The 144179-nt window shown below is 47.7% G+C and overlaps 1 protein-coding gene across 1 annotated transcript; it reads right to left on the reverse strand.

Moving 5' to 3' along the window:
* Positions 1 to 1343: 1343 nt before the first annotated feature.
* On the reverse strand, positions 1344 to 60890 carry MTMR7 (myotubularin related protein 7). The gene is made up of 13 exons (XM_036765448.1): positions 60771 to 60890; positions 58575 to 58737; positions 44391 to 44548; positions 38830 to 38958; positions 36733 to 36867; positions 30781 to 30913; positions 21226 to 21335; positions 19848 to 19973; positions 19028 to 19077; positions 17365 to 17565; positions 15945 to 16085; positions 12723 to 12849; positions 1344 to 2146 (listed from the first exon to the last, which is right to left on the reverse strand). Exons 1-13 carry the CDS (start codon positions 60873 to 60875, stop codon positions 1781 to 1783), a joined length of 1944 nt encoding a protein of 647 aa, XP_036621343.1. The 5' UTR covers positions 60876 to 60890; the 3' UTR covers positions 1344 to 1780.
* Positions 60891 to 144179: the final 83289 nt, after the last annotated feature.

A 144179-nucleotide genomic window follows, 5' to 3' on the forward strand; every position in this document is an offset into this window, starting at 1 on the left:
AGCCCTGCTCACTTTCAGCTGAGCATCCGATGAAGCAGAGCATTGCCACTGAGGTGTACTCACGTGACTGATGGGGTGAAGTGAGGTTTGTTCTTGGTTCAAAGAAGCTTTCAGAGTTTGTGGTTAAGAATCGTTATAAGTGGAGGAAGTAGGATTACGAGGCTGCCAGTGAGGTTTCTCTCCACCATAAAGGCCATACAAAAAAAGATGAGGGGATTAGGGGAGTGGCTTTAATTTCAATGTGCCTGTTGAGTAAGAAGGGATTGCTTTACACCAAGGGGAACGGCCTTCTCTAGCCACGCTTTAAATGCATTCAAAACAGCACTGACCCCTACTCTCTACCTCTGGGACTGGAAGTGTCACATTTCCCTCATCTGTAACTTGAGGGGACTGGACTCGGTTATCTCTCATGATCCCAGGCTGGGTTTTAGGTAGCCAGGAGGTAAGACCAGGATATCTTCAAAACCAAGGGTCCCTTTCAGGTACCAGCTACATTGGAAGTGTCTTTGTTGAGCTCCCTTAACACATCCTACAACGCCACATGGGATTGTGACTACGAACCTGGACAGATGCCCATCAGCATCCAACTCCACCTCGCCAAGAGAACTCCCCATCTTTCACATGAAGTCCGTAGCCTGGAAGTCACCCTGGACTCCCTTCTCCTCACCCGCTCACATCCGATCAGCTGAAATCACCGCTCCTTACCCTCTCCTCCCAGCACTGCCTCCTGATTTGTTTTCCTGCTTTCTGTCTCTCTCCCTTTCAGTTTTCCACACAGCTGCCAGAAATCTTCCCAAAGCACCAGCATCTCCTGCTTGTAATCCCTACTGCCCCAGGATAAAATGAATACGGATTCTTCCTCCACCTAGAGTTTAAATGTTCTCCCCGAGCTGGTTCTAGCCCGCCTCTCCTGCCTTGTGTCACATCAGCCTAATAAACCTGATATCCCATCTGCCTCTGCAGCTTCCTAAACTCATTTCCTATTCCTGGAATGCATTCGCTCTTCATCTTTGTTCAAGACTCAGTTCTGGTGCCTCCTCTGGGAAGCCTTGCTGGATCCCCCTGCTTGTTGGGGCTCTCTTTCTGCTCCAATAATCTAGTATTTGCTCACTTGCTTATGGACTCCTTCCCCCTAGGAGAGCCTTGAAGGCAGCCCTAGTGCCTTGAAACCAGTAGGCACTTAATGTTTGCTGAATTAACTCATGTTCCCAGGCCTCTCCTTCCTTCTCTCCCTTCACTCCACCCTCCCTCCCCCCAAATCCTTTGTGCCTAAGGACTTGGATTTTTCTCCACCAGGACTTGTCTCTGGGGAATGTTCAAAGGGTTGTTTGTGTGTGTGTGTGTGTGTGTGTGTGTGTGTGTGTGTATTTTAAGTCAATGACTATCCTCATTGTTTCTCAGACTTGTTCTCAAGGATTTTAAAAGAAAGAGGTTTAAGTGTTATGTGACCTAGAATTTAAATATCAAGCTTGAAAAGAAAATTACTGTGGGCATTTTCTCCTTTGAATCCCAGTTCCAGAAGTACTATGCTTTCTGTTTATGAATTCCTTACTCTACTTCGATTTTCCTATGATACCTAGAAGGGGGGAGGAAAGCTTCTGCCATTTGAAAAGGCCAAAGGCGACTCGCGATGCCCAAATCTCCCTAAGGACTGACAGCCCTTGGCCAGGAGACCCCATTTCCCACCCCACTTGGTCATTCCATTTTGGATCGCACGGCTCCCCTCTCGGGGGAGACATCTCCTGGTCCCGGCAGTCCTGAGGTGCGGCGGCGGCGGGGCTCATGCGGTGAGGAACACCGCCTCGTCGGGATCGGGGTCCTTGCCACTGTCCTCGCTGGGCAAGCACTCGCCCCCGCTCGGGGAGCGGCAGCTCAGGTCCTCCACCCCGGACTCCTGGTCGCTGTTGGCCGACAGATCGGGATCGGAGCTCTTTAAATTCTCCTGCGTGAGGATCAGGGCAGAATCCTCGTCTCCTTGGGAAGGGCTCCGGGAGGGCGACGACTTCGGATGCCCGCTGGGATCCGCAGCGGGATTCCCCACGCCGGGGGTCTGGGCAGACAGCCCTGGACGTCTGCCGGGCGGCGCGCTGGGCTCTCTCTTCACCGGCGCGTCGCTGAGCGCAATCTTGCGGATTTTTTCCAGTCTCTACAAAGAAAAATGTTTCCATTGGTTTGGGGTGACGGGCATTTTCTCTGTCTTTTCATTCTATTCAACCATCACGTTGCTAGCTCTGTGAAAGAATATTGCATTTATGGACTAGAACTGCCTGGGTTTCGACTGTCACTCCACAACCGTCCAGCCCCGACCTGAAGACCTCTGAGGTCTCCCAAGTGACAATCGTGAGCGTGCCCATTCCACCTGGCAGCCGCACTCATTGGTTGTCCTCCCTCCAGAAAGAACATGTTGTGGAAAATATTATACTATTTTATATCATTTCTAATTTCTACCAGACCCAGAGCCTGATTTAATGAGTAACTGGATGAAGATCCAGGACCTGGGCTTCTTTGTTCTCTCTAAAAGTTTGCTCAGGCAATACCCTTACCTCTGTCAACAAGGCCGGATCATTAAGGACATTACCCTAACCCCAAGAGAGATTACCTTGCTTAATATTCTACAGGTATATACTATGTTATGGAATGTAATGAGACACAGAGACGCTGGGCTGTAGTCTCAACTGACTTTTGTTGACGTCCTTTACAACTCTATTCCATTAAGGAAAATCCTCTTCTTGTATCATGGTTAAACATACATGGGGGTCATAAAAAATGAGGTCATACAGGCTTGCTAGCTCTGCTAAAATAACGTATATAAGTTTTCTCATTGCTTTGTTCAGGCAGCCAGAGTTTATACTCTGACTCCTTGTACGTACAAGTAAGCTAGCTCCGCTATGCTTTAAGGGAAAATAATAAACAACATGGATTTTTCTATCACCTAGCTCTGTTGTTTCCTTCAACCAAATTTTCAGGTTTAACAGTTATGGTGCCGTGACTGTCGGATGGAAATGATGGAAACGGGACGATGCAGCCCAACCTTGCCAACGCTTTTGGGCGCCATAGGATTAACTTTTCCTGGAATTTTGGCCTTGACAAGGTGGGGGTAAGTTGTCTCTCTTCCCAGCTTCCAAAAAGAACTCCCACAAAATTGGTTGAAGTCCAAAAATTCCCTTTACGCTAGCTCTGGGGGCAGGGATCAAATCAGTGGTAAAACACAGATCTGCAAGCAAACACACATAGATCCCCTGGAAACATTGATTGATCTAGAAAATTAACTATGGATCAGGCAGGAACTAGAATTAGAAGTCCAACCGTTCCTCCACTCCCTCCCTTCCTTCCCTTGGAGGCTCTGGTCCTGGGGAGAAAAACTGCACTTTGCTTTTTCCCTCCCCTTCTGCCTCCCAGGAAGGGCTCTGATCCTGAGGGAGGTAACTGTTCTGCTACCATTGCCTCCTCTCTCTCTTCCCTCCCTGCCCCTTTCCCCCTTCCCTTAAGGGCTCTGTTTTTGCCTTCTGCCCTATTCCTGCTTCCTTCCCTTGAAGGCTCTGATTATGGGGAGGATAAATGCATTTTATCCTTACTCCTCGCCTTCCTTTACCTGTCCTAGTCCTCCTCCATCTCCCCTTTCCCCCTTCCTAAGGGATAGGATATGGAGAGTCAGAAAAATCAGGAATGCCAAGGCTTCCCCAAAGACCATAGGGGTGCTAATAGCTAACTCATGAAAGCTTCTAATTCTCTGTTGTTTGAACTCTGAGCTCAGTCTGTATTTGTTCTGTATTTGTTTTGTTAATTGTCTGTTAACTGTCTGTGTGAGAGCGTGTGCTGTGAAATGTCTATACCGGGTAAAATCTGAAAGGCAGGTAGCCAGAGAATTCTAAGACTGCAGTTAGGGAAACAGAGACTCTATTTCCTTTTCAATGTTTGGCCTGGCCAGCCGAACTTGAAGAAAAAAATAGAGCTGAAACATTTTAGCATATTCTGGGATTGATTATTCATTAAAAGTTTGGAAATTGGTTAGTTGGATTTTGGGACAGAACTCCCAAGACTGTAAAATCCCTCCAGGAGCTCACTGGTGCTAAAACACCCTCCCAATGCTGATCACTTAGGTGAAGTTTACCTGAGTTACAATTATTGAGATCTTTCACCATTGTCCTGTCTCTGACCGAGCCAGAGCTGCAGTAAAAGTTAGAGCAGCTAAAACAAACTCCTCTTCCCAGATCAGATTAGGGGAAGAGAATGCAGGAGAACTGTAGGGAAAACTTAAATCACCCTTCCCCACCTGGTGAAAAGGAGGAGAAGGACAGAAATTCACACACTGACAGTATTCTGACAGTCCTGTGCCCCTGGGTACCTTTGTAGCCCATCCTTTTTGGCAAAGCTTGGAAATATCACCCAGGTCCTATGCATTCTGCCCACTCTGTCCCCAGCAGCTGCAAACTGCCCTAGGCTCAGTAACTTCTGCAGTTGTGGGGGAAGGGCGAGGTAGATGGATTTGGACTTTCTGCCTCCCAGAATTGTCACCACTGGAATACTAGCTTCTGCTCTAGGTAACTTCACACTTCTTGTTCCAATTGCAAAACTGTATTTTAATCTCTGTTTGACTTGTTTCCTGAGTTTTAAAGGGAAAATAATAATGATGGTTGTTATGGGATCAAAATGGTAATGATTGTAAAATGCGTAACATGAAGTCTGGTATATGATAGATACAACATTATTATTATCTCTCTCTGATTTAATGTAATTGTTAACTTTTGAAGTGGTTTTTAAATACCAGAAGTAATAAGCTGAGTAATTTCTATATGTGGAAATCTGGAAATGCAGTAGATGTCATCTGAAAATTATTGTTTCTGTATTTCTAAACTTGCATTGTGTTCCCCAAATTCTCTTAGATTGTGGAATTTGAGAAGACCATTGTGTGGTAAGAAATGATATTAGAGCAATTTTAAGCTGATTTTGATATATGTGAATTGGGTATTCAAAGGGATGTGATAAAATTTGGAACTGTTATATGTGGTTATAACAAGTAAATAATTAATAATACTGATATTTAACCACGAGAACAGACTTTCTGTGTGAAAAAGTTTTCTATTATGAGAATATATCTGGTGATTTAAAGTTATAGTTTCAAATGATGAGATGAAAGATTCTCTGTGCAAGGAGATTTAGAAATGTGTTCACCTAAATTGATAAATGGGTTGTTTCAAGTTTTAAAATGCATAATTATGTTTAGGGCACTGGTACATTTCTAAATTGTGTAATTTGACAAACAGATGTATCAGCAATATTGAAAAATGTGGTAATCTTTTACAATGCAGAGAGTATTGGGCCTTAGAAATTAAAATGTTACCACTAGTGATTAAAATAATTCCTCTTATAATCTGGATGTTGTTAGATTAAGAATTGTAGTTAATTAAGAAATTGAGGTTATTAACTGAAACAAGAACTTTTGAAACCATCTAGTCATGAATTCTTATCAATCTTGTGTGGTTTTCTGTGTAGAGGAATTCTTATGGGAAAAGCTTTTTTAAAGTCCTGGTAAACCTTATTATTGTGATAAGGCTAATTAATTGGGTATGTAATTATAGAAACTAAGTGTCCTCCACATTATAACACTTTTTGACTAAGGAACTTGTAATATCTAGGAATTCTGGGCAATATTTGAGAATGAGGACATTTGGCACCAACTTAGTTAATGAATTTCAGCATTTAAGGGTTAATTTGCTTTAAGAAAAATACTTTTGGAAAATGTTCTGTAAAATCTTTTTGTATAATTTTAGAAGGTCTGCTGAATTTCCACCTGTAAGCCAATTGGTTGCAGTTCAAACCTATTGTGAGTTCTCGGAGTTTCTGGGTGAGAACCTTATTAGAATTAATAGAATCTATAGAAGCCTTGGGAGGGAGGTTGAAGGCCATTCAATGTCTTATTCAAGGTTTCTTTTTGAGTAAGGAGGTTGGAAACGACAGTCTGAATTCCTTACTCCTCCCTGCCCTTAGTTTAGATAAGAAGATTCACCTTAGCCCACCTGTCAGAAGGGAAGGAAAGGGGAGGAGCAACAATTACTGGGATTTGAGTTTTTACTGAAAGAACAGTAGGGGTCAGAAGCCTAAAAAAAACCTGGCTTTTTAAAGTCAGCAAAAGTGATGCATTTTTAGGATAAGATTGGATTTCGAGGAGGATGTGGGTCTTAAGGATACAGTTCTTATTAGTGAAGCTTGCCTTCTGATGGAAAAGAACCCACCCTCAGGGGCAGATGAGATGGCAGATCTCTCTAATAAGTGTTCCTTTTTTTTAGAATGAGTTATCACGAAAAACAAATCCCCCTCTTTTTTTGTGTGTCTTTGTGTGTTTAAGAAGCTGGAATGGGATTCCAGTATACACAGTTACGACAATGAAAGTACTAACTTATGAGTTGTTTTGTCTTATGGCTGAAATGAAGGCTGAGTAATGGGTTTGAAAGATTTGGAAAGGTAAATAAAAGGTTGAGGGAAAATAGGAAAGGCAGATAAGGAAGTTTGGGGACAAATGGAAGTTAGCTAAGCCTCTCCTGTCCGGAGAGAATACTAGTTTCAAATGATTTAAGCTGAGAATGTGAGAAAGTATTTTAGAAGACAGAAAAGTTATGCAGCTTGATTTGATTTGATAATTATTAGCTCAATGAAATTTGGGACAGTCCTATCTAAAGGATATTTATTTGCTATTTAAGATTTTATGGGACTACAATTTAATATTGTTTTAAGCTCTGATTACAGGTATAGGTCACGTGAAGCCAGTACTGGTATGACAGGCATTACAGACTGAGAATTCTTAAAGGTGGATGTCTGTGCTTGGGAGAAAAGTCTTGAAGACGACCTTGGACACAACCCCACCTGGTTACTCCTACGCCCTGCTTTCAGCATCTAATGGCTATATGATTGGCTAACAGATATGACTGGTACCTGGAATCAAACAGAGCTAAGGAAGTTCTTTCCTTCTGTTAAGATATATGAAATTGTCCCTCGTTTCTTTCATAGCAAATTTATATTATCAGGAAGTTTTGTAAGCACAATGCTAAATCTATTAGGTAATAGATGGATATTGGAATATCTCTGAGTTATTATAATAGGATACAGGAATGAATAGCTTACAATTTTAACCTATGTTCATGACCAAATAAAGATTAGAAGGATACAGAGATAACATCCTCCAGAAGGAGGAAATGATTAGACAAAGTAATAAGGCAAAGATGTAATGTGATAGAATGTCTAATTAAATAGGATAGCAAATTTTGAGGAAAAGGCAATAGGATCAAATTGATTCCTCTAAGAATTATATACAGATGTGTATGATTGGCTCCAAAATTTATCAGTCATGGAAATTCAAGCTAATAAGTGTGTTTAGGTAGTAAGATCTTAAATGTGGATTTTTGTACAAGGAAATTGTATAAGATAGTGGTACAGGTGAAATTGTATCTCCTTTATTAAGGTATCTGTCTGATGATTTTAAAAGGAAGATGAATTCAATTTATGGTTGGACCTTTATATTTTAAAGGACTCTTATACCAGGTCCAAAATTTAGGTAAGGTTAGAAACAGTAGATGATGTATGAACTGAAAAACTCTGAAGTAAAAAAAAAGGGAGAACCAAATTTAAGTGATTAAGTTATATTGAGTTAGAATTGTCTGAGGATTTCTAGATCTTAACCAGAGAAGCAGAACTCTCTTTTACTATCTACGAACCAGATAACTACAATCAGGCACCTGAAACTTTATTGTAATTGTTTAAACTCAGCCCTGTGTGGCTGGGATACCGAACCATTTATTGTATTTGTTTGAACTTAGCCCTTCGTGGCTGGGACCTATGGTGTGCTGTTTTTCTCTCAATTATCAAATTACATGTGTTCTGGGAGCTCCTGTCGGATCTGACTACTTCTACAGCTGCCAACTTGTGGATATGGACTCCTTGATCCTTCTGTCACATCTGCCCCTGATCCCGAGTGGACATCTGAGCCCATAGGAGACCTTGCCCTCCGGTTTCAAAGAGCCTGAAGGGGACAGCATCGGACGCAGGCAACCTTCCCAAGAGCCCGGACCAGAACCTGAACGAAGGACTGCTCTTTCCCTTTCTGAGTCCGTTGCGTTCCCAAGACTGTTTACTTGTACCTTTGGTGTCTTTAGCTTATTTTACTCAGGTGCTCTGGTTTCCCCATTATGCTCCCTACTGATCCCCCTTGCAACTTGCTCCCCCTGCTTGTTTACAAGTAGTTTATAATTACTGTGCATCTCTGGGGATGTCCAAACACAGAAAGAGAAAAAAAAAAAACCTGAATCCACCCAGATAAGGATTTTTAGAACCTTCACCCCTGAGGAAGATAGAGGTTTTTCCATACCTTAATTGGTCTTCAGGTGAAGCTTTCAGCTTACCTTTGACCAAAAGGAGGAAATGTGGAAAATATTATACTATTTTATATCATTTCTAATTTCTACCAGACCCAGAGCCTCCTTTAATGAGTAGCTGAATGAAGTTCCAGGACCTGGACTTCTTTGTTCTCTCTAAAAGTTTGCTCAGGAAATACCCTTACCTCTGTCAACAAGCCCAGATTAGACTGACCTAAGGACATTACCCTAACCCTGAGAGAGATTACCTTGCTTAATATTCTACAGGTATACACTATGTTATGGAATGTAATGAGACACAGAGACGCTGGGCTGTAGTTTCAACTGACTTTTGTCAATATCCTTTACAACTCTATTCCATTAAGGAAAATCCTCTTCTTGTATCATGGTTAAACATACATGGGGGTCATAAAATTGAGGTCATACAGGCTTGCTAGCTCTGCTAAAATAACGTATATAAGTTTTCTCATTGCTTTGTTCAGGCAGCCAGAGCTTATACTCTGACTCCTTGTACGTACAAGTAAGCTAGCTTTGCTGTGCTTTAAGGGAAAACAATAAACAACATGGATTTTTCTATCACCTATCTCTGTTGTTTCCTTCAACCAAATTTTCAGGTTTAACAATGTCAAATCCCTCCTGCACACGGTAGCCTTCCAAGCATTTCCACACTGCCTTTTTTGTACATCATAATAGCTAACAGCATTTTTAGAGAACTTTAAGGTTCGCAAAGCACTTTACAAACAGGATCCCCACAGCTACCCTGGGAGATTGATGCTGTTATCACCCCTTGTTTCATAGTGAAACTGAAGCAGACACCTTAAGAAACTTGCCCAGGGGCACTAAGAGCTGGTATTCTGAGGCTTTGTGTGGACATGCCCTGCCTCCCCGACACAGCTTTCCTTCCTTCCTTCCTTCCTTCCTTCCTTCCTTCCTTCCTTCCTTCCTTCCTTCCTTCCTTCCTTCCTTCCTTCCTTCCTTCCTTCCTTCCTCCCTTCTTTCCTTCCTTCCTCCCTTCCATTCTTTGTCTTTCTTTCTGTCTTTCTGTTCTTCTTTTCTTTCCCTTCCTTTCCCTCTGTTCACATAGGGTATCATAACCTTACCTGCAGGTGCTCTGCTCAAAGGAATGCAAATTTTGATTGTAGAGACCTTGAGAGATCTTGGGGTTTGCTGGCTAGATTTTTTTTTCCTTAAAGATCTTAAACCCAAATAACTGGTTCTCATTGATTGGCCAACAATAGGTCCCAGGCCAAGTCCCACTTGGTCATCGTTTGGGCCCTGATTGGCTCAGAGTGAATGTAGATAGCAATTTCTGTTTTGGCCAGAAACCCTGAGGGCCTTCCCCTCCCAGGTTGATTTTTATTTTTTTCGACAATGTAAAAGAGGCCATTCTTTGTCTCATTTCTTTCCTAGCCTTAATCACTGAATAGGCCTTGCCTTGGTCAAACAGACCTGGGAAAGACCTTAGTTTTAAAAGGCCAAGGTCCCCCACTGCATCCCAGGGCCATTTCCAGTTGTCCTGGTTTATACATCTGGCCCCTGCCTCCAAATGGCTTTGGAGGAAAAAGTGAGGCTGGTGACTTTGCACAGCCCTGCCTCACTTAAGCGCAATTCACTTGTATGTCATGACATTACCTCCGTGACATCTTTGGTCCTCTTCGAGAACAAAGGACACACAACAACAACCCCCAATTTATTCTGTACATATCTTCTCGGTGCATAATTGTTTACTTGTCTCCCCCATTAGAATGTGAATTTCCTGAGGCTGGGCCTGTCTTTTGCCTCCCTTTCTATCCCCAGTGCTTGGCACAATGCCTGGCACGTGGTAGGTGCTTAATAAATGCTTACTGACTCAGTCTGTCTCCTCTCACTTTCTTCTGTAGCCTCTGCAATTCACAACTTCTCTCTCCGAACTCATCAAGGATCCCTCCATGGCCCGATCTGACAGCCTCTTCCTCATCTTCATCCTTCTTAACCAGCTGCACCTCTTCACCCTGCCGACCCCCCTCCCCAGCGGTCATTGTCTTTCTCTGGGTTTTCTGGACCCTGTGGTCTGCCCCTTGCTTTTCCTTCTACCTGCCTGACCGACCTCCCTTCCTCTGTCTCCTCTGCTGCATCTTCCTCCAGATCAATCCTTCAACCACAGTTATGGAAGCCCCGGAGGGTCCCTCCAGGCTCTGTCCCGGGCCCTCTTCTCTGTCATCTTCCTGGATGTTGTCACCACCTCCCTCGGGTTCAGTGATCACCCAGATGCCAGTGATTGTCACCATCTGTATTGTCACCATTAACCCAGCGGCAGCCCCACCATCACCAGCTGCCTACCCACATTCTGACCCGGACGTCCTGCAAAGATCTCAGGCTCCATGTGTCCAAGAGAGGCCTCGTTCTCCCTTCTGTAAGAGCTGCTCCAATTCTGAACTTCTCCCGCTCCTAGCTTCCTTCTCCTTGCTGCTCTGAACCACTGGAAAATCAGGGCCTTGAAGGCAGGCTAGCTACTGATTAGTGAAGGGCATTCATTCATTCACTCATTCATTCACTCATTCTTTCGTTTGTTCATTCATTCATTTCTCCAGTAATCCACACGGACACCTTGAAGTGATCCTTGACTCCTCCTTCTCACTCAGCCAGACCCAATCAATGGCCAGATCTCACTGGTTTTAGCTCTACCACGCCTCTTCTGATATCCCTTTTTTCTCCCCACACACATCCACAGCCCAGTCCCTCCCCACCCCCCACCTCAGGCTTCTCCCCCAGCCCCGGCCTCCAAAGTGATCTTCCTAAAGTCCGAGTCTGAACATGGCACCCGTTCCTTACCCACTAAGCTCCGGTGGTTCTCTGTTATTACCTCAGATCAAATAGAAACTTGTTAGCATTTCAATCTCATCAAATCTGGCTCTCCCACCTACTTACCAGTTTGTGTCTTTTTGGGGGGGGGGGGGAAGGCAGAGCGATTGGGGTTAAGTGACTTGTTCAAGGTCACACGGCTAGTACGTCAATTGTCTGAGGTGGGATTTGAACCCAGGTCCTCCTGACTTCAGGGCCAGTGTTCTACTCACTGCACCACTTAGCTGCTCCCCACCCCCATCTCTTACACATTACTCCCCTCCACACTCTCTGCCATCCAGCCATACTGACCTGCTTTCTGTTGGCCACATATGACTGCATCTCCCACTGCCATGCTTTTGCATTAGCCTGGAACTCCATTTCTGGAAGGCTCTCCCTCCCCACCTCTGACTCCTGGAATTCTTTGTTTCTCTCCAGACTTAACTATGACACCACCTTCTGTTTCCTCCTCTACCAGGCCCTAGACTAGCCTTCCCCTGCCTGTCTGACACAAACTCACATTCTGATGGAGGAGAAAGCATGGAGATATAGAGATATAGATAGATAGATAGACGCGTGTGTGCGTATATATACACACACATATGGATATATATATATATATATAAGATATAAACACATGGATATGCACACATACATATACATATATATCCACGAGAACAGATTGTTTCCATTTTGTCTTTGTATCCCCAGTGCTTAGCACAGTGCCTGGCACACAGTAGGTGCTTAATAAGGAATTGTAACTAAAGAAAGTTCGGTGGAGGAGAGGTGGAAGGCTGAATGGCTCACTGTTTACCATCTGCCCCCTTCGCATGGCTTCTGACAGACATCTCTACCTAGACAGGCCAGAGGCATCTCAAACTCATGTTTTCTAAAAGGATCTTATTATCTAGAACTCTGAATACAATCTCAGTTCAGAGAAGAAAAGCCAGTATAATTAAGGAGGGAGGGAGGAAGGGAGGAAGGGAGGAAGGAAGGAAGAAAGAGGGAAGGAAGGAAGGAAAGAAGGAAGGAAGGAAAGAGGGAAGGAGGGAAGGAAGGAAGAAAGGGAGGGAGGGAGGAAGGAAGGAAAGAGGGAAGGAAGGAAAGAGGGAAGGAAGGAAGGAAAGAAGGAAGAAAGGCTCATTGGAATGCTAGGGGAAAGGAACCCATGAGGAATGGTACTTGGGATGTCTGAAGTAGGGCTGGTCAAGTGTTTAATTTGTAATCAGAAGGTGAGCAGGATGGGGACCAGGATAAGGAATGAAGAGTCCTTACTAGCCTAGATAGGGAGGCTGGCCAGGGAGGATGAATGGACAGTTAGACAGAGCTAGGCAGAGAGGTCTGGACTTAATTGAGGCGGAGGATCCTGAAGGAGATCCTCAGGAGAGCAGCATTCTGGGGTGGGTCTGGTGATGGCCGACAGGATGGAAGGAGAAGGAACAGAGAGGGCAGACAAGGCCATGGGGAGGCTTGCTGGCCATCCACACAAGAGAGTGTGATGGGAAAAAAAAGTCACTGGCTTCAGGCCTGGGTTACCTCTTCTAAGACCTGCAGCTCCTCTTCCAGCTGCTGTGTTTCCTCCTTCACTGCCATCAGGTAATCGGTAACTGACTGCCGAGGCTGCATGCCCTTCTCAAAGCGGTTATACATTCCACTCCAAAACCTAGAGAAGGTAAGAGAGGCCCCCTGGTTACTGCCAAGGCATTTCTAGGCTCAAAGTTCCACCAGGGCTACCTAAAGACAGTTTCATGCACCTGTGGGAGAAGAAAGACCACAATGACTAAGAACCACTTTCTGAGGAGCTCCCCGAGGGAGGAAGAGGGATTCTGGGCTCAGAGCGAGGGATGAGAGTGCAGATGGGTGCGAGGCAGAACACGTCTTACAAACAGACAGGCTGATTCACCATGTACCAAGGGAAACTCCAAGCAGTCACTTGGCTCAGGTCACACCATAAACAAGTGAGAGGAACAAGTAATAAATGACCTTTCAAATGTATGGATGGGGGAGAATCCATAGCCAACCAAACAAGGGACTGAAGAACTCAAAAGATAAAATGGACAATTTTAGTCACACGAAATTGAAAAGGTTCACAAAACCCATGCGACTAAAATTAGAAGGGAATGTTAACTGGGAAAAATCTTTGCAGCGTTTGTCTGATTCCAGTTTGGAGGAACAAGACCCACTCCCTAATTGATAAACGGTCAAAGGATACGATCGGACAATTTTCAAAAAGAGAAATTCAAGCTGTCGAAGCCATGTGAAAAGATGCTTCAAACCATTAATGACTACAGAAACAAACTGAAGGGGCCCTGAGGTGGAATCTCACCCTGCACCCCAGATTGGCAAGCTGAAAATAACACAATATCTAGCTTTTATCTGGCACCTTGGGGTTTGCAAAGCACTTGACAGATGCGAGCCAATCTGATCTTCACAACAACCCCATACGGATGAGGAAACTGAGACAGAGGTGAAGTGACTTGCCCAGGGTCACACAACTAGTAAGCATGTGAGGAAGGATTCAAATTCAAGCTGTCCCGATGCCACGGTATAAAAGGTGACAGGTTGGACTCTAAGGAGGCTTTCCGTGACCTCATGAACAAATGAAAATCACGTCCCTCTCTGCTAAAGGACTGGGATTGGAGACCTAGAGCTGGAAGAGGGAAAGTGGGGTGGGGGTGGGGTGGGGAGGCGAATGATAAATCATTATAGAACGTCTTCCGTATTATAGTGTAAGCCCAGCTTTTCTTCCTTCCTGCCATCCCCCAGCTCCTGCAAGATCTTTAGACTTTCCGACTTGGAATAAAGAATCAGACATTCCTCTCCAACAAGGATGAACCTCTCAGACATTCCTCTCTGGCTGATAGGCCCAAACAAAAAGTTGAATACACTTCCACTAGGAGACAGATAGGTCTTGAACAAAGGACAGGAAATTCTGAAACTGCTTCTTGAGGACCTAGCCAGGTCTCAAAAACAAAATGATTGACAAGATCTTCCCCTCCCGAGGGGAGTGGCTACCCTCACTGCCCGGGGAACACCCGGGACAGTTAGCAGTAAGCCTTCCTTGTTCGGGACGCTATAAAAGTTTCCACGTGGAACAAGTGCATTAGATCTCACCCGTGGGGAGGATGCTCTGCCTGGGACCACCTTCCTTTTCAGGGCCTTGATCGAGCTGAGCTGTATAAGCCAGGATCTCCTCAGCTTTGAGAGGATCAAGTGCTGGAGTTCCTCCGGGAGGTGATGAATCTATGTTGTTTGTGTCTTTGTCTTTGTTGTGTTAACTGTGTTTGTTAGAGTATTTCCCATCTTTCAATAAAACTACATTCTGTCGGGAGTGCGCTTTATTGCCAGCTCAAATCCGAATCCAAACCTAACTTAGCTTAGTCAAACAGGAGGGGAGGACACAGATGCTGCCCTGTCCAGCAGAAGAGACAGAGAACGCTGCTGCCGCTGCCACTGCCCGTTGCCACTGCCACACAGCAGCCTTACAAAACCCAGAGAGGGGAGAATGGGCCATCACATCAAATGCCATAGAGAGAAGGCAGAAGGCTGAGGATAGAGAAGAGGCCGCAGGAATGAAGGTCACTGTGCACATGGGCCAACTACACTTCTTTGAGATCCTTGGGAGCAGGGACAACTTTTTACCTTTCATTACATCCCCCCTTGCCCCCCGGTCATTAGCAAACTACTTGGTACACAGAAGGCACTTAATAAATGCTTGCCAAATGCTTCTCCAAGTCACTATTACATTCCCAACAGTGACTCCCTTTAAGCTCAACACAAATGAATGTCCCATCTTTCCGGCAGCTTTGTACCTCTCCAATCAAGGGGGTGACGATCTCACCTGCCACTCTTCGAGCAGCTTCCTTCCCTTCACTCCCTATTCCCCTGACATCTCCACAGCCTGGACAGAGCCCTCATTAGCCTATCCCCAGCCCTAACCCCTCAAGGTCTGGAGACATGATCAAATCCACTCTGCCATGGTTCCTGGATGGGACGCATCAATATGCTTCCACCCTAGTACAAGGAGGTACTCTGTTTATCCTAGTGAGATTCCTAAGCAGGGCGCTCCTCCCAGACCACCTCCAACCCCCTCCATTAGAATAGAAGCTCCTTGAGGGTGGCTACTGTTTGGCTTTCATGGTTGACTCCTAATCCTTTCTTTCCTTCATGCATTCAATCTGTCAGTAAGCACTTATTAGGCACTGAGGAGCCAGGCCCTCCCAAGGCCCTAAGCCCAACCTGCTGGGGATGCAGAGAAAGGCACAAACAGTTCCTGCCCTCAGATGGCTTAGAGTCTAGCTGAGGACATAACAAGAAACGTGCATACAGACCAGCTAAATACGGGATAAAAAGGAAGTAATGACGGACAGAGGGAAGGCACTCGCTTTCATAGGAAATGAGAAAGTCTTCCTACGGAAGGTGGGGCTTTACTGAAGACTTGAAGGAAGCCAGGGGAGCCAGGAGGCAGAATGGAAGAGTGTTCTAGGCATGGAGGACGGCCAATGCAAAGATGCGGAGTCATCCATTCATTCACTAGTTCACTCGCTGATTCCTGTATTTGAATGTTATCATATGTATTTTGAAATATGTTCACATTTGTGCTGGATGTCCCTGTGGGACTGGTTGGTCCATACGGGCCATCACAGGCTCTGAGTTCTACTTCATGTCTCCCTGGTGCTGAGCTCAGGGCCTAGCCACCAGCACATGGTTCATAAATACTGGTTATGCTTAAAACAGATAACAGAAGAGGACCCATACTTGTACATGAAGTTGCACGGACTGGTTGGGGGCCGGAGCGTCCCCTGAGCCTGGCTGTGGTCCGGTCGGAACAGGGGATTCAGGTAGTCAGCCCGATTCTTCCACAGGTGAGCCCACAGAGAGTGCGTTCTTTCTTGAATCCTGAGGGACAGAATGAAGAAAGTTCAGCTGAAATCCTTCCCAAGAATCAAGGCATCTCCAAGACTCAGAGAATTTCTGAGCTGGAGGTGAGACTTTCAAGATCAGTAAGTCCCTCCCCTGATTTTACAGATGGAAGCCCTCGAGGGGAAGTGGCTTTTCTGCCATCACACAGTCCCCTAGTGGCAGAGCCAGCCAGAGAACCTGGGGCTCCGGACTCAGCCTTCAATGCTCTTCCCACGCACACTGTCTCAGGCAGAGAACGTCAGGTACATTCTTCAGGGGATCTTCTCCCTCTGAAGGGACCAGTGAGTGCTCTCAAATGTCCCCAAATCACTAAGTTTACCAAAAGCATTGGAGGGTACGCTCACCAGAGTCCACATGAAAATATTACAAAAAACTGGCTTTTGTCATGTTTTATAACTGGAAATTTTTTCTTGCTGTTCAGCCATATTGAACTCTTTGTCACACCATTTGGGGTTTTCTTGGCAAAGACACCGGAGTGCTTTGCCATTTCTTCTCCAGCTGACAGATGAGGAAACTGAGGCAAACAGGGTTAAGGGACTTGCCCAGGGTCACACAGCTAGTCAATGTCTGAGGACAGATTCACACTCATGAAGTTAAGTCTCCCTGATTCCAGGCCCAGCACCCTTTGTACTGTGGTGCCACCAGGCTGAAAATTTTATAGGTAAATGAATTTAGAGTTAGCAGGGCTCTTGAAGAAAGGGCTGGCTGTGGAATGAGGAAGTCCTGGATTCCAGCACTTGCTGACTGGGTTAACCTGGGCAAGTCACTTAAGCTCTAAGTGCTCAGAGCACTTCCCTTTTAGAAAATTATAGATTTGTGTTGATAGCTTTTGTTTTTACATCAAACTCAGTGTCCCCTTGTGTTTTTCCCCTTTCCCCATCCCTCCTCCCAGACAGCTATCCCATATAATAAAAGAATATTTTTTAAAGAAAAATGAAGAAACGGGGAAAAAAATCATCAAAACTGTAAAAATTTGGTAACTTTCTCAGACCATGCTCTGAGGAGGTGTGGCTGACCTGATCATCGAGGGATTTCCCACACTGGGACTGCTCTACACCCACAAAATCTCAGGTCCAGACTAGTTAACTTGCTCCTGTCATCAATAAATATTGGCTGACCTGGTCTAGTCAACCCTGATCCCCCTTAAAGGCCAGCCTCAATAGCGTGGCTATGGTCCAGCAGAAGCAGTGCTTAGTAGTGGCGGGCTTCCTGGGGTGGGGGTGGGGGGGCTCCCAGAGGAGCCCGGGACACTTGCCTCAGCTCCCGTCTCTCCTTCTGGTTGTTACAGAGGAAGGTTCCAAACTGGCAGGAATGGATGTGATGCTGGATATGCACCAGAAACCTCTCGTTGAACTCAAAGGCACAAGGGAACTGTTCGGTGAGCTGCCAGACGCACTCCAGAAACTGATCGATGACTGGGGAGATCTCCTTGGGGTCTCCATCCAGGTGACCGTACCTGCAACGACACAGCTGGAGACGCTGAGAGGATGGGCACATGTGCCCACCAGGAAGAAGGACAAGAAGGAAGCCAAAGAGACAGAAAGGAGGGCTCCCAAGCAACCCCGGGACCAGCACAGAAAAGCTGGCAAGGGGATACAACGTGAGTGCAGAGACACAGAGAAGATGCCTCAACCTCCCCTTTCGAGAGCAAACGTTCTCCCCATAGTCCTGTGTGGTCAGCAGGTCTTTATCATTGTCCCCATTCTACATATGGGGAAACTGAGGTTCCCAGAGGCTAAGGGACCTGCCCAGGGTCACTGAGCCCATAAAGCACAAGAGGCCCAGAAGCTGGCAAAGTCCAAGAGAGCCCAGGTCTTCTCATACCACGTGCAGCGCCTTGCAAATACAGAATGAAATTAAACAAACGGTTTTGGAAGGTCACACACCTGTGGCTCTACTACTCTGACTGCAAGCCACAGAACCGTTAGGCGTCTCAGTCACCTTAGCTGTGAAGCGGCGTGAAGCGGCGGAGATAAAATCTGTACCACCCACAACAAGCTTGCATCTTTCCACGCCAAGGAGTCTTTGCTAACAAGCAGACTCTTAATTTGGTCATGAAAAAGGACAGGAATTTTTGCAATTAATCCTCCATTTTTGAAGGATTTGTGATGGGAAATACTGAGGAAAGAGAGACTCCGGGCCAGAAGTGATCTGCCCAACGTCAGACAGAATGAGAAAGCATGGCTGAGTTGTGAGAGACACCGATGGGGGCTCTTCCATCAATGAGATCCTGAATCCAAGGAAAGACTACGATACAGCAGGGTGAAGTGACTTGCCCAGGGTCACACAGCTAGTCAAAGTCTGAGGACAGATTTGCACTCATGAAGATAAGTCTATCAGTCAGAAGCTGGACTTTTTTCCCTCTGCAACACCCATGTTAATGATACCATCTGTAGTAAGAAATAGCCCACGTCTTCAGTGGCAGAGAAGAATCGAGCAAGCCAGCCCACTGTCTCTCAGGCAAGTGGCTCCTCTCACACCTTTAAACAGCTTCCAGCTTTAAAATCAGATCCCTGGACTCACGATGGAGAATGCTGTCTTCATCCAGAGAAAGAACTGTGAAGTTTGAATACAGATCGAGGCGCACTACATGCTCGCCTTTTTTGGTTCTCTTTTGTTTTTATTTTTGGGTTGTTTTTTTTTTTTTTGATTCTCTTTCTTCTTTCTCATGATTCATTCCATTGATCATAATTCTTCTCCACAACTTGACTAGTGTATAAATTAATTCAATGCGAAGTTATACGTGATAGTTATATGAGATTCCATACCGTCTTGGGGAGGGAGGGGGGAGGGAGGGGAGAAAATCTGGAACTCAAAATTATGTAGAACCGTGTGTGGTAAACTAAAAATAAATTAATTAATTAATTAAAAAAAATCAGATCCCTGCTGACATGCCCCATGCAAGGGCAAAACCTTACCTATGATGAAACTTGTGCCCGAAGGAAATCCAGTCTTTTTCAATTAATACCTACAATAAGAAAGACACACGTTCAGAAAACATGGTATCATAGCTGAGCTACCGGTGAGGAATGCCGAGCCACTTTCTGAAGAACCCTATGACAATGGGGCAGCCCACGGTGACTCCCATGTTTAACCCAAAGCGAGGCGAAGAACCCGGTGGAAGTGGAAGTGCTATTCCTGTGACTGAAGTGGGGTCAGGATCTGAATTCACATTCCCTAGCCAAGTCTGGTTCTAATCATTTTTACTTACACAAGGAATATAATGATTATGGCTAATCCAGTAACTGTAGGACTAAGGGGTGGATGTTATGGAGACATGGAATTCACTTCAATATGGTGCATTCCCAAGCACTTAGAGTTGGTTTAAAGTGGCATAGCTCCCTTTGATAGATAGTGAGCTCCCCATCAATACTAGAGGTACTCAGGAAGAAACCAGATGACCACTTCTCAGGGATGCTGTAGAGGGAGGGAGGGAGGAAACCAGCATTTGTGAGGCACTTACTATGTGCTAAGAGGGAATTCCTGTTCAGATATCAGTTGAACGCATTGCAGCCTGTCGCTAACAGCCCTGGGATCTTGCAGGGTCAGTGACCTAGCTGAAGAGGTTAAGAGGACTATGCACAATTAGGGGACGAAGAGGAAGCCAGTCGGGAGGCTTAGGGCTAGTGCTGCCTCAGTCTACACGTTCTGGCTGCATGGTCAGTGTGGGAAGGGAGGAGGGGGTCACAGCTGGTTCCCAAGCCTGCCTTCAGCAGCCAGCAATGCAGCCATACTCACCATGAAGCCTTTCAGGGTCCGGTAGTGAGGATCCAGGAGGAGGCTAGCCACTGAGCACACCTGGGCTGTGCGGTCCCAGCCGTCTGAGCAGTGGACGAGAACACTGGTCCCTTCCTCAGCCACAGCCTGAAAATACAGACAGGAGGACAGAGTCAGCCAAAAGGAGGGTCAGGGCTGGGAAGGGCTGGGACCAAGCTCTCCTCCAGCTCGGAGCTGCTGGGATATCTAGAGGCAGAGGGCTACTGCTCCCCTCCAAGAGGGATGGAAGCACCCTCCCTGTTAGAAGAGAGTATGTGGCCATGCTTCCTATGAATTCTGAAGGGTGTGTTCTAGGTTGGAGGAGGACAAGTAGCTTCTTAGAGAGGGCAAGCAGGTTTTTTGGTAGGGGCTTCCACACTGTCCCCAAGGGGCACCCAGCTGACCTTTGAGCTCTCAGGCTGCCATGTTTCTCATAGTGGGCATGGAGAAAGAGTAGAAAGGGACAGACGGGCTTTCCAAAGGGCCACAGGAGGGGTCTATGGCTGAGAGATGCCTGGCTTCATCTTCCCTGTCACGTATGGGGGCACAGCCCAGCCTCAATCTCCCCTATAACCACCTGAATCCTGAACTAAGCCTTGGGAGAACAGAGAAGCCATGGCCAATACTGAGATCCTTTACGAGGATCATTCCAGCCACGGTGATGACACAAGGTGCCCTGAGCCTGAGCCCCCTGGCCCTCCCTGGGTATAGTGGTATTGTGGAGGAGGCACTGAGCTCAGAGACAGGAAGGCCTGGGTTCGAATCACCTTTCTGATACTCATCACCTCTGTGACCCTGGGGAGTCACTAAGCTTTCTCTGCCCCAGTTTCCTCCTTAGTCAGGGGGTTGGATTCGATGGCCTCAGGTCTCTACTCACTCTAGATCAACCAATCTATGTTGACCCTGGGAGGTTACTTGTGTCCTTCAGGGCTTCAGTTCCTCCCCTATAAAACGGGGGGTTGGACTGACAGGCTCCAGGCTAGGGTGACCTTTCTCCCTCCATTTATCCTCAGGTACAATCTTGCTGGGCATGTGCTTGAGGGACAGAGTTGTGGGAAGGGAGGCCCCTCTGAGGACTGCCCCAGGAGGAACCACAGCTCTTCTAGTTTCAGGGATTCCCCATCAGCGCTGATTTCCACCCCTCTGACACCTCAGTACATCCTCCAGGGGAGTGGCAGGAGCCCCAGAGGCATCTCCTTCTACTTTGGGTGGGCCTGGCCATGGACAGTGGATATGTCAGCTCCCCACCAGGCTCTGGCTGAGATGGGCCAGCTCGAGCTTCATGGTGCTAGCCTAGCCTCTATGAACCCAGGGCCACGTGGCCCTGAGCAGGACATCCAGAGCTGACAAGAGCACTCACCTTGGCAATAAAGACCCCTGCATCCAAGATGGCTTTGATATGCTTCAGCCAGCCAGAATTCTCCAGGCCCCAGAGAAAGTCACTCATCGAAGGGGATCTCAGCTCACACACTAGAAAACAAGCTGGGTTGTGACAAATCTTGCCATGGGTGCTCAGGGCTACATCCCCTTTTATGCTGTGATTTATGGAAGGTTAAGATCAGGAAGAACTTCTGGGTGGTAGAGAAATCCCTGGCCTTAGGAGCCAGAGGACCCAGTTACATCCCAATCAGGCTACTGACTATGCAGCCTTGAGCAACTTACTCTTCTCCAAGCCTCAGTTTCTAAATCTGTAAAATGGGAATCCTACCTCCCAGGCTTGCTGCTACTGTAAAGTGCATTATAAAGGCAAGCTTCCCCCTCCCCCCACCCGATTCATTTCAATAGTGGTTCTTATTAACATTTTCAGCTATGGGGAGGATGTAATACCTCTCTGGTGCTATTCTATGCACGTTAGAAGCGGAAAACGCTCTGTAAAAAATAAGGATCCTAATAATTGAATTCACAGGGGGCAATTCCACTGGCTTATTTCATCGTTCACCTAGGTCTGCCGATGGGGACTGAACAACGTCACACTCAACCCACTGATGCTTCGCAATGCCACTGAACCATCCCTAATTACCATGTATCCTAAAAGTATCAAGAAAGAGACCTTGCCCCGTGGAAGGAGACCTTCTGGACAAAACGTCCCTGGCTTATGGACCAAAGGGAGCAAAAGAGAGGGCTTCCAGAATGCTCCAAATACAAGGAAAGCATTTTTCACAGTTCACATAACAAATTCTGGCAAGGTAAATTATAAGCAATATTTATCCAGAGGCAACAGCCTCACAACTATTATGCTTCATCTTCTCATTCAAAATGGGAGTTTAATTATTAATTTTATATTTATACTGTTTATTGTTACATGTCCTTGTCAAGGAGGAACTGTAAGATATAGAGAAACTGAGATTTCATTGGCCAAAATACAGCCAGGCTTTGGTACAGACCAGCAGTACCCTAACTTTTTGGTCTCAGGACCCTTTATCTCTCTGAAAAATTATCGAGAACCCCAAAGAGCTTTGTTCTGGTGGATTAGTATCTATTAATATTAAAAACTAGAAGCATTGGCAACAATACGGCCAGTGGAGGTGATGGAATTCCAGCTGAACTATTTGAAATCCTACAAGATAATGCTATTAAAATGCTTCATTTAATAGGCCAGAAAATTTGGAAAACTCAACAGTAGCCACTGGATTGGAAAAGATCAGTTTCTATCCCAGTCCTAAAGAAGGGCAGTGCCAAGGACGCTCAAATGACTGAACAGCTGCATTCATTTCACACTCCAGCAAGGTGATGCTTAAGATCCTGGAAGCTAGGCTTCAGCAAAATGTGAACCAAGAATTACCAGAAGTGCAGGCTGGTTTTCAAAGAGGCAAAGGAACTAGAGACCAAATTGCCGACATTCACTGGATTATGGAGAAAGTAAGGAAGTTCCCAGAAAAACATCTACTTCTGCTTCATTGACTACATTAAAGCCTTTGACTGTGTGGATCACAACACAACGTGGTGAGTCCTTAAAGAGATGGAAAGACCAGATCATCTTACTTGTCTGCTGAGGAGCCTGTACATGGGCCAAGAAGCAACAGTTAGAACCAAACAGGGAACGACTGATTGGTTTAAAATTGGAAAAGGAGTACAACGAGGTTGTATATTATTTATCTTACACCTTATAACTTTATTTAACTTAGGTGAAATGCCAGGCTGGATGAATCAAAAGCCAGAATTAAGGTTGCTGGGAGAAATGTCAACATTCTCAGATATATAGATGATACCACACTGATGGCAGAAAGTGAAGAATTAAAGAAACCCCTTGATGAGGGTGAAACAGGTGAGTGTAAAAGTTGGCTTAATGCTTTACATAAAAAAATACTAAGATCTTGGCAATGGGTCCCATCACTTCCTGGCAAACAGAGGGAAAGAAATGGAAGCAGCATCAGATTTTATATCTGTGGGCTCACAGATCACTGCAGATGGTGACTGCAGCCATGAAATTAAAAGATGGTTGCTCCTTGGAAGAAAAGCTATGGCAAATCTGGACAGCATACTAACAGGCAGAGACATCACCTTGCCAACAAAGGTCCACATAGTCAAACCTGTATGGACCACAAGGAAAGCTGAGCACCGCAGAATCAGTGCTGTTGGATTGCGGTGCTGGAGAAGACAATTGAGAGTCCCTTGGACAGTAAGGAGATCAAATCAGTCAGTACTTAAAGACATTAATTCAGGCTGTTCACTGGAAGGTCAAATGCCAGAGCTGAAGTTTAAACCTTTTGGCCACATAATAAGAAGACAAGACTCATTGGAAAAAGACCCTGATGTTGGGAAAGGTTGAAGGCAAAAGGAAAAGGGGATGAGAGATGATGAAATGGACAGATGGTGTCATGGAAGAGATTACCATGAACGTGGACAGACTTTGGAGATAGTGGAGGACAGAAGGGCCTGGCATATTATGGTCCATGGGGTCCTGAGGAGTCAGACATGATCAACAATATTATATTATATATTAGAAAGTAAAATTGATAAAATTTTAAAATATATTTCAATTCATTTAAAAAGCCTCATTACATTAGCACAAGCAACATTTTTAAAATGAAAATTAACTATTTTCCAAAACCATAGAATTTAGAGAGCAGAATGGCATCATTTTACATATTTTTTGTAAATCCTGACTGCCCGGATTAAGAGAAGACAGCTGGATTCTTATACCTGCTACTGAATTCAATCTGTTCCGATAATGTTGATTTGGCTACAGTATCCAAAGAAAATCCAGCCACACCCAGATACACTGCTAGAAAAGGGGACTGGATTTAATAGGACAAGAATGTCTTAGTTTTATTATGGAAATAGTTTTGACCTTGAAGATCCCTTGGAAGGGTCTCCAGGCTCCACAGACTACACTAAGAACCCGCAGTGTAGACAGACGTACACAATAAAACAGAAACATTGGCTAGGCAAGAACTGACTTCCTTCTTAGTTTACTTTTTGCTATTGCTCAAATTCATTTCACATGTAAAGCCAGAAGGTATCTCAGGAGTATTTAAATTTAAGTTAGTTATCTGTGATAGAGGGCTTTGATTTTCACCCTATGTAACCAGAATGGCCTTTGTTTTCTTTGAGTGACTCAATTTATCTCAGTGAGCTTTACTAGGTGCTAAGCCCCAGGCCCAAACCCCATTAGGTGTTAACGTAATCCATGTGGATGTGAACCTCCCAGGGTCCTAAGGGGAGGGGCCCACTCAAGAACCAATCACCAGAGCCTGAGCTCTGGTGATTCAGATGAAGTTTGATGTCTGAAGCCCTATAAGAAGGGAGGACAGAGCCATCTGTGCGGGGCTCTGGAGATGGTGTTGATGAGGAGACTCTGGGCAGCTGTAGCTAAGGAGCCCTCCAGCTTGTAAACCCGGATGCTGAAACTTTGTTGAACTCTGGTAACTATGTGTTGGGATTTGAATCAGACAAAGTCTGTTGATGTTTGTAATTTGTTTGCATTTTGTTTTGAAGTTCAGGATGCTGGCTTTTTCCCCTGAACTAACTGAATGACATTTGAATGCTGAATTAAAAGTAAGCTCATCAACCCCTTTACCTTGCTTTCCTTAATTAAGCAGATCAGAAGAACCTATGCTGTTGGCAGCTTTCTGGGTGCTGGCTGTGGGTGAATCATATACCCCCACAGAAGCTGCTAGCCAGATTGTTGAAACACCCTACAAAAGGATCAAAGGCCTATTTTTAGTCTGGGAACGTTCTGCCTGGCTTCTGTTATCTAGGCTTGGTGGCTCTGACTAAAGACAGCCCAAGAAATTCTAGCCACTCTACCCTAGCAGACCAGCTGAGATGGCTTGGGTGGCCCTGAAGAGATGAGTTCAAAAGCCTTCTGCATCATTTAGATCTCTCTGTCTAGGCTCAGACATTGATTTCACTCCAAACATTCCCAGAGGCCTTGGGCCTCATGACCAAAGCCAATTCTTCCCCTTTGGGCTACAGCTCTATCTCAATCATATCCCTTTCGTGTGCAAGTCAAGAAATCACTCTCTTCAAGAAGGACCACCACCAGCAACAATAACAACAAGAACTCCTCCCAGCATCCTCAGAATTGATCCTGGGCAGCCCAGGGAGTTGGGGAGAAAAGACATCATGATCCTTCCCAACCTCTGTGTCCACAGGGCAGAGAGTAGAGTACTAGATTAAAAATAAAGTTGCCAGCTGGGGCTGCTGACTTCTGATGGTTGTGACAAGGCAGTAGAAGGGCCTCAGAAGTAAGGCCCAAGACATGTGGGGAAAGGCTTTCAGATGGGCTGAGAATTTAAATTTAAAGAAGAGATGGACTTCAGGGGTCATCTCAGCCCCTGTCACTGCCCAGAAGAGGAAGCTCAAGGCCAAAGGACAGATGTAATGTATCTAATGCCAGGATTCAAAAGCAGCTCCTCGGCCTCCACCCAGGGCTCCCTCCACTACCCCACATGGCCTGCTTCTTCTCCCCTACAGACCTTCCAATTTTGTGCTCCTTGAGGGCAGCACTGTCTTTCACCTCTTTTTGTATCCCCAGTGCTTGGCACAGCACCTGGCATGTAGCAGGTGCTTAATAAATATTATTGATTGGCCAGCTGATGGTGTGCCAGGTACCAAGAGGCTCTGACTTGGGCTATGGCAGCTTGTATCTCCCCTTAAAGTAACACCCTCTTTCACCTCCTTTTTTTCTTTTCAGAAACGAATATTAACATGTACATGGGAAACCTGCTAGGCCCCCAGGGTTTTCTAAGGAGCTTGTTTTCAAGATAGAAACTGAAACGACTCCATCCTCTGCCCAGGTCAAAAGCTGGTCAAATGATGGAGCCCCACAAACAGATGGGAGCCCTGCTGAGAATGAGATGGTAAAGCACAAAGGTGATGGGTCTGTTTGCACACACTAGCCAAGGAACCGGCCAGAAGGCCCATTTGTTCCCAGCAGGAATTCACAACCAATATTTACACACCTTTTTACTGACCAAAAGTCCATTTCAGCTGTCATCAGGGGCACACATGCCTGCCTGCGAGGGAGCACTCAGGCTGTCAGCTACGGTGGGGACCCAGTTCCATTAATATTTGCTTTAAAAAGCTGAGTTGACACGAGCTGTAAGGCCGGGCACAGCAATGATGTGGTGTGAACGCTTGGGCCACTCCGTGGCAGCCACCCCTCTGTAAACAGACCGGAGCTTGGGACAAAGGTGGGGGGGTCCATATGAGGCTGCCTGGGGCCCAGGGCCCTTCTGAGGTAGGTCAAAGAGTCTGTGGGGTCTACACATCTCTTGACTTGCCCTGGGATCTCCAGTCTGACAGTAGGGTCAAGTCGATCAGCTTTATCCCCACTAGGGAATTAGGAAGGCAAGATGAGAGCAGAGACATCAAAGCTTCTTCAGCTTCCCTAAGCCTTTAAGTGGCAGAGAAAGTGTGGGCCTGCACTGATTGGAAGCTGTCCTCCAGTGAAACCACATGCCTAGTCCCAGCCCAGGCACTCTCCCAACAGGCCATTCTGAAAATGTGCTTTTCTCGAGGTTCCACAAAGGTCATGCTGGCCTTCTTCACTGTTGACTGCCTCCACCACCAGGACTCATGAGGACCTGACTTTGTTGTTCTCTCTCCTACTCAGGATGGCTTCAGTTCCTTGGAAAGGTGTTTGGAGGGGGTGGAGGGAGATGTGAATAAGCTCCAGCACAACCAACCTCTCCCAGAGACCAAAGATGGGTCCTGGACACCAGACCCACCAGATACAGATGAGGATCGTCTTGGACCTAAAAAGCAAATGACCTTAGCCAAGGTCATTCTCCAATGCCCCACCATAGCCGGGGGTGAGCCAGAGTCTTTAAGGCTATGCCCAGAGAGGGGAAGTGCTGGCGGATTCTCCTGGACTGGAGAGCAGGGCCCATATTTGCAGCTGATCTAAAACCATGTGATAATTATTGCTCTCAGTCCTTTGACCTTCCTTCCACTTGGCCTCTAGAAGACAAGCTGCCTGGGGCTGAGAGTAGGCCAGTCAAAGACTATAAGCAAGCAAGATCCTGGCTAGTAAAGTCATTGGCCTTGGCAATCCATGAGACCAAGACTAGTGCCAGATGGTCCTCAGCCCTGGGCAGCTTCTCTTCTGGTGGTCAAGTGGAAGGAAGGGGAGGGGGAGGGGGCTGTGAGCAATAACCATCCCACAACTTTTAGATCGGCTGTAAATATTAACCATTACTTGGTTAAATATAAGATCTTGGTACAATGGCCACCAAGTGACCAAACTGCCAGAGGTGTGGAATATTATCTCTGTTGACATTTTTTTCTACAATAAAACCAGACCAAAGCAAGTGGCAGCTAATTCACAGGTTCTCCTTAAAGAGAAAAGCCCAAGAGGTGGTAGAGGAGGTTTTAATACGAGTCAACCAAAAATATCACTTCCGGGGATACTTGTCATCTCATGAGAAGTAGGAGCCAGAAGGCCGTGATGAGGGTAACTGGAGTGTAGGCCCCAATGTAGCTTACAAAAGATGAGGAGCTCAAGAATTCTACAAAGAATTCAGGAGGTAGGCCCTCCAGATTATATTACATACACTCCCCTCCTTGGGAACTCTGATGCTAAGATGGGATAGCAGAAAATGGTGAAAAAAATGCTTCAGCAAAGAAGTCAAAGGTTTGTAAATAATCTCACCTTTAAATATCATGAACACTTTCTTCAAGAGGAGAGACAGAAGGCCCTAGACAGGGGCAGTACCACAGAAAATGCAGTGGATTAGATGCCAGACAGTAAGAGTTTAGTTAATGGATTGCAGGAACTATTCCTGAATCAGATGGCCTGTGCACAGCTAGGCCCTCGAATGATTAGAGCAAAGTCAAAATGGATGCAAAATTACGATAAAGATGACAAGAATGTAGAAATGAAATTAAAGGTACTCTACCTTGTCTTTTTTTTAATGTTCCCAAAGGATGGAAAGTGGATAAAGGAACAAATGTTAAAACAGACTAGCACTATTTCTTACAATGGTTTAAACAATGTAAAGCAATATTCACAATGGGGGGAAAGAGCCAAGAAACCACGTTAGCCAAGCTGAGAGACACAGCAGCCAAAGGCAGTGCTGGTATATATCATAAACTCTTGGCCAAGACTCGAGGATGATGGTGGAAGGTTAAATAATAGAGCAAGAAGGAATCAAAGGAAAAATGATGGAGCTGGACCAGGGGCCTCTGACATCCCTCCCAACTCTGGATCTGGCATCCTTGGAGCTCTCTCTTGGAGCCAGATAACAGCACTGGAGAGCGCTGGCATGAACAAGATGGTAGAGCCTGAGCGCCAGGAAAGGAGTTGGGAAAACTCCCCAGGGCAGTCCAGCTCTCTCTCTGTCCCACTTAACTATGGGCCCAATCCTGACCTCTTCATGTTGTTCGTCCCAGACAAGCTGTGGGCATGTCAGGCCAGCTGCATTCATCATCTTCACCACCGGTGCAAGGGGCAATCATCACCATCTCACCCCCAAACAGGAGCATTTGGAGGAGTTCGTCATAGACAGTAACAGTGGTAAAAACAGCAACCACCAGTATTTATGTAGCGCATCAAGATCGACAAAGTGCTTCACGTGTTCCCTCACTGAAGCCCAACAGCAACCCTGGGAGGTAGGTCCTCCCACCCAGCCAGTGAGCACATGAGGCGAGATTTGAACCTGGGTCTTTGGGACTCCAGACCCTGAGCTTCATCCACCGTGCCTCCTAGCTGTGTTTCGGAGGGGGCATTTACCATATGCCAGACACTGTGCTAAGTACTGGGGATACAAACACGAGTAAGTAGGACAGTCCCTGCCCTCAAGAGACTTACTTTCTACACAAAAGGTATGGGAAAGAGGGGAAGAGAGGTACATGTGGCCAATGTGGAAGTTTTTTATATGATGTAACAGGAGATTTTGTTTTCTTTGGTTTCTCGGTTGGGGATGGAGGGTGGAGAGGCAGGAGAGAGAGAATACAGATCTGAAAATAGAATAAAATTTAATTTAAAAAATCACACAACTCTTTGGCATCATTGTTGAATCCTATGAATTGAGGGGGTATGTTTGAGGAAAAGGGGAGCTCAATGGGAACACATGCGAGAGCGGTTTCATATTTTTGGTCACTTTGGGGGCAAATTCCAGATGATGTCACTAGGTTTCTGCTGAACCTGAGAACCAGCTCAGGTAGCTGGAGCACCATCTATTGGCCAAACAATACATTATACCTCCCTTAATTAAGTAATTAACCATGTCAGCCTGTTCTTCTCTACCAAAGAAAGCAGAGGAAGATATTGGGATGGCTGACTCTGCTAGGATATACTAGCACTCAGCACCCACACCAGCCTTCCATCACACTGGCATGCAGGGTGGTAGCTGATGAGTTGATGATAATCTGTCTCTCTCTCTCTCTCTCCCCTCTTCCCTCCCTCCCTCCTCCCCCTTTCTCTAATAAAATCCAATTTTTTACCATGCTCTTCCTATTTTTCCCTCCTTCGAATACCTTATGAATTAAACCTTCAATGCCTTCCCAGTTGGGTCCCTTCCAGCACACATTTTGTCTATATATTTTTGGTCTAATCTTGCTACTTTTCTCATCTGTATTCTTTTTATCACCATTTCTGTCTCCTCAAAAAGTACTGTGATGTTCAAGTCCAAGTATCACTAGTGACTCTGCTGACAGTGAGAACTCTTGGCAGATCTTTTCCATTTTTTTTTCCATTTGTTGTCTTTTTTGCATTTTTATCTTTAAATGCCCTTGGAATGACTTACTTAATTGAATGTCTCACCTGGCTCTCTTTAAACTGGTTTTGCCATCTTCTAATTCTTTCCACTTTATGAGATTTTGTTCCTAATGTGCTAAAATCCTTTGTGATATTTTACAAAAGAGTTTACATTGTAAGCCAGTGTTGCCTCTGATGGCTCCCTCTTTCTGACTGACAAGTAAGTTGGGCATTTGCTGACTGAGGCATCTCTGAGGTGCTTTTGGTTTCTTTGTAATGATGCCTGAATCACATTGTTTCAACATCCTATTTAAGGAAGATGTCCTTTCTACCAACCCTTACCTAGTTTTCCTCATCAGTCCGTTGTCTGAATAGATCAAGTTTGAGTTGTTTCAACTGCATTCCGTATCTTTTCCCGCTTATCCTTTTGTCTCTCTTCACACTAATTTTGATCTTTGTTCTGACAAGTCAACGGTCTTAATGCACTCAGATGCTGTTGTGATGATTCATCCTGGGTTCTCAAAGAGAACTAATGGGTAACATCTTGACTTGCATGGGAATTGGATTTAAGTGAGACAGAGCTGCTCAAAATCATCAGCCACACTCCCTGCTCTGGAGTCAGCAAAGGCCAACAGGAAGATAAATGTCAAGATGACTGGGGATGGCCCAAGATGCAGCAGGGCCTGGTGGGTCTTCAGGCTGGAGCAGGCACACCATCAGTCAGCGGTGGGCCCTAGGCTTGGGGAGAACTGGGGAGGGGGACTCACTCACCTTCCAGCATTTTCTGCAGGCTGCTCCTCATGACGTGTATGTTTTCAATGCCGATGAACTGAAATTTGATGTTGGCATAGTTGTCCTCGTTCTCATAACCTTTGCCGGCTGCGCGGTTGGCCATGGCATTGAGCTGCAAGACAGAGCAAGACTGCTCACACTCACTCAGTGGCAGCAGCAGGCCTGGGTGGGGGAGGGCACACACGTGCATGCATTTATGGGCAGCCCAGCCCCCTCCATGCCCCACTCCTTCTGAGATTCCAATCCTTTCCACCACATATGTCCTGTATATACATAGCACTCAGCCATTGTCTTCCCCAACAGAATGTGAGCTTCTTGGAAAGAAAGGGAAGCAGAGAGATAATTTGGAACCCAAAAATTTTTAAAAAAAGGATGAATGTTAAAAAATTTTTACATGTAATTGGGGGAAAAGTAAAACATCATATATACATATATATGTATATATGTACATATATATGTATATATGTACATATATATGTATATATATGTACATATATATGTATATATATGTACATATATATGTATATATATGTACATATATATTTTTTTTTCCTAAAAAATGAGCTTCTTGTGAGCAGAGTCTGATTTTGCTTTTTCTATCACCAATGCATGTATCTTACGGTACCTGGAACTCGGTAGGCACTTCATAAATGCTGTTAACTTGCTAGCATTTGACTATTTGGAGGAACTGGGGTGTTTAAGCAGGAGAAGAGGATACAGGAGGAAATGGGAACTGTCTGGATATCTGAAGGATGACCATGAGAAGAGTCAGAGGAGATTTGCCCTGCTTAGCCCCAAAGGGCAGTGCTGGGGCAGTGGAGAAAGCTATAAAGAGGCACATTTAGGCTTACAATGAGGAAAACCTTCCTATCAATGACAGCTGCCTCCAGAGGCAGTGGGCTCCCCGTCCTTGGTGGTCTCCAAGCTCAGACCGCCAGACCATTTCCAACATCCAGCCCAGATTAACCGGTGAATGGTCACTTGTCTTCTAGGGGCAGAGGGACCTCTTGAGGTGTGGATTGGAGCAGGGAGTGCACTGGTCTGTAAAATCGAAGGGGCTGGACTCAGCGGCCTCCGAGGGCCCTTCTAGCTCCCCGTCCATCACCTCTGGGCTGCCTGTTGGGATTTTAATGGGTGTCTACCTTCCCCAGCTGCAGGGATGGCAGCCAAAGTCCTGGGCCGGAGGGTGGGCTCTGCTACCCCCTAGCGAGTGACCTTGTACAAGTCTTTAGCCCTCTGTAGAACAGGGAGGACAACAATGGGACTATTGCCTCACTGGGCAGCAGGCCTTAGAGGAACCTGCTGTCCAACGCTGCTGCTGTTAACAAGGACCCAGCTGAAAACCGGAGAGAAAAGGTAGGCCAGTACTGAGTGGAGAGGCTAATGCCCAGACCTGCAGCCCCATGGGCTCGACAAGTGCTTAACAAGTGCCTCATTCAATCCTTACAACAACCCAGGGGGATCATTATTCACATGTTACAGGTGAGGAAACTGAGGCAGAAGCTAAATGCCTTGCTCTGAGTCACAGAGCTAGTGAGCATCCCAGGCTCTGTGCACTGTGGTGCCCCCACTGGCCTCTTGGGAGTGGGTGAGCACCATCTTCTCAGTGCAGTGGAAGGAAGCCACATGGCCACACCAGCTGGCCCAGCTTCACCAGGAGTCCTTCACTCTGGGGCCCTCGAGCCCCTTGGATGCTCCTTCCTGAAAGCTGCATCTTATCCTGCCTCTGGCAGTGAAGAGAGAATCTTGGAAACCTCCAATGATTGGAAAACAGTTGTGGAGGTGCCCAATGGCGGTCCAAAGTCCCTGGAAGAATGACTGGTGACCTGGAGCGAGGCAAAGGCCAAGCCTTGGAGGGAGGTCTGGACTGCGGGGCTAGCCCTGGGAAGACCTTGAGTGGAGGGCACCCTGGGACTCTTGCAATCTTTGTTTCAGAATGTCTGGTGGTGCCATGATTGTAGACACTAGAACTTCACGTCATGATTCACTGATTCAGCCCATGGCACTTGACTGGGGTGTCTTTGCTTGCTGGCTATTCTACCCTGCTCCTCAAAGGATCATCTCTTGTGGCCCCAAACTGGAAAAGCTCCATTTCCTGCCTGCTCCACACCGTGTGAAAATGAGGCATAAGGCAGTGGCATTTATCCCTCACCCCCTAACTAAAGAGCATGGCGGCGGGGGGGGGGGGGGGGGGGCGGGCCTGGAAGCTTCAGAGGCAACAACATCAAACCAAATTCATCAACCAATGCCGAGAAGCTCAGACTGAACTGGACAACCACCAGAGAGGCCAGGCCTTTCATCGAGCGCACCAGAAGGTGGCAGCGTTTGACGTCCCATTGGAAGCAGTGAGATGGTAGCGGTGCCCAGGATCCTAGGTCTAACAGAGAGGCCAATGCTGAGGCTCACAAGGCAGGCGATGGGAGCGCATGGGCTGACTCTGGCATCAGAGGGTTGGAATCTCTCCTTTGATGCTTACAGACCCTGGGACTCTGGGCACGTCACTGAGCCTCAGTTTACTCACCTGTAAAAGGAGACCACTGGCCTGGGCAGCCTAGAGGGAGGCCCTCTGGGCTCTAGACCTAGGGAACCTTCAAAGGAGAGATAGTCTGCATAGCCAGAAAAGTCCTGGAGGGACTGAATCCCTGAGTTGGGGTCCTCAGAAGGGGCTGAAAGCTCAGTGCCCTCTCAGGGACCTCCACCCCAGCTCTGCCCTCATCCCCCAGTGGAGGCTGGCAGGAAGAAGCCCCTCCTAAAGAGAGCTCCCTTTGCCCCTCTGAGGAAGAAGTGGGGACCAAAGTCTGGAGGTGGGAATTCTTCTCAGTGAGGACACTGCCGCCTGCTTGTAGGTCTGGGAAGGGACCTCACAGGAGATCTTACGAACGAGGACACGATGGCCTGGGAAGGGTAAGGGACTTGCCCAGGGTCACATGGCCAGTCACCTCCAATCCCAGGGTGGGGCAGCACCACTTTCACTCTGGCCTTCCATTAGCCCTGACCCTGTCATTGAACATTCAACCTGAAATGCCACTCACTTCCTTTCCATGGAAACCCACTGTGTGCGGCTGCTGCTGCCCCCACGTGACAGACTGCTCAGGCTTCCAGTCTCCTAACTTCTGAGAGTAAGCAATGAGAAAGGCGGGGCATGTGGGCCCAGGCTGGGGTCCAGGCAGGCTTGGCCCACTCTCAACCCCATCTGGCTCGAAGTCAGCTCTTAGGCGATCTCCTCCCAGAGATGAATGGGGACATGTATGGGCATGGCCTCCTCTCCCACCAAGCCAGACCCTTAGGGAGGAGAAGCTGCAGGTGAAGTCTTTCTATAGACTAAAGAAAGTCCCAGCAGCCTTTGCAGGGCAGGTGTGTGAGCAGAGATGGGAGAGGAGCAGATAGAGGAAGAAAGGACAAGAAGGGGAGAGAGGGAAGGGAGGAGGAGGGGGAGAGAAGAAGAGAGAGGGAGAGAAAGAGGTGGGAGGAGAGAGGGAGAGGGAAAAAGAGGGGGAAGGAGGGGGCAGAGAGAGAGAAAAAGGACAAGAAGGGGAGAGAGGGAAGGGAAGAAAAGGGGGAGAGAAGAAGAGAGAGGGAGAGAAAGAGGTGGGAGGAGAGAGAGGGAAAGAGAGCAGGAAGGAGGGGGCAGAGAGAGGGGGAGAGAAAGGTGGGGGAGGGGGAACAAAAGGTCAAGGGCACAGGTTTTTGGCTCCTTAATGGCCCAGAGTCAGAACTGTTATCTGTCACTGAGAAGAAATAATCCCCGAGCTAAAAATACTCCCCCGAACTGTGCCTCCTGATCAGCTAAATCTGGGATTGGCCCAGCTCTGGCTGTCACGCATTTCCTTGAAGGCTTCCACAGTGGAGAAGGGCCCTGATTCCGGCCCATTCAACTAACTGCTGACTTGTGTTGTGTGTTCACTGTGAACCAATTCTGAAAAAACACCCAGGACCAGGATCATGCTACCTGGTGCCCGGAGACTGCCAGAATAGTTTCTCTCTGTCTTTGTCTGTCTCTTTGTATCTCTCTCTGTCTCTGTCTCTCGGTCTCTGTCTGTCTCTGTCTCTCTGTCTCTCTCTCTCTCTCTCTGTCTCTGTCTCTCTGTCTCTCTCTGTCTCTCGGTCTCTGTCTCTGTCTCTGTCTCTGTCTCTGTCTCTCTCTCTCTCTCTCTCTCTCTCTCTCTCTCTCTCTCTCTCTCTCGCTCTCTCTCTCTCGCCCTCTCTCTCTCTCTCCCTCTCTCTCTTCCCCCTCTCTGTCTCTCCCTCCCTTCCTCCCTCCCTCTCTCTTTCCTCCCCCTCCACCCCGCCCTCTCTCTCTCTCCATGTTTCTGCTGAGACCAGGCCTCTTTTTCTACCCAGGAAGCCTTTTCACTCTCTCTAACCAGAGTTTTTGGAGAGCAATCAATTATGGGCCTGGAGTTGGGGCAGCTAGGGGGCCCGAGTGGGAAGGGAGAAAGATGACAGCCACACTAGAGAAGTGGCTTCTGGGTTGGCAGGGTGGGCCCTGGCCACAGGGTGAGACGCAGTGAGCAGAGCTTTCTGGCTCCAAGGCTCCTACCCCAAACAGGCCCTTTCTAGACGCACTGTCTCCTGGCTCCTGTTATCCCAGGACAACCTCAAGAACAGCAGCTCCTGGGACAGCACAGAGAGCTTGGGGGTGTGTGGGGAGGCCCGCAGAGACCAAGGGCCCCAACGATGGAATCCCCTACAGGAATCTGGTGCCCGATGGCCAATGAGGAAGGTCACACATCTTCCGCAGACTCTCTCTTCTGAGAAGAGTGGGCCTGGGATGGCCCTTAAGCATCAGCCCCCTTCCCCATTTTAAAGAGGAGGAAATGAGGGTCAGAGAGAGGAGGGGACTTGGTCAAGGCCACATGCTCAACAGAAAGTCCTCTTGCCCCAAAGCCAGCATTCTTTCTACCGAGCCTCAGCAGGAAATGTCCCTCATCTGTCCCAACCTCTACCTTCCCTGGGGGAGGGGCGGGGTGCTGTTTGCATTGATTCTTAGGGAGAGCTCCCCACCCTTGCCCCAGGGCCCAGCCCTAAGACCCCATCAGGGAAGTACCAGGGGGAATGGGTCTTTTCCCCTTCTTTTCCCTTTGTTCCTCCCCCAACCTGGGAGGCCCAGATGCCATCAGGCAGGAAGAACAAAGTGCATCACCAATTAGGAACCATCCAGTGACATGGAGGAGTACCGGACCTCCCCAAAGTCCTCTGGGCCTCACCGTCTGCCCTGCTGCTAAGCTACCCAGGCCCTGGCCCTGGCCACTGAATCTTTTTTCCAGCCCTAAGAACCCTGGGCCTTGCCATCCTCCCCAAGGCTTTGGGTCTTGCCATCAAGTCTGCCACTTTGATGTGTCTTGTTTCCCTCAATTAGTGTGAGCTTCTTGAGGGCACTGTCCATCTCATCCTTTCTATTTGTATCCCCAGCACTTAGGACAGTGCTGGGCACTGGATAAATACTTTTTCACCCATCCCTCCATCCCTCCATGCCTCCATCCATCAGGTTCAGCTTTGGAAGGTCCTAGGGACTGTGGTGGGAAGCTGGAAGGGCCCTCACTCCTGTCCAATACCCTCATCTTACAAAGGAGGAGGCTGGGGCCAGGCAGAGACAGAGACCCACCCATGGTAATAAAGGTAAAGAGCAGGGTTTGGACTCTGGTGCTGAGCCCTGCTGCCTCATGCAGGCTCTGGATCAGAGGGCAGTGTTCCTGCTCCGGCTACAGCAGCTGGTGATAGGCCAGCTCTCTCCAGAGGGGAGGGCTGCCCCCCCCCCCCCCCCCCCCCCCCGTGTGAGCAGCTTTGGCCACATTTAAGAATTCACAGTCCTGCAGAGCTGAAGGGACAGAACTCCCAGAATCCTCCTGGGGCTGGACTGCCCAGGCCCAAGGATCTCCTCCCCCATGTATGGCCACTGTCCTGTTGCCCCTCCGTGGGTGCCTGTCTTACCTTAGGCCGTGTGTCCACAACGTACATGAAGTCACTCCCTGGGTTGGCTCTCCGGATTGCCTGCAACATTTGCTCATCCTCCAGACAGCGGGCACTGAAACCGGACAAAGGCTGGCTGCTCCGGCAGATGGAGGCCTGGGGGAGAAAATAGAAAGTGCTCACAGGGGCTGGCCATGGCCCCAGGGCCCCTGGGCATCATACAAGCATCTGAGCGACCCCCTCACAAGCATCAAGGACCTTCGTGTCAGCAGATGGGCTCTGAGCCGGGACACTCACGGGCTCATGCCCAGTGGCTCAGCTCCATGACGTTAGGTAGGCCACTTCCCTTCTCTGGTGCCGGGAGCAGCACAGCAGATGGGAGACACGTCCTCCCAGGAGTAGAAAGGCCCTCCATGGATCTGGGTGGGATGAGCCTGCTGTTTAAAGGCAAATTCCCATCCAGAGGAGCGAGTGTGCTCCTTCTGAGTGACCGACCTCAGGAGGCTGAGTGTTTATTCTGAGGTCACTGCCATCCTGGAAAACGTCTCTGGATTCCTCGGCTGGAGTGCCACTGGAGTGAGCTTACACACCCTCTCCGACTCCATGTTATTACTTTATGGCTTATGGCTTCATTCAACACTCTCTACCAGGCAGCGACAGCCTGTCCAAGCTGGGAGGAATTCTAGAGAGCATTCGGCCTACTCAAACCCAGTCAGCAAGCTTTGATTCAGCTCTCTGTGCCAGGCACTGTGCCAAGCATATCTGAAAGAAAAGCTGAACCAAAGGACTTATCCAGGCACACATAGCTCTGGAGTGGCAGAGCCAGCCCTCGAACCCAGGTCTCCAGGCTTGGAGCTGGTCGCTGCTCCTTCCACTGAACAGGCCCCTTGGGGCTTAGAAACTTTCTGGGCATTTCCCCCAATTAAACCCATTCCCCACAGACCCCAAACTGGTCACCCTAACACTCTCACAAGAATACACTGCTTCTCTGGGGGCCTGAGGAAGGCTCCAGCAACACTCTGGGGACATGCTCATGGTCTCCTGACCAAGGGTGTGTAGAGAGGCTCATCACTGCGGCTAGGCTCCAAGGTGCCAGGGCACACGGCTCGGCCGGCAGGGCCACCATTCTGTGCCAGAGCAGGGCAGAAGGACAGAGTCCTATTTCTGAGCCCACCCCCCCAACAGAGAAGACGTAAAGCCCCAGGCCCTAGGCCAGCAGGGCCACCGTTCTGTGCCAGAGCAGGGCAGGACAGAGCCCTATTTCTGAGCCCACCCTCCAACAGGGAAGACGTAGAGCCCCAGGCCCTAGGCCGGCAGGGCCACCATTCTGTGCCAGAGCAGGGCAGAAGGACAGAGCCCTATTTCTGAGCCCACCTCCCAACAGGGAAGACATAGAGCCCCAGGCCCTAGGCCAGCAGGGCCACCGTTCTGTGCCAGAGCAGGGCAGAAGGACAGAGTCCTATTTCTGAGCCCACCTCCCAACAGGGAAGACATAGAGCCCAGGCCACCATTCTGTGCCAGAGCAGGGCAGAAGGACAGAGCCCTATTTCTGAGCCCACCTCCCAACAGGGAAGACACAGAGCCCCAGGCCCTAGGCCAGCAAGATCACCGTTCTGTGCCAGAGCAGGGCAGAAGGACAGAGCCCTATTTCTGAGCCCACCTCCCAACAGGGAAGACGTAGAGCCCCAGGCCCTAGGCCAGCAGGGCCACCGTTCTGTGCCAGAGCAGGGCAGAAGGACAGAGTCCTATTTCTGAGCCCACCTCCCAAAAGGGAAGACTTAGAGCCCAGGCCACCGTTCTGTGTCAGAGCAGGGCAGAAGGACAGAGCCCTATTTCTGAGCCCACCCCCCAACAGGGAAGACATAGAGTCCCAGGCCCTAGGCCAGCAGGGCCACCATTCTGTGCCAGAGCAGGGCAGAAGGACAGAGCCCTATTTCTGAGCCCACCCCCCAACAGGGAAGACATAGAGCCCCAGGCCCTAGGCCGGCAGGGCCACCATTCTGTGCCAGAGCAGGGCAGAAGGACAGAGCCCTATTTCTGAGCCCACCCCCAATAGGGAAGACGTAGAGCCCCAGGCCCGAGCAGACCAAGGAGAAGAAAGCTCGGAACTTGACTCACATCGGTGTCTTTACAGTAATAAGACAGGGCAGGGAAGCGGCGGCGGCTTCGGAACTTGGAGCTGCCAACGATGATGTGTGCAGTGGCTGACCTGGGGACATAGACGTCAGTGGGATACGAGTCACACACCTGTCCAACAGAATAAACGGTAGCTTTAGAAAATCCACTGCAATGTCTGCGCCTTAGAGACCCAAGTACCAGGTTTGCTGGACTTCCAAGTTGTGAGTGCAAGGGCAAAGTGGGGCTGGGGCTGGGCGGGGGGGAGGGAGTGAGAGAGAGGAAGGGCTGGGGGGGGGAGTGAGAGAGAGGAGGGGCTGGGGCTGGGAGGGGAGGGAGTGAGAGAGAGGAGGGCCTGGGGGGGGGGAGTGAGAGAGAGGAGGGGCTGGGGCTGGGGGGGGAGGGAGTGAGAGAGAGGAGGGGCTGGGGCTGGGGGGGGGAGGGAGTGAGAGAGAGGAGGGGCTGGGGCTGGGGGTGGAGGGAGTGAGAGAGAGGAGGGGCTGGGGCTGGGGGGGGGCGGGAGGGAGTGAGAGAGAGGAGGGGCTGGGGCTGGGCGGGGCGGGGAGGGAGTGACAGAGAGGAGGGGCTGGGGCTGGGCGGGGCGGGGAGGGAGTGAGAGAGAGGAGGGGCTGGGAAGGAGCGAGCGCAGCCCGGACCAATGGACCTTAGTCGCTGGGCTTCAGAAGAAGACAGTTCAGACGAGTTCAGGAGAGGATCCCACAGGACTTGTTATTCCCAGGCGCCTTCCTCACCTGGGGGTTTCTGGATCCTAGAACTGGACAGGCCCTCAGAGGCCATCTAGCCCAAGTGCTCCATCGGATAGATGAGGAAACTAGACTCAGGGAGGCTACGGGACTTGCTACGGGTCACACAGCATTCCACATAGAGAGAAAACCAGGCCCAGAGAAGGGCTAGCAGCAGAGAAGGACCCTTCTTGGGTACCTCACTGTGGAGTGCAGGGGACCCTGGCTCTCTGTCAAGGGCTAGGCTAGGCCAGGATAGGCAAGGCGAGCTGAGGCAGGTGGTCCAGCCTCGGGGGTGTCTGTGTGTCTGTGGTGTGAGGACCAGCCACACGCCCTTAGATGTCCAGTGTAGGGCTCGCTCTCCAGTCATCACGTGTGTTCATGTGCCCTGCCATTTCACTGTGAGCTTTTGGGGAGCAAGAGCTGGCCTTTATTCTCCCTTTCCATTCCCCCAGGACCAACCACATCACAGCTCCACAGAACTGGAGCCCCCCCTCACTGCTAAGAGCAGGGCGGCTAAGGAGGCTCCATCAGCCTTTGGGAGAATTTACGCCTTCAAAAGGCGGATTGGTATCTTCTCCAATGGGGAAGAGCTTGGAGAGAAATTACTTCTTTATTCTAGAATTTGTTACCAAACAGGAGTGGACAAATGGGCAGTCTGATACGCACCTTCGATTTGGGCTGGGCACATTTCAGATTGAGTGTTTGTCCTTATTTTCGAAGAGGACCATGGCATCGGGGAGATGAGGGCAGATTTCAAAACGTTCAGAGGAAGGAGAGGTAGGACTGTGAAGGGGACCCTGGCCCCCGGGGCTAATGGGAGGAATGGGAATATTCTCAAGAATACACCATGAGAAGCAGGTCCAGCCAAGGGGAAGGATAACTTGTCTAAATCAGCCAGTGTGGCTGTATGGGAAATTCATCAACCAACTTTGATTCTGAAAATTTTATTAATGTTTTTATAGCAACGATGCTTCCCAACATACTCCCCCACCTTCACATTGTACATTTAACAATCAGCTCCTAGGTGCTGGTATGAGCTGACTCTGGCACAGTCCTGCTTGGGAGGAAACTAGAATAGCCAGAAGGCTGTGGGTTATTTTTAAGCTTTAGTAGGGAAAAGAGGGGGGTGAAAGAAAGGGCAGGATCCACCTGATGTGAATGGGATGCCACCAGAAGAAAATATGGAGGAGCCGCTCAATTATTTTTGTCTTTTTGCTTGTTTTCTCTTTGATCTTTGGACTGGAAAAGGCAGAACAGAAGTGGCTGAAACCCAAGGTAAGCAGGGAAAGAGTTCAAGTTATGGAGCCCAGGGGTCCCGCGTCTCAGAGGACTGGAAGGACCGGAGGCCACACAGGGATTTGGAAAGATAATGGAGAAAGAAAGAATGACAGAGGGCTAGGGAAGGGCAGATTTCCAAAAAAGGACGGCGAATAAAGGCTACAAAATATAGTCTGGTGCGCTCGACTTCATTCCTGGCAAAATTTAAGTGCGCGTTATTAAAAGGATGGTCCGTGAACATTTAGAAAAGGAAGCAGTGATCGCAAGGAGCCGGTCAGGCTTCAGCCAGACTAAGATTATTTCATTTTCTGACAGGGTCGCTACGCTGGCGGATGAGGGAAACATGCCACTGTACTATACCTAGATATTAGCAGAGCCTCCGACACAGACTTCGCTCCATCTTTGTGTAAACATGGGTCCAGAGAAATGGGCAGGATGAGCTGACCTGCAACTAGTGAATGCCCCAACTCCCAACGCAGCCACAAATGACCCGATGTGAACTTGGAAGGACGTCTCCTAGGACGGTCCTTTTGTTTATTTATTTAACGTTTTCCTCATTGTCTTAGATACAGATCTGCTTGTTAAATTATATGAGTCGGAGGCAATTTTTGACAAGGTCTGGGCAGATTAGGCCACTGAGCTAATGAGATGAAGCTGAAACGGGAAAAATACAGTCAGACTTCGGTCTGAAAAAACTGACTTCTGAAGTCTAAGAAGAAAGAAGGCTGGCTATACAGCAAGTCTTCTGAAAAAGGTCTGAGGTTTAGTGGCCCACAAGTTCAACATGCAGTACATGTCATCATCATTGATTAATGCATTATAACGCATAATAATAACCAGACCTAGAGGACAGAAGACCTGAGTTTAAATCTGGCCTCAGATACTTGTGACTCTGGGGAAGTCACGTAACCCTGCTTGCCTCAGTTTCCCCATCTGTAAAATAAGCTGGAGAAGAAAAGGTCAAACCACTTCAGTATCTTCGCACGAGCTGGACGTGACTGAAACGACCGAACGTTACCGAGTCCAGCACCTGAAGGGCGGGTCGTTTCATTTGATCTTCTCAACAATCCCGTGAGGTAGGGGCTGTTACTATCCCCATTCTACAGATGGGAAAACTGAGGCTGATGGAAGTTAAAAGACTTGCCCAGGGTCACACGGCGGATAAGGGCCTGAGGCCAGATTTGAACTCCGGTCTTCCTGACGGCAAAGCCAATGTTCTACCTCTCTACTGAGCCACCTTCCTCCCACTCCTGAACACATATCCTGAGGACAAAAGCGGAAATAAAGTTCCTAGATACACCCAAAGATTTGTGGCAGCATCTGTTAGGGTGGGAAAACGCTAGAAACAAAGCGTGTGCCCATCAGCTGGGGAATGGCTGACAGACTGCGGTGGATGCAGGAAATGAATGTTATTGTGTTGCCAGGAACGATGACTGGGAGGAATTCAGAGAAACAGGAGAAGCCTTTTCTGAATGGATGAAGATCAAAGAAGTCCACGGGCTTGAATCCAGGCCACGTGAGAATTAGTGGGAGGAACCAGGGATGTTTTTCCAGAGAAGAGAAGCCCGCAAGGGACATGATAAGGGTCTGCAGGGAAGGTGGATGAGATTAGGGAAGGATGGGATTTCTTCTGCTTGGCCCCAGAGGGCCGAACCAGGGGCAGTGAGGGGGAGGTGGCCAAGAGGCCCACTCAGCCTGGATGTCAGGACATGAGAGCCATCTAGGAACAAGGTGGGCTGCCCGGAGGGGCGATGGGCTCCCCCTCCTTGGATGTCTTCATGGCCGGGCTGGACGACCACTTGTCAGAGATGTTAGAGTGGGGGGTTATTTTGGGTTAGGGGTGGATTAGATGTCCTCTGAAGACCCTTCCGATGCTCGACTTCTGTGATTCTGTGAAAGGAGACCCAGGATGCAATGTACCCAGTGATGTGCGAAAGCCAACACTAAGGCCGGCTGGGCTCCAGTGAAGAGTGATGACCCATCTGGGCTCCAGTGGAGGCCGATGAGGCACACATCCCTACTTTTGGTGCAGAGGCAGGGGACGATGGCTGAGGAATGGGGCACATCCCCTCAGAAGGGACAGCTGCGTCCTCTGGTTTGGTGCCCCACGTCCCTCTATTACAAGGAAGGGTTCTGCTGGGGATGACCCAAAGGCAGAACAAGAAATAAATGGAAACTAATAAACCGGCCGGAGCAAACCCAGGGAAGCTGCCTGCTTTGCCACCAATAATTGTCCCTCCTATCTGGTACCGTCCAAAAGGATTGATTTCAGACATCACTGTCTAATCAAGGGCTGACCAGACATCTGGCTCTCACTTACTCCTGGCTGCCAGATTAATCTGACTCACCCGCCAGGCACTTCTCTTCTCAAAAGCCAACCAACTGCCTTCCACTTGCTGAAGGAAATCTAGTCTTTAGGGTGGCATTCAAGGCCTATTTTTCCAGACCAGCCAGCCACGCAGACACCTCCTATCCTGTAAACACTCCCTGCACTCTCTTTCTTTTAAAGAAACCACATTACTCTTTAATAAAACATTTATTGTGATTAGAAACACCTAAAGGCCTACGGCGGACGTCACTCTCGGCCCCTTTTGGGCGGACAACTCTAGGCTTCTCCTCCCAGAAATGAGTGTCTAGAAAGCCCCCTACTCCCCACACTTTTGAACGTTTACATCTACATTTACATTCAGTACTGAATACCTGGCACAAGTTCTAGAAAAGTGAGCACCAGGCTTCTCTGGGTCCGAGTCTATGGAAACTTCCCACTTAGGTTTTCATTTTTAGTTTATTTTTTTAAAAAAAAAATGTATTATTTATCTATTTTAAAATTTTGAGTTACGAATTCTCTCCCACCCCCCCACCCAACAAGCAAACACATTTTCATATTAGCCACACTGCACAAAAAGGCAGAAAAATAGAGAAAGCGAAAATCTGACGCTTTGATCCACACTCAGATGCCCTTGGTTCCTCTCTGGAGGTGGAGAACATTTTGCATCATCTTCCCCTCGAAGTTAAAGCAGACATGACATGGCTGTTACCATAAGAAGTCATGGAGGGAAGATTCCACTCCAGAATCTCAGAGCCGAAAAGCGCCCTGGGGATCATCGGTTCCAAAAGCCTTTTTTTGAGAGGGGGCTGGGGTGGGGGGGTAGGGCGGAGGCCCGAGGCTCTCTCCTGACTTCTAGAACCATGTTCTTTTCTCTACGGTGCCCTACATCTTCAAGCTACCCTTTTTAAAAGGATGGAGAAGATCACCGTCCTCCCTGAGAGAAAAGCAGATCAGCTGCATGGCCGAAGGAGGGGGAGGGAATAGGCCTTTTTATAGCACCTACTATGCGCATGAGAACACTGACCGCTCAGGGACTGGGTGAGCTGGCCAGTGAGTGCCCCAACCAGCTCTCTCGGCCTCTGCCAGCCCACAGCTTTACCCATGAACGCCCGGTTTTAGAAGGAGCAGAGGGGAGGGCCTGCCATCCAGGTTTCCAAGTGGCGGGGCCTCATCACACCAGCCTTTCCCTCGCCCCCGCCCTCTGCACTCACCCGGTAGTCTCTGTTGACATCACTGAGGTGCCAGCAGCTGTTGGGGATGCCCATGCGCTGGTACTCCTCACGGAGATCCACCAGCCTCCAGCCTTGCTCACGCTCTTCTTTATCCAGCTTGGGGTTGAAGGAGAAACAGAACAGTTCTTCATATTTCACTGAAAGACAGAGGTCAGAGGTAGACAGTGAGATCCAGGCCCAGCAGCCACTGGGATGCGCCTTTTGTTCCAGAGATGTGGGCGAAGGGCTTCCCTGCAGGCTGGACCTTCTCCTTCCCCCATCAGTCCCCAGACGCCCATGAGGGCTGACCCTCTCCTTCCCAACACCCCCAGACCCCCATGAGGGCCTCTCTGCAAGCTGGACTCTCTTCTTTTCCCACCCCCCAGACCCCAAAGCCCCATAAGGACCATGGTATTAACTCCCTCCCCTCATGATGGACGCACAGACATAAGTATAGACATGATTCAGACAGCCCCCAGCACGTTGGACCCTCCCCAGGCATCCCAGGCCTTGTTCCATGTTTTGCAAACAGTCTTCCTGCCCCACCCAAGCCTAAAGTTATTGATCATAGTTGGGTAAGCAGTGAGCATACCTCCTCTTCAGCCCTTTACAAGGTCCACATTCCTCCCTTCCATTCAGCTCCATGTTAGCTTGAATGGAAGAGAACCTGGTATCCCCCGCCCCTTCCTCAGCATGTGGTCCCCAGAAGCTAGTCATGCCAACTCCCAGTCATGCCAGGGACTGGCCCTCAGGCCTCTTTTTTTTTCCCATGGAGACCCACAAGCCTTGCGGGGACACTAACTAACCATGGCACCCTCCCACCATTTTCACAGGAATCATCCCTAGCTAAAGGAGGGAATCTGCGGAGACCAGCACCTGCTGGTCATTGCCCAGCTGAGCTAGAAGATCATTCATCGGATGCAGAAAAGTCACCTGTCTGCACAGAAACCAAGTGAAAGAAGGTGGGGGGAATGGTCCTGCTCTAGCAGGATGGGGACAAGGACCTTCCAGGTGTCCTGATTTCAAAGGGAAAGGATTTTCAAAGGGAAAACCATGGATCATGGGAGCCATAAAGGGCTTCTAACTCCCCAACTTTGAGATCGTCTTTAAGGAGGCTTGTAAAAGGGACATGTCCGGAAAGGCAGGTCTCAACTGTTCGACTCAGATGATGGCATCCTGTATAGAGACTGCTTTGTTGTGTTTGTTTGCAATGTCCCACCCATTACACTGTAAGGTCCATGAAGGCTGGGCCTACCTACTGCCTTTTTTAATATCCCTTGCCCTTAGCACACTGCCTGGCACGTAGTAGGCACTTAATGTTGATTGATTCTGTGCTATGACTGAGAAAAATTTCTATTATACACACACACACACAGACACACACACAGACACACACACACACACACACACACACACACACACACACACACACACACACGGGGAAGCCTCATAGCAGAGACCACAATCCCAGCACAGCATGTCCTGGCAGGCTATACCCAGGTGGAAAAGGTTCGAGGACAGGGGCAGACTGTGTATCTGGTGTCCCAGGACCGGCCAGGCCAAAGTCAGAGAGCCACAGCCTCAGGCCACTGCAATTCCTGAGAACCAAGGATTAGGAAATGGACACAGGACCTGAGTATGGGGAGGGAGAGGGTATACAAGGAGAACACCACAGGAAAAGCCTCGATCCTTAGAGGCATGCATATACACCCACATCCACATAAGCTAAATCAAAGGCCTCAGCAGGATCCTTGGGGAGCAAGCATGGCTAGCCCTCACCAAGTTCCTTACCCCCTGGCAGCCTGGGCAGCCCATGGGCATCTGTGCCTTACACTTCTCATCATTTGGATCCATGAGCTTGGCTGGAATGGGCAGGTGGACCTCTGAATCCAGGACAAAAATGCTGTATGAGTTATCTATGGTGAGAGCCCAGGGGCCTTCAAATACCTCCTGTGCCTTCTCCTCATTAGCAGGCCTGAACCCACTGAGGTTATAAATGAGGAAAGCAAATTTACAATCTCTCAATCCTTTTGTTTCTCATTTGCAGTGGACCTGTGATTCCACAGGGGTAGGGAAGTCCTTGGTAAGCAAACTTCCTCTACCAATATAGACTGTCAGCTGCTCTGATGGGGTCACATTAGAGGGAACTGCCAGGAGCCCCCCGACAGAATAAGCCCCCACGAGGCAGGACCTCAGAATCAGGGTTTCTGTGGCTCCAAGGCCAGCTTTCTGTGCACTGTGCCAGGGGGTCTGTCTTAGGTCACTGTCCCCAATCCCAAAGGGACAACCTCAGAGTTGTGATTCCTAACAAGCCAAGTCCACAGTTCAGGGGTGGCCAGATTGGCTGTGAATTCAGACCTAGCCAGAGATGATTCAGATGTTGTCCGAGCCCCCATCGGTAGTGCTCTCATACTGTGCCAGAAGCCAGTGTAGCACCATCAAGGAGCTCTCACCTGCTACTGCCAGGGGAGTCAGTAAAAACACAAGAATCCAGAGACTTTCAATCATCAACAGGTTTGAATCCGTTCAGATGGAGTCTGGGGTCAGAAAAAAAGAAGCATTTTTCTAATTACCTTTAATGCTCTAAGATCTTTCAAGGCAGAAAGCTGTTTGTTTTTTAAAGAATTGTCTACTAGGCCTTGCCAGGAAGGCAGGATCGTCAAATGAAAAGATCTCTGGTTTTGTCATCAGAAGCCCTGAGGACAAAGTTCTTCTATTTCTTGCCTGTGTGACTTTGGGTCAGGCCCTTCATCTCCTTGGGCCTCCTTTGTAAGAGGAAGAAGATTTGTAACATAAGCCAGCTTTAAAGACTGTGGTGCTGGGACACTCCTATCAACAGCTCTCACAAGGATGGGCCCATAAATGCATTTCTGACACAGGTTTGGACTGCACGTACAGTTGGTGGACGGCCTCGGTGACACCTGGGGCATTGCCCCTGTCTAAGCACCCCCATGGGCTCACATCCTGCTGTCTCTAAACCTACAGAAAACAAGCTTTTCCTTTATTAGTTATATCTAATTTATTACATGTAATCATAAAATAATTATGTCTAATTATTAAGTATATCTAATTTATTTTATGGGATTATAAAATTATATCTAATTGTTTATTTGTTGTATAATTACAAAACCATTATATCTTATACACAGTTTGTTGTATGTAATTATTAGTTATACATAATTAACCACAATGGGAGGGTAACATGTAATGTCTCTACCGGGTGGCACGATCCTTTAGCTACTGTGGCAGAACAGAGGGGGAATCTCACCTCTGCCCCTCTTGACATGGCCCAAAGGCCCAAAAGCTGATGGGCTGCCATATCACACTGCCAACTCAGATTGAACTTACAGCCTACTAAGACCCCTGCCTCTTTTTCAGACCAATTGCTTTCTAACTGCGCCTCCCCTATCCTGGGCTTGTAGGTTGATCTTCTGAACCCAAGTGTAAGAATACATTTATTTCTCCTGAATCCCAGCCTCTTTGATTCAGCCAAATGCACCCTTCTAACTTCTCAATATCTTTCTCAATGCAGACTCTGGCATCCAGTCAGCTTGGTGTCATCTGCACATTTAATGACCCTCATAAAGACGTTAAACAACACAGGGCCAAGCATGGAGCCCAGGAGCGCTCCACTGGAGACCTCCTACCAAAGTGGTAGTGAAGCCTTTAGCAACTACTCTTTGAGTCTTGCCAGCCAAGAATGTGATATCAGAGAGAGAGAGGAGAGGGAGGAGAGGGGGAAGAGGGGGCAGAGGGAAGAGAGGGGAGAGGGGGGAGGGGAAGGGGGAGAGGGAGAGGGCACTCTAACAAACATCTGGATAACCAAAATCTCCTCTCACTGCTATAATCCTGTCTTTGTGCTAGGCTTGTGATCTGTTTCTCAGCCTCCTCATCTATGTCCACTTTCCGGCCAGGTGGTCTCTGGCGCACACCAAAGGCAAAACCACTTTTGTTTCTAATGCCTTTGACTTTCACCCAAATGTTTTCCCTCATGTTTTCCGTCTCTAGTTCCTGGACTTCCTTGCGTGTGTCTTTTTCATGTGCAATGCTACCTCACCTGAGCTTTTACTTAGGAATAAAGAATCTGTATCCAGAACCACAGTGCCATTATGGGATTCATCCTGCCAAGGCTTAGTGACACCTGTAAGGCCAAATTTGCTGCCTGGCATCAGGACCTCGGGCACTTTTTCTTTGTTATTTAAGCTTTGGTTGTCTGTGTGTAGCTATTTGAGGCGGGAGTTTTAGGCCGGCTTCTAACCTGGGCTTTATCCCAGGATCCTTCTGTTGTCTGATTAGCCTCCTCTGAGGATGCTGCCAGGGCCCGGGCAGTGTATATTGTGTGCAGAACACTGTGGTAGCCACCAGGAAAGATCATGGAGTCCAGGGATTAGGGCAGAAAAGTCCATTGAGATCAGTTAGTACAAACCTCTCCTTTAGAGAGTAGAAATCTGGGGTGCAGAGGGGAAGTGACTTCCCCAAGGCCATACAGGTAGTCATGACAAAGCTTGAATTCAGAGCTGAGTCTTCTAGATTCCAATTCCATTCCAGGCTAATAAAGAATAAGGAATTCAGCCTAGATCAATTCCAAGGTCCCTCTCAGCCCTAAATCTATGTCCCTAGGCCCTCAGAGACTGTCTATCGAAACATCCAGATGAGGAAAGTCAGGGATGAAAAGACATGGGTAAGGCCACCCGGGAGGTGAACGGATGTGTATTCAGTGGTCACCCAAATGGCAAGGCAGGGCTCAAAGAGCCCCCAGCCTGCTGCTCCTCCAGGCCTCTTCAAGGAGCCCTAAGAAGGGACTGGCATTGGCCCAGGGAACCTGCCACTCCTCTGGATTCCATTCCAGGACTGAGAATCTTGACCAGAAGTTACCTCCCTCCCTTTCCTCCACCCCAACCTCTATGCAAAGTTTCCTAAACAGGAACGCAGGGTACACAGCAACGAAAGCTGTCAGTGAGTCATGATCAAGGAAGAAGGAAGCATGCCGTGGGAGAACCTGCAGTGTTTCCCAAGCACCATAAGGAAGATTCTGAAGAGCAGAAAGGGCAACACCAGACTTTTTTTTAACCAAACTTGGGGAATTCCCAAAGATTCCAGTCCATCAGGGGAGAAACAAGGAACTTTGGGGAAACCTTGCAATGCTTAGTCAGCATCCATAATGAGTCATTTTTGGCACCAACAAGGAGGAAGTGAGGAAGAGAAATGGATAGGGTCCAGGGACAGGGGCTGGGGAGGGGGGCTCTGGATCCTCAGGTCAGGCTTGACCGTCGAATGTGTCCAAGCTCACTGCCCTGCAGGCCACAACCCAACAAGCATGGCCACGCAGAGAGAGCCGTTCCTACCGGTGGGGTCAGAAGCCTGACTGCGGGTCGCTGAGAAGAGAGGAAGAGATGAGGACCATGTCTGAGGAGGAAGAGGAGCAACAACGGATGTTAGCTTAGAGATGGCAGGCAGGTCCAGCAAAGGATCTGTAAGGACAGGGAAGGCCTAGAGGAAACGGGGGAGGGGGCCAGCAGACTGGGGGAGGGGGCAGTGCTGAAGGGATGGGAACAAGGGCACAGGGAAAGGAGCAGGCCTTGGCAAGAAGGGCCACCTAGGCCTCAGAGTCAGGAGAAAGCAGGAGAGAATGGGGGATCCTGGAGAGCGGGAGAGGGAGGCAGCTAGGCCCTGCTGGCCGCTGTATCCTCAGTAAAGCTGAGGGGGCGGAGGGGCACAGTCCTGTGCTATTGGCAGGCAACTGACATAAATGTACCAGCTCTCTCTATGGGACTAAGGGAGGCTGCCCCAGCATCGCCCCACAGTGGAACCCCAGAGCCTCCAAGCTCACTTGGCTTTTCAGACAAGTCACCCAAGAATCCACTCTAGGACACGCTCCACATGCAGCCATCCAGCAGTCCCTGCCTGGAGCCCTCCCATGAGGGAGAAGGCATCCACCACCTCCTGGTACAGCCCATTCCCAGCTGGGCCAGTCCTGGTGGTCACATCCATCCATGCTCCTGGCTCTGTGCGCTGAGGTTGGGCAGGCCCAGTGGGGTCCCTCTTCCACCTGGCACCCTCAGATCCCTGAGCAAGTGCCTCCAGGCCTGCAGACAATCCTGATGGAGTACGACCTTGAGGCCCTTAGGCTTCCTAGCTCAGACTTTGTGTCCTTTATTTAAAAATAAACACTTCCTGCCATCTTTGGTAGCACCTCCATTTCTCAGTCTCTGGATGTTGTTCTGTCTCACTCCCTCCTGAGATGACACCTCCCCCCCCCCCCACTCCAGGAAGGGTCAGACAGAGGGGGAATGAAGCAGGGCTCACTAGGCCTGTCTCACCCTGGACACAATGGGCGCCCCAGAGCAGCCCTAGACTTCGTCAGCGCTCCTTGCTGGGCTGATGCCTCACTTCCAGATAACCTACCCTGCCCAAGCAAGGCCAGGCTTTTGTGGACAAGTTTATGCCTGTGTGTAAAGTTATTTAATCAAAGTCAGTCCGATGCTCTGGCCTAAGGAGATCCTTCTGACAGTCCCAGGGAGCGTTTACTTGGCCCTCCTGACTTGGCCTCCTCAGCAAATCGGATGAGCATGTTGCATTTGCCTCTATCCGAGTCACAGATGGAGATGTTCAGTAACACAGGGCCATGCTCGGATCCCTGGGGCACTCCACTGGAGACATTCTGCCAGGCTGATAGAGGCTCCTAGAGATAAAGTGGGAAGGGACCCAGAGGCCACCTAGCCCAGCTCAGGCAAGGCCCAGGGAAATTAAGGAAAGTGACTTGCCCAAGGTCACAGAGGGCCAGGCTTCCTGACAAGCCCAGCCTTCAGGCACAAGCTATCCTAGGCTAGGCGCTGCAGTGTAGAGAACGCCGGGCCCACAGTCAGGAAGACGCCTCTTTGTGAGGTCAAGTCCAGCCTCAGACACTGACTAGCCACAGGATCCTGGGCAAGTCACTCAACCCTGTTAGCCTCGGTTTGCTCACCTGTGAAATGAGCTGGAGACAAAATGCAGAACTGCTCTAGTGTCTCTGCTAAGAAAACCCCAGACGGGGGCATGGAGAGTAGGACATGAGTGAAATAACTGACAGCAACACCCTAGCCTGTCATGAGCATCCTAAGAGATGCAGAAATCACCAGGAGACCGCCTGGAGGGAGGGATGCACATTGGTCTGGCTGAGTCAGGGATGTATGGAATGTGTGTGATGAGGACTCGGGCCGTCTGTCGTCTGTCGGTGGGAAGCAGGCAGGCTGCCAAGGTCGGAGGGCAGGCCTCTCAGAGGCCCCGAAGGGGCGAACTCAGCGCCCAGAGGCATCTTCCCAGGACACCCCCTTGGAGGCCACAGGCTGCTCTGCTCACAAACCTTCAGGGGCCCCTCCCTGCCCCTGAGGAAGGCTTCCCACCATCTGACTCAGCCTGTCTATACAAGCTCATCCGAGAGCTCACCCCCTTCCCCCAGAGCCTTCCAACAGAACCAGGTGCTCTCTCCCCATTCTCATCCTGCGTTCTTAGCTCGGTGTCGCTGTTAACCATCACCCAGGGCTGGAACAGACTCCCCATCTCTGCCCACTGAGGTCCCTCCCAGACCTCAAGGACCAGTTGAGATTCCTCCTTGTCCAAAATCCCTCCATGGTACGGCAGCCCATTCAATCCGTGTTTGGGATGGGATGACAAGATGCTGGGTGGCTCAAGAAAGACTTGTGGGTTACCTGGCTACAGGGATTTACTGAAAGGCTGACGAGACCAGGTAGAAAACAGCAGTCTTGGAGTCCAGGCTCATCAGCCCTGATTGCTGGGGACATGGTGGCCCGTCGGCCATCACCCCATTGCTGAGTCAGCTCCGAGGGAGCACTCTGTGGAGAAACAGGTAACTTGGTGCCTGGTCAGCCTCACGCAGGACACACCAGGGTCGAGGAGAGACCTGGCTTGGGGGACCGGACGTTGCACTTGCAGGGAATCACACAAGTCAATGTCTAGTGAACAGAAAAAGCCCAAACTGCAGGCAAGAGCTCTGGAGGATCCCCAGGCTGGGAGCCGGATGTTCCAAAGGCATCTCAGCTCCCCTCACGGCTTCTCCTGGAATTTCCCATTTCTACATTAATAATCACAGCGCCCAGCTTTCTCCCAGCCCGTCTCCCACGTGGATTTCCCAGCCGGCCGCTTCCACTTGGGTCTGGAGCAGCTCTGCAGCCGAGCACTCTCCGAGCCTACAGGATACTTGGGAGTCTATTTGCCAAGACAAACCCAGGGCCTATATGAGCAGAACTATGACACACTTTTCACGCGAGTAAAATCAGATCTAAATAAATGGAAAAATATCAGTTGCTCATGGTTAGGCCGAGCTAATATAATAAAAATGACAATTTTACCTAAATTAATCTATCTATTCAGTGCCATACCAATCGAACTACCAAAAAATTATTTTACTGAGCTGGACAAAATAATAACAAAATTCATCTGGAAAAACAAGAGGTCTAGAATATCTAGGGTATTAATGAAAAGAAATGCTAGAGAAGGTGGCCTTGCCATACCAGATATTAAACTGTACTACAGAGCAGCAGTCATCAAAACTACCTGGTACTGGTTAAGAAATAGGGGTGTGGATCAGTGGAATAGGATAGGTACACAAGTAGGAGAATCAACAAGTTTAGTAATCTACTCTTTGATAAACCTAAAGAGGCCAGCTTCTGGGCTAATAAGTCACTATTTCACAAAAACTGTTGGGAAAATTGGAAAATGGTAGGGCAGAAACTGGACATAGACCAATATCTCACACCATACACCAAAATAAAGTCAAAATGGGTTCATGATTTAGGAGTAAAATCTGATACTATAAGTAATTTGGGAAAGCAAGGAATAGTTTACTTATCAGATTTATGGAAAAGTAAAGAATTCATGACCCAACAAGAGATAGAGAGCATTACAAAATGCAAAATGGATAATTTTGATCATGTTAAATTGAAAGGTTTTTGTACAAAAAAAGCCAATGCAACAAGAATTAGGAGGGAAGCAGAAAACTGGGAGAAAATCTTTGCAACTAGTATCTCTGATAAAGGCCTCATTTCTAAAATATACAGGGAACTGAGCCAAATATATAGGAATACAAGCCATTCCCCAATTGAGAAATGGTCAAAGGATATGAACAGGCAGTTTTCAGAGGAAGAAATTAAAGCTATCTATAGGCATATGAAAAAATGCTCTAAATCACTACTGATTAGAGAAATGCAAATCAAAACAACTCTTAGATACCACATCTCTCCTGTCAGATTGGCTAAAATAACAAAACAAGAGGATGACAAATGCTGGAGAGGATGTGGGAAAATTGGAACATTGCTACATTGCTGGTGGAGTTGTGAGATGATCCAGCCATTTTGGAGAGCAATTTGGAACTATGCCCAAAGGGCTATAAAAATGTTCATACCCTTTGACCCAGCAATACCACTTCTAGGGTTGTATCCCAAAGAAATCACACAAGCAGGAAAAGGACCCATATGCACAAGGATATTTATAGCGGCTCTTTTTGTGGTAGCCAAGAAATGGATATCAAAGGGATGCCCATCAATTGGGGAATGGCTGAACAAGCTGTGGTATATGAAAGTAATGGAATACTATTGTGCCATAAGAAATGGGGATGATACGGACTTCATAACAATCTGGAAAAACCTACATGATATAATGCTGACTGAGCAGAGCAGAGCCAGGAGAACATTGTACACAACCACAGATATATGGATTCTGTGAGGACCAACCCTGACATACTTCGCTCTTCTCAGCAACGTAAGGTGCAAGGACAGCTCCAGGGGACTCACGATGGAGAATGCTATCTTCATCCAGAGAAAGAACTGTGAAGTTTGAATGCAGATCGAGGCACACCTCATGCTCGCCTTTTTTCTTCTCTTTTGTTTTTGTTTTTGGGTTTTTTTTTTTGGTTCTGTGCTTCTTTCTCATGATTCACCCCATTGGTCATAATTCTTTTCCACAACTCGACTAGTGTATAAATTAATTCAATGCGAAGTTATACATGGTAGTTATATGAGATTCCATGCCATCTTGGGGAGGGAGGGGGAGGGAGGGGAGAAAATCTGGATCTCAAAATTATGTAGAACCGTGTGTTGTAAACTAAAAATAAAAAAAAAAATTAATATAAAAAAAACCAAAAAAACAAAGAATAATCACAGCGCACGTTTCTGTAGTGCTTCAAGGTCGCCAGAGCTCTCTGCAAACATTTGATCCTCACAACAGCTCTGGGAAGGAGGCGCTGCTACTATTGTCATCTGACAGGTGAGGAAACAGGCAGGCAGAAGACTCGCCCTCCCTCGAGGAGGCAGGATTTGAACTCAGGTCTTCCTGCCTCCAGGCCCAGCGCTCCTATCCACTGCACCACCCAGCCACCTGTTCTTATAGAGAGCAGTCACCCAGGCTCACCACCATGGGTTGTTACCCCACCCCTGGCCCCCAGCTATGTCTAGTTGGTTGCTAAGTCTTCTTTGCTTTTAATATTAAAACAGAAAGTTTTTTGATAAGTAATTTTACTTTCAAAGGGAGTCAGTGGCATCCAAGGAGATTGTTGTTGTGTTTGTCCCTAGTTCTTGAAGAGGACCCTGACGTCAGGGAAATGATACATCGCTTTCTCCTCCAGAGCCATGTGGGTCTGGTGGCCAGGTCTCCATCAGGATGACTGGAGATGGCCCAGGATGCAATGGGAGACACTGGCTCTTTCAGGCTCAGGCCTTTTCATGTACTCACTTAGAGCAAGGTAATGCCCATTCAGTGAGTGGGCCTCTTTAAGAAGTGAGTCAAGGGATGGCCCCTTTTATCAAAACTAAAAGAGAGAGAGACAGAGACAGAGACAGAGAGACAGACTAGGTCATCTTTGTAAGGAAAATTCTATTTCTTGAAAGAGCTGCGGCAGGTACCCTGGGAGTCCTGACCTGGCTGGATGGCACAGGGCTCTCCTTTTTCCCCCGCTGAGTTCTTGAAGAGCCCAAGCCCATGTTCTGGGCTGAGAGCTGGCTTGGGGTTCTGGCACCATCACTCTGGCCTAAGATAAGCAGGGCCCAAGCTTGTCCTCCTCGGATCTGCCTCGGCAAATGGTCTGGCTCATGCAGGTGTTGTATTTACCAAGGGGCTGGCTCGATGTCCCCATTCTGAGCTCCATCATCCCAGTGGCTGCTGGATGGGTGGCACAGCTCACGCCCATTGGCTTAGTGGGCTCCTTGGCTCCTTACCACATTCATATGGATTCTTAGTGATAGTCTGCCCTCATTCCTCCAGACCAGGACTCCCAGGGCCTTTGTCGATGCTTCTTTGTCTTTACCAGCTCTGTCTGCCTTCAGTGACCCTCAAGTGGCTTTTCCACCCAATGTTCTCCCATTTGGCATTCCCATGATGAGGAATGAGCATCATTCCCAGTGAACTTCCAATCAGCATCATCCTCTGTGTGCCAGAGAAAGGGAAAACAGTTTGGGCCTCCAAGCCTGCCTTCTATCACAGGCCCCAAAGGTGCTTCCTGGAGAACCCCATGCACCTGCCTTCCTCTTGGAAATGTTTAACTATTTTCAAAGCAACTGGTGCCATTCCTTCACACCCAGATCTCCCAAGTGGCCCTGGCTTTTTCCTTTCCCAGTGCCCACAGCAGGAGCAGGTGGCCGTGGCAAGGTTGGCACCTTCCTGGAGGAATGCATCTGATGGACCAGAGAAAACATCTCCTGAATCTGTCCATTTCTCTCTCCTCCCACAGCCAGCATTCTGGCCCAGGCCCACATCAGCCCTTGCCTGGACAAATGACCCAGCCTCCGAAGTGGCTGCTTGCTTCCAGACTCTCTTCTCCAGCCATCGTACACCAGATGCCAAGATAATCTTCCCAAGGCACAGGCATGACCATATCAGTCCTCTCCTTCAAAAACCCTGTGTGCTCTCTGTGGCCTCTAAGACAAACCCACCCCCCTCCTCCAGCCACCTTTCCAGCCTCAGTGGCCACTACTCCCCCTTCCTATGCTCTTGATCCAGCCAAACAAGTCTTCTCCCTATTCCTCACGTGCCAGACTCTCTCTCCTCCCTCTGCGCCTTTGAAATGGCAGGGCCTCATGCCTAGGATGCACTCCCCCTTCACCGCTGGCTCTTAGAACCATCAATTTTCTTTAAGACTTAGCCCAAGTGCACACAAAGGCTTCCCTGCTTCCCCTCCAACTATCCTTCCTCACTGAAGTCTTGTGGCGATGGCCCAGGATGCAGTGGGTGACCTTGGCGTCTTCCATGTCTGAGCCAGCTCTGAGCACTCTACAGCACCTGCTTCAGCCACCTTCATGGCCACTGGAACGTGTTCTCCTCCACCCATTCTGCTGGGGGAAGTCTTCACGTGCTTGGGGTAGACGCGCCCCAACTCAGCGATGATTTTGAGGCCTGTCAGTCACCCTGACCCTGGTTTAGCCCATCTGCCGAGGCAGTTCTGCAGGGATGTGGCCGTGCATGCTACTTGTTGGAGCCACAGATGAGAGCTGGGTGATGGGTGGCCGCCAAAGATGGATGGGCAGGCTTGTCCTCCCTGAACACCCCGTACACCCCAGTGAGAGCAATGAGTTAAAACAGGAAGCTATGAGATAACACGGATTCTCCCCACAGACTCCTCTATAGAGGCTGCCAGGGGTGAGGGTTTGGAGAGGAAGCACAAGGTCCTTACGGGATTGGGCAGAGGCTGACCTCTGGAAGCCTAGAAGAGCAGCCTTCCCAAAATAGCTTCTCAGTGTCCCAGGATTTCCACACAGGGGCCAGTGCTTCAGGGCTCTGCCTTCAGTATAGCTCAAAGAGCACTCCAAAGGGCTCAGGAAGGACACATAGGATCTCACGACCAACAGCCATCCAGGGAAAGTCAGTCCATGCAAAGGGAAGCCCTCAAGAGAGAACACCTCTGAAGATAAGAAGAGAAACACCTCTGAGGAGCCCAAAAAGGAGTATTGTCCAAAGAGGCGGATGTGGATGCACAGGGAACTCTCTGGCCATCACAGGTTTCTAAGGACATGTCCCAAAGTTGGAACCAAAGGTAGGTTCAAACACACACAGCTTTTAGAGTCAGGAATGATAAAGTACAGAATGAGCTAAGGCTGGTGAAGAAAATTAAGGATGACAATAAAACAACAACAAGGAGGCCTGGAAATGGGGATAAAGGCATGGTGCTGACTGGCCACCCTGAGGTGAGAAGGCCAAGGTGGTGCAGGGGGAGGGCCACAGGTTGGGAAGGCCCTTGGCCAAGGGGCTCAAGGTCCAGAGTTGACAATAACTCACACGGGCCTGGGCAGGTTAACCTCCGTGGGCCTCAATTGTTTTCCTGCTCTAAATCTGTGTGATAATCACCCCAAAAAGAAAGCAGGGAGGCTCAGTGGGCTTGGCTTTTGTTTCTACTGATGAGAACAACTTTTACGTTGAAACAGGGAGAACAAAAATGCCTTCCAAGGAGGAGCTGATGCCCAGGACGAGTCAGTGCATCACGGCCCTTGATGCATTCGAGTCAGCAGGGCACACTATCCATGCCAGGCTGCCAAGAGGACTGGCATTGCTGGGCTACTCTCAGTGGTCTGGGAGAGATCCTGGAGAGCAGGACCACTACCACGGAACCGAAGAAAGGAAAACACCCTGGACCTTAAGAAACGGAAGGAAATGGAATCTACAAGTTGCAGAGGCCACCAAGCCTGACTTGGATTCTTTGCAAAATGGCAGACTGGTGGTCTAGTGGTTAGAGCACTAGGCCTGCAGTCAGGAAGACCCAAGTGCAAATGCTGCCTCCGACACTTACTAGCTGTGTGACTCCAGGCAAGTCATTTAACTTCTTGTTGCCTCAATCTACTGGAAAAGGACATGACGAATCACTCCAGTGTCTTTGCCCAGAAAATATCACGTATGGTTCACGGGGTCACAAATAGTCAGACACGGCCGAACAGCAACCACACATTAAAGGGATGCTGGGTGAATGCCTCGAAAAGGAAGCAGTCACCTCCAAGAGCTTCGGGAACAAGGCAGGAGCCTCCTAACAATTATCGGACTGGGACATCTTTGGAGCAATTAAACACAGACAGATTTTAACAAAGTGGTGACGGAACAGCCCCAACTATTCTTGTGGAAAGGAGAGAGAAACACGGGCCAGATGGTTGTACCGTGAGGCGGATTCAGACCTGGCCAAGCCCCTGTGAGCCCCCGGCCCCTCTGCCCTACCTGGCCTGGCCAGGCGGAGGAGGGAGATGTACACGTCCTGGCAGTCTCGCTCCTGAGGGACCACGAGGTGCAGCACCTGGAAATTCTTGCACCGAATGAGCAGCGGGCACCCCCCTGCCGTTGTGGCCTGCTTTTCAATGGAGGAGATCTCACTGTGCAGAATCTGGAATAACAATCTCAGGGTTAGGCCAAGCACGGGGACAGGGGCTCATTCAGTACTTATTGCCTTTTTCAGGAAACACCATCCTGGTGTCTAGTTGGCTTCTCCTGCCCCTTTGCTCCTTACTCCCATCCCCAACCTGGGGGCTCAGACATAGCTATGTGATCCTGGGCACTTTTGGGTCTCAGTTTCTATATCTGTAAAATGGGTGACTTAGACTAGACAGCTTCTAAGCTCTATCCCAGCTCTAGATCTAGGATCCTATGAGTTAGGGGCCAGGGGAAGGTTGGACTCAGGCCACCAGCTCATGCCTAGGCCTTGGCCATGGCATTCCAGGGGCTACTGCGGGACGTGCTCTAGGGGTCACCACAAGTTTGGGAGCTCAGAAGCCGGACTACTTCAAATGAGCTCTCCAGCAAAATCCAATTTTTGAGACAGCGAGCAATCTCTGAAGAAAGAGGGCAGGCAGCCCACATGGTCCCTATGGAGTCTAGTTATCGAACAGGTCTGGCAGAGAGGGGGCTGCTTCTTCACCAGCTTTTGAGGAGGAGGAAGAGGCTCTAAGCCACAGTGTGGCATTGCAAGTCTTGGGGAGATGTTCTAGGACTCAGTGGGAAAGGGGGGACCCATTACAACAACTGAGGGTTTCCTTGACCATACCCTCAACCTTCCTTTGGGGGAGGCAGAAGGAAGCCAAGGGGCTCTTCTGTTCTCCTGTGAAATCTAAGCATCTTAGTCATTCTGTGGGGAGGGCTGCCCCATACCTAATACCCAAAGTGTGCCCCAGGGGCTTTGTAGGACTTGGGGAACCTGCTGACCACTCTGAGGGAAACAGAAACATAAGCTGTCCCTTTGCTGGGTTTGGGAGGTCTGGAATGAACTCCATTTGGGGGACAGTGAGCCAAAGATGGAACCTGACCCTCCGGGCAGCTTCCTAGCCCCCAGGGGTCAGACCCAATGTGTGTGGGCCCAGAGGTCTTTGGGCGAATGACAGATCCTGAGCCATGGGGACATCACAACAAAGAAACCCCATCAATGAGAGGGTGTGATGGCTCCCAGGAGAGGTGGACCACAGGCTCTCAGTGACAGTCCAGGCCAAAAGCCATTTGGACTTTGTCCTCTCCACCGTTGGTGGTCAGGAGATCTGAAGACGAGAGGGGAGGAGCAGCTCACCCTCAGCCTGCTTCTAGAACTCCTAGGAGAAAGTGTCTCTGTATTCAAGGTTCTCCTCCGAGCGAGTCTTCTGGGAAGAGGTCCACTGGGGCCATGCCACAGGACTTTGATAGACCCAAAGACTCCAGGTTTTGGTGCCAATGCCATGGTCAGCTGGCTGCAGGCCTCTGCTGGGCACCAAGCTTCACAGGCTTGCCATAAACAAACTTTTCTTGATTGAGTGACTACATTCACCATTTTTCCTTTTTGACTGGGTTCACCATTTTTTTTCCTCTCATTAACGAGGAAATACTATAGAGTTGAAATGGCCCATTTTCTAGACTTCTGGGAACAAACAGCTTGGCAGGCCTTGGCCACCAGGCCAGGCCACTATGAGTCCTTAAGTCAGTGACAGGGTCTTGAGTGGAAGGACACCATAGGATGACAGTTACAGAAGCCCCCTAGTCCGACTCCCCTACATCTTACAGGCCCCTGGGTCCAAAGACCACAGGGAAGTCATGTGACCCAGGGTAAGTGGTTGGGCAGCATCTGAACCCACACTCTCTGACTCCAAATCCTTTCCCTTGAACTACTTGTGGCTGCACTCTGAGGCTTCACTGCTGTCCAATGCATTCCCTCCGGCCTTCTCCTAGGAAGGCCTCCAACCTCACTTAACCAAAAGTGCCATGTTTTCACAGCACTCGAGGATGAGTTTCCAGGACTGTGGAAATGTGTGAAGAACCCAAGTCTTTGGCTTCTATGGACCTGAGCAAGATTGAGCATCCAGAAGATGGCAAGACCAGACCTCCCCCATGGAAATGGCAGAATGCTAACAAAATGCACTGTGAATAATGACACATACAGATAACAGCGACAGTACACACCCAGGTTTCTTTTCTGGTTTCAGGCACATTCTCAACAAAGATGACGTGAGTGGCCGTCAGATACAAAGTCCCCAGGGCAGGCTTTTTGGAAGATGTTCGGTCCATCAGACGGACATTCTCCACCTGGACAGAGGAATCAGTGTCTAAGAGTCAGAATTTTGAATGACGCATCTGGGACAAATGGAGTCATTGAAACAAACACAAGACCAAATGCTCATAATCTAATATCTCCCCGCAACGTGCTGTACCCCAGACCCCCCCGAGGCTGAGAACCATTCTGATGACTGCAGCCCAGAGCTTTCCTCATGGAGTTTTGGGGCCAGCGTCAATGCCCATCTCTCCCTATGCCTGAAAAGACAAACATTCCCTGGGCGCCAAGTGATGGTGAGACCATGGGGCCCATGGGCCGCAGGTGCTCAGACCTTCCCAAGACTAGCCCCGATTTACCCCATACACATCTTGTCTGAACATGGCTGGTCGTACGTTGTCTCCTCTGTTAGACTGTGAACTCCCTTAGGGCAGGAGCCATCCTTTGCCCTTCTCTGCTTCCCAGCATTAGCCCAGTGTCTGGCACACAGCAAGTGCTTGATAAATGCTGGCCAGCTGACTGAGGGCCCAGGTGCTTCCATTATCACAGGAGCCAGCGGTTATCCACACAGCTATAAAAGGCTTGCAAAATGCTTTGCATTTGATGCTGACAGCCACCCTGAGAGGCAGAGGCTATCATCATACCCACTTTACAGACAAGGACACTGAGTGACTCAGCCAGGGCCACACAGCTAGTAAGCAGGGCAGGATTTAAACTCAGGTCTTTAGGACTTTGAGGCCAGTGCCCTAACCACTGCCCCACCTGCCCTTCTACTCCTTCAGGGATCCAAGATATTCTAGGTGTGAGTGGAGGTAGTGACCCTTTTCCCATTCTGTTGCAATGGCCGCTTCCTCCCTCCCTCCCTCCCTCCAGCCAGCGTGGGGATGAGCCTCCTGCCCTTGGTTAGGTTGCTTCTTGGACAGCAAGCATGCCCCACCCCAGTGAATCCACTGCCAGGCCCTGTCTACTAAGAGCTGGCCCCCAACTTGGCCTAGGGTCCCTTGTCAGCATGATGAGGCCAGGTTGGAGGGGATGGTGGGCAGAGTGTGGCTTCTTATATTCTTTACCTACTGATGTTTTCATAGCGGACAGTTCACAGCAGGCCTTCCACCCGTGCCTCCATCAGGTCCCCAGGATCAAGACCATACTCAGTGCACATATTCTTATCCCCATTGGACAGGAGGACACCAAGAGCCAGAAATGAAGCAACCTGCCCAAGGCTAGCCAGCTCACCCCACAGAGTCAGGACTCAAATTTGGGACTTGGGGCTTGCCAGCCTGCCTTTCCATGACTCCCCTTCATCTCCTCTATAGCCTGGCCCAATTTTGTGCTTTCTGTCACACATTTATCTGTACGCCCCTCTGTGAATTGGCCCAGGCTTTCTCCCATGCTTGGGATAGGCTTGGTTCTCATTGGCACCCACCCAGAGCTTTCTTTGCATTCAAGGCTCAGCCTGCTTACCCCTTCCAGGCAGCCCACTCTCTCCTTTCACACATATTCCAGGGCATCTGCTTTCTCTACCTGCCCATCACCCTCTGGCTGGTGTCATACTGACTTGGTGCCTCACCCCACCCCAGCCCTCCATTAGCCTCTGAGGCCCTGGAGGGCAGACAGTGTGCTAATGTTCATTTCTATGCTCCTAGAACTGAGCAGAGAGCCAGAAACAGATGTTTAGACACACTGGCACATGCCATCCCCAGCCCTCTTCTCCGTTTCTGGGCTCCTTATACTTCCCTCCCCAACACAGCCTCTGATCCAGTGACACCAGTTGCTCCAACAAGCCGCTCCATCTCCAGCTCTGGGCATTTTCTCAGGCCATCCTCTAGACCTGGGATGCTCTCTGTCCTCATCTCTGCCTCCTGGCTTTCCTCCTGGCTCACCTGAAATTCCTCTTCCGCACAAAGCCCTTCCCAAGCCCCCTTATGCCCAGTGCCTTCACTCCATGGTCCTATCCAATCGGTCCTGTGGTTTGTGCTTCCATAGAACATTAGGCTGGCCACTCTCTGAGAGCAGAGCCTGCCTTTTGTGTTCCCTGTATCCCTGATGCTTAGCGCAGTGCCTGACACACAGTAGGTGCCTAATGGATGCTGCTGACTCACTGCTGACACGGTAGACTTTTGGGGTCTCTGCTGGTGTTCCTTTATAGCACTGCCCTCGGGGTGTGGGGGTCAGGGCTCAGTCATGCCAGCCAGGAGCAGGTCCAACAGAGAGCTTCCCCCAGGTTTCGTCCTTCGAATCACAGAAATCAGAAAGATCGTGCCAAGAGGATCTCTGCTCCGTACGAGGAGAGAAAGCAAGCATTTGTTAAGCACCTACTGCATGCCAAGGAGTATGTGAGGGGAGAAGAGGAGGCCATGCAGAAGCTCACGTGGTTGGTACAAGACAATGGAATGAGAACCAGGACTGAGAGCCGGACAGGACCAGTCCTGGCATTTCACAGATGAGAAAACGGAGGCCCAGAGATAAGAGCAATCTTTCTAAGTACCCACAGGGAGTAAGCAAAGCTTGGCCTTCACCCAGGTCCTCTGATTCCAAATTATGGGCTCTCTCCACTGTCCCACACAGCTGCTAAGTCGAATGAAATTAATTTTTAAATGGCCTAAGAAGGAAGAACCCAAGGAAAGCACCCACAAAATCAGGAATGTTCAGAATGGATTAGCCTCGTTACTAGATACAATCACTACAAAGCAATGATTATCAAGAGTACTGAGTACTGAGTGAAAAAAGAGGCAGACCGGCAGAAGAGATGAGCGAAGCAAGAACTAGAAACAAGTGAGTCTAATAGCTAGGTGTTGTGACGAACCCAAGGATGCACCAAACCAGCCAGAAGAGTCCTCATTTCATGAGAATGGGTGAGAAAACAAACTGGTTGGCTGGCCAAATAAATAGTCTAGGCCACCATCTTGTAGCTTAAGACTAAATTCCAAATGGACAAAGTCATACTATAAAAAAAAAAAGTAAGAGACGAATGGAAGGTCTTATCTTTCACAGTTATGGACAGAGGGAAAATCAGTAAGCAAATAAGTAAGAGGAAAGATCAAATAAGATAAAAAAGACAATCTTGATTATTTAAATTTTAAAATCTGCACAACTAAAATCAATGCAGCTGATCGAAAAGGAAACATGGACTAGAAAAAGTCTAAATCTATAGGGAATAAACCTTTAAGACTAAAGCTACTGCATAATAGATACAATCAAAGGATATGGCCAGTTTTCAAAAGAAATACCAATAACCACTTTAAAATCGTCAAAACCACTACTAATCAGAGAAAGGCAAATGAAATCAATTTTGAGGGACCAGTTCATGCCCATCAAGCTCCTAGAGATACTAAGAGATGGGAGAACCTATTGGTAGAGAGGCTGCAGAAATACAGGCCTTACAAATTGGTTCAACCATCAGGAAAAATGATTTGGAATTATGTGAGAAAAGTTCCTCAAGTGTACATACTCTTTGACTCAGAATTTCTGCCCCTGGTACCATATTCCAAGGAGGATCCCACTGACAGACAGCAAAGGAAGACTGTCATGGACCAAATGGTCATGGTGCCATTACTGGCAAGCACAAAGAGCTAGAGGGAAAAATATGCCCAATGCCCAGGGGATGGCTAAAGAGATCACAGAGACGTGAGTGTAAGGGGATTTTTCTGTGCCAGAAGGGTCAGTCGATATGAAGAATTCAGAGGGACGTGAGAAAACCTGGAGGGAAGGACGCCAAATGAAGAAGGCAGCAGCAACGGGGCCCAAGCACCACAACAATGCAAATGAAAACAACACAATAAATCAGGTAAAAGACGATGGGCAGGATTGGCACAACAATGAAAGTGAAGGCAGCCCAGTCAAAGACAAGGGCCAGTGCTCATGCCAGCGCGCCTCCTCTTCCTCCTCTCTTCCTTGCCAGCCTGAGCTCCCTTCTGCCTCCTCCAGGGAGCCCCTCCTGATTCCTCCATCTGGTACCTCCACCTTCCTCAGATCCCCTGGCACTCACTGATCTGCTTGCATACTGACTCCCCCCACAGAATACACAGAGGACAAGTCTGCATTTTCTTTCTATTCCCAGTGCAGTCAAACAGAGAACTCTACGGGCACCGGTGGCTCAGTGGCAGAACTGTCACTTCCCATGCTGGAGACCCAGGTTCAGTTCCCAGCCGATATAAGAATGTTGGGGCAGTGGGTAGAGTGCCAGGCCTGGAGTCAGGAAGACTCCTCTTCCTGAGTTCAAATCTGGCCTTAGACACTTACCAGCTGGGTGATTCTGGTCTGTTGGCCTCAGTTTGCTCATCTGTAAAATGAGCTGCAGAAGGAAATGACAAACCACTGCAGTATCTCTGCCAAGAAAACCGCCAATGGGGTCAGAAGAGTCTGACACAACTGGAATGACTGAACAACAACAAAGCACAGCAAAGGTGCCTTGATATGGCGCCTGGACTAGCCTGAGTAACTGCTTCTCATTCTTCCAGAGGACACACTCTGGAAAATGCTTTATTTGAGGATTTGTTGGAAAGGAGCTGTTTTATTCGAACAAAACGGATCAACAGAGAAGGGACCAAAGGTATATGTGAGATGTTTGAGGACGACTCTGTGGGACAAGGTATCTGAAGGGGCAGCTGGAAGCTGGAATCGCATTTTTCCATGTCTTCACATAAAGCCTGGAGGCTGCTGCTGGAAAACTGCTTTGCAGAACTGGGCAGCAGCCAGTAGATTCCCGAGTCTTCGGTCCTTTGGGAGCCCAGCTGTCAGGGGCCTTGGTGAAGGCAGAGGAAAACGACTGAAAGCCATGAAGGGAAACACTGAGAAGGCAGCCAGCATCGAGACCAACGGTGGACTTTCAATGAAGAATGTGACTTTCCCAGCCGCATGTGATCGGGCAAGAAATCAGGAACGAAAAAGTCACTTTCTATTTTAAGAACAATGATCAGGGATGGGGGCTGGGCTCCTACATGTGGCAGAGAAGTCAGGGCTGCTGATCCTGAAGGAATGACTGTCCAGTGGCTTCCACACTGCTATCACAACACAGGAGGTCTACACTGCATCCAGGCTCGCACGGGGGACTGTGGGGGAAGCCTTTCTTTGATTCATCGGACTCCCCTGGGGGGAACAGAAAAACCACAATGCTGCCTCTACTTACCCAGAAAGGCTTTAGTTCTTTAAAAAGTCCTAGGCAGGGGTGGGGACTCTGCCATGACTCCTTATGTACCCTCTTCCTCCTCAGTGGGTAGGAACGTGCTAAGCACACCCAACATCTACCGATAGGAGTAAGAGCCAGCATTTCCTGAGCCCTGTAGGGTTGGTGAAGCATTGCCCATGGGCCTTTTCAGCTGGCCTCATGACAACAACAGCATTTGCTGAGTATTTTAAGGTTTAAACACCCTTTTCAATACCTCATTTTTTCCTCACCATGACCCTGGAAGGGAGGCATTGTTATCATCCCCATTTTACTGAGGTGAGGGTGAGATGATTTGTCCAGGGTAACACAGCTGTTTGTTTTTTAAGTGTGTGAGGCAGGATTTGAACTCAGGTCTTCCAGACTCCAAGTTCATGTGTTCTATGCGTGGCCCCCCAAAGGGATCATCAGTGAGATGAAGCCAGTGGAGACCAGGCGGATATTTGAAGCGCTTCTCGGTCAGCAGCTAGACACTTCCTGTTCCTGTTCTCCAAGGCAGGTAAGCTGACTCAAGATCTGGCCCCATAGCCTTGTATGTTTTTCGGGGCCGCACAAATCCTTGTTCTGTCCTCCTCCTGGGAGGGGCCCCTGGGGGAGATCTCCACAGCTCGGCACCAGTCCCACCAGGTGGGAAAAAGCTTCCTGGCCCCCGGGGGCTGGCCAGAGACAGACTATATGTGTCTGGTACCCAAGGATCAGCCAAGGTGTGGGAGCTAAGGCTTAATACCTGGCTGGTCACAGGGGGCTGGATCTCTTGGCCCAGAGGCTCCATCAACCTGGAGGAGCCAGGAGCTTGGCCCAGACCATCAGATGCTATAGGATGCCAAGCTGGAAGGGGCCAGGCAGGGTGCTATCCAGAGGGAGCTCCTGAGGAAAATGAACCCCAGCCGGCGGTGTGACCTGCTCTTGATCACATGGGGAGAAAGGAGCCAGCCTAGAGTTTGGACTTCCGTTACCTGTCTTCACACCTCATGCCCTTTCCGTAGGCCCAATGCCGAGACGTACAAACACACCATCCAGAGTGGGACATGCTCTCTCCTATGGAGCCAGCATCCACACATTCAATAGGAATGGGGGCCAGGGGCCTGGGATTTCATTAGCATAAGGAATTCCCAGGTGAGGAAATGCACTTCTGTACCCCTATCATCTAGAGAATGGCCTGGGGCACAAAGAGGAAGTCTCAGCCTGCCCCTGTATCACACAGCCAAGATGGGTCGACTTGAACCCAGGACTTCCTGACTTTGATGCCAGCTCTTCGTCTACCAGATAGCCTGGCTCCTCTCCATACATTCAAACCTATACATTCAGCCTAACAGCAAGGATTTACTGAATGCCTCCTACGGGCAACACTGGGCCAGGTGGGGAGCTGGGAACACAGGTGATCACACAGGTGGGATGCTTGTTGACTGACTGACAAATTGGCCAATGAGAAGCACGCCCCCAGGGAAGCCAATGCCTTATGGGAGGAGCTGAGGGAGGGAGCGGGGCCAGGACGCAGAGACAGCAAGATCACAGTCATGGAAATGGGACCAACAGAGATCGATGGTGATGCCCATGGATGGCTTAGCACCTCCCTCTTCACAGTAGGAGGCAGGCTACAGTTTCAAGCGCTGTCTATGCAGTCGGATGTCTCCCGTTTGGTTCGACTTTTTCTAGGTTATAAGGAAGAGATTTCAGCAGGAGTGAGGACTATCAGAAAATGATTAGCGTACAAACAAGGCATCAATCAACGTTTAAAATGAAAATTATATTAAGGCAGGAGTAAGAGATAGAGGGACCAAACATTCAATACTGAAAACTAAATAATACTAAATTAGAAATAAGACATAATTTCAATACAGCATGCTTTCTTCACGGCAACCTCGAGATTAGTGACAACACTGCCCCCACTGTCATTTAGGGGGGAAAACTCTGATAGCCAAGATCGATGGGAATTCACAGAATATGGGTGAGCAAGAGCCAGAACCAGGGGACAGCAGCCACAAGAAAGGAACCTCAACCTGTGAGACCCGAACAAGCCAGTCTCAAGAGGAGAGCAGCCAAACTAAGAGCCAGATGAAAGACTGCTTGAAATCATTAAGAAAAGAAATTAAACCAACCAGCTGAGTGAGACTGTTTCGCAGGCATCTATGATTATGAAGAATTCAAAGCTGCCTGGGGAGACTGAGGCACAGTCAGGACAGCAATATCACCATGTCCTTGTCTGGTATCATGGCCACCTTACAGCTGCCCCCCAGGAGGACTCAGCTAGGCAGGATTGCACCCAACGGTCCCTGGCTGCCTCTTTTTCTATTTTTTTTTACTCATATAAGGAGACAGATTATCCCATAGTGGAAATATTCACAATTCCTGGGAGGCCCGCAGGACAGCAGCTGTCATGTCCCCAGAGCATTAGAGGCTGAAGGTCCCCTCTGTGACCTTCTGGGTCACAGGAAAGAAGATGGACCCTTCCGTGTCAGCCACTGGAAAGGAGACTGAGCCAAGCTTGACTGTTGGATTATATTGTGCCCAGCTGAGGTGAAACATCGTATGGCTAACTGGCAGTCCTGGACACGGCTTCATGCCCCAAGGAGGTTTAAATATTAGCTTTGCAGCTGATTGTAACCATCGTTAGAAGCTAAGATACTGAATCCTGTTAATTCTGTTAATACTTGCTGGAATTCTCCCATTTTTAACATTTCTTTCTGAGTAGGGATAAAATACCTGCCCCTAACCTGATTCATATTCTACACTGAATACCTCTCCTAGCACCCCTTCCCCAACCTGGGAACCCCTTTAGACTTGCCAACCATAATATTACTCTAATTAGCATCACCCCCAGTATGCCAGGGCTGGGAAATTACTAAGCCCTCAGGAGGGAGAATGGGGAGACTAACAGCACCCCCCAGTAAAGAGTCAGACTTCCCCAGGACTGAACCTGACTCACAAACAACAATGGCTGGGTACTAAACAGGGGAGGGCAAGTGCGCCAGCCCCCCACTCATCCAAACAATCACCTCACTTTCTCTTTGCTAGATACAAAATCGAGTCAAGGTAATTTGGTGGGGAAGGCACCAGCTTCTAAAGAGATCAGGAAGGGCCTCAATGCAGAAGGGATGCTTGAGCTGAGCTCTGAAGAAAATGCGGTATACTAGAAGATGGAAGTGAGGAGACAGGGCATGCCAAGCATGGTGGCGGGAGATAGAGGAATGAGTCAGCCTTGGGTCATGCTGAGCTCTAAGACTCCTGAGATGATTATTATAGGACTTTGTCACATCCAAAAACTGGGAAGAGAACAATGTGTAAACTCTAGGCCAGAGACCTGGACTTTGATTCCTGCAGACCTTCTAGAATGGGTAATTTGAGAGAAGGATGGAAAGCAGCCAGACAGAGACATGTTCTCAGAGTAGGAACTGAGCAGGTCTGCCGGCTCCCGTTACCAGTGACCATCATCCCATCCATGGGGGCGGCAGATCTTGCTAACCTCTCCACAAATATGGAGTGGGAATGCCCCAAGGGCAGAGGCTATTTCTGGCCTTTGTTGCCCCTCTTAGCATAGTGCGTGGTACACAGGAGGCATTTAAAAAATGCTTATTTACTGACTGACACATCTACCCTCCATGAACCCCTCACAGTTGTCTGGATTATATACATTTTTAGGTCTCTGAAGACTGGTGGTCCATGTCCCATAGACATATTAATGTCACAATGATGCAATTAATAGTAATTAGTATTAAAGAGATGAACCACCTTTTGTGGGAGAAGTTGGAAGTAATTAAAGGAGTTCTTTTAATTTCCCAAAGATAAATTTGCCCGCCTCTTCTTCCTGTTTAATTCTGGGCCCAGCTTACTTTCCATCTGCCTCTGTTTAGGGAAAGACACAGAATAGCTCTCCGTCTAACGGCATGTCATAACTGAACAACAGGAAGTCTTCATCCACTTGGTTTTTCCCTTGTGGATGGTTAGCAAACTCTTCTTCAGTGGTCCTGTACTTCTCACAACACTTGGAATCGGTTCAGGACTTGATTTAATGAGCACAAGGTCATCTGAAAATGGGAACATCAGAAGGATCTCATCATCCAAAGGAAATTCCTCATCAACTTGGATTTTCTGTGGGATCCCCTCTATCAGTCTTGGTCAGCCGCTCCTCAATGTACCCACCTGTGCTGATGACACCACCCCAGGCTTAAGGCCTTAGAATCATCTTTGACCATCCATCAAATTGTAAGCTCTTTGAGGGCAGGAACCGTCTTTTGCCTCCTTTTGTGTCCTCAGCACTTATGACAGTGAGTGGCACACAGCAGATGCATTATACATATGGATTGATCAACTGACTTTCCAGCTGTGGGAACCTGGGCAAAATACTACCTCTGTCTGCCTCAGTTTTCTCAACTGTAAAATGTTACCACCACCTACCTAGCAGGGTTGTCATGAAGATCAAATGAGATAATCTTTGTCAAGGACTTAGCACAGTGGCAGGCACACAGTAGGGTCTCAGCAAATTCCTATTTCCTTCCTCCTTTTACCACCCAATACAATCCATTGTCCCGTCCTGTCGTTTCTTACTCTGAAACATCCCAGCCCATCTGGAGCCTCCGAACTGGTCTCCCTGCTTTCATTCTTGTCTCCCTCTCTCTAGCACCTGCACCTAGCTGGCAAAATAATCTTCCCAAAGGTGGATTCTGCCATCTTCACTGGCTCCCTACTGCCCTCAGGCGAAAATACAGAATTAACAGGATTTGGTACCTTAGTGTGTAACTATGGCTACCATCAGCTGCAAAGCTGATATTTAAACCTCCTTGGGGCATAAACCAATGTCTAGTCTACTGTGTGGGCCTCAGCCTAGCATCCCACAGACCTTTCTACTCTGGCTCCAAAGCACCTTCCCAACCTCATTTCCCACATTCTGTGCTCTGGGCAAACAACTGCCCAGCTCCCCCAGCATCCTGTGATCGGCCTCCAAGTCTGGAATGGAGCCTCCCACCCTCGCTTGTGAACATGCCCCTTTCCCACCCCCCTCCTCTGCCTTCCCTTGCCCAGGAAGCCTTTCTCAGTCTCTCCAGCCTTGAGTGACGCCTCTTTCCTCAGTTCCCCTAAGGCAGCTGCTGTCTTCGATCCCTCCCACGCCCCAAATCGCTCTGGGCCTTTCTCCGTCCTCTTCATGGCTGCAAGCCTCCCTCTGAGATTATCTCCCATTGACGCTGTGTGTATTTTGTATATAATTGTTTATACACTGTGGCCCCTTCGTACTGTGAGCGCTGGCTTCTTGTCTTTTTTGTGTCCCCAGCACTTAGCCTAGGGCCTGGCTCATACTAGGTGCATAATACATATCTGTTGATTGCCTGACTGACCTTGAATTCTGCTTATCTGCCCACGTGTCTTCACAATCAATCCCATGCTACACCATCAATAGGCATGGGCTGCCTTTTTTATTTTTGTACCACCAGAAACTTGCGAACAGTCTATGGGGCAGTGGGTAGAAGGCTGGCCCAAGACCAGGGTTCAAATACTGCCTTGGGAACTTTTCAGTGGCCAAGTTTCTTCGTAGCGCAGAGCCCTACGTGGTCAATCCCAGGCCCCACCGTTTAGGAAGGACGCTGACAAGCTGGAAAGTCTTTGTTATTGTTATTCAGTCATTTCAGTCATGGCCGACTCTTCACAAGCCCGGTTGGGGTTTTCTTGGCAGAGACACTGGAGTGGTTTGCCATTTCCTTCTCCAGTTCATTTTACCAATGGGAAACTGAGGCAAATGGGGTGAAGTGACTTGCCCAGGGTCACACCGCTAGTAAGTATCTGAGACTGGCTTGGAACTCGGGACTTCCTGACTACAGTGCTTTCTACCCACTGCAGCACCACCTAGTTTCCTGGAGAGTATCAAGAGGAGGGCAGTCAGGATGGTGAAGGCCTAGAGGAGCAGCTGATGGAGCCTGGTTAGCCTGGTGAAGGAAGGTCTGGGGGGACACAAGAGCTATGACCAAGTCTTTGAGGAGCTGGAACATGGAGGAGAAATCAGCCTTGTCCTGCTTGGCCCCAGGAGGCCAGAACCAGGAGCATGACGGGAGGGAAGCTATAAAAAGGGAAATCAAGGTTGAAAACATTCTGAAAGTGGCACATAAAGAAGCTGTGCAAAAACACAAACGTGACAACATCTGTAAAGTTCTTTGCAAACCTTAAAAACCTACATAAATGTCTGCTGCTTCTGATGTTGTTTGTCCTTCATTTCTCGGAGGACCAGTGACCTCGCTGGGTAATATTGTGACTTACGTGTGAACTGGATTTAAGTGAGGTGAGCCAAGCAAAGTCCTCAGCCTCACTTCCTCTTCCAGGGTCAGGGAAGTCCAGTGGTAGGACAAAAGTTAGGATGACTGGTGATGACCCAGGACTTAGTGAATGACCTTGGTGTCTTCCATGTCTGACCAAGCTCTAAGCGCCTGCTTCAGCCGCTTCCACGGCCATTGGAACTGTTCTCATCCACCCATTTCACTGGGGAAGTCTCCTAACTCACTGAGGGGTTTGAGGCCTGTCAGTTACCTTCAGCCTGGTTTAGCTCATCTGCTGAGATAGCAACTGTGTATGCTACACTTCTTGGAGCCACAGGTGAGAGCTGGGAGGCAGGTGGAAGCCGAAGGTTTCTGAGCAGTCCTCCCTGAATACCCGCTACATTCCTCCAGGAGCTACATTCTATCAGGGAAAATGACAAATGGGCCAATAAGAAGATACAAAATATAAACAAGTAAAAAGTATCTATAAATGACATTAAAGCAGTGGGGGGAGGTGGAGGGAAGAGGACATATAGGGAAACAGCATTTGAACTCAGCTCCCAAGGAAGCTGGGCCCCCACCTCTAAAGGGAATAAAGGTAAGAAAGGATCCCATGCGTTCTAGCATGGCAGATAGCCTGGCCCAGGGCATGGAGACACGATCTACCATAGTGTTTGAGAAATGCCAAAGAGGCGAGTTTGGCTGACGTGACAGCAAGCACGCTGGCATTCCCACGAGGGCTGCTAGTGCAGGTCTTTTATCTGCTTTACTAGGAAAGACAGTTGTTTCAGGGGTCAACAATCTTCTTTTATTTTCCATATTAACAATCTTCTTTAATTATATAAAATACAAACAGAGGAAATACAGAGAAAAGAAATAAAGACCAACAGACAGGGCTCTACTGCCTGAATCGAAACACTTCTGCTATATACACTTTACACTCACCACTGGATCGAGAGAGCCTTCACCTCTGAGCAGTCAGGGAGCTCTGAACATTCGGCTACTCAGAGTTGTAACCAGGGAATTACATGGTCCTTCTCGTAAGCGAGTTCCCAAAGCAAAAGCTCATCTTTCAGAATATACACTCTTTCTGCTAACAGGCTCAGAGCCAGAAGGCATCACAACTCCACTTACTCAGTGCCTAATTAGAATTAGCAAAAGGTGTGGAAGCCATCCTACAAGCAAGCTTCCCTTAATGGGCTCCACATGAGGCCTATTGATGGACAGGGAAGATCTTATTCCCCATTAACCTTACAGCTGGAATGAAGCACGAACAGAATTTGTGCTTGGAAATCCAGGCCTGAGCCAGGACACAAGGTCACAGCAAACAGTGACCCTACATTTTACCCTAAGGATCCTGGGACCACCGGAGCTTTTGGCGGGGGGTGGGGACTGCCATGGGTAACTCTGTCCTTTGGCAGTGGCACAGAGCATGGCCTGGAGAAGGAAGAGAGGATCCTGGGTGACACTCAGGAGGCTGCTGTAGTCACTCAGCAGAGAATCAAGGGGGCCTGGATTGGGGCAGTGGCGATGTGGAAAAGGAAGAAGAAACTGAGGCAACTCACAAAACTAGAAAATGAACAAATTAAGATGCCCAAAAACAAACTACAAAGACATCCTTAAAATAAAAGTGAGATGGAACAAAAATAAATTAAATTTAAAAAAATTAAAGTTGGAAATGAAAGGATATAGAACTGAAAAACAAAACTTGGAGGATTAAAAAAAAACATTAACAAAAATGACTAAACCATTAACTAAAGTGATCAGGAAATTAACATCAACACTTAAAAACCAAAGCCCCTTCCCCACAATTAACTGACAGTTAGACAAACATCAGCCATGGTCATAAGAGGACAAAAACAAAAGGTATACTTGTTGTCAAGAAGGAGACAAAATGCTCCCAACTTACATGGGGGTGAAACCTGAGAAAAAGCCCTTGGGTCAGGTAAGAAAAAAATGTTACTGCAGTTTGGGCAGAATGATAAGATCTGGAGCCCGACTATAGAGAGTTACAAAAAGGGAGGGGAGAGGAGAGGAAGTGGAGGCCCTGAGTGGAGGCACAAGGCTCAAGGTTAACCCGGGAGGAAGAAGGGATGTAGGATGCTGGCGAATGGGGAAGGGAGTGCTAAGTGAGGAGTCCTTGGGGAGGGCAGGAGGGAGGCAGCCTAAGCAAAAGGGCAGACTGAGAATAAATGATTGAGTGGGGAGGGGAGAAGGGGCAACCCTCTGGAGAAGAGAGGGTGAAATGGGGCCATTTTGGGGGCAGAGGGGATTGCCTGGCACCTCTGCATGTGAGACAGGATTAAAAGAGGCTATAATGGCAGAGGGCATCTGAGTAACCCAAAATGAAAAGGAAGCTGCTCTCGGTTAACAGACTCAAATTTTTCAGTAAAATAGGAGGCTGGAGCGGTGGGGAGATCTGTGGGATGCTGGAGGAAGTTTTGGAAAAGCCACTGTGCTGAGTGGGACACTGAGTCACTTAGGGAGGTGGTGGTGTTGGGACCAAAGATCATCTTGCCACACTGGAGAACCAGTTCAGATTCAGATTCAGTAATGTAGATTTGTCATGGACCCAGTCAGCGTGGCTTTGTGATTCGCTCTCAAGAATCAGCCTGACAGGGGGAATGGAGGCTAGAGCACAGCAACCCCATGTTTCAGATCCCCTAGAATGGCTACGCAGGATCCATGAGCATGGAAGGTGGGGGCCAGCTGGGCAGTGAGGTCCGGGAAGAGGAGGCTTCCCAGCCAGGCCCTCTTGGTGTACAGCCTATGGGGCATCTGTGGCCCTTCCCTCCCCTTGGTACAGCTTTAAGATGACATCAAGGGGCAGTGAGTTCTTCTAGGCCACAGAGAAGTGGCCGCCAAAACACTGGACTCTTTCTTCTCCCTGCCGGGAAGTCAAGAAGCAAAGCCAGGTCTGGGGAGCTGTGACTGCTGAGCCCTGGGAGGAGGAGTAGCCTGCTGGTTTGGGACATGGGCCAGCTCCAAACCATTGGCTCAAGTGAGCTGGAGAGAGGAAAGACTGGGCCTTCAGCTGTTCGAGGCTTCAGCTGGGCTGATCTAGGCCCATGAGAGGGACAGTGCAGGTGCAGAGGCAGACTCGAGAACCCTAAGGACAGTCTTCCTAGAGCAAAGCCCAGAGAGCTGCTGTGGGGAGTGGGAGTTTCCCATCCCTGGAAGTGTGAGGCAGAGGTGGGATGATTTGTCAGAAATGCCATCTAGAGCATTCCAGCTCAGAGAGATGACTGTGGATCTCCTAGTCTACATGGCATCAGTAAATATCAATTACTGAATGCCAACCATATGCCTGGCACCGTGCTAAGTCTGGCGATACAAAGAAAGGCAAAAGACAGTCTCCATTCTTCAGGAACTCAGTCTAACGAGGGAGACAACCTGCAGAGGACTATGTACAAACCAGAGAGCAACAGGATGGACTGGAACAGTCTTCAAGTGAAGGAAGGCTCTTCTGGCATTAATGATATCTTCCATTAAATCCCAAATTTCACTTCAAAGTCACACATCCCCCAACCACAGCATAAAATGAGCACTCTTGGGCTGGCTCCAAGTGGCAAAGGTGCTGCCACCCCCCTCTGAAAAGACCCAGAAATCAAACACACAGATCATGGTCACTTCTCTTCAAATGGCCACACCCAGGGAACAAGCTGGGCAGAAGGACGAGACTAAGGCTAGCCTTCTGCCCTCCAGGGGCCCTCCTTCTCCCTGGCATGTCATGATCATGGACCACCGAGGGCTCCAGTTAACAGGTACTTTCCTAGCTCCCTAGCAGACATCGAGTTCCTCTGGGCAGGGACCCTGTCTTCTCTAACTCAGCAGCTGAATAAATGTCTGTTGAATAAACATAGCACAGAAGGCCAAAATAGGCCTTTTCCTCTCTGTGCCTCAGTTTCCCCCTCTGTAAAGTGAGAGGGTTGGACCAAATGTTCACCAAGGTTATGGGGTAATAGACTTGGAGCTAGAAGGACCCTTAGAGCCCCTCATTTTACAGAGGAGAAAGCTTATGATCAGAGAGTTCAATGATTTGCCCAGAGTCACACAGCTAGAAATTGTCTGATGGGATTTGAACCTCTGTCTTCTAGACTACAAGTCCAGTGCCCTCTTCACTGCCCCTGGAAGGTCACCTTCAGTTCTAACACAATCTCATGAAACAAGTTCTCTAGGAGAAATGAAACTCCTTGGTTGCAACAGGAACCATGAGCATCCTTGGCATTTGTGGAGACCCCTCCACCTGAGTAGGCGTGAGAAAAGGCAGCCTGGTCTCCTCAGCATTGACTGTGTGGCTGCCCTGGCTAAGGAGGCCCACACAGGCTCTGTCCAGATGCCTGGGTCTAGTGGAAGAGACACCATCACCCCACAGCTTGTGCAAAGCTGGAAAAATGTGGGCAGGCTAACAACATCTCTCTTCTTTTTCCCTCCTCTGCACTTATCTTATGCAGGAATAAGGGATTCACAACCCAAAGCATCTCACGGGCCCTCTTCAAGGCTACTGGACTCCTCATGCCTCTGGTAACAAAAGCCTGAAGCCACAGGGAGGAATGGGAGAGGTATTTGGGTCTATGTCTGTATCTATGTCCATCTAATGTTTGGGCATTTGTCAAAGAAAGTCAAAACTTCCAAAGAATTGGGTACCCTTCCACATGGGATCCAAGGAGATGTGAGGAAACAAAACACATGTCTAGGGATCATCTGTAATCTAACAACCTAGGACCTATCAACCCTGGCTGGCAGGTGCTCAATACTCCTGACACTGGGAATCTAAACAGGGGAGACACTGGATCCCAGAGCCAGGGGGATGCGAGGGGAGCTCCCTGCTTTCACTGACTACTCAAGACAGGGCTCAGGACAGCACAGACTTCAGGATCAGAAGAAGAGGCAGGAGGGGGCCAGAATGTGCAAGTTCATCTCCAGTTGGCTCAGCCCCTCTTTCCAGAGGCCACAGACAGCAGCTAGAGAGAAACATGACAGGGGGACGGAAAGAGAGGAACATTCTGGGGCCAGGAGATTCAGGTTTAAGCCTCAGGGCTTATAGAAGGCACTTCCCCTTTTTTATGTGGACATTTTGGTGGCTGAAAAACGGCAGAAGCACAACAGGTGTGTAAGGAATTCTGACAAAATCAGCTCAAGAAGAAACAGCCTCTTGAACCAAATATTGTAGAGGCAGCCTGTCCCTACAGAAAACTGCCCCTCAGCCGGAGAGAAGGGAAACTTCTCAGGAGGTTCCTGTACTGCTGGCATCCTCTCGCTGGTCTGCGAGGGAGACTGCTGTTGTTGTGTGTTTGTCCTTCGTTCTTGAAGAGGTCCCTGACATCAGGGAAATGATGACATGACTTGCGGTTGACTTTGATTTGAGGGAGGGAAGGCTGTGCAAGGTCACCAGCCTCACTTTCTCCTCCAGACCCATCTGGGTGCAGTGACCAGATATTCACCAGGACAAGTGGAGATAGCCCAGGATGCAACAGGAGACTCTGGCCCTTTTAGGCTAAGGTCTTTTCAGGTTCTCACTCTGAATGAGGAAACACCAATTCAGTGAGTAGGCCTCTTTAAGAAGTGAGTCAAGGGATGGCCCCCTTTAATCAAAAACTCAAAAAAAAAAAAAAAGGGAGGAGAAACAGAGGGAGAAAGACGGGCCCCTGCAAAGGAAAAGAGAGAGTTGATGACTGGTATCAGACACAGGCTGAGACCCTAAGGGCAGTCACAACTTCTCTGGGCCTTGGTCTCTTCACCTGTAAAAACGAGGATAATAAAAACACATACTTCTCGGGATTATGGAAAGGTAGATGGCACAGTGCGCAGAGTGCTGCGCCTGGAGGCAGGAGGACCTGAGTTCAAATCCGGCCTCAGACACTTCCTAGCTGTGTGACCCTGGGCAAATCACTTCACCCTGTTTGCCTCAGTTTCCTCACCTGTAAAATGAGCTGGAGAAGGAAATGGCAAACCACTCCAGTATCTTTGCCAAGAAAACCCCAAATGGGGTCACGGAGAGTCAGACATGACCTAACAATAATACTGTAGGATCATAATAAAAAGCAAAGTAATGTAAGAGCTTTCCAAACACTGAAGTACTATATATTATTTATTGTTCTTGTTTATCAGTGTTGTCCAGTTGGAGATAATGCACTGCCTACTTCACAGGGCTGCTATGAAGACAGCACTTTAAAGCTCCATAGAAAGGGGAATTGTTGGGTTCTGAACCCTCCTCACCTTCCACTGACCTGGAGATGGGAAGCTGAGGGATGCTCTCCTAGCACTGTCTGCCCTGGCACATGCCACATAGCATGAGTACATGGGAACACTCAACGCCCTTTACAGGCAGCCATCCAAGGAGTGTGGTGGGAACACTGAGCAAGAGTCCAAGAGTCTCCCCCAACCAGCTCTTCCTGAGTCACACAAGGAACTTTCTGACTGGCAATTCCAAAATGACTTAATTTAGAGTACACCTCTTTGAAAACAGCCTCCCAAAATTTCCAGGAATTTCCCTGTTTTGACCCACAGTGATCTAAATGTTGACTAGTAATGCTCCCACCTTTGGCCAACTTCATTTAGAAGGGAAAGTGACTGCCTGTGTTGGTTGGTATGTGAGCCAGCATTTTTTAAAAATACAACCAGATGGTAAAGATGGTGGATAAGGGGAAGCATCATGGACCAGTTCTCTCCCACAACTATGCCAATAAAGATAAAGGAAGAACACCAGAGAGTGGTGACTGAGAAATCCAAGGAGGAATCACACTGGGTCATCTTTTGAGCCCATGTTAGTCCAAACAAAGAGCTAGAGGCCTGCAGACACTGGGAAAGGAATCCAGCCAGGAAGACCCCAGGCAAAGCCTAGTGCCATGGGGCCTGGACTGGGGCCACTGGCTACATACTAGGGCAAGGAGCAGGGTCACAAATCCAGCACCAAAAGGTTTTCAGGCTATGTACTAGTAATTCTGACCTTGTAGAAAATTCTAGCAGTTATCTACTAAAGCTCAACTCAGGGGCAAGCCTCCAGCAGTGTTACCCCAACTCAAAGAGTACTGCCCAGGAGGATGGAGATCAGATTTCACCCTAGATCAGACTGAAAGTTTGTAGCACCTTGGCCTGAACTGACTCTGAGATCCTTGAACAACATAACTCTGTTACATAGCACTTTTCATAGCTTAGAAAATGATATTCCAAAAGACAAAATATATAGGCTTAATACCCAGATAAGGCAGTTCCAGGACCTCAGAGAATGCAAATCAGGACCAAAAAAGAACATAGTATTCCCTTCAGAAGTGTGCAGAGTCTGGCCCTAACACAAAGTCCCAATTCAGGAAGTAGGGCCGGAAGAATGAGTAAACAAGATGCAGACTACAAAGAGTTATCACAGAGGTGGGAGCACTCAAGACACAATCCCAGAAAAGAAAATAAATCTGCAACATTTGTTAAGTCTCAAAGTTTGTCCACAAAGTCAAGTGGAATTCCTGGAAGAATTGAAGGAAGAGTTTAATAAAGGATAATATGTTAAATGAGAGCTATAGAGGGAAGAAATAGAAAAGAAATAAGAGCTTTAGAAGCTAGCTTAATGTGAGAGCTGAAGACCCTTACCCAAGCCAGAGGCTCTCTGAAAATTATGATGGACCAGTATAATATTAAGCTGGGATTTTTTTTAACTGTTTTAGAATGCTAAATTAATTGTCTTTGAGTCTTACTAGGTGCTAAACCCCAGGCCCACACCCTTTTCCTACTAGGTGCAAAGCCCCAGGCTGGTTAGCACACTAGTTCACTAGTTTGAGAGAGGCGTGAAGCCCCCAGGGCCCTAAGGGGAGTTGCTAAGACCAGAGCCAATAGTAGGCACCTAAGTTCTGGTCACTCAGATGACCGTTTGATGACGTCCAAAGACTGTATAAAAAGAGAGAACAGAGCTGTTTGCTTGAAGCTCTAACTCCTGGAGGAGTGTTGGCGTGGGACTCTGGGCAGCCACCATAAGAGCCTCCCGGCTCGTCAACCCAGATGTTGATGGTTTTTTGGTAACTACGAATTATATTTGGTCTCTTTATAATGTATGTTTGTAACTTGTTTGTACTTGCTCTGAAGTTCAGGTTGCTGGCTTTTCCTCCTGAACTAAGTGAGTTTATATGTATGTGTTTGATTAAAGTAGGATTCTTAACCCCTTAACATTGCTTTCCTTAGTAAAGCAGATCAAAAGAACCTGTGCTGGCAGCGTTCTTGTTGTTGGGCTTGTGTTAGCCTTTCACCCCTACAACAGCTGCTAGCCAAGTTGTTGTGACAACCAGATAGAAGTGAATGACTCTGGGGGAAACTGAGGCCAAGAGAGATTAAATGATGCTTAGATCACAGAAGTAGTGCCTGAGGCAGGATTCAAACTCAGGTCTTCCTAACTCCAAGGCCAGTATTCCACCATACCACTGAGCTGCCTCAGCAAAGTCATGCAGTCACACAACTGAAGGAATGATATAGGGGAGTGGCTACAATCACCCAGTTGCGCTAGAAGATTTAATATGGGACAAGGAAATGACACAAGATCATTCTAGAGAGGCATGATGGTGCCTGATTGGGTAGGGCCTTGAATGCTAGGGTGAGGAGTTTAGAATTAATTCAGTAGACAATAAGGAGGCTCTGAAGGATTCTGAGGAGAGTTGAAATGACCCAATCTGTGCATGATGATAATATAACAGCTGTGTGGTTCACAAATGATCTTACCAACATGATTTCATTTGATAGGAAGGTCGATCTGGCAGTGATGGGAAGGAGAGGCAGGAGGGAACAGAGACAGGAAGACAATGGAGGCGGTCGGTCAAACAGTCCTGCTGCATGGTGAACAGGCAGTGGGAACATGTGATAGGGGAAGATGAGAAAGATACTGAGGGAAGGGCAGGATCTAACAGCTGAGTGGAGGTGAGGGAGGGGCCCTAGTCAAGGGGACACTGAACGTGGAGCCTGTCTGACAGATGCAGGGAGGGCAGAAGGTGGTGGGTACCAGGATTAAACACTGCACATGGTGGGGAGAAGAGATTTACTATCTATGGGACCATAGGCCACCCTGGGACTCAGTTTCTTCATCTGCAAGATAGGAGAGTTAGATTCAACCCATGTATACAAAAATATTTATAGCAGTTCTTTTTGTGGTGGCAAAGAACTGGAAATCAAGGGGATGCCCATCAGCTGGGGAATGGCTGAGTAAACTGTGGTATATGAATGTAGTGGAATATTATTGTGTTATAAGAAATGAGGAGCAGACGGACTTCATTACAACCCAGAATGACTTCTATGAACTGATGCTGAGTGAGGCGGGCAGAACCAGGAGAACATTGTACACAGTAACAGCCACAGTGTGCGATGACTGACTTTCACAGACTTAGCTCTTCTCAGCAACGCAAGGATCTAAGACAGCTCCAAAAGGCTCACGTTGGAAAATGCCATCCACGCCCAGAGAGAGAGCTATGGAGTCTGAGTGCAGATGGAAGCAGACTATTGGCTCTCCTTTTCTTTTGTTGTTTTGTTTCTGCTTTCTTGTGGTTCCTCCCATTAGTTCTAATTCTTTTTTGCATCATGACTAACGTGAAAACATGTTTAATATGAATGCATTAGTACAGCCTATATCAGACTGCACGCTGTCTTGGGGAGGAGGGAGAAAATTCAAAACCTTATGAAAGTGAATGTTTAAAAACAAAAAATAAATAAATAACGTATTTTTAAAAAGTCCTTTCCAGCTCTAAATCCTCTGGCAGCGAGTTGTCACAGCAAAGAGTGTTGGGCCTGGAGTCTGGAAGACCTGAGTTCAAATCCAGCCTCAGACACCAGCTGTGTGACGGGGTCACACAGAGTCATTTAACACTGCCTCAATCTCCTCAACTGTAAATTGGGGATCACAGCAGCCCCCACCTCGCAGGGTCATCGTAAGTATCAAATGAGCTAATATTTGTAAAGTGCTTAGCACCATGCACCTAGTAGCTGCTATCTAAATATTACCTATTACTATTATCATTTAGAGCTCTGCAGTTTGTGGCTGTGACAAAGGCTCCTGAAGGTTCTAAGACTGAAATGTGGTGCACTGGATGGGGGGGACAAATGCCATCCTTCTGGGAGCTAAGGAGAAGTGCAGGAGCTGTGGACCACAGGCAGAGCATTGGGCACAGCAGAAGCTGCCCTGGGGAGGGGTGACCAGCAGCATCTGCGGGGCCTGCTGGCTGAGCAACCAGCCTGGAAGGCAGCCACGAACTAGAAGGCTTCCTGGTGGGGAGAGTCATTCCTGAGGGGCTCTGCCACAAGCCCTGTGTTTCCCTCAACCCCTAGAAACATGTATTCAAGCTTAGAGCCTGGTGAGCTTGGGTGCTTTTAAGGGGAGCTGGTGGCTCCATGAGAAGAACCCAGTGCCCATATTGCCCCAGGACTGCAGAATCTGAGCTGAGCTGATGGGCAGGTTCTGGTGGTGGGAAACTTCTCTGCCAGCTCAGCCCCCACTCCAATTCGATCTGCCCCAGGAGAACAGGGCTTCTGCATGGATCTCAAACTTGGAGGCTGGATTTGCCATGAAGGGCTCTCATCTTGCCACTGAATGTTTCTCTGGATGCCCCCATTCCTTCCCTACACTAAGACGGTCTCAGTACTCCCCCAAAGAGTCATCGTTTGGGAATCAGATTGAGATCATGAGGTTATCTGACTCACCCACCTCTAGTTTTATGGATGGGGAAACTGAAGCCCAGAAAAGTAGCACACCTTGCTCGAGGAGCCACAGCCAGCAACTGAGTGGCAAGGCAGGGATTTGGAACCTAAGCCTTCTGACCCCCAAGCCAATGCTCCTTCCACTGGCCAGGTTGCTTCTGGCTGACCCCTCTATCCAGCTCCATAACTGGGCCTTCAGGTCCTAGGACTTCGGTCCCTCCCTGTCTCCATGGCCAGCCCCTTCCCTCCAAGACGCCAGCAAGGCAAAATCAGGCTCTGAGAAATCTGCTCCTAATACCACCCGAGTGCACTTGGGCATGTCTGCCTCAATTTTCCCATCTGTAAAATGAGAAGATCTGACTAAATAGCTTTTAGCATGCTTTCCAACTCTTCATATATGGCCCCATGACTGTGGGAACTAGAGAAAGGAGGACAAGCTGGCTTTCTTCCAAGGGCAGATTTGATTCACTCTGCTTAGTCTGAGACAGAGGTAAAAGCCCAAATGATTCGGAGTGGCCCAGAATGGCTGGGCCATCTGAAAACAGGCAGCTGGCTGAATACCACCGGCCTATCCAGTTACTTCAGGCTGTGTGCATGCCACCAGCCCGGTGCCTGAAAGAGCTATTTAAAGCCCATAAGCTGAGGTGGAGAATGAAGCGAAAATAGATGGTGACAGGGGCCCTGGCTCCTTGAGAAATGAGAGCACGGTGAGTTCTCGGAAAAAAGTGGAGGAAGGAAAATGGGAGGAAGGAATATGGGAGGAGGGTGAGCTCCAGCAGGCAGGGCCAGCAGCCTCTGCTCAGACGTAACCAGCAGGGTGCCCCGCACCTTTATCGGCATTGAGGCAGCCAATGGGGGCACCAGGGCTGAAGGACTCAACCATCCCAGAACTGAAGCATTTCACCACCATCTTGGCCAGCATAAATATCCTCACCAGGCAGGGTGATTTTCAAGGCATCCCAGAGAAGAGAGGATGTGAGGAAAAGATGTCGGGAGGAAAGAAGATGCAGATAGATGGCCAGCACTTTAACTCTCAGAACCAGCCCCCAAAGTGGCCTGCTGGCCAGGGCAGCCAGCTATTCCCAGCCTCCATAGTCACACCATATTAGGAGCTGAGATTGATCTCCCCCTCATGATGTCTCTGTAGGGCTCTGACCCTTTGGAGCAGGCGGCCAGATTTCTGAGAAAGGCCCTGACAGCCATGGCCCACAGCCTGGCCTGCAGGGTTCTGAAGAGACGATGGGCTAAGGTTGTTCTGAGCACAAGCCATGCCAACTGGAGCTCGCTGCTGGCCCGGGGAGCCAGAGGCAGGGGTGTGGGCCCAGGATTGACTGCCTTGGAATCCTGGTGCTCTCCGCTCCCGGCCTACCCCAGTCCCACTTTGGTCCATTGATTCCAGTGGGAAAAAGAAGACCAGGACCTCCAGAGTGGCAAAGCCAGCTCCTTGGCCCCTGCCCCTGCCACAAAGCCAGCCAAGATGGATCTCCACATCTTCCTGCTTCCTTCCCCCAGGGGCAACATGACCCCACAGGACGGAGGAAGGGAGTTTGGCCTCATGGCCTCAGTACAAATGGATGCTGTAGCCAGCCTTTCTTTGTACACAGTAAGTGCTTAATAAACGCCCTTTCATTCATCTGTGCATCCGTGCACACACACATTCGTTCTAAGAAGACAAAGACCATGGCTTCCGATGTCTACACACAAATGCACAAAGCCTGTGTAACAAGCAAGATTAACACACCTTGTACACAGGAGGGGCTTACTAAGTGCTTTCTGACTGACTGGACACCATGGGTGGCACCACTGCGCTAAGATTCATGACTGAAACACGGCTTTGAAGGTGGCACTTTATTCAAATTAAACAATAATTATGAGGGGAGGGGGAAGAGGATTTTTCCCTTTTGTTTGCTTTTTTAAATTAAATAGAATTTTTCTAATTGTCAACATTTCTTTTCCTCTCTTCCTCCTCCCGGTGTATTATACATGAAAAAGATCACAGGTTCCGAGAGCCCCAGGGGAGGGATCTCAGGGGGCTAGCTGCTCCAACCCCCTCACTTAACGTTCAGAGAAACTGAGCCCCAGGGTGATGCAGGCCCAGGGTCACACAGCCAGACTCAGAATTTGAACCCAGGTTTCTGGCTTCAAAGTCGATACCTATATCCCATCTAAGAACCAAAGTGGGGATTCATTTGGGAGATCAACAAAAGCAAAGAGAAAAGGGATGCTGTAGATCACCTCAGCAGGACTAGGTAAGAGAAAGAAGGTCAAGGAAGAGATCGTGAATCCAGCATCTTCCTGAGTTCAAGTCTGGCCTCTGACATTACCTCGCTGTGTGACCCTGGGCAAGTCACTTCACCCTGTTTGCCTCAGTTTCCTCATCTGTAAAATGAGCTGGAGAAGGAAATGGCAAACCACAACTGAAAGAAGAGAGCAACAATAAGGAGGAAGAAAGAAGCAGGACTTGGTGACTTCTAGAAGATTCTGCGCATGTTGGCTCTGTGCTCGCGGCTCTACAAGGTCACGATAATGATAGCCGAGCGTGGGCAGCTCCTCGCACCCATGACAGATCACCAGCCTAGCCAAGCACCAAGAGACTCATCACCAAAGGGCAGGCCACCGGGTGATGAAGCAGCATGTCCACCAAACTCAGAGGCAGGAGGGGACGTGAACTCTGTCAATGGAAGGAAACCCCAAAGATAGGAAATCTAGTGTGAAAGGGACTCAGAGGTTCAGTGACTGATCCAAGGCCATGCAGCCACGAGAGGCAGAACTGGAATCAGATACCCCCAAGTCTTCTTTCCTCTCCAGGTTTCCCCACGTGCCGTGAAAGAGGAAAGGGGTCTGGGACGCAGCAGAGCTTCCGCTTGTTTCCCATCCTTGGTCAACATGGAAGTCAAGTCACTGTTTATTCGGACTAGCATCTAAAGACTGAAATTCCCAGAAGACGCATCTGCCTTTGTGGCTTTCTCCATGTCCTGGCACCACGTGACATCTCTGGCTTTCCTTCCCAGCTTGGCTAGCATTCACATTTCTCCGGCAATCTGTGATAAGCCAAGTTTTATTAAAGGAATAAGGGAAGAAAAGTAAACATGGATTTGTTTAAAACGAAGTTGTCACTGCCAGCCATCAAATGTTCTAGAGGACTTATTTTTAAACTATGTTTAATGACTTGAAGTGGGGAGGAGGTAGTTTGTGCCCTGGGAAGTGCATTTATTCCCCAAGGCATCGATGGAGAGCTGCGGACCCTGGGGGGAGTCACTAGGAACAAGCTGACCCAGGCTGCTCCTGGGGCACTGGGAACTGATCTGGGGGACTCCTCCTGGCCAAGCACTGGCAGCCAGTGAACTACTTTATAAACTGTAAGCCTAGGGCATATGGGCAAGATCCTGCGCTTCATACACAGGCCACACTTGAAAGAAAGAAAGAAATTGGGTTGTTTTTTAAAAAGATGAAAAGTATGCTAGCCATAAAACCTCTCCCTTGGGCCCAGCCCCCCACCCCTCTTTCACAGGCAAATTCCTAGAAAAAATTCTTGTTTTTTTTTACTCACATTGCCTATGTCTCATCATCTCACATCCCCTTCTTAACCCCTTGTAATTGGGCTTCTGACCTCATCACCCAACTAAAACTGCCATCTCTGAAGATGCCCATGATGCCTTTCTCAATGGCCAAATCTGAAGACCTTTCTGGAGCCCCTGACCTTCTCGACCTGCCTGCAGTATTTGTCACTACTGACCTCCCTGTCCTCTTGGTCACTGTCTCTCCCGTGCCTTCTTGTGGTAACAGAAAATCAAGAGCCCTACTTAGTCAGTCATAAGCACCTACTATGTGCCAGGCACTGCACTAAGCTACGGATACAAAAAGAGGCAAAAGACAGTCCTTGTTCTACTTCATTGTCACCCATGTCAACCTGATCCTCAAGAAGGCTCCAGGGAGGGCCACCTCACAAGCCTCTGCTGCTATGTCCTCCATCTCTGAGATTCCCTGGAGGCACCCAGAGAGCAGAAGGGTACAATGGATCATTTGACCCCTCAATGATCAGAGTCCCCTATACATCATCACCTGGGCTGGTATTCCTGCACCTTGGCTGTGCCTTCTCCCCTCAAGCCACAGTCAATGGGCTAAGGTTTGGGGGTTTTGAGGAGGAGCCACAACGCCCCCCACTTGTATAGCTTAACCATCACTCTACAATTAGCCAAGAGCCTGCCCTCAAACTCACAGGATAGCCGACAATCTCCAGAGGCGAGCCACGCACCCCAGAAGTCCACATGCAATCAGTGAACATCTGAGCTCTGGGGAAGCTGGGAGGAGGTGGAGGAGGAGGAATGGGGTGTCCAAGGCTTTTCTCTAGCCCTCTAAATCAGGTTTTCTAAATTACAATCCTTAGTCTTGAATAAGTCATTGAAAGCTGTTGGGAAAGGCAGAACAGAAGAGAGAGGGGCTTCCATATGTAAAACTGGGGTTTTAAAAAACCTCCTGAGTCTTCCTCTGATATATTATTGGGTTATGATGGTGACCTGGTTTCCCGAAGGCCACACCATTGTGTGCACGTGCTGGGGTGGGGTTGGGGGGAGAGGTCTGTGACAGTCTCCTAAAACACAGTCAGCCTCTCCCTGAGGCAAAGAGTGGTCACTCCCATGTCAACTGCTGCTTTGCCTTAGAGAGGTGAGCAGGCCAAAACAGAAGGGCAAGAAGGTGGCGGCTCCTGTTTGGCCAGCGAGAAGTTAGAGGTGGATTCCCACGAGCTCTCTGGGCAGCATGGAGATCTCTGGTCTCAGACCAGCTGATAATGGGAGAAGGTAGGAACACCAAGAACACCAGAGGTCACCTCAGATATTAGCCGGGCTGTGTGTCAGTGCCCCGGCTGTTAGCATCTCGGGTGGCATACACATCTCCCATTTTTATGTACCTGCTATATGGTAGGCACTGGCCTAGGCACATCTATTGATGATGCCCATTAGAAATACTTCAATTTTTGAGTTTCCAGGGATTCCAGAGAAATGACTAGCCAAGTGGGACGGTGACAGTAGGATCACGAAGGTTTATTTCTCACCTCTGCTAAGGATGGGAAAGGTTTTCCATAGGAACGAGGTAGCTACAAAGAAAACGACATCACTTGGTATCAGCTGCGAGTTGTTCCAATTCTGGAACTGGAGAGATCCTCCCCACAGTTTAGGGCTGGAAGGAAGTCAAAGGAATGGGGTGGCAATCAGTTGCCTAGAGAAGCGGACAATGAATTATTTAAGGAGTTTTTTCCCTTCTAACTAGCATTTCTATTGACAAGGAGCCCCAGTGCTTTGCTGATCTACGATCACTGTGCTGGGGAGTGTGTGTGTCTATGTATGTGTTTGTGTGTGTGTGTGTGTAGTAAATGGAAAATAATCTCAGAGGAAAGGCTCTAGCATCTGGGGGGGCCTGGGAACATCCTCTTGCATAAGGTAGGGTTTGAGCCAAATCTTGAAGGAATCCAGGGAAGCCAGGAGGTGGATGTGAGGAGGGAGAGCCTTCCAAGCACGTGAGGGACAGTGTAACTGGATCATAGAGTGTATAAAGGAGGGTAAAGTGTAAGAAGCTGTAAAGGGAGGAAGCTGGCAGCTTGGGAAGGGGTCCTGGAGAGCCACTGGAGTTTATGGAATAAGAGGGTGATATGGTCGGGCTGGCGCTTTAGGAGTATTTGCTGGCAGCTGTGGGGAGGGTGCATTGGAGTGGGAAAAGTCATGAGGCAGGAAGCCTGATAAGCAGGCTATTGCAAGAGGTGAGGAGAACATCCCAGTCAATTTTCTCACACAGCACTCCCCTTCCACACTCTATAGTCCCGCCAAATGAACCTCTCTGTTCCTCACACACAGCACTCCGTCTCATTTTCATGCCTTTGAAGTGGCCATCTGCTATTCTTGAAATGCACTCCCTCCTCACCTCAGAGCCCCTCACTTCCTTCTAGTTAGCTCAAGCATTACCTTCTACACAAAGGCCTTCCTTGAATCTTCCAACTGCCAGTGTTTTCCCTTCATTAGTTTCTTATTTAGTACATATTCTGTGTACATCTATGTACATCTTATTCCTGTGCCCTATGCCACCACCAAATGGAAGCTCATTGAAGGCAAAGGTTTCCATTTTCATCTTTGTATGTGCCTAGGCCAGTGCCTACCATATAGCAGGTGCTTAAAAATGCTTACTGGTTGATTGATAATATGATGGGTTCCCTAGAAAACCTCGGGGAATTAGCAAAGAAAGTAAATGGGGCAATAGCTTCAGTAAAGTAGCAGGATTAAAAATAAATCCACAAAAATAACCCATATTCAACAGAACAATACAAAGGAAAATTTCTTTCAAAGTAACCATAACATATCTAGGAACCAATCTACCAAGGCACATTCAAGACACAAAATAAAATCATAAAACACTATTTAAAGAAATAATAATTTAATTGGAGGAATTTTCATTGCCCAAGGTTGGGCTGCACCAAAATAACAGAAATGATGCTGCCTAAATTAATTAATTGAGATGCTATAGCAATCAAATTGTCAAGGGGGGCATACTATATAGTGATAGATAAAAAAATAATACAATGGATTTGGAAGAGGTAAAGATTTAGACTCTGAAAAGAAATGAGAAAAAAAATAGGAATGAAGAGAAGAAAAGGGAAGAGAATTTTCAAACCTAAAATTATACTATAATGAAGGAGGAATTATAATATTATAATCAAGAAGACCTGAATTCACATCAGATACTGACTAGCTGTGTGACCCTGGGCAAGTCACTTAACCTCTGTCTGCCTGAGTTTCCTTATCTATAAAATAGCACCTACCTCTCAGGAGCTGTACTGAAGATAAAATGAGATAATGTCTATAAAGTACTTTGCAAACCTTAAAGCACTAAATAAATGCTCATTGTCATACTCTAAAACAGTAATCATCAAGATTATTTGACACTAATTAAAAATAGAAAAGAAGATCAATGGAGCAGAGTAGACAAAGGAGAATGAGAAGCAATTAAAACCAATGACCAGCTGTTCAATAAACCAGGTAACACAGATTACTTGGAGAAGATCTCTCTGACAAGAGCTACAGAGAAAACACAAGCAATTTGGCAGAAATTAGACAGACTGAATCCAACATCTTACACCACATGCTACAATAAACTCAAAATGGATATGTGGTTTAAATGTCAAAGGTCAAACAAGAACAATAAATTTGAAGATGACTTAAGTGTTCTTTGGAGAAGAGGTAGGAAGTCAGAAGAAAAAGGACAGCAGCAGAGAGAGGAGAGCTTGCTTCCTGACAGTTCCTGTTATGTCCAAGCACTGAATCCTAACCTGGAAGGACAAAGCTCTGCCACTTCTGAGGACACTCAAAAGGATGTTCCTCGGGCTCTAAAGACGACTCCATCAGAAGAGCTTTTAAGAAATGGAGCAACGGCATCATCACTAGACTATATGTCCACCTTCCTGTTTCTCACTTGTCACTGCTGCTTGCAATCAGTCTATAACTCTTCAGAAGAGTGAGGACATGGTCTTCCATTTCTCTTGCTGTGAACACAATAAGTGCTAGATGAATGCCTGCTGAATTTTATTTTGTGATCCTCCTATGCCCAAAGACTCCTCCAATACCCAACACCTAGTCCTGTCTGTATATATGATCACCCACTAGGTGCCGAATGACTTAAATGAAAAATAAACCAATTAGAAGGGAATGATCCCAGGTTGGTTTGGTTTAACATTTATGACTAATGGGAAGATCCCTAACCAAACGAGGTATAAAGGCAATCATAAAAGATAAGATAATTGCAGCTACATGAAACTGAAGTTTTCGTACTAACAACATCCTGCAACGAGGATAACAAAATATGTTTTCAAGTGGGAAAAAAGGTTCATCACATATCTCTTATAAGGGTCTGACATCGCAGATACAGAGAGCTAACAAAATAATGTTAAAGCAAAGTAATTTCCCATTGAAAATTGCTCAAAGGCAGCTAGATGATGAAGTAGATAAGCATACAGTCTGGAGTCAGGAAGACCTGAGTTCAAATCCAGCCTCAGATACTAGCTATGTGACTCTGGGAGAGTCAATCATATTTGCCTCAGTTTCCTCATCTGTAAAATGAGCTGGAGAAGAAAATGGTAAGCAACTCCAATATCTTTACCAAGAAAACCCCAAATGGGGTCACGAAGAGTCAGACATGACTGAAAACAATTGAACAAGTGGTCAAAAGATGTGAAAAAAACACTCTCAAAAGAACTGTAAACTATTGATAACCATCTGAAAGATTGTTCCAAATTAACAGGAGAAATGCAAATCAAAACAACTGTTAGCTTTAAGTCAAAGTTAGAGGGACTGAAGAAAGGCACACAAATACACTGTAGAGCCGCAGACTGTGACTGGTCCAACCACTCTAAAAAAACAATTTGGAATTTTGCTTAAAATAGAAGGTGGGCTAAAATGTCCATATCCTTTAGCCCAGTGATCCTGCTGCCAAATATAGGTTAAAGACAGAAAGAAGGGTTCCATATTTACCAAAATGTTCAATATTTTTTGAGGTAGCAAATGGCTGGAAACAAAGAAGAGATCCATAAGTAGGTTAACAGTTGGACTAAATGTGATATATAAAAGTAAATAAACTAATCTGCAGTCTCAGAAATTATGACTGGGAAGAATTCAGAAAAGCATTTTACTGATGCAGAGTGAAGTCAACAGAACCAAGGAAATCACACACACAATGGAAACAGATACAAACCAAAAGTCAAAATTGAATGCTATGTAATTGTAATGACCAAGGTTGGTCCTAGAGAAGAGTAAGAGTGTAACAAGGAAAGAGATCAAAAACATTTTTATAAAAGAAACAGGAGCCATGATTGGGCAATGCTGCCCAATGCTGATCTGGAGGGTAAAGGCCATTATGATTATCCCAGCTCAAGGTACAAGGCAAAGAACCCCTACAACAGTGTCTTTATCACTGGCTGGGTTAACCACCTCTGCAACCACTGATTAGCAAAAGATTCATGCTAATATTCCTAGATGTCCTGCAGGGACTGAGTCACAGGCTCCAGTTTTTATGCAAAGAAAAATAATTTTTCTTTCATTGAATCCCTGAGATCACCAGGGGTTGAGGGGATGCTGACAGTGAAGTCTCTGAGCAGAAGAGCTGAGGAAGGAGGAAGGCTAGAGGCTCATTCCTTCTCTGCCTGAATGAACTGGGGGGAAGGGACCACAAGAGGCAGCCACCTTGGGGATCAATGACGTAAGGCTACAGGACCTGGTATTGTAGACAGAGCAAGCAGGAACTTTGTAAGTCACCAGTGCCCTTCTTGTAAGGAGGAGAAACAGAATGTTTAAGTGACTTGTCTACCAAGGCCAGTGGTTTTCTTCTCTATGCCTGTGGAGATTTGGTTGTTCATCATATTCTAATACAGAAATATTAATGGCTCAAAGAGGCAAACATAGAGCTCTGCCCTGCCAAATACAGGAAACATGACGGAGGGAACTCCGGGAAAGACACTGGTTCCTTTGCCCCCTCCATCACTGGCTGGTAGCAGTAATCATATCAGACAGAGAATGGAGAAACAATAAAGAGCTTTGAAGAGGAAGCCAGCGCCATCAGGGAGCTTGGAAGAGAAAAAAAAACAAAGAGACATTCTAGATACTGGCCAGGGAAAGCCTGGTACCCAGGGAGGTTGAGTGGGGGGGGGGAGAGAGAGAGAGAGAAAGGGGGGACAGAGAGAGAAAGGGGGGGACAGAGAGAGAAAGAGAGAGACAGAGGGGGAGAGAAAGAGAGAGAGAGAGAGAGAGAGAGAGAGGAGAGAGAGAGGAGAGAGGAGAGAGAGAGAGAGAGAGAGAGAGAGGAGAGAGAGAGAGGAAAGAGAGAGAGGAGAGAGAGAGAGGAGAGAGGAAAGGAGAGAGGGAGAGGGGGAGAGAGAGAGAGAGAGAGAGAGAGACACACACACACAGAGAGAGAGACACACACACAGAGAGACAGGGAGGGAGGAGAGAGGGAGAGGGAGGAGAGGTGGGGAGGGAGAGAAGGGGAGAGGAAGGGAGAGGGAGAGAGGAGGAGACACATGTACATTACCCATCCACTCTGAATGAGGACAGAAGGCAGTGGGGATGCAAAGACCAAATAAAAAACCAGCCCTGCCCTTAAGAAGCTATATTCTACAGGGGCACTACAACACATGCAAGATAAATCTGAATATAACTTGAGGATAGACCATCAACTCTATGGATCAGAAAGTCTTTTTCCAGAGGGGGCAATGAAGAAGCAAAGGTGAATAGGAAGCACAGAGGAGGGTGCTCTGACTCTGGAGACAGAGGACCAGGGTTCAGATCCAGCTCTGAATACTGACTACCTGCACAACTGGTCAAATCCCTTCCCCGAATGTCAGTTTCCTATGTGAAATGAAAGGTTGGACTAAAAGGTCCCTGGGGTCCCTCCCAACTTGGTACCGAGGATCTCAAAGTCTATTGTGACTCAAGAGGGTGCATTCCAGGAATGGGGTAAGGCCTGTGCCAAAGAGCAGAGACAGGAGATGGGCCAGACAACAGCAAAGCAGTTCAGTTTGGCTGATGGCAGAGTCTTGAAAAGCAGAAGCCAGCTTGTGAAAAAATTGAAAGGTCTCTAAGAGGAGCTTGCAATTGGTTTCAGAGGCAATGGAGAGCCTGAAATCACTGGAGTTTAAATTTAGAACTGGACAGGCTGATAAAAGTCAGCTATTTCAATCACTTCCTCTCTCTCTCTCCCTCCCTCCCTCTCTCTCTCTGTCTGTCTCTCTCGCTTTTGCTCTCCCTCCTCTCTCACTCTCCCTCCCCCCCACCCCATCAGCCCCCATGGGTTTCATTCAATGTCCCGAGTTCCTGTCCCACATCACCCAACCACCTCCTAGACCTTTTGAACTGGTCTCATGGGCATCTCAAACTCAACATGCCTTGCTCTGGGGCCTTCCTGTCAAGATGGCTGCTTGGACCATACCTACTCCAGCAGAACTCTGAAGTTCACACTAAACCAGATAATGATCAAGAAATCCAATGAGAAACTACAATGAGGGACATACACTACACCAACACTGCTCAAAAGGCTAGCCAGCAAATGTTACCAGAGTCCAGCCTTCCTCTCAGTCCATGGTGGGAGGGGGCATTTTGTGTGTGTAGAGAGTGTGGCAATAGTGATGCCCCAAAGAATAAAAACCAGTGAAACAACCAGCTTACTCTGTTCCAGGCACTGTATTATGCCCCCGAGATGCAAGGAAAAGCCAAAAATACTTGAGAATTCAAGCTCTTCCCCTTCCCCCCCTTTCCTAACTTCCCTCTTTTCTGCTGAGGGCACCCCATCCTTCCAGCCACCAAAGTTCCCAACTCATTACTTTCCCTCATTCCCATATCCACACACAGAGTTGCCAAATCTATCCTGACATCCATCTCCTTGTCTGTTCTGACAATGCTCCAGCCCTGGTGCAGGCCCCCCACAGCCGGACAGCCACAATAACCTACAAGTGGATTTTCTGGCCTCAAGTCTCTCCCTACCCCATTCATCTTCTGACTAGCTGTCAAATTAATCTTCCAAAAGAGCAGGTCTGACCGTGTCAGCACCCCACCCCACACTCAATAAACTCCAAGGGCTCCCTTTTGCCTCTAGGATCAAATACAAAATCTTCTCAATGGCTTTTAAAGCTCCTCCTACTTTTCCAGGCATCTCCCACCTTTCTCCACCCCACACACTCCCTGAGTCAACAACCTGGCCTCCATGCTGTCCATATTCAGATTGGGCCTTGGCATGGGCTGCCCCAAATGTCCAGCAGAGTGTCCCTCTTTGCCTCCACTGCCTGGCTTCCTCGGAGCCCCACCTTCTGCCAGAGGGCCTAGTCCTCTCCACTGCTGGCACCTTCCCTCAAAGATTGCTTTCTATCCCTACTCTGGATGCACCTTGTAGGCACAAAGTTATTCGCATGTTGTCTCTGCCATTAGAACATAAGCTTCTTGAGGGTAGGGACCATGCTTTTACCCTTCTTTGTATCTGCAGGTTAGCACAGTGACTGACATAGAGTAAACATTTAATAAATGCTTACTGACTCACTGACTGACAGGACTCCAGTCAGATGGGCTGAAATCAGCTCCTTTGGAGAGTATGCCCATGTCCAGGAGAATCCTGATGCTTCTGGAGCGTTATCAATTTCAGACCCCTGCTCCTAGCCTTTCTGAGCTGAGTAAGCTTTGTGGCCCTTCCTGCAAGCACTAATGAACAAAATACTAACGTGTCCAGGGTAATGCAGAAATTCCCTTTCCAAAAAACTAAAATAAGATGTACCATCTGACCAAACAAAGCACGTCTACACATTCACGAAAACACCCTTGCCCAGCCCTGCGACGGGGTCACCTCAGGATGGAGCTGCGTCTGTTCTGGAAATCCCACACCATTCTTCCTGCTCAATAGGGCTCCTTTCAGAGAAGCTCCAGAAATTCAGCCAGGATAGCCAGGGAGTGAGGACAGAAGAGGCCAGCAGACAAAGCTGCCCGGCTCCTCCCGAATGCCTTGGATTCAAAGGCCCAAACCAGTCAGGTCCACCTCGTCATTACAGGACGGACCCAAGGCTTCATTAAGTGCCTCCTGCGGCCAGAAACTCCCTCAAGAAGCTTATATTCTAAGAAAAGCGAAGACAATGTAGAAGGAGCTCTGTGTGGCCAAGGAGTGCCTCCGAGGTCAGTGAGGGAGCCCACTGACACACCCTAATCCCAGTGGGGTGGAAGCACTGATTTAAGGATGGTTCCACAGCTGGGGTGGGGGAAAGGCATTTCAGGTGCAGCATGAGCTCACAGAGGATCCACATGTCTTCAAGGATAGGTGACACGATGCTCGCATCTTGCAGATGAGAGGACTGAGGTCCTGGCATCATAAAAGTAAAGCTGGCAGAGATCTCAAAGGGCATCTAGTCCAGCTGCTTCATTTTATGATGTGATTTTCCACAAGTGCCCCTCCTACAAAAGTCCACTTGTTATCACTCTCCTCTCCCCTCCCACCCCCACAATGTCTTGGCATTGTACTCCCCCCCAGTAGAAATAAGCTCCCTGAGGCCAGGGCGCCCCAAGGGTTCAGCACAGCCTGGCCCATAGAAGGCACTCCATAAATGCTTGCTGATTAATTAACGGGTGGATTGATGAATGAGGGGCTCAGACGGGCTGGAGGTAAGGGCCTTCCCTTCCTTCCAGCTCCGAGGCCTAGAACCCCAGGCAGTCCTGAGTTGGCCAACTCTGCCTGCTAACACACTGAATTAAGGGAGAGGGATTCATCTGAAAGTGAAACAGAAAGGCCCTGGAAGCAGTGTTCAGGAGGGAGGGTCCCTAGCACTGCCTGGTGGGAGCAGGGCTGCTGTGACCACGTGAGCCCTGGGCTGTCCATTCAGGGCCCTCCGAGGGCCCCAGAGGCCTGATCCCCCAAGGTATCCCAGAAGGCTGCAGTTCTCTGGCCTTTGCCCACTAGTTAAACAACAACTAATTCCCTGGGGCAGAATCAATCCACATATCTGAGCAATCTAGGGCTGCCTGGCATCAGCAGCCCCAGAACCTAAGCCTCTTCCTCCCACAGAGAGGGAAGAGTTACACACTGCTCAGGAGCTAGAACCCAAGCATCCTCATGCTCCCAAAGGCAGGGCAGGGCAGTCCCCATGGGTGGGGAGGGGGCTGAGGTTGTTTCAAGGCCTTTCCCTCAGCTGGCTGGTGAGGGAGGATGGGAAGGAGAGGCTGGGGCCTAGCCCCAGTGCCAGCCCACTGCAGGTGACATTCAGGGCTCTGCACCTCCCCCTACCCCCACCCCGCCCTGGTTCAGCGCAGGCAGCTTACAGAACTGCCCTGTCCGCTTGCAGTCAGGGCCAACGAGACCGGGCCCAGCGGCAGCAGGCCGAGGCAGCAAGCCTGGAGATGCAGAGATGGATGGACCACGGGGGGATGGGGCACGGCAGCGACGGGGCCCTGGAGGGATGGACCACGAGGGGATGGGGCACGGTAGCGATGGGGCCCTGGAGGGATGGACCACGAGGGGGATGGGGCACTGGAGGGATGGGACACGGGAGGGATGGACCACGGGGGGATGGGGGCACGGCAGCGATGGGGCCCTGGAGGGATGGACCACGAGGGTGATGGGGCACGAGAGGGATGGACCACGGGGGGATGGGGGCACGGCAGCGATGGGGCCCTGGAGGGATGGACCACGGGGGGATGGGGGCACGGCAGCGATGGGGCCCTGGAGGGATGGACCACGAGGGGGATGGGGCACTGGAGGGATGGACCACGGGAGGGATGCTGGATCAAAGAAAGGCAGGGCGGGCGGAGGATGTCCTCGGGGGCAGCGGGGGCACGCAGCTTCGGAGCCCAGGGCGCGGTCCGGACACCCACCCACTCCCTCCCCTCCTCTCCAGCCTCTGAGGACGTTCTGGGGGGCAGCGACCAGCCTCCGGGCGGAGGCGCTCCCAGGGACCGACCCCAAGCGCCTGGCACCGGACACCGGGGGTGGCACCTGTCCCCTGAGGGCGTGGCGTTGGCCCCGGGTCGGGATGGATGATGGCTCGGGTCCCCTCCCCCGCATTCCCCCTCCCCCGCCTCCGGAGCCCCACCTTGGGCGTGCGGATGTGCTCCATGCTGCTGCTGGGTGGGTGGCCGCCAGGGGACCGGGAGCCGGGCTCTGGGCTGCTGCCACCTGCGCCTACTGCCAGGCAGGAGGGGGAGGGGAAGGGGGATGGGGCGGGCGGGCGGAGGGGCTTGTGCGCGTGCGCTGGCCGGCAAAGGGGGTGGGGGGAGCGGGGATGGGGGCGGGGTGGTCCTCCTCTCCATCCAGGCAGGCCCCGCCCCGATCGCAGGCGATGCTCAGCCTCCAGGTGTGCTGCGACCCCACTGGAGGAGCAGGAGGGGCCAGGAGTCTCGGCACCCCAGGCGCCCCTCCTTCCCCTCCGGCTCCCTGGGTGTCCGCGTCCCCATCCCCGGATCCTGCCGGGGAAGCTGTGGGCAGAAGGACGCCCTTGTGGTCCAGCCTCCTGGCCAGGGCGGGGTTTGAGCCAGCCGGACCACATCTCGCCACCTGCACTCATCTTCCTAGACAGTGACCGTGGCTGAGGAGGTCTACTGCCCTCTCCGCCCCGCCGCATGGGGTGAATGGAGCGCATCTCCTCCCTGCGCTCTGATTTGGGGCACGGGGCCCACGGGGCTCCCCCTTCGTGGGCAGTGATTCTTGGATTAAGATCAGTGAAACCTGGCCTCTCACATGGACAGGCTGGCTGGTCCCAGTGTCCTACATGGGGATGTTTAAGAGATCCCTTCTCCCTTCCAACAGCCTTTGCCCGGAGGCTTCGGGCAGGAGCTGCTGGTTAACTCCAGGGGCGTCTGTTCCACCTGGGGACAGTCACTTCTGATTACTAGGATGTTTTTCTCTGGGAGGAGCCAAACCAACCACCTGCGGGTAACAGAATCGCAGGTTTAGAGTTGGAAGGGACCTCACGGTCATTAAGTCCCACTTTCATTTTACATATCGGGAAACTGAGGCCAAGAGACACATAGGGCCTTGTTCAGAGAGTCAATCAGTCGACAAGCATCTGTCAAGAACTTGCTCTCTGCCAGGCACTGTGCTAAATTCTGGGGATACCGAAAAGGCCCAAACTTCCCCCTGACCTCAGAGAGCACATGGTCTGACTGGGGAGAGGACACCCAAATAACTAGGCACATACAAGACATTCAAAGCCTACGAGAAGGCACCAGAAGTGGGAGGGAGGGAGTCTGAATTCACACTCAGGGCTTCCTGACCCCAGCATTCTATCCGCTGTATTATCTCTAGAAGTGCTAGCTTTCATTATTGTTGATCTGACCACCCTCATTTTATAGAGGAGGACACTCAGAAGTTTAGGCACTCACCCAGGGTCACACAGGTATTAAGTAGCAGAGCCAAGGTTGGAACCCTGATCCCAACACTATTGTTTTGTTCTGTGAAGACAGGACCAGTCATTAGCATCCTTCTCCCACAAGACGGGCCTTCAAATATGTAAGTGCCTCATAGACCTAATCTTCTCCAAGCTAAAGGTCCTTCATTCTGTCAGTCTATAAACTTGTATTAAACCATACTACTATGTGACTGACTGGGCTAGACACTATATAAAAACAAAAATGAAACCCTCAGGGGGCTTGTGTTCCACCCAGGCCCAAGGACCATGCTTCAGTCAAACAAGTCCAAGGTAGCTCCTATACAATGGCATTGGGAGATGGGAAAGCCTCACCACCTTGCACGTCCCATTAGGACTCCATGCCTCTCTAACTGGAGGGTGGAGCCATGAACTCTAAAAACTCCACATCAGGAGGGAGCTCAGCTGAGTGATCTCCTCCCTTCTCACCAGCTGCACTTCTCTGGACCTTCTCTGGCTTCTCCATCCCCTCCCCTCCCCCTTTCAGCTTCCTCTTGTGTGTGGCCTTCCCCCTTTAGATTGTCAACTCCTTGAGGGCAGTCTTCCTTCTTTTGTATTTGTATCTCTAGTACTTAGTACGGTGCCTGGAACATGATAGGTGCTCAATAAATGTTTGGAGACAGGTCCAAACATTCTACCAATAATTTTTCTATATACACAAAGAAAGAGTCCTTGAAAGACAGAGGCCTGACAGGGGATGGGCCCAGCACCAGCAGCAGAAGTTTCTCCATGGACAAAAGGAAATATTTGCCACAAAGTGTTAGTCCGATGCCAAAGACGATCACTTCCAGCCCCCACCATGACTCAGCCTCAGAGCCATGGCTTATGGAATGTGGGCCCCTGAGCACAGACAACAAGCAACTTTTTCTGAATGTGTGCAGAAAGACAATGTTGGATTGGCAGGGCAAGATGGCGGCTCTCTTTATATCTGGATGTGCAATTGGCTCCAGGACAGGCAGTGTGATAGAAGGAAAGCTCACTGTCTCTGAATAGCCTCAGGGGACATTTTTCTCTTCTGTGATCCAGCTAGACATCCCTTCCAGCTGAAAGTGACACAGAGGATTAAGAGTGACTCTGGGGGGGATGGAGCCAAGATGGCGGCTGGAAAGGAGGGACTCGCTTAAGCCCTCCCCCAAATCCCTCCAAATACCTGTAAAAATTGGCTCTGAACAAATTCTAGAGCTACAGAACCCACGAAATAGCAGAAGGAAGCAGGTCTCCAACTCAGGACAGCCTGAATGGTCGCTGGGAAGGGTCTATCGCACCCTACTGGGAGCAGAGCCTTGGAGCAGAGTGCAGCCCAGTGTGGGCCATGCCTGGACAGAACAGACTGGGAATAGGGAGGACAGAGCAGGCCTGAGGGCCATGAATCATTGAGCTATGGCAGTTACCAGACTTCTCAACCCATAAAGACGACAGAGCAGGTTAGTGGCAAAACTTCTTGATAGGGGTAAGAGCAGTCTGGCCCCAGCCCTGGGGGTGGCAGAGGTGGCTCGGCAGTGTCAGTGGCAGCAGCAGAAAGCTCCTGTGGATGCTTCCATAGCTCCAGAATCAGCTGCTTCCAGAGTCTCTGGCTCACACTGTGGGAGAAATCAAGCAGCAGATCAAAGCGGGGGTGCAAGGAACACTTTGTGGGTGCAGAGGCAGGTTCTGTTGCTTTGCCCTGCTTGGATCTGGGTCGAGGTCCTGGTTGGAGGTTTTTGGGGGAGGAGGAGGACAGCTGTGGCAGAGCTTCCAGTGAAGTATCTCTGAAAACATTGGTGCAGCCCCTAAAGCTTGGGACAAAGTACTCTCTACTCTACAAGCACTCATACCCTGACAAAAAGCTCAAAGGTCAAGTAGTTGACTAGGAACATGAACAGGCAACAAAAATGGACTCAGACTATAGAATCTTTTTTTGGTGACAAAGAAGACCAAAACATACAGCCAGAAGTCAACAAAGTCAAAGAGCCTACATCGAAAGCCTCCAAGAAAAATATGAATTGGTCTCAGGCCACAGGAGAGCTCAAAAAGGATTTGGAAAATCAAGTAAGAGAAGTAAAGGAAAAATTGGGAAGAGAAATGAGAGTGATGCAAGAAAACCATGAAAAATAAATCAATGACTTGCTTAATGAGACCCAAAAAATACTGAAGAAAATAACACCTTAAAAAATAGACTAACTCAAATGGCAAAAGAGCTTCAAAAAGCCAATGAGGAGAAGAATGCCTTGAAAGGCAGAATTAGCCAAATGGAAAAGGAGGTCCAAAAGACCACTGAGAAAAATACCACCTTAAAAATTAGATTGGAGCAAGTGGAAGCTAGTGACTTTATGAGAAATCAAGATATTATAAAACAGAACCAAAGGAATGAAAAAATGGAAGACAATGTGAAGTATCTCACTGGAAAAACCACTGACCTGGAGAATAGATCCAGGAGAGATAATTTAAAAATTATTGGACTACTTGAAAGCCATGATCAAACAAAGAGCCTAGACATCATCTTTCAAGAAATTATCAAGGAGAACTGCCCTGATATTCTAGAACCAGAAGATAAAATAGAGATTGAAAGAATCTACCTATCACCTCTTGAAAAAGATCCCAAAAAGAAAACTCCTAGGAATATTGTCGTCAAATTCCAGAGTTCCCAGGTCAAGGAGAAAATTGTAAGCACCAGAAAGAAACAATTTAAGTATTGTGGAAACCCAATCAGAATAACACAAGATCTAGCAGCTTCTACATTAAGGGACCAAAGGGCTTGGAATATGATATTCCAGAGGTCAATGGAGCTAGGATTAAAACCAAGAATCACCTACCCAGCAAAACTGAGTATCATGCTCCAAGGCAAAATATGGATTTTCAATAAAATAGAGGACTTTCAAGCTTTCTCAGTGAAAAGACCAGAGCTAAACAGAAAATTTGACTTTCAAACACAAGAATCAAGAGAGGCATGAAAAGATAAACAAGAAAGAGAAATCATAAGGGACTTACTAAAGTGGAACTGTTTTGTTTACATTCCTACATAGAAAGATGATGTGTATAATTCATGAGACCTTTAGGGAATATACATACATACATGCATACATACATATGTGCATGCATACATACATATATATATATATATACATACATATATATATATATATATAGACAGAGGGCACAGGGTGAGTTGAATATGAAGGGATGATATCTAAAAAAAATCAAATTAAGGGATGAGAGAGGAATATATTGAGAGAGGGAGAAAGGGAGAGATAGAATGGGGTAAATTATCTCGCATAAAAGTGGCAAGAAAAAGCAGTTCTGTAGGAAGGAAAGAGAAGTCAGGTGAGAGGGAATGAGTGAATCTTGCTCTCATCGAATTTGACTTGAGGAGGGAATACCATACACACTCAATTGGGTATCTTACCCCACAGGAAAGTAGGGGGAAGGGGATAAAAAAGGAGGGAGGATAGAAGGGAGGGCAGATAGGAAGAGGAGGTAATCAAAAGCAAATACTTTTGAAAAGGGACAGGGTCAAGGGAGAAAATTGAATAAAGGGGGAGAGGATAGGATGGAGGGAAATATAGTTAGTCTTTCACAACATGATTATTGTGGAAGTGTTTTGCATAATGATACATGTGTGGCCTGTGTTGAATTGCCTGCCTTCTTAGGGAGGGTGGATGGGAAGGGAAGAGGGGAGAGAATTTGGAACTCAAAGTTTCAAAAGCAGATGCTCAAAAAAATTGTTTTTGCATGTAACTGAGAAATAAAATATATAGGGAATGGGGCATAAAAATCTATCCTGCCCTACAAGAAAGTAAGGGGAAAGGGGATGGGGGGGGGAGAGTGGGGTGACAGAATGGAGTACTGACTGGGGAATGGGGCAATCAGAATATATGCCATCTTGGAGTGGGAGGGAGGGTAGAAATGGGGAGAAAATTTGTAACTCAAAATCTTGTGGAAATCAATGTTGAAAACTAAAATATTAAATAATAAAAAACATCCTGAAAGTGACATGGAAAGATAAAGAACTGAGAAATATGGTGAGCAGATATCCCTAGGTAATTCGGTGTCTGCTCAAGGACCAGCTTCTGTGGCATTATGTTTGGCAGGAATGTACTTGTCAATTAAGGCAATGAGGCAGATTGCTTCCTCTGGGTGAGAGGCAGAAAGACCTCCCTAAATAATTAACTCTAACCTTAGGAGGCTCTGTGGAACAAACAGCAAGATGAAGAGTCCATTTGTCCTGGGAGCCAGATTCACGTTTTAGCCAAGAGAGAGAGAGAGTCCAAAGCAGACAGAGGAATGCAGGGAGAGAGGGCAAGAGGACTTTGGAGCAATTGATGGGAGTGGGCTTTGCTTGTGTTTCTGCCAGGACCAAGGTGTACTTGTAAGTGGGCAGAGGGCAAGCTGATGTCTGTCCTAGAGGAGACCATTGAAAGCCTAGAATGCATATCTATGCTCCAAGTTACAAGGGAGAGGAGAGTCAATGTAGCATAGTAGCTTCCTGGCCCTGAAGCCAAGAAGATCTGGATTCGGGTCTCACCTTTGACACATTCAGCCTCTAACACACTGGCTTGGATCCAGGCCTCCTACCTCCTGGCCTCTGTGTCAGACTTGGATCCAGACCACCCACCTGTCTTCCCCAAGGGCCTTCCCATGGAGCCCTGTCAGCCTCAGATCCAGACCACCCACATGCTGGCCTCTGTCTTCAACCCCGAGCCTTCCCAAGGAGCCCTTTGTCGGCCTCAGATGCAGGCCACCCACCTACTGTTCTCTGTCTTCACCCTAGGGCCTTCTCCACTATTCCCAAGGAAAGACCATTCTGGACCAGATCCAGTTCCCATTGCCAGCTCATGCCTCCTGTCCAGACTGCCCTAGGCCATGTTTCTCCCTGCTCCTGACTGTTGTGAGTTGTGCCTTCCTCCTGGGCCTCTTGGGGACACAATGTCACTGCTTACTGTAGGAGTGGGCCTTGAAGGAAAGCCTGGAACAGTCTTCTCCCCTGCCTCACCCAGCAGACTTCTCTCTAGCCTCTGGTCTTCTGCCTGAATGCATTCCTCAGTGGTAGCTTAGTCCCACCCCATCACACTCTTCCCAGCCAAATGGTTCCCACCCCCTGCTATCTTTGTACAAACCTCATTCCCAATCACTCACAGCCCTCTCTCTTACTCCTGTCTCCTTTCACCAGACCCCTCAATACCCCCCCTTCAGATGTATTGGAGAAGACAGGATTCAATGGGATCCTTTTGTTTTGGCAAGGAAAAACCCCCTACCCAACCCCAATCAGGTATCCATCGGCACATAAAGACAGTCTCTGCCCTCCGTGAGCTCACAAACTAATGAGGGAAGACCCTACCTCAAGGGAAGCTGAAAAGGTGGGGAGGGTCCAGGTGGTGCCCAGACCAGGGGCCAGACCAGGGGGGGTGGTCAGCTGAGGGTTTATGTAGGAAGGAAGAGGAAATTCTGGTCTCCCAGGACCATGAGGAGCTCGGTCTAATGGGAGACAACACGCCAGTCCTCGGCCCCACGCTCAGGAGGAACCTCGAGACAAGTACCTGTTGCTGGCTTTACCCAGGATTCCTCTTCTGACTTTGAGAGAGGGGCGATGGGAAGAGAAAGGTGGGAGCCGGTGCAGAGGGGGAGATGCAGAGAGGCAGGTGGGCAGTCACGTGGAAAGCTAAGCCAGGAGGACCTCCAGAGGACTAGGCCGGAAGGAGATGGCCTCAGGCTGCGGAGAGGGAGGGCGTGTGGACAAACTGACTGGCTTCTCACTAGTTACTTTCAATTCAATTAGAAAAGTCTGAAGTGGATGGAGTGCTGGGTTTGAATCCTGCCTTAGACTTTCACTAGCTTTATTACCCTGGGCAAGTCACTTAACCATTGTAAACCTCCATTTCCTCATCTGTAGAAAGAGGGGACTGGATTTGAAGGTGCCCTCTAGGTCTAGATTTTGTGAGCCTATTGTTCAAAAAACCATTCCTCTCACAAAATGCGCTCTTCAGTAATTCTGACCTGCCACGGTTTTTATGTGCATCTCAATGAGGAATGACTCTAAATTCCTGAGGTTTTGTAAATTTAGTTTGGAATTTGATAGTGAGAATCAGACAGAGGCCCACATCTGCATCCTTAAGAGGGGCGAGAGATTGTTAAATTCTTTTTTTTTAAATTTATTTATTTAACATATTTAGTTTTCAGCATTGATTTTCACAAGAGTTTGAATTACAAATTTTCTCCCCATTCTACCCTCCCCCCCCCACTCCAAGATGGCGTATATTCTGGTTGCCCTGTTCCCCAATCAGCCCTCCCTTCTGTCACCCCACTCCCCTCCCATCCCATTTTCCCTTCCTTTCTTGTAGGGCAAGATAAATTTCTACGCCCCATTGCCTGTGTATCTCATTTTTTAGTTGCATGCAAACTTTTTTGTTGTTGTTTTTGAACATCTGTTTTAAAACTTTGAGTTCCAAATTCTCTCCCCTCTTCCCTTCCCACCCACCCTCCCTAAGAAGTCAAGCAATTCAACATAGGCCACATGCGTATCATTATATATAACCCTTCCACAATACTCATGTTGTGAAAGACTCACTATATTGTGCTCCTTCCTAACCTATCCCCCTTTATTGAATTTTCTCCCTTGACCCTGTCCCCTTTAGAAAGTGTTGGCTTTTGATTACCTCTACCCCCATCTGCCCTCCCCTCCATCATCCCCCCCTATTTTTATCTTCCTCCCTCTTCTTTCCTGTGGGGTAAGATACCCAATTGAGTATGTATGGTATTCCCTCCTCAGGCCAAATTTGATGAGAGCAAGATTCACTCATTCCACCCTCACCTGCCCTCTCCCCTCCTCCCACAGAACTGCTTCCTCTTGCCACCTTTATGCGAGATAATCCACCCCATTCTATCTCTCCCTATCTTCCTCTCTCAATATATTCCTCTCTCATCCCTTAATTTGATTTTATTTCTTTTAGATATCTTCCCTTCATCTTCAACTCACCCTGTGTCCCCTCTCTCTCTCTCTCTCTCTCTCTCTCTTTCTCTCTTTATATATATATACACATACATATATACATACATGCACATTCACTTATAAATATATATATATATACATAAACATATATGTATATATGCATATTCCTTTCAGCTACTATGATATTGAGGTCTCATGGATCATACACATCATCTTTCTATGTAGGAATGTAAACAAAACAGTTCAACTTTAGTAAGTCCCTTATGAGTTCTCTTTCTTGTTTATCTTTTCATGCCTCTCTTGATTCTTGTGTTTGAAAGTCAAATTTTCTATTAGCTCTGGTCTTTTCACTGAGAAAGCTTGAAAGTCCTCTATTTTATTGAAAATCCATATTTTGCCTTGGAGCATGATACTCAGTTTTGCTGGGTAGGTGATTCTTGGTTTTAATCCTAGCTCCATTGACCTCCGGAATATCGTATTCCAAGCCCTTTAATCTCTTAATGTAGAAGCTGCCAGACCTTGGGTTATTCTAATTGGGTTTCCACACTACTCAAATTGTTTCTTTCGGGCTGCTTGTAGCATTTTCTCCTTGATCTGGAAGCTCTGGAATTTGGCGACAATATTCCTAGGACATTTCTTTTTGGGATATATTTGAGGAGGCAATCGGTGGATTCTTTCAATTTCTATTTTGCCCTGTGGCTCTAGAATATCAGGGCAGTTCTCCTTGATAATTTCTTGAAAGATGATATCTAGGCTCTTTTTGATCATGGCTTTCAGGTAGTCCAATAATTTTTAAATTATCTCTCCTGGATCTATTCTCCAGGTCAGTGGTTTTTCCAATGAGATATTTCACATTGTCTTCCATTTTTTCATTCCTTTGGTTCTGTTTTATATCTTGATTTCTCATAAAGTCACTAGCTTCCACTTGCTCCAATCTAATTTTTAAGGTATTTTCTTCAGTGGTCTTTTGGACCTCCTTTTCCATTTGGCTAATTCTGCCTTTCAAGGCATTCTTCTCCTCATTGGCTTTTTGGAGCTCTTTTGCCATTTGAGTTAGTCTAGTTTTTAAGGTGTTGTTTTCTTCAGTGTATTTTTCAGTATTTTTGGGGTCTCCTTTAGCGAGTCATTGACTTGTTTTTCATGGTTTTCTCCCATCCTTCTCATTTCTGTTCCCAATTTTTCCTCTACTTCTCTAACTTGCTTTTCCAAATCCTTTTTGAGCTCTTCCATGGCCTGGGACCAGTTCATGTTTTTCTTGGAGGCTTTGGGTGTAGGCTCTTGCACTTTGTTGACTTCTTTAGGCTGTATGTTTTGGTCTTCTTTGTTACCAAAGAAAGAATCCAAAGTCTGAGACTGAATCTGGGTGTGTTTTCACTGCCTGGCCATATTCCCAACCAGCTAACTTTACCCTTGAGTTTTTCAGCGGGGTATGACTGCTTGTAGACTAAAGAGTTCTATGTTCCACCTTTGGGGGGGATGCGCCAGCTCTGCCACACCAACACTCCTCCTTCCCCCAGAACCCCCAACCCGGACTGGGCTTAGATCTTCAGCAGGCTGTGCACTGCTGCTCTGATCCGCCACTTAATTCCTCCCACCAGGTGGGCCTGGGGCCAGAAGCAACAGCAGCTGTAGCTGCCCCACCTCCACTGCCCTGGGGCGGTGGCCGAACTGTGAACTCCTTCCACTCCCGGAGCTTTTCCCACTAACCTTCTCCACTGTCTTTGGTGTTTGTGGGTTGAGAAGTCTGGTAACTGCTGCAGCTCTCTGATTCAGTGCACTAGGGCTTGTTCTGCCTGGCTCCTGGTCTGGTTGGTCCAAGCAGCTCACGCTGGGCTCTGCTCTGCTCCGCTCCCAGCTCCCATCTCCCAGCTCCATGTGGGATAGACCTCACCCAGAGACCATCCAGGCTGTCCTGGGCTGGAGCCCTGCTTCCCTCTGCTGTTTTGTGGGTTCTGCAGTTCTAGAATTGGTTCAGAGCCAATTTTTATAGGTTTTTGGAGGGACTCGGCAGGGAGCTCACTGCTTTCCAGTCCCCATCTTGGCTCCACCCCCTGTTAAATTCTCTTAAGGAGTGGCCGGAAAGAGAGGGGGTCACTTCTGGAAAGAGACACCTGTAAGTGGGAGCCAGCATAGTCCCAGAAGTGTGCAGTCTGAGATGGGGAAACTGTGTTCTCCTCCCTCTGGCAGGCAGAGTTTTGAAAGGAAGCCCCATCAGCAGAGCCAAGATGGTAGCTGGAAAGCAGGGACTAGCATGAGCTCCCCTCCAAGTCCTTCCAAAAACCTATAAAAAATGACTCTGAACCAATTCTAGAACTGCAGAACCCAGAAAATAGTAGCGGGAATCAGGGCTCCAGCCCAGGACAGCCTGGATGGTCGCTGGGTGAGGTCTATCCCGAACAGAGCTGGGAGCAGAGGGGAGCAGAGCAGAGACCAGCATGGGCCGCATGGACCAACCCTACCAGGAGCTGGGTGGTGCATGCCCTAGCGCCCTGAATCGGTGATCTGCAGCAGTTACCAGACTTCTCAAACCACAAACATCAAAGACAACAGAGAAGGTTAGTGGGAAAAGCTGCTGGGGACAGGGTAATAGAGTTTGCAGTTCAGCCACCACCCCGGGGCAGCGGAGGTGGGGCAGCTACAGAACTACAGCTGCAGTTGCTTCTGGCCCCAGGCCCACCTGGTGGGAGGAATTAAGTGGCTGATCAGAGCAGGAGTGCAGAGCCTGCTTAAGATCTGAGTCCAGTCCAGGTTGGCAGTTCTTGGGGGAGGAGGAGCGCTGGTGTGGCAGAGCTGGCACATCCCCCCAACTTGGAACAAAGTACTCTTTACAAGCAGTCATATCCTGCTGAAAAATGCAAGGGTCAAGTAAGTTGGCTGAGAACGTGGCCAGGCAGCAAAAATGCACCCAGATTCAGACTCAGACTTTGGAATCTTTCTTTGGTAACAAAGAAGACCAAAACATACAGCCAGAAGAAGTCAACAAAGTCAAAGAGCCTACATCAAAAGCCTCCAAGAAAAACATGAACTGGTCTCAGGCCATGGAAGAGCTCAAAAAGGATTTGGAAAAGCAAGTTAGAGAAGTAGAGGAAAAATTGGGAAGAGAAATGAGAATGATGTTAAAAAACCATGAAAAACAAGTCAATGCCTCGCTAAAGGAGACCCCAAAAATACTGAAGAAAACAACACCTTAAAAACTAGACTAACTCAAATGGCAAAAGAGCTCCAAAAAGCCAATGAGGAGAAGAATGCCTTGAAAGGCAGAATTAGCCAAATGGAAAAGGAGGTCCAAAAGACCACTGAAGAAAATACTACCTTAAAAATTAGATTAAAGCAAGTGGAAGCTAGAGACTTCATGAGAAATCAAGATATTATAAAACAGAACCAAAGGAATGAAAAAGTGGAAGACAGTGTGAAATATCTCATTGGAAAAACCACTGACCTGGAGAATAGATCCAGGAGAGAGAATTTAAAAATTATTGGACTACTTGAAAGCCATGATCAAAAAAAGAGCCTAGATACCATCTTTCAAGAAATTATCAAGGAGAACTGCCCTGATATTCTAGAGCCAGAAGGTAAAATAGAAATTGAAAGAATCCACAGATCGCCTCCTGAAAAAGATCCCAAAAAGAAATGTCCTAGGAATATTGTTGCCAAATTCCAGAGCTCCCAAATCAAGGAGAAAATACTGCAAGCAGCCCGAAAGAAACAATTTGAGTATTGTAGAAATAGAATCAGAATAACACAAGATCTAGCAGCTTCTACATTAAGGGATGGAAGGGCTTGGAATATGATATTCCGGAGGTCAATGGAGCTAGGATTAAAACCAAGAATCACCTACCCAGAAAAACTGAGTATCATGCTCCAAGGCAAAATACGGAATTTCAATAAAATAGAGGACTTTCAAGCTTTTTCAGTGAAAAGACCAGAGCCGAATAGAAAATTTCACTTTCAAACACAAGAATCAAGAGAAGCATGAAAAGGTAAACAAGAAAGAGAAATCACAAGGGAGAAATCACTAAACTTGAACTGTTTTGTTTACACTCCTACATGTAAAGATGATGTGTGTGATTCATGAGACCTCAGTATTAGGGTAGCTGAAGGGAATATGCATATATATATGTGTGTGTGTGTGTGTGTGTGTGTGTGTGTGTGTGTGTTTATGTGTGTGTGTGTGTATGTGTGTGTGTATGTATGTATATATGTATGTGTGTGTGTATATATATATATATATATATATATATAAAGAGAGAGAGAGAGGGCACAGGGTGAGGTGAAGATGAAGGGATGATATCTAAAAGAAATAAAATCAAATTAAGGGATGAGAGAAATATATTGAGAGAGGGAGAAAAGGAGAGATAGAATGGGGTAAATTATCTTGCATAAAAGTGGTGAGAAAAAGCAGTTTTGTAGGAAGAGAAAGAAGGCAGGTGAGGGGGAATGAGTGAATCTTGCTCTCATCAGATTTGACCTGAGGAGGTAATACCATACACACTCAATTGGGTATCTTACCGCACAGGAAAGAAGGAGGAGGAAGATAAAAAAAGGCGGGGTGATAGCAGGGAGGGCAGATGGGGGTGGAGGTAATCAAAAACAAACACTTTAGAGAGGAGACAGGGTCAAGGGAGAAAATTCAATAAAGGGAGATAGGTTAGGAAGGAGCAAAATATAGTTAGTCTTTCACAACATGAGTATTGTGGAAGGGTTTTACATAATGATAAGCATGTGGCCTATGTTGAATTGCTTGACCTCTTGGGGAGGGTGGTTAGGAAGGGAAGAGGGGAGAGAATTTGGAACTCAAAGTTTTCAAAAACAAAAGAAAACTTTTTGCATGCAACTAGAAAATAAGATACATGGACATTGGGGATGTAGAAATTTATCTTGCCCTACAAGAAAGTAAGGGAAAAGGGGGTGGGAGGGGAGTGGGGTGACAGAAAGGGAGGACTGACTGGGGAACAGGGCAACCAGAATATACACCATCTTGGAGTGGGGGGGGAGGGTGGAAATGGGGATAAAATTTGTAACTCAAAATCTTGTGGAAATCAATGCTGAAAACTAAATATATTAAATAAATTAAATTAAAAAAATTTAAAAAAAGAAAGGAAGCCCCATCCCCACTAAGGGAGGGAGGAGTGTGTCTCAATGTTACAGGCAGACACAAGTAACTGACTGAGTGACCTGGCCTGGAGTTTGTATGTGTTTGCTGAGAAGGTGTCTTCCTTGCCCAAGGGAATACCTCAATTTCCTGGCAAGTTAAAGTACTGGACCCTGAGATCCTTTCTTGAGCTGAACTGCCATGCATTTGAACTCTACTGCAGAGAACACAACTCCAACGGGCTGGCCACATTGTTCGAATGCCAAATGAACGTTGCCTAAAAGACTCTTTTATGGAGAACTCCCACAAGGCAGGCACTCACATGGAGGTCACGAGAAGCAATGTAAGGACACTCTCAAGGTCTCTCTGAAAAACTTTGGAATCGGTTGGGAGACATGGAAGACCCTGGCACAGGACTAGCCTGCATGGTGTGCCCCCATCACAGAAGGCTCTGTGCTCAAAAGAAATGCAAGGCATACACATTTTGAGCCATCTCCTCTCCAAATGTTTGTATGGACTGTTTGTGCCCCACCTGGGGCAGAGCCTTCTGAGTTCCTATTGGTCTGATCAGCCACAGTCAGATACACTGCACCGTGACCGCAACATGGCAATGCCATTTTGTTCCTCTTTGAGCACAGAGAACAACAACCAGCCAATCCACCTCATCCCCCCTCCCCCCATTTGGTCAACAATAGGACTTTATCATTTTTTCATAATTCTTTAAGCTATGTTAGTTGAGGTAGCTAGGTAAGGAGGTAACCATGGGAGACAGGCTGAACTATCAGCCAACCAGAATCCCAGCTCTCCAGAGAAGTAGAAAGTAGACTGTTCTAACCTCACCCTTTCCACCAAACCAGATCTTTGCCTCAATAGTCATCAGGGATCTTCAGGTCTTCTGCCCACCTCCCTACCTAAATTCTCACATAGGAAGCAGTCCCTCCTAGAGAGGAACTCCTTCCATGTCTTTGTAGAGTCCTTTTCAGCTGTCAAAGAATTTCCACCCCACAGGCTGCTCTCGGCTGAAGACTCTTCCAAATCCCTGTGATCTCCAGTGGCCCATAGAGAATTAGATGCTTTTCAAACACATGCGAGATTTCCCCCCCTCAGATTCTTCCATTTCTCCAGGGGCAAGTGAACCATCTAATTGGGCGCAAAGCCAAGGAAAACTTCCTCAGAGGGATGGGGGTGTACAGTAACCATCAGAGAAGAAGGAAAATGTAGTGCTAAGTCTGATGGAGGGCTGGATTAAGAGTCAGAGAAACCTGGCTTCAAACCTCACCTCTGACATTCAGCTGTGTGGCCATGGGCAAGTCACTTAATCTCTCTGAGCCTGTTCCCTCAACTGTCAAATGGATACAATGATAGGTATGGTACTTATGTCATTGGGTTGTGGTGGGTCTCGGATAAGATCATGTGTGTAAAGGCCTTTTCAAACCTAAATGTTCAATTCAAATTTTGTATAACACCATCATCAGAACCTAACCTAGAGCCAGTTTGGTAAATTGCATCAGTCTACAGAAATTAATCTATTAATCGATAAACATTTAGTAAGTGCCTACTATGTACCAGACTCTTGGAATACAAAAATAAAGAATGAAATAATCCTTGCTCTCAAGGAGTTAAGGGAGACTCCTCTCTCTCTCTCTCTCTCTCTCTCTCTCTCTCTCTCTCTCTCTCTCTCTCTGTGTCTGTATGTGTGAGTGTGTGTCTGTCTGTCTCTGTCTCTCTCTTTCTCTCTTTGTGTCTCTGTCTCTGTCTTTCTGTGTGTGCATGTGTGCGTGTGTCTGTCTGTCTCTGTCTCTCCCTCTGTCTTTTCTCCTCTCTTTCTGTCTCCCCCCTCTTTAACTCCTCCTGTCTCAATCTCTCTCTCATTCAGTCACTCTCTCTCCCCCATCTCTCTTTTTCTTTCTTCCCGTTTCTTCTTTTCTTCTCCCTCTGCCTCTGTCTCTCCCCCTTCTCTGTGTGTGTATATATATATGTGTATATATATATACATGTATATGTAAATGCACAATAAATATATACAGACTATTAAATAAACACAGAAGACCTCCCAGTGGTGAGAGTTCATCACCTCCTCTGCTAGCCCACTACACAGACACAGACATACACAGACACAGACACACATATACACGATCATCACCTGCCCAAATCTATGGAATTGCCTCCCTCCTCTCAGCAGAGGTGAGTGTCTATGAGAGCACAGTATTGCATACATTGTCAGGTGTAGTCTCTCACTAGGTAGTTTTTGCCTAGCTGTTTGTATTACGAGGAGAGGATTTACTCAGTGTGTGTTAGGGGTACAGGTTATTCCCAGAAATGCCAGTAATGTAATATTGAAAGACATCAACAAACCTTTAAAAAAAGCTGATGTAACCACCACTATATCACGGACTGTCTGTACTGCGGTCTCAACCTGACCTCACCCCTAGTTGAAACAAAGTCCCTGGGGAGAAGAGTATAATGGGTCCCAAGGGAGGGTGCCAGGAATACAACTCTCTGACTTATGAGTCACAATGAAACCTCCTTATTTTAACATGAACACAGGTATGTGTGGACAGTGACAAAATAACCTTTAGCCACAACAACATTGACACATCTTGGTTCAAATAAACAGTCTTTTCCCTAGCCCTCTGGGAGACCCAGCCCAGAAGAGTGGTAGGAAAGGTTTAAAGTCCAAGAACTCATGTTCAAACCCCCATCCTGCCCCTTACATGAGGACCTTTGGCAGTTGACTGTGCTGGGTTTGGACTATGGGATCTCTAATGGCCCTTCCACCTAGTGGAATACTTAATCAGTAAAAACAATTTTGAGCACCACCTAATGTATACATATATATGTATATAATATACAACCACACAGACATATATATATTCCTATATACTATACATACATATGTGTGTATATATGTATGTGTGTATATGTGTATGTATGATATACACTACAAAACATACCCAAATATGGAACTATGACCATTCTTGGAAGTAGTTTGGAACTATGTTCAAAAAGCTACTAAACTATGCACACACTAGTCCTATATCCCAAAGAGGTCAAAGAAAGAGAGAAAACACCATGTGTACAAAATATTTGTCATGGCTCTTTATGAGGTAGCAAACATTCAGAAACTGAGGAGGTTTCATTTGGGGGACAGCTGAAAAAGTCATGGTATATGAAGGTAATGGAATATTATTCTGCTGTAAGAAATGATGAAGAAGATAGTTTTAGAGAAATCTGGAAAGACTTGTATGAACTGATTCAAAGTGAGAACCATTTATACGAAAAAGAAAGACAAAACTCTTGGAAAGGCTTGGGAACTCTGATCAACACAATGGAGTCAGCCGCAATTCTAGAGGACTCAGGATGAAACAGGCTACCCAACTCCTGCCAGAGAGGTGATGGACTCAGGTCAGATTGAAGTATTTTGTTGGGGGGAGACATGGTCAATAGGGAAATTTATTTTACTCAACTATACATGTTTGTAATGGGGGTTTCTCAGTGTTGGGGTAAATAGAAGTGGGTAGGAGAGAATGAGAGCCTGAAAATAAAATAAATTTTTAAAAAATCCAAACATAGAGGGTGGAGCCAAGATGGCAGCTGGAAAGCAGGGACTTGCATGAGCTCCCTGCCAGGTCCCTCCAAAAACTATAAAAAATGGCTCTGAACAAATTCTAGAATGGCAGAACCCACAAAATAGCAGAGGGAAGCAGGGCTCCAGCCCAGGACAGCCTGGATGGTCGCTGGCTAAGGTCTGTCACACACGGGGCTGGGAGCAGAGTGGAGCAGAGCCCAGTGTGGGAGGCAGCAGGACCAACCTGACCAGGAGCCAGGCAGAACAAGCCCTAGCGCACTGAATCAGTGAGCTGTGGCAGTTACCAGACTTCTCAACCCACAAACACCAAAGACAGAGAGAAGGTTAGTGGGAAAAGCTGCGGGGGACAGTGAAAGGAGTTTGTGGTTCAGCCACCACTGTGGAGGCAGCAGGGGTGGTGAAGCTACAAAACTACAGCTGCAGTTGCTTCTGGCCCCAGGCCCACCTGGTGGGAGGAATTAAGTGGAGGATCAGAGCAGGAGTGCAGAGCCTGCTTAAGATCTGAGTCCAGTCCAGGTTGGCAGTTCTTGGGGGAGGAGGAGCGCTGGTGTGGCAGAGCTGGCTGTATAGAAATAGCTCTGAAAAAAACAGTGCATCCCCTCAAGCTTGGAACAAAGTACTCTTTATTCTACAAGCAGTCATACACTGACAACAAACTCAAGGGTCAAGTAGTTGGCTGGGAACATGGCCAGGCAGTGAAAATAGACTCAGATTCAGACTCAGACTTTGGAATCTTTCTTTGGTGACAAAGAAGACCAAAACATACAGCCAGAAGAAGTCAACAAAGTCAAAGAGCCTACATCAAAAGCCTCCAAGAAAAACATGAACTGGTCTCAGGCCATGGAAGAGCTCAAAAAGGATTTGGAAAAGCAAGTTAGAGAAGTAGAGGAAAAATTGGGAAGAGAAATGAGAATGATGCGAAAAAACCATGAAAAACAAGTCAATGCCTCGCTAAAGGAGACCCCAAAAATACTGAAGAAAACAACACCTTAAAAACTAGACTAACTCAAATGGCAAAAGAGCTCCAAAAAGCCAATGAGGAGAAGAATGCCTTGAAAGGCAGAATTAGCCAAATGGAAAAGGAGGTCCAAAAGACCACTGAAGAAAATACTACCTTAAAAATTAGATTAAAGCAAGTGGAAGCTAGAGACTTCATGAGAAATCAAGATATTATAAAACAGAACCAAAGGAATGAAAAAGTGGAAGACAGTGTGAAATATCTCATTGGAAAAACCACTGACCTGGAGAATAGATCCAGGAGAGAGAATTTAAAAATTATTGGACTACTTGAAAGCCATGATCAAAAAAAGAGCCTAGATACCATCTTTCAAGAAATTATCAAGGAGAACTGCCCTGATATTCTAGAGCCAGAGGGTAAAATAGAAATTGAAAGAATCCACAGATCGCCTCCTGAAAAAGATCCCAAAAAGAAATGTCCTAGGAATATTGTTGCCAAATTCCAGAGCTCCCAAATCAAGGAGAAAATACTGCAAGCAGCCCGAAAGAAACAATTTGAGTATTGTGGAAACACAATCAGAATAGCACAAGATCTAGCAGCTTCTACATTAAGGGATGGAAGGGCTTGGAATATGATATTCCGGAGGTCCATGGAGCTAGGATTAAAACCAAGATTCACCTACCCAGCAAAACTGAGTATCATGCTCCAAGGCAAAATATGGATTTTCAATAAAATAGAGGACTTCCAAGCTTTCTCAGTGAAAAGACCAGAGCTAAATAGAAAATTTGATTTTCAAACACAAGAATCAAGAGAAGCATGAAAAGGTAAACAAGAAAGAGAAATCATAAGGGACTTACTAAACTTGAACTGTTTTGTTTACATTCCTACATGGAAAGATGATGTGTATAATTCATGAGACCTCAGTATTAGGGTAGCTGAAGGGAATATACATACATATATATGTGTGTATATGTATATATATATGTATGTGTATACACACACACACACACACACACACACACACACACATATATATATATATATAGACAGAGTACAGGGTGAGATGAATATGAAGGGATGATATCTAAAAAAATAAAATCAAATTAAGGGATGAGAGAGGAATAAACTGAGAGAGGGAAAAAAGAGAGAGACAGAATGGGGTAAATTATCTCACATGAAAGTAGAAAGAAAAAGCAGTTCCGTAGGAAGGGAAGAGAGGGCAGGTGAGGAGGAATGAGTGAATCTTACTCTCATAGGATCTGACTTGAGGGAATAACATACACACTTAATTGGGTATCTTACCCCACAGGAAAGAAGGAGGAAGAAGATAAAGAAGGGGGGGATGATAGAAGGGAGGGCAGATGGGGGAGGAGGTAATCAAATGCAAACATTTTCAAAAAGGGACAGGGTGTTTTAACAACCCAGTTAGCAGCTTCGGTGGGGGCGTAAGATCCCTCCCCCACAGCCGGCACCCAGGGGGCTGCCGGGACCCAGGAGGCTGCCGGGACCCAGGAGGCTGCCGGGACGCCGGGAAAGCACAGGTTCTTTTTATCTGCTTAAACAGGGAAAGCACGGTGAAGGGGTTGACCAGCTTACTTTAATCCAGCATTCAGTTGGCATACAGACAACATTCATTTAGTTCAGGGGAAAACGCCAGCATTCAGTTAGTTCAGGGGAGCATACAGACAAGCATCAAGAGACAGAACAAATACAGATTCATTGACTTACTTCAGGGGAAAAAACCAGCACCCTGAGGTTCAAAACATTCATTTAGTTCGGGGGAAAACAAACCAGCACCCCAAATCTCAAAACCAAAATACAAACAAGTTACAAATATCGACAGACAGACCCAATACAATTCATAGTTACCAACATCTGGGCTCGGCCCAAAAGCAAGGGCTGGCCCAGAGTCACGCTTGCTTGCCGCTGCTTCCCACACCAACCGGAAGAGGAAAGAGAGCTCTTCAAGCTGTCCTCTCCCCTCTTATAGGGTTTTTGACATCATCAAGTGCCGCCTGAATGACCAGGGCCGATTGGTTCTTGAGTTGGCCCCTCCCCCTAGCGTAGACGTTAACACCTCCCCTCAGCCAGCCCCATGACACAGGAAGTTTTGATTCCTGGTATGGTGGCTGGACTTCCTGCCCCGGAAGAGCAAGCCACAGCATCCAGAGGCTCAATGAGGTAAGCTGAGTCACTCAAAGAAAACAAAGGCCATTCTGGTTACATGTGTGAATGTTCTTTTCCTCTCCCTCATTGTTCCCACAATCCAGCTAGCAGCTTCTGTGGGGGTGTAAGATCCACCCACAGCCAGCACTCAGAAAGCTGTCAGCATGCTGGGAAAGCACAGGTTCTTTTGATCTGCCTTAATAAGGAAAGCAAGGTGAAGGGGTTGACAAGTTTACTTTAATCCAGCACACAGACAGCATTCACTTAGTTCAGGGGAAAAAACCAGCACCCTGAACTTCAGAGCAAATTACAAACAAATTACAAACACCAACAGACAGACCAAATACAGATTTATAGTTACCAACATCTAGGTTCAGCCTGGGAGCTCAGAACAAGGGCTGGCCCAAAATCATGTGCACCACCACTGCTGCGGGAATGAGCTCCAAGGAACAAACAGCCAGCCCCTGGTTTTTATATCTTTTTCAGCATCAGGGCTGAGTCACACATGCGACTCACCCACGTGACCTAGAATCGTCACAAAGAGGCGGACTTAAACCCACGTGATCTAAAAGCCTCCGCTGTCCCAGACATGTAAACTAGGCCCTCCCGGGAGCTAGCCCCACCTTGGGCCCCACCTTAGTTGCCAATCCACACCCACTAAGGTTTTACACCTAATAGGGGTTTGGGCCTGGGGCTTAGCACCTACTAAGACTCAATCAAAGACACTGAATTAATCAAAGGAACAAAGGCCAAACTCTTCAAGGGCACTTGTTGAGCTAAGCGCTAAGGAACCCATTTTGATTGCCAACACACTCATTATATTCTAAGCTCCTTAAAAGCAAGCTCCAGAGCTGTACACACAATAGGTGCTTATTAAATGTTTGTGTGTGATGTTTCTAAAGTCCTATGTCACTCTTTTAACGTTTAATTTTTATTTTATTTTTTCCTCAATTGCATGTAAACAAAAAATTTTAACATTTGGTTTTCTTTTAAATTTTGAGTTCCAAATTCTCTCCCTTTCTCTCTCTCTTCCCCACTCCTTGAGAAGGTAAGCAATTTGATATAGATTATACATGTACAGCCATGCAAATCATCGCTGTATAAGCCATGTTGCAAAAGAAAATGCAGATCAACCCCCCCCCCCCGCCCCCAACCCAAGAATGATAAAGAAAAAAATGTATGCTTCTATCTGCATTCAGACTCCATCAGTTGTTTCTCTGGAGATAGGTAACATTTTTCATCATAAGCCCTTCAGAATTGTTTTGGATCATTGTAATGCTAAGAACAGCTAAGTCATTCACAGTCGATCATTGCACAATATTGCTGTTGGTGTGCAACATTCATTTTGTATCAGTTTGTGTTGGTGTTTCCACGTTTTTATGAGAGCATCCTGCTCGTCATTTCTTATAGTGTAATAGTGTTCCATTATATTCATCTTCCACAACTTGCTTAGCCATTCCCCAATTGATGGGCATCCCCTCCATTTCCCACTCTTTGCCACCACAAAAAGAGCTGCTATATTTTTGTACATGTGGGCTTCTGACCACTAATTCCCTTAATCTACCCTCCCTTCTGTTAGTCCCCTTCCCCTTCTCTTCTTTTCTTCCTTTCCTACTTCCCTGACAGGTAAGACAGATTTCCATACCCAAATGAGTATGTCTGTTACTCCCTTTTTAAGCCAGTTCCAATAAGAGTAAAGTTCAAGTGCTGCCCAACCCCCATCTTCCCCTCCACTGTAAAGCTCTTCCTTTTGCTCCTCTGTTAAGTGAAATATTTTCCCCATTTCCTCTCAGTTTCTCCTTCTCCCACTGTATCCTTCTTTCTCACTCCTTAATTTTATTTTTTTTTAAATCCTCCCATCATAGCCAACTCACATCCATGCCCTCTGTCTATGTAGACTCCTTCTAGATGCTCTAAGAATGATAAAGTTCTTAGGAGTTACGTGTACCATCTTCCCATATAGAATGTTAAACAGTTTAACAGTTTGAGTCCCGTCCAATTTCTCTTTCATTTAACCTTTTTGTGTTTCTCTTGAGTTTGATATTTGAACATTTCTATTCCACTCTGGTCCTCTATTTAATTAAATATCCATTTTCCCTCGTGAAAGATTATATTCAGTTTGGTGTGGGGTTTTTTTGGACAGGTTATTCTTGGTTGTAATCATAGCTCCTTTGCTTTCTAGAATATCTCATTCTAGAGCTCTCTGATACTTTAATGTAGAAACTGCTCAATCTTGTGTGATCCTGCCTGGAGCTCCACAATATTTGAATTGTTTCTTTCTGATCGCTTGCACTATTTTCTCTTTGACCTGGGACCTCTGGAGTTGGGCTATCATATTCCCAGGACTTTTCACCTTGGGATCTTTTTCATGAGGTTATTGGTGGACTCTTTCAATTTCTATTTCACCATCTGGTTTTAGGATACCAGGGCAGTTTTCCTTCATAATTTCTTGAAATATGATGTCTAGCCTTCAAAAAAAATTTTTTAGTTATTTTTTCATCATGGCTTTCAGGTAGTCCAGTACTTCTTAAATTATCTCTCCTGGAACTATTTTCCAGGTCAGTCTTTCCCTCAGTGAGATATTTCAAATTTTCTTCTGTCTTTTCATCCTTTTGATTTTTTTTCTTAGTATCTCATAGAGTCATTGCCTTCTACTTGCCCAATTCTCATTTTTAAGGAATTATTTTCTTCAACAAGCTTTGTTTTTCAGTGAGCACTTTTTCCATTTGGCCAATTCTACTTCTTAAGAAGTTATTTTCTTTAGTGAATTTTTGTACCTCCTTTCCATGTGGCCTATTCCCCTTTTTATGGCATTCTTCCAACAGTGCATTTTTGTGCCTCTCTTACCATTTGGCCATTTCTGTTTTTTAAGGTGTTTTTTAAGTCCCCCCTTTTAAGTGTGCCTCTTTTACCAAGATGTTGACTCTCTATGCATGCTTTTTTTGCATCCCTCTCATTGCTTTTCCCAATTTTTCTTCTACGTCTCTTATTTGATTTTGAAAATCCTTTTTGAGCTCTTCCAAGAATTCTTGTTGGGCTTATATTCAATTCACATTTCTTTGAGGCTTTTCTTAGAGCTGCTTTGACATCACTGTCTTCTTCTGGGTTTGTGTCTCACTCTTCCCTGTCACATTGTAACTTGTTATCCTCAGGTTCTCTTTTATTCATTTGCTCATTTCCCCATTCTATTTCTTGACTTTAAACTTTATGTTAAAGTTGGACTCTGCTGGATGGGAGTGGGAGGGGGAGGGATTATGTCAAGCTTCAGGTTTTTCATGCTGCTGTTTTCAGAGCTAGCTCTGGGAGTCTGTAGGTTTTTGGTGCTTCCAAGGTGGTGTAATCTGAGAAGAGGTGTGATCACTGCTCTGCTGGCCTGTGCTCTGGCCTTGACCCAGGAAGGGATATTGTTCCTCTGTCTTCGTCAGCGGCAGCCCTCCTTCTGGCTCTGGGACTGTGATCAGGTCTGCCACTCTCCTACAGTCTCTATTGCTAGTGCTCTTCTCTGGCATAGAATTGATACCAGGGTCCCTAATTCTCCTGTGAGCTGCCATAAGCACTCCTCTCTCCCCATGGAACCATGACCAGGGTCCCTGTACCCCTGTAGCTGCAAGTATTATCGCTCCTTCTAGCCCTGGTACTGCAGCCTGCCTGGGCAATGTGATGGACTCCTGCGCCCCACGCCAGCAAAGGGTCCTCTGCAATCTCCTTCTGACCTGCTGTCTGATCCCGGCATCATTCATGGCCTGAGGTCTCCCTGAGCAGCTGCTGCCCAGCTTTCATCGCCCAGTTTGCTCTGAGCTCCAGGCTTGACCACCGCCCCAGTGAGATAGAACTTTCCTGTCGACCTTCTAAGTTGTCTGTGGCTGGAACACTGTTTCACCTGACCCTTGCTGGCTCTGCCCTCCAGAGTTTGATTAGAGGCTTTGAGGTCTTATTTCCCATCACTCTTTTGCTTAAAGATCATCCATGGCTCCCCATTGTCTGTAAGGTAAAACCTAAACCTTTCTGTTTGACATTTAAAGCCCTTTCCAACAAGGTTCCAGCCTATATTTCCCAGGATAATTACATGTGACTCCTGCTCACAAGAGCTAGTCTCTATATTTATTATCTACTTGCTGTTCCCTGTATATGACTTGCTATCTCCCACCCCCACACCTTTGCAGAGGCTGTGCCCAATTCTGGAATGCTTTTCATCACCTTCACCTCAGAACATCTGAAGGGGAGGTGGGAAGGAAAGAATATAAACCTGAAAATAAAATAAAAATTCAATTAAAAAATAAAATATGCAAGTTATTATCCAAAAGAAAAGAAGAAGGGAGTCCTCCTAGAACACCTACTGCTTAGCTCCTTTCAGGGGTGATCTTAAACGGCACCTGCTTCAAAAGGTGTCTCCTAGTCATTCAAGTTCAGAGCATCATAGAGCCATGGATTTAGGGCTGGAAGGGATAGTGGCGGTCATCTCAGCCACCCCCTCATATTTCATCTGGGGAAACTGAGGCCCAGAGTGCAGAAGTAATGGGAGTGAAGGGGAGCTTGGGAGGATGGCTGGGGAATATGTGGAAAGGGGGCATTCTAAGTGAGTCAAATGTGGGAAGGCAAGAAAGCATAAGCTATACATATGTTATCTGTGTGTATATACATATATGTTTATATGTGCATTTGTGTGTATACGAGAGAGAGAAAGGGAGACAGAGACAGAGAGACACAGAGAGAGAGAGAGACACAGAGAGAGACAGACAGACAGACAGAGAGACAGAGAGACAGAGAGACAGAGGGAGAGGGAGGGGGAGAGGGAGACTGAATATTTTCTTAGAAAATCATTTTTCCCCTAAAGAGGCTATGGTGAGGGGAAGGCAGTCCTTTGGGTCAGGTTACACATCCCAGAATAATCACTGCTGCCTGAAGCCCAGTAGGCGGAACAAAATGTCCCAGAAAAATATGAGGTTTTAGCCTGCTGGATACAGAGCAGAGGATTCCACGTAGCCAAAGCAAATGAATGAGGCCATGTGATCACTAAAACAAAGCATTCTCCCACTGGGTAGAATCACAGAAGGTCCAAGTTGGCTGGGGCCTCAGCGTCCTAATGTACCTCACTGCAGCAGCTCGAATGGATGTAGTGACCGTCTCTGACAAGTCTCAGATCTGCGTCTCCTGCCCCAACCTCTCTGCTGACCTCTGGTCTCCCATCTCCAAATGCCTTTCAGACATCTTGAACTGGGTGTCCAGTAGGCATCTTAACTCAGTATGTCCAAACCAGAACTCGTTACCTTCCCTCCTAAACTGTTCCAGCCTTCTTACCCTCACCGTTGCATGAAGACTTCCCCCAGCAGACTGGGTGGATGAGAACACTTCATTCCAATTGGCGGTGAAGGCAGCTGAAGTGGGCACTGTGGAATGCTTAGAGCTTGGTCAGACATGGAAGACACCAAGGCCATTCACTGCAGCCTGGGCCATTCCTAATTGTCCAGACTTTTGTCCTACCACTGGGCCCTGATGACTCTGGAGCACAGAGTGAAGCTGGTGATTTTGTGCAACTCTGCCTCACTTATATCCAATTCACCCGTGAGTCAACAACCCATGATATGATTGGTCTTCAAAAACAAAGGACCAACAGCAGTAATTGTCAAAGACTGTGCCATCCTCCTAGTCCCTCAGGCTCACACCTTAGGAGTCATTATGGATCCTCACTATCCCTCACCCCCTCCATATCCAAGCTGTGGCCAAGGCCTTTTGACTTCACCTCTGCCACATCTCTCAAAAATACCCTCTTCTCTCCTCTGACCTTGCCCCCTGGAGCAGACCCTCACACCTGACATCTGGACCATTGTAATAGATGAGTCAGCCTGCCTCAAGTCTCTCCCCACTCCATTCCATCCTTCATTCAGATACTAAAATGATTTTCATAAAGTACAGGTCTAATCATGTCATCTCCCTACTCAATAACTCCCAGTGCCTCTGTATGGCCTCCAGGATCAAACACAAAATCCTTTATCTGGCCCCCTCTTCCCCTCCCCGTCTTCTTCCACCTCACTCCCTGCCACTCACTCTTCATCCCAGGGACACCGGCCTCCTGGCTACTCCCTACGCCCATCTCTTGGCTCCCAACATTCTCACGCTTGTCCTCCCTGCCTGGAATACCTCCCATCTCTGCCTCCTGACCTCCTTCAAGTTCCAGCTGAAATCCCACCTTTGTGCAGGAAGCCTTCCCCAAGACCTCCGCATTCCGGGGCTTTACCTCTTCTCATGATTTTCTTTCTATCCTGTATAGAGCTCATTCGTACATGTCTCCTGCTTGTTCTGTCTTCCATGACACTGTCATCTCCTAGAGGACAGGAACTGTCTTTTGCCTCTTTTGTATCCTTCGAATGATGCTTGGCACATAGTAGGTACTTAATAAATGTTTATCCACTGAACTGATCCCTTTACAGTGACCCCAGCAAGTGGTCATCTAGCTTGTGGGATCATAGACTTAAAGCTAAAAGGTGCCTCAGAGATCGGAGTTTAGTTTCCTTATTCTACAGATGGGGAAACTAAGGTTTAGAGAGGTTATGTGACTTTTCCAGGCTCACCCAGGTAGGGTGTTCCTGAGGCGAGGTTTGAGCCTTGGTTTTCCTGACTCTCCATCCAGTACCTCATCTACTACACCATGATACTTTTTCTTAGAGACTTCAGGAGATGGGGATCTCACTTCCTCCCAAGGCAGTTCATTGCATTCTGGAATAGCGCTGGTTTTTAAGAAGTTTTTCCTCCCATTGACCCTAAAGCTGCCTCTCTGCCATGGTCTCTATGACTTCTGGTGCTCCCCTCTGAGGCGAACCAAACGAGTCTGAGCCCTCTTCCCCAGGGCATCTCGGATCTCTCAGATGCCTTTCAGTTCTATATGACCACGAGCCCACGGTGGCCCTTTGCAGCACAACCCTCCAGGTGCTCCTACTGGGGGCTTTCAATGCTGAAGGATGCTGGCATCAGTGTGTTCCATAGCACGGACCTGCAGCAAGCCTTGTAGCCAGCCAACAGGCCAGAGAGACAATGGCAATGGGCCACTGACACCGCCTCATAGCTTCACAGAGAAGCTTTCACCTTCCCATAGAAATAGGTGGATCTTGAGCTAACAGGTAAGGAGGTGCCCGGGGTGAGGATCTGCCCTGTGCAGACAGAATCTAACAAGGAAGCAGATTACGTGATGGTCTTTTGGGAGGAAAAAAATGTGTCCAAGTTTAGCCTGAGACCCATGTCAAGTCATGCTAAGAATAGAAGAAGGAAAAAAAGGCCACATCAGATTCTTCATGTTGGCGCAGGCTCGTGTGGGGCAGCTGCGAATCTTCATTTCTCTGCAAACAATCCCACACCCTTATTCACCCTAAAGAGTTCTCCTAAAAACAAACTCTTTTTTTCTTTCACAGAATCACAGAATTTTGGAGCTCAAAAGAATCCTCAGAGACCAGCCAGCCCCACTGCCTCGTTTTCCGAGGGAGGGCTCTGGGGCCCACAGAGGGGTAGGCGGCTGCCCCAGGTCATCTGGCTAGTTCATGGCCACCTAGGGACTCAAGCCCCAGCCCCCAATTCCCAGGCTAGAGATCCTGCCACTCAGAAGTCTCCCTTGTTCTTTAACTACTTTCTTGACAATTTCTTGGCCTCATGACCAAGTAAGTCAGCATCTTGGGTCTCTGACATTTGGAAGGCCCAGTGAATGTGACTGCTGAGCCCCAGGTCCGAAGATGTGGCCTCCCTGTCAGGGAATCCTTCCCTAGTGGTCACCAAGCCCTGAGAGCTCAAGCTTGTGGCACCTCCTCATTCTAGACTCAGTTTCCCTTCTATGGTAACTTTTCCAGCTTTATTCAAAAGCTCTCATCCTGGAAACGGAAGACCTGAGCTCAAAGTTCCGCCCCCCACCTTTGTCCCTGCCTACCTGGCCAACCCTGGACAGGTCCCTTCATTTTCCCAGGCCTCAGCTTCTGAGGGGGTTGGCCTCCATGGCCTTTGAGTTCCCTCCCAAGTCTGTAGCTAGGATCAAGGTATGGACTCTTCCAGTATCCCTATCTCACCTATTAGGGGCCAGGTTTGCTGCTGCCACCTCTGTCACAGCTGCTGCTAACAGGTCACTTGGGAAACACTGACAAATAGAATCGACACCTAGTCATTGTCTTCCCGTCAGGTGCATCTATGATTGCCCTTGGGATGCAAAGACATCCCTGGGACCTTCTCTAAGACCCCATCTTGTCCTACAGGCAACCTGGGCTCTCAAGGGCCACACAGGGCCAAGGAGTGTCAGCTCTGCAGAGCCCATGAAGGCTTCAAGTGTGTTATAGCGATGGACCATATCTACTACCTGGGGATCAGTGTGACTCCCCACTGGGAGCCCCACTTGACTACAAGGTAGAGAGGACTCTGCCTGTGGCTCCCCATGACCAAGATGGCCCTTAGTCCTGGGCTGCTTTTTCCGTGGCAGAATGGTGGAAAGAGTGACCCACATACTACCTAGAAATGCTGGCCTAAATGGAGGTGCTCTAAAGGTGAGATCATCATCAAATGACCAGCAACTTAAAAGACTATGGGAAGGACCATAGCATACCACCAATGTTCTCACAAGGGACAAAGCCAGAAGGCAAGAGGAATCTGGAGCTCGATGAAAGGATACCCCATGGGCTCTCCTTGGAGAAGCAAACAGAGGCTTGTCCTGTCGGCTTTGGCAGGCACCTCAAAGCCATGAGAAACATCAGTGCTGGAGCTCCCCGGGGAACATCTTTCCTTACTGAATCCATAATGAAGATAAGCAATAGGATCCCCATGCTGACAATTGGCACTCATACCCAGGAGGAAAAAGTAGAAAAGTCTGTTGAGGTATCTAAACCAAGTTCGCATCTTGTCAGGTGGACAATGGCTTCATTATGAAGGCTGTACTAGGTAACTAGCACAGATTGTTCTGGGAAATAGAACTCAGGTCAGAGAAACAAGAGGGGCCTGGAGACCCCCTCAGAAGCCTAGTGCTTGTGTCCCGTGGATGAGGGTCAGATGGCACTGGATGTGCTGAGCGCCAGAAAGATCCGGCCACAAATGAAAATGACTACTATTCTTACCAGACGGGACCTGACGGGTACAGATGTGGGCATTATCCCAGCCTCAGAGGGCTCTGAGCTCCCAGAACACCAACTACTTAAAGCAAAGGGCAAAATTGACGTCGGGTTAGAAGGATGGTTTCTTTCTCAATTTTCGATAATAATTTGTTGTTGTTCAGCTGCTACAGTCATATCTGACTCTTCCTGACCCCATTTGAGGTTTTCTTTGCAAAGATACATATTCTTCTCCAACTTATATTACAGATGAGGAAACTGAGGCACACAGGATAAAGTCACTTGCCCAGAGTCACACAGCTAGTAAGTATCTGAGGCCAGGTTTGATCTCAGGCCTTCCTGACTCCAGGCCAGGCACTTTATCCCCTGGGCCACCCAACTGCCCCCTGGCACATAGTTGGTGTTTAATAAATGCTTGCTATTAACTAGGCTGCCCAGAGTAATGCTTTATCCCCTTGCTAAACGGAGAGATGTGGCTACCAAATGGAACACCACTCCAAATCATTGTGTCATTGTCACGTGAACTTTCTAAAGCCCTGTGTACAGATGGGTCTGCTGCGGGGGCTCAAAGCACCTTCTTCCTCCACGCCCCAGAAGGATGGGCCTTGTTTCTGGCCTCTTGCTCTTGTTCTTTTCGGTATTAGGCCATTCCCCATGAATCCCAGAGATGCAGGAAAGCATTTCAGGCATAGGAAGGATAGAGGTGAGCCCCCCCAGGGACCTCCTCCCTCACCTTTGGAAACGGCCCTGGGTCAGAGCTGCCCTCAAGGAAATAGGAGGCCACACCGCAGCCCGAGCCTCTTTCCAGTCAGCCGGCCAGCCTCTAAGCCCTGCCCCGATATCGGGGCCTGGGCAGCACCGGCGTTTGGCCATCTCATCTGCCACTCCCCTCACGCTGCTCCATCCTGCTTCCTTTCCATTCCCATCAACTTTCCCACATCTCCCAAAAGAGTGAGGCTGTCTGCTTTTAGGGCTCCATAGTCCTCATGTGTCTGAACTGTATGTGGGCTGTCAAGGCCTGGGATCCTTCCCAGAAGACCACTCCCTCACTCCCTCATGACTGTCTGTATCAGCCTCATCCTCCCATGTCCCTACCTCAATTCACCCTCGGCTTCCCCTTCGTGACAAAGTAATCCCTTTACTGGCAGATGAAAAGGAAGAGTAGATGACCCTTGCTGTTCAGTCATTTCAGTCGGGTCTGACTCTTCATGACTTATTTGGGGTTTTCTTGGCAAAGACACCAGAGTGGTTTGCCATGTCCTTCTCCAGATAAGAAAATGGAGACAATCAGGGTTAAGTGACTTGCCCAGGGTCACACAACTAGTGATTGTCTGAGGCTGGATTTGAACTTGGGAAGATGAGCCTTCCTGACTCCAGGCCCAGTACTCTATCCACTGAGCCACCTAGCTGCCCCAGTAAATGATACAATGAATCTTTAAAAGTGAGTGACATGCTTTGATGAAGGCCTCATTTCTCATATATAAAGAGAACAGAGTCAAATTTATAATAATACAAGTCAGTCACTAATTCAGAAATGGTCAAAGGATATGAACAGGTAGTTTTCAGATAAAGAAATCAAAACTATTTACAATCACATGGAAAAAATGCTCTAAATCACTACTGATTGGAGAAGCGCAAATTAAAGTAACTCTGAGGTACCACCTTACAGGTATCAGAGTGGCTAACATGACAGAAAAGGAAAATATTGGATATTGGGAGGGGGTGGGAAAACTGGAACCCTAATGCATTGTTGGTGGAGTTGTGAACTGATCCAATCACTCTGGAAAGCAATTTGGAACTATGTCCAGAGGGCAAATTGTGGATACCCTTTGATCCAGCGATACCACTTCTAGGTCTGTATCCTGAGGAGATCATAAAAATGGGTAAAGGACATATATGTATAAAAATATTTATAGCAGCTCTTGTAGTGGTGGCAAAGAATTGCAAATGGGGGGATGCCCCTCAACTGGGGAATGGCTGAACACATTGTTGGTATAAGAATGTAATGGAAGGCTATGTGCTATAAGAAACGATGAGCAGGCAGATTTCAGAAAAACCTCGAAAGACTTGCTTGAACTGATGCTGAATGAAGTGAGCAGAACCAGGAGAACACTGTACACAGTAGCAGCAACATCGTATGGTGATCAGCTATGATAGACTTAGCTCTCCTCAGCCATACAATGATCTAAGACAATTCCAAAAGGCTCACGGTGGAAAATACTATCCACATCCAGAGAAAGAACTGACGGAGTCTGAATGCAGAGCAAAACAGACCATTTTCTTTTTATTTTTTCATAGTTTTTTTTTCCTTTTGTTCTTTTCCTTTTTTCACATGACTAATGTGGAAATATGTTTTACACGATTGCACATGTATAACTTATATCCGATTGCTTACCATCTCAGGGAGTGAGGAGGAGGAGAGAGGGAGAAAAATTTGGAACTCAAAATCATATAAAAATGCGAGTTGAAAATTGTCTTTACATGTAACTGGAAAAAATAAAATACTATTTTTAAAAAGTGACAGGCTCCATTGTTTTCTCATCTGCAGAGCATATCGAGAGTCTTGGAACCTTTTCGTGGGAAGTGAGAAGGAAAAACAGCTTACCTTCTCCCCAACCCCAGCTGCCGTGTGGCCATGAGCACATGGTAGCTAAAGTACATTGATTTTGTTTAGGCAAGACTGAGACTAAATCTCAAAGCCTTCACTGCCTCTTGTTTTGTTTCATTCCTGAGCACAGGTGACCAGATAGTGATCTTGAGATGAATTTGTCCAAGCTTGCAGGCAGTCTTCTAAATTCAACAGGTCCAGAGGTCCTGGGTCTCTGAGTCATAGCTGATTGGTCAGGGGGAGTGTCTGTAACAGCGAGGACAACCTCTGTCAAAGGGAGAGACCAAGCCCTGGCCTCATTGCATAGAATATGTGGATTCTGAGGGGACAGTGTAGAGCCAAGGTGAAATGGGGCAATGCTTGTCATACAGTTCTGTAAAATGCTTCTTTCTTTTTTTTGGCCTTTTTAATTTTTAGTTTTCAACATTCACTTTTATAAGATTTTGAGTTCTAAATTTTCCCCCTCCCTCCCCTTCCCCTTCCCAAGGCAGTGTGCAATCTGATATGGGCCATGCATATCCAATCACATTGAATACATTTCCACATTAGTCATGCTGTGAAAGAAGACTTAGAACAGGGCGAAGCCACAAGAAAGAAAAAACGAAAAACAAAAACAGAGAGCAAACAGTCTGCTTCCATCGCATTCAGACTCCCTGGTTCTTTCTCTGGATGTGGATCGCATTTTCCATCATGAGACTTCTGGAATTCACTTAGATCCTTGCATTGCTGAGAAGGGCTAAACCTATCAAGGTCAGTCCTCACACACAGTGTGTACAGTCTTCTCCCGGTTCTGCTCACTTCACTCAGCATCAGTTCATATAAGTCTTTCTAGGTTTCCCTGAAATCTTGTAGCACAATAGTATTCCATTACGTTCATATACTACAACTTGTTTAGCCATTCCCCAATGGATGGGCATCCCCTCTATTTCCAATTCTTTGCCACCACAAAAAAGAGCGGTTATAAATATTTTTGTACATATGGTTCTTTTCCCATTTTTATGATCTCTTTGGGATACAGACCTAGTAGTGGTATTGCTGGATTAAAGGGTATGCGCAGTTTTATAGCCCTTTGGGTATAGTTCCAAATTGCTCTCCAGAATGGTTGGATCTGTTTACAACTCCACTAACAATGCATTAGTGTTCCAATTTTCCCACATCTTCTCCAACATTTATCATTTTCCTGTTTTGTCATGTTAGCTAATCTCATAATCTGATGGGGGTACCTCAGACTTGTTTTAATTTGAAATGCTTTGTTTCTTGATGAGATTTAAGTCTCAGCTTTGTAAGAGAGTGTAACAGTAGTCATAATTTAAGTTCTTGAATCCTATTGTAAATCTTTTTGTTAAAGCATCATTAGTCTTTTATGTTTAACATTTTTATTTGTTTATAGGAAATAAATAGCTATCCCACATCTGATTTTCACTGTAATTCAACACCCTTCTACTCCCTACTTTGAGCTTGCCATATTTCCAGACCAAAATCTAAGCTCAGAATGGGGGAGAGGTGTGTAACGAGCCAAAGATGATGAGAAAAGCAATATAGCCCTCTGGTTAGAGGCAAGGCACCCCAGGACTGAACCTGGGAGAGTCTAGAGCCAAGAGAATTTCTTTAGTGAAGAGGGTAAAGGCATAGTGCCCCAGCTTCTATTAAATACATACTATGTGCCAGGCACTGTGCTAAGCATCGCCAAACACAAAGGTAAGACAGTCTTTTCCCTCAAGAACTTTATATTCTAATGGGGAGAGAGCAGCTAGAGCTCGGAATCAGAGCCTAGGAAGGTGTTTCTATCTGAGCGTCCCAGAGATGGTGAGTGGTTTTGTAGAGTCATTGACTGACACCTCCTCCCCAGAAAGAATAGTAGTACTGATTCAATTAGGGGAAAAGGGAAGGGAATAAGCACTTATTAGAATGCCTACTATGCACCAAGCACTGGGCTAAGAGTTTACAGATATTTTCTCATTCGATCCTCACAATAACCCTGTGAAGTAGGTGATGATTTTTACACTTGAGGAAACTGAGGCAAACCACTATCTGAGGCCAGATTTGAACTCAGGTCCTCCTGACTCCAAGCCTAGCACTCCACCCACTGACCCAGACCGCTGTCTCTGATTACTGTGCTATAGCCTGGGTGGACAGGTAGATGGATTGTGGAGCCTGGTCAAGGCTAGGGGACATTCACTCACCAGTCCACACAGCTAAGTCCCGAGGCTGGAATCCACGACTGAATGGCTTGTGTCCTAGTGTTTTGTTATTATGAACCTAACAAATGTCAGTACACATGAAATATAGGATGTCCCAGAAGTCTTAGTGTGGTTGGAAGCCTCGCTAGTTCCCTTCCTCACTGTGCCTGATTTCATGTGTTTATTCCAAACGAGCCAAAGTGCTCTGAGCTGTTTCTGGCTCCTGTGGCAAACCCTGGAACCTGCCAGGGACATGAGCTCCCAGGAAAGATCATCTTCTGTTTTTTATTTTACAATAAGCAGACCACAGATGAAAAGGCCATCTTGTTTAGAGGCTGTCAGACTCGAGCTGTCAGGTCCACAAAACTTCTGAGTGAGGTCCAAACAAGAGGAAAAGGTAAATGGGAAATGTTTAACAAATAAAAATATAGTACACAACAGAGAAGGTTAACTGACGGTTTTCTAAGTCAATTTGTGGAGACAGGGATCCTTTGACACTACGACTGTAGTGTCATTTACAGATGAGGAAACTGAGGCTAGGCGAGGCTAGGGAACTTGCCTGAGGTCCCGTAGGGGGTAGGTCTGAACCCAGGTCCTCTAACTCAAGAGGGTGCTCTCTCTGCAGCTCCACACTGCCTGCAGATACATTTTGTTTTGCCCCAATAAACGCTTCCCAGTCAGCCTCCAACGCTCCTCCCTCCCTCTAAGACCATGAACACAAATGGCCCACCAGCACCACGGTAACTGCTGTCTCTGCACCTGTTGGCTTTTGCAGGTCAGTGACTAGTAACAAGAAAAGGGCATGTGGGATTTAACCTTGAAGAGAGGCACTGACTGCCATCGTTGGTTTTGACCTAAGTTTGGTTGGGTCGCTTTGGGGTGCTGTGCTGTCTCCTCCAGGGTACTCACTGCACGTGGCTTTGCTTTCAATCTCTTCTTTCTTCACCCTGGATTCCTTTGCACAAGTCAGCCTGTGCCTTGTGGCACAGTACCGGACTCTGTGGAGAACAGTCGGGTCAGCCATTCATTCTCCCATCGTTGGGCGCAGATTTAGTGGGTGCCTTTTTGGTCTCACAGACAGTCTGCTAGGATGCTATGTGCACACAGGGGTCTTTCCTTGCCGTCATTAATCATCTTGGGCCTGGATCTCTGGGTCAAAGGAGAGGAACGATTTAGCAACACTTCTGATAGGATGCTTTTTTCAGCTGTGAATCCACCATCGATGCAATGTGTTCTGGGGAAATGCACTGGATTAAAAAAAAAATTGGTTTTGTCCCCTGTGAATGGCTGAGACCATCTGCCCTTCTGTAGAGCCCTGAGGCAGCTCCTTGGGGATGGGAGGAACTTTTTTCTAGTAATAATTTTCCTCTTCTATTTGTGACCGTGAAGTCACCTGGGACAATACTTAGAACCTTAGCTGCTGCTGCTGTTCAGTCCTTTGATGCCTGTCCAACTCTTCATGACCCCACTTGGGGTTTTCTTGGCAATGATACAGGTTTGCCATTTCCTTCTCCAGCTCATTTTATAGATGAGGAAACTGAGGCACACAAGGTGAAGTGACTTGGCCAGGGTCACATAGCTAGTAAATCTAAGTGTAGCCTTGGGTAAGTTACTCTCCTCCCCAGGCTGCTCTCCTCACTCATTTCCACAGGACTTTCTCTACTCTGCTTTAGAAACCTCTTCACCCTGGAAGCTCCCTCACCCTGGACGACTTCTCATATTGGCAGTACCCTCTGCCCCGCGGCCCCTTCCTCTGCCTGCCTCGTTCCTCCCAGAAGCTCCATTCTAAGGGGGACACTCACCAATAGCTGCATGTCTTCTAGGCTGCACTCCTGACCCCATTCCTGGAGCCTGGAACCTTCATCTCTTCTCCCCCACCTTCACCCCTTTTCAGCTTCCTTCTAGTATCATCTCCCCACATTAGTCCTCCTCACTTAAATCCAATTCATTTGCTAATAATGGCATTGCCTTCCTGATGCCATGGTCCTCTTCAATAACAAAAGACAAACAACAGCAACAGCATGCTGGAAGCTCCTTGAGGGCAGGGACTGTCCTTCTTCCTTATCCTTATATTTGGATCCTTATATTTGGAACATAACAGGTGATTAATAAATGCTTGTTAACTGGCTGGCTGACTCGGTTCTTCATCTACGAAAGGGGCTAGGTTTGGGTTAGCTGGCTTCCGAAGTCCGTTCCTGGGGATGCTTAGAAATGGAGAAGCCTCTGAAGTCACTGCTGGACACAGCCCAGTCCTCCAGCCCATAGGGACTGAATTGAAATCTATCAAACCTACGAAATGAGGAGATTGGATCAGGTGACCCCGAGGCCCCTTCGCAGTTCTCAAGTGAGGATCCTCTCTCCAAGAAGGGAAGCAGAGGGAGGGGATAGAAAGAACTGATGGATTGCTGCAGATTTGTCTTCACTTCCCCTGATTTTCTCTGTTTCATCTCTTGCTGTCCTCTCTAGTGATTTACCAATAACTGTATTCTCTGTGAATGAAAGCGGCTCCTCCACCCATATTGAAATGAGATCCAAGCATCTGACGGCCAAAGAGGTTTAGCCTCCTGTGGCCTCTCTGTTGGGGCAACTTGTTAGTCAGGTTCCTGCAGGAGATGAGGGTGATGGATCAGGGGCACTTTACTTCCCATCTTTCAGCATCTGCCCCTCATTGGACTAGTGAGGTCGAAGCTGTTCAGATCCTTCTCAACGACTCCTCACTTTCATCGCTCCTTTAATCTGTTGTTCAGCGTAGCCTTGTTCTAGTCTTGCTAATTGATTGTCTACCTGACCGTACACTGATTCTGACTCTGAGAAGGCCCCTACAGTGGTCATTAGTTGGTCGAGTCTTAACGTTCGCACCTACATGCAAGTATGTTGTCTCTTACTGCTAATTTGGTGCACATCCAAACTCTGGACCCACTGGACTCCACCGTGAGTGGGGCTCCAAACCGGGACGGTCAAATCTTTCACAGCTGCCAGGACTGCGTCATCACTTGGGCTTAATGGTGTCTGGACATTCCATCATCAGAGTTCCCCCAAACGCTTCTCTTTCTCTGTGGCAACAGGACCCAGGGCTTCACAAGCTCTCCAGCCAGCTTCCATAGGCAGGAGATGCTGCTCAGGCTTTGCCCCACAGCCCAAGCTTTCTCACTAAGAACTCAAAACTCAGTCACTCTGAAAGCAAAATCAGCTCCGAGTATCTCTGCTCAGACACCCTGCCTTCCTCCCTCAACACACTTCCTGCTATATTATAACCACTCTGCGTGCACTAAATACACCTCTCTCTCGCTTCCACTCTCCCTCCCACCAACTGACCCTGAGACCAAACCTTGAACCACCAACAATAATCACCCTAACAAAAAGGGGGAAAAGTCTGCAGAGTAACTTAGGACTGCAGACAGTTGTCTGTTAATCCTGTCTTCCCTCCATTATTTGCTATATCCCAGCATTCTCAGGTTAACCTGAATTTGGGCTTTCTACTTCTGGCATTCTGTGAATGCTTGAGTTTTTCTGCAGACACTGTTGGTGAAAATATAAGTCCTACAGTTAACTTTTTTAAAAAAATCTATTTTATTGGTATAAAGGTGAGGAGTGCAGCTAGACAAGGAATCTGGGGGAAAAAGGTCTGGGGGTTTTAGTGGGTTGCACATTCAGTAGAAGTCAAACTGTGATGTGTTGATATAAACACAATGCAGCCACAGGCTACCTGGAGGCAGGTAGAGTGATGGTCCCCTTGCTAGGGAGGAAGGACCCTGACAACTGGGGTGCATGTGGAGGGCAGTTAGGCTAGAGAAAGGACTAGGGTCAATGTCCTACTGGAGGAAAGAACTGGGATCATTTAGGCTGGAGAAGAAAAGGCTTTGGGATGACATGACAGCTGTTTTCACGTATAGGAGAGCCTACTTTGGGGAAGAAAGTTAGGCTAATCAGTCAAGAGGTGTTGATTAAGCACCTACTAGGTGCCCTGAACTGTGCTAAGTTTGGCGCTGCTCAGACTGGAGGCAAAAGGTCAAAGTTGGAAAATGGTGAATTTTTGGCTCAGTGGAAAGAAAAACTTCCTAGGAACTAGATGTCCAAAAGTCGAATGGGGCACTTCAGGCACTATTGGGGACGCCCCCAAAGAAGCTTTAGTGGAGGCTGTATGGCCACAGTGAGGATATAGAAAACATTCACAGTTCTGTCTCCATGCCTTGGCCTCCAGGCGCCTTGGTATCTGGATTGCCCACTCTGAACATGTGCGCTTCCAAAATCCTCTACCTACAGCCAAGGGTTCAGAGGTGTGGGGAAGCCTTGTGTCATTTAGGCAGGAAGAGAGGAAGATGTGCTGAGAAATGTTTAACAGCCAGATCTCCAGGGGAAAACATGTTCATGACATCATTTTAATCTGCATCGTTGACATTTTCCCATCATTTTCTAAAGTCTAGACTAGACAATCAATAAAACAATAAATTAAACCCTGATTTGTATTGTTTGTGGTTCTCCAAGGTAGAAATGTTGATACTAAACCTTAAAAACTCAGTGCTTGCCAGCAGGTATAAGCTGGTTCCAGCATGCGCCTGGGTGAGACCTTACCCTTGGGTGGTTGCGTTGGGACTGCTGAGACAGAGAAGAGGGGAGGAGTGGAGGTGGGCTGGACAGGACACAGACCCTCCCAGACTGAGAATGGAGGGTGAGGGTAGCAATCAAAGATGACTTCTAGGCCCGGAGACTTAAGAACTGGGAGGATCAGCAGAAGTAGGGAAGCTGAGGCAAAAGAAGGGGTTTGTAAGGGACAGTACAGTTCTAGGTGTCCATGTCTGCCCTCCTCCCTAGGATGAGGGAGGGACTGCAGCAAGCACCTCAGACATGGGGCTGTTGATGCCCAACTGCTCCAGGACAGTGAATCTGGTCCCAGGACCAGCACACCAACCTGGAGACATGCACCTCACTCACATATCCTCTGCCATACACTGTGTGCCACATGGCAAATGCTAACAGGGATGCTCAGCAGTCCATAAGAATGTGGTGGGGTGAAGGGAGTAGTTTTTGCCTCAAACATCAGGGCTCAAAAGGATGCAGATGCAGACATTCAGTGTGTTGAATGAAGCAAGTTTGGAAGTAAATTTCTCTGTCTGAGTGCAAACCTTTGAGGTCAGCTGGCTTCTTAGGGCCCATCTCCCTACTGTGCCCTTGGCTCCCAGGGCTGGTGCAGTGTGGACCTGACCTTCTGGACCTTGGATATGTCTCCTAGCTCAGGCACTAGCAGGCTTGTGAACTTGGGTCAGCTGCAAAGATGACTGACTGGCTTGCTTCTGGACCCTCTCTGTAGAGGATTCATCCTGAGACTGCCTTGCTCAGATTAGAGCATTCGGTGGAATGCCTGGGTTAGACCCTCATCTTGGCCCCATTCCCAAGTGGAGCCAGAGGGAGCAACAGCAAATTGACAGTGATCTCCAAAATGGGGACTGGGCCTGATGCCGAGGGGTGTGGGATCATCCAGTCAAAGGCAGGCCAGATGGGTGTCATTACACCGTCCAGTCACCTCGTGGTTCCTGCAGGTGACCTTGGGATATACTCTGCACTCTAGGGCAGTGACCAACAAGTATGATCCTCTGTTCCTCCACCTCCCCACTGTCTTAGGCAGCAACAGTCTCAGAGAAAACCAATTATGTTCAATATCTTTACTTTCTCTGCTCTCTCTTCTTTTTTGTTAAAAAATAAATTTCTATCACTGTCTTTTGTTTTGACATCACCTAGATTCTTCCCTCCCAGAGAGCCATCTCTTAAGACAAAGATCTCTTCAAAAAGTGGAAGAGAAAAAAATTCAGCAAAAACTCATTAACATGTCAAAAAAAATCTAGCATCATATGCAACATTCCACAACTATGAAGCCTTGATCTCCGTAAAAGAGAAGGGGGGGTGGGCTTTTCATGTCTCATCTTGGGAGCCAAGCTTGCTCTTGGTGATTCTGCAACATTCAGCTTGCATTGTTTTCCTCTGGTTCTTTCCATTAAAGTTGTTGTAGTTACTGAGTCTATTGTTTCCTTGGTTCTGCTGACTCCTCTCTGCATCAGTTCCTTTCTTCTCTGTATTCCTCACACGCATCTTTTCTTACAGCACAGTAGGAGCAGTAGTATGCCATGGCATCACATCCCACAATTTGTTTAGCCATTTCCCAGTCGATGGGCATCTCCTTTGTTTCCAATTCTTAATTATGACATGAAGGTTGCTGTACATATGTTGGTGTATGGAGAGACGTTCCTCTTTGTCAATGGCTTCCCTGGGATGTATGCAGAATGTGGAATCTCTCGGTCACAAGGTATGGACGTTTTAGTCACTTTATCGAGTGACCCTGAGAACATCACGTAACTTTTCTCAGTCTCAGTTTCCTCATGGGCAAAATGGGGATAATAATAATGCCTGCTTCATAGCTCTACTACGAAGATTAAAGGAGATAATTCATAAAGTACTTTACAAACATGAAGATACTTTAGAAAGGCTAGCTATTATTATTTTGGGGGCAGTGAGGTGGCACAGTGGATAAAGTGCCCAGCCTGGAGTCAGGAAAACCTGAGTTCAGATGTGGCTTCAGATACTTACTAGCTGTGTGACTCTGAGCAAGTCACTTAACCCTGTTTGCCTCTGTTTCCTCATCTGTAAAATGAGCCAGAGAAGGAAATGGCAAACCCCTCCAGTATCTTTGCCAAGAAAATGCCAAAAGGGGACACAGAGAGTCAGACACGACTGAAATCGATGGGGCGCTTGGGTGCTTGTTCTTGGACCCTAATTCTTTTTTTTTTTGGAGGGCAATTGGGGTTAAGTGACTTGCCCAGGGTCACACAGCTAGTAAATGTGTCAAGTGTCTGAGGCCACATTTGAACTCAGGTCCTCCTGACTCCAGGGCCGGTACTCTACTCACTGCTCCACCTAGCTGCCCCATTGGACCCTAATTCTAACAGCCTCTGCTTGGGTGCCTGTGCCTGAACCCCATTTCCAAAACCATATCCAGTTCTAAAATTGCATCTCTCAAAATACTATCTCTGTAGCTCAAGAGCAGCATGCCCCAGCAACACATTTATCTCTATTCCTTTCACAGTAGGCAGCTGTGCCTATCTATAGACTGATTCCCTGTATACTGATAATTGGCTGTGCACTGGGTCATGACAATATTTACTACTTACTGACCTTACTGATATGTATCCTAGATATAGTCAAATGTATACTATCTTACATTTATTTTGTCTAACAAGACATTTGATGAGAGCCACCTAGATATTCCCAGTCAGCCCTGACTGTTAGTTAACTTAGTGACTTTTCACAGTCAAAACCACTCCTCTTAGTAGCCCCCTCTTGGGCTATTTCCCAGTGAACTCTGGGTAATATGCCTGAGCAGTAGATACAAAAAAATGCATGTTCTTTTAAGAACTAACCACTCCTTAACTATCCCTTAACCACCTATTAACCACTGCCTAATCCCACCCCAAAACACCTAATTGACATATTTCATCCCTAAATCTCTTATAAAATCTTTTCCTGCATCCCTGTAAGGTTGTAGGTTTCCTAAGAACTCTTGCCTTCTGTAAAGTGTAATAAATCTTTGCCACCTTGACTTAAAGAATGCTTGAGATCATGAATTCATTCCAGAAGGCCCGACCCTCTCCAGCACTCTGGTCCTTGAGGGGTACTCCCACTCAATGACCCCATCTGTGAACTCCAGTCTTGGGGTTCCTGGACCTCAAGCTCCTCAACATTTCTGGTGCCCAGGTGACCTTGCCCTGGGAACTTTAGTTTTGGGATTCCTGAATCCCTGGGTTTTTTTTTTCTCCCTCAACAAAATGATTATTGCAAGTTCAGTATCATCCTGTATTCCTCTCTTGCATTCATCCCACATACACTACTAAAGCTTGTCGAGTCTATCTTCATGACACATTTGTGATACATGAATGAGATTAGACGGCCTTCTTGCTCCTCATACAGCCACCACCCTAGTTTCTGGACTCTTCAAATAGCCTCTTAATTGGACTCTGCCTCAAGTCTTTCCCACTCCAAACTATCCTCCACTTAGTGACCAAAGTGATTTTTTAAAGCCCAAGTCCAACCTTGTCACCTCCCTCCCCACTCAATAGACTCCTGTGGCTGGCACCCATTACCTTGAGGATCAAATAGAGATCCTCCATTTGCTTTATCAAACCCTTCACAAGCTGGCCCCTTCCTAACTTTCCAGTCTTACACTTGACTCTTCTTCACAGACTCTGTGATCCAACTTCACCAGCCTCCAAGTACAGGTGCTTCCTCTCACAAGACTTGTTCCCTCCCCACTCTGGATCTTTCCTCTGGTATTCCCATTTCCTCAGCCCTGGAATGCTCTCCCTCCTCCCCTCTGCCCCTCAGCTTCCCTGCATTCCTTCAAGACTCAGCTCAAATCAGACCTTTGGCAGGAGCCCTTCCCAGGCTCCCCACCCCTCCCCTCCACTTCCATCTACTCTGCCCATCTCTTGTGCATATTTACATGTAACCTTCCCACAAGAATATAAGATCCTCATGGCCAGGGACCAGTTTTTGTCTTTCTTAATACTTTCCAAGTCTTTCCAATACTTTAGCACAATGCTTGACAAACATTAAGTGCCTAATAAGTGTTTGTCAACTGGCCAACTCTCCAGTCTATCCCTGTGCAGCTGCCAAGGTGCTTTTCCTAAAGCACAGATCCACCCATGTCACTACCCTACTCAGTAAGCTTCAATGACTCCCCATTGATTCTAGGATCACATGGTGTTTCATCTTATCTCATCCTTTTAAGATGTCTGCTTTTTTCAAGTAAGTTTTAGCTTCTCTGTATTTATCAGTCTTGTTCTAAACATACACAACTTGTGAATACGTGTTGAAGGAAGTACTTAAGGCTGTTTTCCCCAGGGAAGTGGGTCCTTGGCATTGGCAGACTGAGGTTCTTGAGGATTCCTGGACAGCAGCGCAGCAGAGCAGGGGCCAGGTTACCCCGACCTCCCACCTTGGCTGTTCCCGTGTGTCCTGTCCAGTCCTTGCTGCTGCATAACTTTCCCACACAGCTCTCTCAGCAAGGCACTATGTGCAGCCTGTGGTCCGAGCAGAGCAAGGCTGCCTGGCTACTTGCTCCACTTAATGACTGAATCACAGAATGTTAGAGATTGAATTCACAGGATTCTAGGAGTGCAGACCTAGAGCTGGAAGGAATGAAGGCCAGGTAGTGCGGCCTCTTCATTTGACAGATGGGGAAACAGAGGCCCCAACAAGTGAAGAAACTTGCCCCATAAGTCATAAGTGCCAAAACCAAGATTCAAACCCAGGTCCTCTGTCTCCCAATCAGGGCTCTTTCCCCTCAATCATTCTGCCTCACCCAGAGCCTGCCCGTATCATTTTACAGATGAATAAAACAAGACCAAGAGAGGACAGTGGCACCGCATGTTAACAAGGCTGTGGAATTTGGACTCACAGAACCTGGGTTCAAATCTGCCTTTTTCCTCTTATTCCCGGTGGGACCTTGGTGCTACTTTGCGGCGGTGTGTTTCCCACCAGTTGCACTCAGTTTGGCCTTCTTCAAATTCTCCATCAGGCCCCAGGAACCTCATCTTTGGGAGTTCTCATCATTGGGCAGTATCCAATGAGTCATGGCACTTATGCCTCTGAATGGAGAGCAGAGCCATGAATAACTCCTCAGCCACCATTTAAGGAAGGTACATTTCCACCTGGCTGCACTCAGTTTGGGCTTCTTTGGCTTCTCCACCATGTCCCTGAGCTGGTACCTTCCCCTGCTCCCTCCCTTCCTCACCCTCTTTTTTGTGTTTTGTCTGCCCCCGTTAGATTATAAGCTCCCTGAAGGCAGGGACTGGATTTCTTTTTGTATTTGAATCTCCCACAGTTAGCACAGTGCCAGGCACATAGTAGGAGCTTAACAAATGTATTGACTACTGGTGTAGTGCTTTCAGGGGGATTTTCAAAACCCAGTCAACCTTGATTAACCACTTTGCAGATTAATTGTGGTTTATTGATCATACCAGACTTCTTTGTCCCCAAATCTCTGAGTGTGTTCCTGGGCCACTCAGAAAGGCAGCCTGCAGCTTAGAGGATAAAAGATCAATAACTGCCTTTGGAGGCAGGTCAGCCTTGATCTTTGGCATCTACTACCTGTGTGGCCTTGGGTAAGTCTTTGAACTTCTCTGAGTCTCAATTTACTCCTCTGAAAAATAGGAAAAGTAACATTTGTAGTGCTTCCCTTACAAGGCACTGGTGATCTGCAAATTAAATAATGTATATGAAGTACTTTGCAATCTTTGCTGTTATTGTTCATTTTTGATTGTGTCCAACTCTTTGTGACACCTTTTGGGGTTTTCTTGGCAAAGATACCAGAGGGGTTTGCCGTTTCCTTCTCCAGCTCATGTTACAGATGAAAAAACTGAGGCAAACAAGGTAAAGTGACTTGCCCAGGGTCACACAGCTAGTAAGTATCTGGGGCTGGATTTGAACTCTGGAAAATGAATCTTCCTGACTCCAGACTCAATGCTCTATGTACCATGGTGCCACCTAGCTGCCCTTAAACCACTCTAAAAATGTCAGCAATTATTATTCTTCTCATCTTATAGTGGATGGAGTCCATCTATTTCTATCAGGGACATGTTGCTCTCCTGCTATCATCTTATTAATGTTGAGTGGTCTCACATTTCCGTGACTTTTTAAAATGGAATCAGAGCACTCAGATGTCAGCTTGTCTTCCTGCAGGCTCCTTGGGCACATCTGGGGACACGAGCAGCAGGCAGGATGATAGGGACAATGGGTATTTCCTGAAATCCCCTTGTGGCTTGGGTTTCTCCTGCCAGGTCTTTGGAATTTGATAGTAGGGATGGGATTAAGTTAGACAGAACCATAAGTGGCCAACACTGTCTAGCTGGATAGCTTGAGAGCTTTTCAGCCCACATGGACTGGAAGAGATGCACTTCCATGATGGATATGGAGACATACATTTCAAACATTTTTCTTTGTTTTTAATGGGGCAACATTACATCCAGGTGATCGGGGGCCACAGTTGTGTCGGGGATAGTGCTTCACAGCCGCTACAGTTTGGCAATTGACTTCTCAAGTATATGTTGAGGATTATATGTCCAGCTGTTTGTGAAGGTGAGTGCGAATCTGGCAGATCATTATGGCCACTTGACCTCATCTTTCTAGGTATTCAGTAGATGCTAAATTTTTACAACTTCCATGAAATGCCACATTTTAAAAGACTGTTCCGTCATAAGATGTGCGTTGGTTAGTAAGTCCAGGCTCAAAAAGATGAGTGCACCTGGTATCAATGACCTGACCTTGTTGAGTTAACCTTCCCTCCCCCCCATTTCTGTAAATACATCTACATGACGCAGCCATGCTTGTTGACATATCATTGTCTCTGTGGCTCCCTATCACCTTGAGGACAAAATAAAGCTCTTTTGTTTGACTTTCAGAACTCTTTACAAGTTGGCCCCAAACTATCTTTCCAGGCTAATAATACATTAAACCCTGTACTACACTTTGTGGTCCAACCAAACTGACCTTTTTGCTGTTCCTTGCACACAACCCTTCATCTCCTGCCTCCATGCCTTTGTTCTTGGCCATCCCCCATGCCTGAGATGCTCTCCTTTCTTGTCTCCACTTTGGAAAATCCTTTACTTCCTTCAAGACCAAACTCAGGTGCCACCATTTATATCACACCTTTTCCAGTCCCCCAGTGGCCAGTGTCTTCCCTCTCTAAATTGCCTGTATTTTATTTTGTGTATACATACAGAGAAAATAGGTACAGAAGGGCCATATTGCATAGTTTAAAAAAAAGATGTTGGGTTTGGAGACAAACACACTGAGCTTGAATCCCACTTCTGCCACTTAATACCTGTGTGACCTTGGGCAAGTCATTGAACCTTTCTATCCTTCAGTTTCCTTATCTGTAAAATGAGGGGGTTGGACTAGCTGGCCTCGGGGGTCCCTTTCAGGGACCCCTTGGCCAAATCTAGGTACATCTGTCTCCAGCAAGCTCCAGTAAGCTCTTTGAAGGCAGAGACCATTCAGATTTTGTCTGGATATGCCCACCACCCAGTCCCTGGCCCATAGGAAGAACTTAATAAATGAATATTGATCGATTGGTTGGCTGATCAGTTGAGGTTGCCAGGGGCAGATTTTTCCCTTGGATCTCAGCTGATTCACTTTGTAATCTGTTCTCCATTACCTGTGATAAGTCTTACGGTGTGTGCCTGTCTATTGTTGACCTTTCCTGTTGTTCTCTGGGAAGAGCTGCCTGTCCTAGGAATAGGTGAGCCCCGAACATCTATCCAAACCATTCTTCCTTTTGGATGAAGACACGTTCATCTTTCTGTGTATAGCTGACCTAGCTCAGTGAAATGGACTCAGTGTGCCTTTTTACCATTCTGTTGGGATATTCTCTAAATCCATTGTCCTTCACGCTTCTATCACAAAAGTGCAAGTTAAGATTGGTATTGGGAAAGTCTTCATTGCTCTCAATATCTTCCCACTGAGCTGGGATCTCAGGATGCCAGTAAATATCTCAACCTAAGACATACGCAACCACAGCTTTCTCCTTGATCGCTTTATGGCCAATGTGTCTTGCCTGGAGAAGATCAAAGTATTTGTAAGGATTATATTCATCCAATGATTTTATCTTACCTTTGAATTCTGGCTTCAAGACTTGAATGTCAGTTTTCCTTGGCATTCACTAAGAATTTTGTAGTCCTACAATCCAAATGATAATTTGAGA

The sequence above is a fragment of the Trichosurus vulpecula genome, chromosome 6, assembly GCF_011100635.1.
Source record: "Trichosurus vulpecula isolate mTriVul1 chromosome 6, mTriVul1.pri, whole genome shotgun sequence".
Lineage (NCBI taxonomy): Eukaryota > Metazoa > Chordata > Mammalia > Diprotodontia > Phalangeridae > Trichosurus > Trichosurus vulpecula.

What these genes read in the sequence shown, in the direction of transcription:
- MTMR7 (XM_036765448.1), bottom strand. Translation starts at nt 60,875, where the DNA reads ATGGACCGAACATCTTCCAAAAAGCCTGCCCTGGGGACTTTGTATCTG. An exon ending in AAACCAGAAAAGAAACCTGG is followed by an intron (nt 58,738 to 60,770) that starts GTGTGTACTGTC and finishes TTGTTATTCCAG; the next exon opens with ATTCTGCACAGTGAGATCTC. An exon ending in CAGGGGTCTTTATTGCCAAG is followed by an intron (nt 19,974 to 21,225) that starts GTGAGTGCTCTT and finishes CTGTATTTTCAG; the next exon opens with GCTGTGGCTGAGGAAGGGAC.